The following is a 101,014-nucleotide window of genomic DNA, read 5'->3' on the forward strand; positions in this document are numbered from 1 at the left end:
ATCGCAAGCCCGACAACCGAAAGACCGTCTATTGAAATCCCGACGTCCGAAATCCCGAGTGTATCGAAATCCCAACATTTGAAATCCCGGCTCTATTATGAGTCTATATCTCAAGCCCGTCTCAAGACCGTCTATTGAAAACCCGACTGTATCGAAATCCCGACATTCGAAATCCCGGCTGTATTAAAATCCCGACAACCGAAAGACCGTCTATTGAAATCCCGACGTTCGAAATCCCGACTGTATCGAAATCCCGGCTGTATTAAAATCCCGACTCTTGAAATCCCGATCTCAAGACCGTCTATTGAAATCCCGACTGTATCGAAATCCCGACGTTCGAAATCCCGGCTGTATTAAAATCCCGACGCTTGAAATCCCGACTATCAAAATCCCGACTACCATAAAAATGTTATTGTAGAAATTTATAATAATAAAAGACACTGTCGGGATTTCGATATAGTCGGGATTTCGATAGTCGGGATTTCGATATAGTCGGGATTTCNAAAGTCGGGACTTTAATAAAAATGTTATTGTAGAAATTTATAATAATAAAAGACACTGTCGGGATTTCGATATAGTCGGGATTTCGAACGTCGGGATTTTGAGCCAGTCGGGATTTCGATAGACTCGGGATAGAAATTTATAATAATAAAAGACACTTGGTAGTCGGGATTTCGATATAGTCGGGATTTCGATACGTCGGGATTTCGAACAGTCGGGATTTCGATAGACGGGATTTCGGTTGTCGGGCTTGCGATTGCCACCGGGAAGAAACATGATGTGTGAAACTGGATTAACGAGAAATTGAAAGTTACCAGAAGAATGTTATTCCATAATCAATTTGCGAAAAAACAAAGTGAGTTATTAATAAATAAATTAAATGACGATTACACTGAAGATACTGCTATACATTATTAATGATCACAGTTAACAAAAACAACAACAACAATTATTGATGAGTTATAAATCAAGTGGATGACATTTCTAAAGAATAAAAATAATAATTTCTTCCATTGCAACGATTTATAAATGAAAGTTGTTTACATTTTCGTTTGATTGATATTATAAATTTATAGATTTTATATTTTTTATTTGTTAAAAGGTTTCTCTCTTAAAGTGAAATCAATCGCTGTTTTTTTTTACTAATTTGTATTAAAGTTTTCTTACTGTAGAAAATGTTCATTTTATTTCTACCTATTGCTTAACTTTTTTTAAGTATTCAACTATAAATTAGGTAAACATGACAATGTGGAATGTCATCTGTCAATTAAGTTTAACTATCAATAACTTTTTTAGGTAATCAAGTATCAATTGGTAAACATGATATTATGCAATAGCAAATGTTAATTAAATTTAATTGTCATTAACTTTTAAGAAATTAATTATATATTGCTAAACATAATTATGTGCAATTGTAATTAAATTCAAGTGTCATTCATTTTTTTAAGTAATCAACTATAAATTGGTAAACATGTCAATGTGGAATGTCAACTGTCAATTAAGTTTAACTGTCATTAACTTTTTTTAGGTAATCGAGTATCAATTGGTAAACATGACATTATGGAACAGCAAGTGTCTCACTTTTTTAGGTAATCAAATATTATTTGCTAAACAGGAGAACGTGTAATAAAAACTGTCAATTAATTTTAACTGTTATTAAGTTGTAAACTTTACAATGTACAATATTAACTGTTAGTTAATATAGTTTCAATACAATATTACTATTTACCACTAAGTTAAAACTAAAGCTTCATATAGTATTTGACACTCTTGACAGACATTTAAACTATCATTTTACTCTTAATGTGGAACCAACTTAAAATTATCTTATTTAGGTCGTGATAATTCCACAAGATTGTGAATTGATTTCTTTAATCTAAGTCTCTGGCCTAGATTTAAAGATGTATTTGGCATATGTTCAAAGTGAAATGAGCATTACATTTATCGTTACATATAATAAATTGTACGTGAATGGATTTCGTGATTTATTTATTATACTTCCATACCAGCAGCATTTCGTCGAAGACCCAAAGAACATCAAAGGTCGTGCGATTGCGGAGGTCCACTTTTGATATGTATATTTTCAACCTAATTCCAATCCGAATGTATATATATATACGTCATTTACGGGACCAATATTTGAACTGCGGAAACCCATTCATATAAATCTAATGTTAAATTACACTGACGTTAACAAATGACATCTGTCAAAGTTAGTGTTTTCGTGTGACATAGAAAATATTTTTATGTATTTCAATTACATTATGTTCGGTAATCGTCTTCCAAATCGAATATTAAATTAAACTTCACAAATAAACGTGTGTCTGTAATGCAGCAATAATAACGAGTTATTATGTTCTATAATTGACTGTCATATAAAGAAGACATGCGTCATTGCTAATATTTTCATGTGTTTCTATCATATTAAGTTGGTAGATAAACAATCTTCTAACATCGACATGAATCCAATGTTAAATTACAAGGACGTCTATAAATGACATTTATCCAATTTAGTATTTTCGTGTGACATATGTCAATACTAAGTATTTATTATACAATATTGAAATTGTATAATCCTTGGTAATCGTCATTTAAATGTTAAATTAGATTCACCAAATATACGTGTGTCTGTAACGCAATAAGAAAGACTAGTTATTAAGTTAGATAATTAACTAATATTGATATGTGTCAATGCTAATATTTTCGTGTATATTTATTCCATTGAATCTAAAGTTTAATTGCATTTATCAAATAAACGTGTATTTGTAACATATAAATGAAGCGTGGTGCAAAATCAATTCTTTCATTTTGTTTCAAAACCAAATGAAACTTGTATACAAACTTTGCATGTGATCAATATTTGAACTGTGTGTGTGTGTGTGTGTGTTTAGAGACGACGCATTTTCTTGTAGTTTTACCAAAGCACAGACAATTTCCTGATGAGGCCTTGCGTGTCGTCCGAACAATTTTCCTCGCCGATTTTCCTTCTTCCCTCATTTTGATATAACCTGAAGCTATTTTATTATCCCTTGTAAATTCCCAACTATCTTGGCAACTTCATTTCTATATATACACTATATACTATATAGATGACGTGTCACGGGGATATTTATAGTGCATTCATCATGCAGACGTAGCTAAATTACAAACACGAGACATTGTTGGTATAAGGAATACTATTACTACAATCACGAGCGCTTCCTTTTCCGCTCAATGGCAACAAACGATCAACAAATGTATAAATATAGGAAATATCGGTGGAAGGAAACATATAATAAACATGCCACCGCATTGTCACATAATTAATTAGATAATAATCTTTAAACAAGTAAAACTTTAATTTAATTTATATTTTTTATCGATAAATCTCTTGGAAACTGTCTTATATGTCTTCTATATTATAGTAGTAGAAAAAAGTATAAACTAATCTCAACATTAATTGCACTCAATTGAAACTAATGAAATACTAATTAAAGTACATTGAATTAAAATTTCAAAATATTGCACTTCTCGTAATTATAAAACAAAATATTTTTTAAAGTTGAAGACATTTTTTCTAAAGTTTTACAAGATAAATGACAAACATTTTAATACATTAATTTTGAAAAAAATAAACTTATATTCTTTTGTATAAAGTAACAAAAATTACACAAAAATTGGGAAATTTATGCTATAAATAAAGTATTAGAAATAAAGAATTTTACGTTCAAGGTCACCACTGTTCGTATTGATTTAGAACCCTCAGTGCAGAGAAAATGTCTTTTTACTACGTTCTTATGTAATACAACCATAAAATGACATTTTCCCATAAACTATTGGTTTGAATATCAAAAAACTAGCATGAAAAATAGATTTTTGTTGAAATTCTTTATTAAGGTTGAAAAAAATGCAATCTGTAGTTCGGTTATTTTTACTATTTTCAAAATTGTAAATGTGTCTGTAATGCAAAAAAAAAAAATCGCTATTAAATTCTATTTCCCATCTCTTTTACAAATTTACTTTTAACCAACTTTGATCAAAATATTAAATAACAAGAAACGTTTGTCTGTAATGCAATAAAAAAGCGATGCAATTTATGAGCTTTAAAAAGTACAGCATTGAAAACTTCCTAACCTACTGATATTATTTTTAAAAGTTCTCATTAAATTAAATTGTAAACTGGGTATTGTTTAACGACTTTTTATTTTACGACCATCGCGTTTTGCTCGTAACAGTCGTAAAACCTACGCCCAGATCTTTCAAAAGCAGCCGAACGCAGGACACAAAGTAAATGCATCGAAATCCCTAAATAAGTCAACAATTTGGTAATATATGATTCGAGGCACGAACTCATGTTCTTCGTATTTTACCAAATTTGCTACCTAAAAGAAACAACGACAAACTGGAAACTAAGTTGTATTGATTTCGAGCGACGTAAACATCTTCTTTTTTCATTATTACGTCGTTTTACATCACGTAAACTGTCGCCTGGGAAATGAGCTTCAGAAACGACGTGAATTACGTCGCCGACGTCGGATTTGAATTTCCCGCTTTTGCTCGTTTCTCTTTCCCTTCACGATTCTTTATTTTTTTGGTTTAATATTAGCAGCGTTTTTATTCGGGACGAATTGGATTACTGAAAAAAAAGCGGTTATCGTAAATTTCAGAGTTAATAATCTAAAGACTTTTACACCTCCAACCATAAATCTCTGTTTCTTTCTCTATCTTTTCTACATCTTATTGTTGTTTCGAATGGGTCACGGATTATTAGTTATGCGATATTAAATTTCCTTCTCTCTTTTCTTTCTTCTTCTCTCATATCGCATACATTTTAACTTTGTCTGCATGCAACTATACCGGTTTCTTTAGTCACTTCATTAAGTTAATGGAGACCCAAAGATTTATGCTATTATATGTGATTCATACTGTATCTGTTTTATGCCAATCGTAATTTATTGTCTATACTTTTCTAATATGCAACAAAACTATTGCATTTCCAATTAGTTTTTTGAATCATTCTCAATTATTTAGATTATACTTTAAAACTTTGTATTAAATACTTAAACTATAGATATAGTTAATATTACGTAATGTTAATTAACGATCAAAGTATGGAGATATTTCAATGTTTTCATCAATTAACGTTTTATTTAAACAGATGACACTAATTAAATTATTAAACATAAAACTACTACTACTACTACTACAAGTGTGACTTGCATCATTATTTTGTTATAATTCTTCAATTTTGAAGCAATAAAATGAAAAAAGTGTCTTAATTTTGTAATTAATTACATTAGATCAATCAATATGAAGATTAAAGATAATACTAAGAAAATTTTGTCCTGATTTGTATTTTTTACTAATTTCCTATTAGAAACTGTCAAATTTTAAAAAGAATTTTGTGTTATTTCAATTTTTGATATAAATATTGTGAAGTAATTATAAATATTTACTGAGAATTAGCGATTAGCGATACTTTATATCTATATTACGCATATTTTGATATAATTTCTGTTATGTAATGTTTATTGGTGATCGAGTTATTACAATTTTACGATTTTTTAATTGAAAAACTTTTGAAATAAATTTTACAATTTTATTTTTTAGTGTTCTGTCAAACAGCGAGTAAAACAATAGAAATCAAGGATAATGCTATTAATTAACTCCTTAATTCTTCCTCAAAGAGTATTGAAATCATCGATGCAAACATAATAAAATAACACACCAGTTGAATTTAATCGCTGAAAGAATGTCGCTTCAGGGGTTTCCACGACGTATATTTTTTTTTCAGCGATATTCAGGTTACAGGGAGAGGCACTCGTTAAGGGTGTGTGTGGCTCGCTGTATTGCGGTCAGTGAGTCACTTTTTCCCCCCTTTCGAGAAGTCTCCACGTCTCGTGTCTGCATGCATTAAAAATCGATACAATCTACATTGATTTTCTCTCCGCACTATTTTCATTATTTATTTGGCTTTTACTTTGCAGACCCAGATTTCCCCTGGGATCTGCAAACACCAAGATTGACTTTTCACCAAAAAAAAATAGAGAAAAATGAAGATACAGTTTATCGATTGTCATTAGAATTATTTAACTTTAAGAGATGTCGCGATTCGTCTTCCCATTTTTGTCCATTATATTGCTTCTAGTCACGTCATTTCCGGATAACAAAATATCGATTTATGTGTGTGTTTTTTCTTTCTTATTTTTCTGATCGTGTATGCATATTTTATTTCATTTGTTTTTTTTGCTTGCAGACAAACAGGAGCGAATGCAGAAGAAGACTTTCGTGAACTGGATCAATTCGTACTTATCCAAGGTGAGTGGCAATTCATTATTTTTATCCGCATCTAGGTTGACACGCCGCAACCTAATTCTGTGATAAATTGCAGTTTAGTTTCAATTCCCACTTAGCTCATACCTATTTTTAAACCTTCGGAACGGGAAAAGTAATGACAGAGAAAAAGAATTAATATATATAGGAAAACCGTGTTTTTATTGCGAATGTATTATAACGATTCGCGCAAATGGAACGAACACATTATTTAATTTGCAGTCGTTAATATCGATTTGCATGCTGATTAAATGCCACGTACGCAGCGATAATTAAATATTTTACTCGTTTTTCAAATTTAATGAATTGATGTACTGTAATAGTGAACTAAAGTATTTATTTCAATAATCGTTCAATAAATAAAATATATTTAGATTTATTGATTATTAAAAAATAATCAAAAAATCTAAATCCTATTTTACGACTGTAGAAAGTCGTAAAATGAAACTTATTTTCGTTAAATAAATTATTTATTGGTTGTCATAAAAGTAACGTTACTATTTTGTTTTTATCATCATTTTTTATTTTGTTGACGTTACGTCAATTTTTATTTGACAAGAGTGTACACATCAAATTATGAAATATTTGACGCCTCGACAACGTGTTATTGCGATAAAATGTTATTATTAAAATCAATAGATCGTCGATAAATCGCATGAAAACAAGTAAATAACGCTAAATTATGCGGAGATTGTTCAAATTGTTAACATAAAATTGATTTGTTTCATTTATAAGTTAATTTAATACTTGTAATTATAACTTGGCTCTAGAAATTTGGGAATTTCTGACCGTTCAATATATATTTATATTCGTAATTACTGTTAGTTAGAATACAGAAAGCGTTAATTTGGGTATCAATTTTATTCAAGTATGAATATGAAGAAATTAAGTCAGAAAGGACCTTCGGTTGCGGATTTCGAGGGTGCATATTTAATTTGGAGGGTGCTTTGCAGTGTAGACTATGAATTTATTAGTCTCGAACTGAAAATAATAGAAAGTCGTGGCTATTTCTTTTTTATATAACTATGAGGTAATTATTAATTACTTTTTGTGGTTCCTAAGAATTCATATGTAAATCTCACATTTATAACTCTAATAAAACTTTTTGCCATATTTCAAGCTAAATGAGCTAACTGGGATTTACGTCAGTTGTTAAAACACTAGTATAGTAAGCATGAGGATTACCTAAGTTGTAAAGTTTAAAATGGAGGTTGGTGATGTTATTACGTCACTATAAAGTATGTAATAATAAAGGTTAATCTAACAAAAGAAAACAAATAAATTTAGGAAGGTTAATATTTCGTAAAGTATTAAAATTGACGTATTTAGATTATTTGGTTTCAATTAAGTAGTTATTTGAAATAAAATCTATAAGTTCTAATGAAGACATCTCTATTGATTACGTTTATGATAGAATAACTTTGGTAATTATAGGTAATTGTCGATTAACAGTAAAGCAGCGCTCTTTAGGTTTAAATGAATGACGGTGCTTGGCACGAAATCTTGTCGATCATCACGTACTCGAGCACACAAACATTCGTAGTCTAATACTCGTGTTATTCCTTTCGCAGCGAGTTCCACCGCTTAGGGTAGACGACTTGATTGAAGATCTGAAAGACGGAACGAAGCTTCTCGCACTGCTCGAGGTGTTGTCCGGAGAAAAACTGGTAAGATCCAACCACGAATCTAAATCAAGTCTCACTTCCTTCATCTCTTTGTTTGTTGTGTATTGTAGCCCGTGGAGAGAGGCAGAGTGCTCCGCAGACCGCACTTCCTTAGCAACGCCAATACAGCCCTGCAGTTCCTCGCAGGGAAACGTATCAAACTAGTCAACATCAATGCCAGCGATTTGGTGGATGGGAGACCACCGGTCGTGTTGGGCCTCATCTGGACCATCATCCTCTACTTCCAGGTAAAACATACTCCTCTTTAAAATCTCGCCGAATCATCAGACCTAATAGAAGCACTAACTTTGCCATAACCGTAGTCATTATGATTTTTTTTTACTTTACTTACTTTACCTACATAACTTACTTATATTACTTACTAAATCGCTTCACCTAAAACTGCACACCAATTTTGCTGTATGTCTATTGTTTATTTTAAGCTACGTCGAAGGAATGTTAGGTGGATCGTGGTAAGTCTACTAATAAAACTCATTTCGCTTTTGTACTAATCGTTCAAACTCGCTTTCGGCACATGAACCATATCAATGTACGTCTCGTTCATCCGCCAGATGATCGAAGAAAATCGATAATTTGTCTAACGTCTGTGTATGTTTTTATGATGTTTAGATCGAAGAGAACAGCAGAGCTTTGGAGTATCTGGCCAAGTACGGAAGTACCAGCAGTTTGGAGAGTGCTGGTACCTCCTCATCAGCCACAAAGGATAAATGGAAACAGGGAGCAAGGAAAACACTCTTACACTGGGTAGCCAATGCCCTACCAAGGTAAGAAAAAAAAACTAATATTTATCAAAATAGTATAAAAACAGCGTTTTTCATGATTTTTGCTGCGACCCAAATGTTTATATTTCTTTTGACGTCTTGATACAATTTAAAATTAGACCCTACAAATTAGATTGAGAACCGCTAACTTTACAAATACAAAATTGGAATACTTTATTTAATCAAAGAAATCCAATTACAAACAATTACGAAGTGTTTTAAATAAATCAAAGAGAACCTCACCTTCTGCAATTTCTTAGCTGCAAATGTATTTCTTCTCGGTGATAATTTGATTCCGACTCATTAATTCAATGGTCCTGGGAATCTTCCATTCCGACGAAATCAATATCGATTTTATATAAAACCTCGGCGTGTTCTCTCTCATCCACTTTCAGTTCTTCCATTCACTTACTCCTAAGAGTGATCACCTCTTGTTTAATCTACCTTACGTTTCATTTTTATTTTGTAGTCTGCATTTTCACTTTATCCAATTGTACTATCAAATACAATGCAATTGTTTATGAAAGTATCTTGATTTATTTCAATTCTGAAATAAAAATAAAAATTGTCATTTTATAAATCAATGATGAGTTAAGACTTGTATGAATATGTAGAAATAAAATATTGTTTAAATTTGCAGTGATTCAGGAATACAAGTTAAAGACTTTGGAGCGAGTTGGCGCGATGGTGTGGCCTTCTTAGCTATCATCGACGCAATCAAAGCAAACTTGATCAACTTAGCCGAACTGAAGAAGGAAACAAACAGAACCCGATTGGAGACGGCGTTCGATGTTGCCGAGAACGAGCTAGGAATCTCAAGACTATTAGATCCAGAAGACGTGGACGTACCAAAACCAGACGAAAGATCCATCATGACTTACGTGGCGCAATTCTTGCACAAGTATCCGGAGCCAAAGAGCACCGGACCGGATGCCATTGCCGCCATCCAGGAAGAATACAACGAGCTGCACGCATGGCTCATGAAGAAGACCCAATACTTGGAACATCTTCAGCAGACGAACTCCCTTCCCCTCGACTACAACGAGTATCTGGCGTTCAGAGGGGACGTCGATGAGAAGCAGTTGGTCTTCGACCGATTGAGGACTATGATCGAATCTCAGAGCATGATTTCGATCACGAAAGAATCCTGGAGCGACGTATCCAGACTCTGGAATTTACTGGAGCAGCAGATGCGCTACTGGCTCTGGCTGCTCGACTCGCGTCTTCCTGGTGACTTCAGGGTTGTAGGCGAGTGGCTCGCAAAGGCGGAGAAATTAATCTACAACGACGATATACCGACCACGATGAACGAAGAGACGGCGTCAATTATCAGCAGGAAACTGGAGGAGCATAAAGCCTTCTTTGTTGACCTTCCCACAATTCAAGCCAAATTCTCGCAGGCTTGCGAGGGGCCTTTGGCCCGTGAAGTGCCTTCCTCTCAGCTAAATACCATGGCTCAGAGACTTAACGATATTGGACCGAAAGCTGCTCAGCGCAGAGTCAGACTCAAGTTCCTCGAACATAAAGTATAAATCAATACAAAGAAAAAAAATCGTAATCTAAACTATTTCTCTTGTGATTTCAGTGTTGCCTTATTGCATTTTTGCAACTGACAGAAACCAAGCTGAGGGCGTGGACCGCCAAGTACGGTCGTTTGGAGAAGGTCGTCCAGCTGCTCGAACAGTACAGAAACTTCGTTTCCAAAAACCACATTTTCCAGGAATTCAACAAAGCGTTCATCGATATGCAAGCTGTCATTGAGGAATACAAGCGGGACGGAAATATCGGTAATTAATATTTATACTAAATCATGCGTCTCATGGTCTCTTCAATGAGTTTTCTTTTCATTACAGACAAGAAAGAATCGATCGAAATCGACAAGTTCATCCGAGATATTGGAGATAGATGGAAGAACGTTTCCATGGAGCTGCGCTGCGTGCAAAGCATGCTTGAAGAAGTAGTAGCCTACTGGAGACGCTGGGATTCCCTTTCAGTGGAATTCGACGAATGGCTCAATAAAGCTGAACCAGCTCTAAAGCTTCCCGAAGAAGAACGCATGGAGTTCTTCCAGGACATCAGCGTTTGGAGAGACAAGTACCAATTGCTAGGTGACACCGTGAGCTTCCTGATAGCCACATGCGAAGATAAAATCGCCATGCAATTGAGGGACCACTATAGCAACATGACCGAAAGATGGGAGAAATTGTATCCACACGTGAACAAGTACAGTCATGCAGGTGATATCCTGAGAAACCGCAAAGATTTCAGAGCCGGAGTTGAAATGTTATCCACATGGCTGAGGAAGGCCGAAAAGACGTTGGCAAACCAAGAATTGGGATCGACGAATCGCATCCAAGAACATCTAAACGAATTGCAGAAGCTGCAAAGCGAAGTTGAAGGCGTAGAAACGCTCTTTAAAAACATCAGCAAAACGTTCCAAATGCTTATCCAAGATTTGGGACGCGACGAAGTTGACACTATGATGACTACACTGAAGCACGAGAAAGAGGCTCTGGTGAAAGTGCGCGCATTGATCCCAATGCAGCTGCACCTTTTCAATCAACTTTTGGTGCAGCAACAATCGTTGGAGGCTGGCCAAAAGGAGATTAATCAATGGCTCGACGAAGCCGAAGAGCATTTGCGAAAGCTCAATTTGGTTGGAGATAAGGAGAACCTTAACAAGCAACTAGAGAAACACAAGCAATTCTTTACTCGCACCTTCTACTACAAATCAATGCTCGATAGCAAGAACAAAGTTCTCAGGAACATCGTTAAATCTGTAGATCAGAGTGCTAGTTTAGACGTTGTTGAGACAAACTCGAAGATGGAGCAACTAAATGACCGTTTTGAGTACGTCACGAAGAACGCATCCATCTGGGAACAAAAGCTGCAAGAGGCTTTGCGTTGTTGGTTTAACTTCAGCTCTAGCGAGCGGGTTATATCTGACTGGCTAAACAAAGCGGAGCAGCTCATTTCCGAAAGACACATCGACTCCAAGCAAGCAGTCGAGATGCACAAGAACTTCTTCGAGCGTGTAAACGAACGCTGGATTCACGATCTTGTGCAGAGCGCCCAAGATCTCTGCAATAGTCTTCCCAATGAACAACACAAACCTATCATCCACTCGGTGGAAAAATTACAATCCAAATGGAAAGAAGTTCTTTCTTTCGCGCCACTTCATCTTATGCGACTCGAATTTCGCCTGGACGAATCATCCTTTATCTATTACATCAAGAAAATCGAAGAGGAGATCAGCTTCGAGCAGCAAGCGTTCAATAAGCAAGAGAACGTGGATACTATTATCGGTAGAAACAAGGATTTCTTTTATCCTGAAGGTGTGTTATTGGAAGCCCGCAGATGCTTGGAGAATCTCAAGAAAATCTCAACCACTTTCGCTCAGTACAGACCCGAAGATCAGACTCTTTTGGAGGCTTACTCGAGGGCAGAGCAAAGCTGGAAGACCGTCAACGTTAAAGTTGAAAGTCTTAAAGATCAATTGGACCAAGTCCCAGAAAAATGGAACAAATACTACGAGAAATTCAACGCTATGGTAACCTGGATGGATCAGGTCGATGCCACATTGAAAAACATTCTAAACGATGTCAATAACATGGAGGAGTTCGAACGAGAGAAAGCCGTCTTCCAGGTAAGATATCAAACTTTTAACAAATGTAAAAATAGATGTATTAATATCCTGTAATTATTTAATTGCAATCAGTTAAAAAGGCTTATGGTAACTATCAGCTAGTTTTAATTTAGTCCTTGTATTTATGTTGATATAGTTGTTAATATGTATGTGTTATTTTTATAGAATATTTGCAAAGACGCCGATGCCAAACGTGAAGATATGAAGTGGTTGGTGCAAACGCTAGATGCACTCACTTCACACTGCCCCGAAAGCCAAGCGATGCTTGAGCAGAAGAAACTTGAACATCTGATCACTCGCTATAAGAACTTAATTCCGACCTTGGAAATCACCATGGTCAAGACGGATGTGCTCTCGAAGTGCTACACTTACCGCCGCGAGGTGCGCGAAGTTTGCATCCTTCTCAAACGCGTCAAAGAGCAATCCATCGAGCAACCACCACCTGAAAGTCTCGAAACCATCACTCAACTAATCAGACAACAGGAAACTGCCATAAGCCAATTAGATTTGCAGCGTCCAAACATCATGTGCATGCTGCAAAGAGGCAAGGAATTGTCGAGCGATACCAACGCTCCAGCGTTCGTTAAAGACGAAGTTAAGACTTTGGAAATTGGATGGACGGAAGCCTTTGATGAAACAGCGAATAGTTTAAGGAAGTTGAAGAGCACTCAAACCTTATGGTCGAACTATTCCCATCAAAAAACCGAAATCTTGGAGCTGTTGGCCAAGGCTGATTTGGACTTGAAGCGCCTAGCCCCTGGACAATACAACTCGAGCAACTTAGCTTCAGAATTGCAAGCCAAACAGGAGATGGCCATTCACTTGAGAGAGATGACCGAAGAGTTACTGAGACGTCTGCGCGATCTATGCAGCAAATTAGCAGAAATTGCACCCGCTGATAAGAAGTTTGAGCTTCAGCAAGAAGTCACAACTATCGAAAGACGTCTACAAACCACGTTGGAACAAGTCCAAAGTCGCGTTATCTACTTGGAAGACTTTAACGATAAATGGAACTCCTTCCAAAAGAGCATATCTGAGTTACAGCACTGGACTGTGCAAAGCGCTCCTCAACTGTTGAGCGCTGCCCACGAAGACAACATCGCTCCAGAAGATCGCGTTGCAAAAACTGAGTTGTTGCAGAAAGAAATCATCCATAAGATAAAACTATTAGATTCGTTGGGAAGCGAGGCCAGGGAATGGCTGCCCGATAACAAAGAGAACGAGGAAGCCCTCAAGATGAAGGCCGATATGGTTGCATTACAGGAGAAGGTTGTAGCTATTAAAGGCAATGTAGAAAGTCAAGCAGCTTTGGTGAGTAAAGATTTAGCCACCTGGCAGCAGTACCAGAGCAACCTGAACGAAATCAGGCCGTGGGTTGAGAAGGCTGAGATCAAAATTAATATGGGTACACCAAAACCAGCAACAATTGAAGAGGCCATCCGCATGCAGAAAGAGAACCAACAATTTGCAACGGAATGCGGTAGCAATGCTGGTAGATTACAAGGAATATCTTCGATTTGCGAACAAATTAAGACGAAAACTAACGCATCTGATGAAATTGATGCTATGAAGTCTAGATTCACCATAATCCAAGGTGCTACTAGTCAAGCAGCAACGAAACTTGATAAACTCATCAACAATTGGAATGATTTTGATGTCAATGCCAAGAAATTGGAGAGCTGGGCTATTGAAGGTCAAAAGTCTTTGAAGACCAAGGTTATCAACTTAAATACACCCGATGTCGATAAATTGGAGCAGGAGTTGTCCAAACTAAAGGCGTTCAACAATGAGATATCTGAGCAACAGGCGAAGCTGATTTCGCTCACCCAACACTCAGATTCAGTTGCGCATGGACTTAGCCCAGAGGGTGCAGTTTTGGTGAAGAATCGCGTTCACGATTTGAAAGCCAACATCAATCAACTTGGTGATAGTGTCAGGGCGAAGATCAATGATGTCTCGGACGCTATCCTATCTCGTCACGAGTTCCAGACCAAACTTGAAGAATTTACCTCTTGGGTCGATAAACTGAATGGAAATATCGCCCAAATTGATGAGGTCAAAGCAGATAAAGTTGATTCTACTTTGATCACCATTCATTCTCTGCTCCAAGATTACTCCGATAAGAAACCGACGTTCAGCGCGATTTACGAAGAAATTGAAAGCATCACTTCAAAGACACAACCACAAGAAAGCGATTTACTGCGAGAGGAATACTCAAAGCTGGTTGAAAACTACATCAAGATTGAGAATAACTTGAAGAACAAGAAGGCCGAACTCGAGAAATGGGCCGAACTCCTCAGATGGTGCAACGAGACCAACCAGCAACTCAGTCACATCAAATACCAAATCGAAAGCCAAAAGTCTCATCCCGAAGAGTTGAAGATCATTTCTACCGACATCGAGACGATTATCACGAAACTGATTACCTGGAAACAAACTGCTACTTCCATAGACTCTTCCCCAACGATCACCATCCTCGATGGTACAGGTAATCCAACGACCGCAGAGAAATTGGTCAGGGAAATCGAAGTTAAAGTAATCAACTTCAAGACGCAATTAGGAGAAAAGCTTATCAGCCTCAGTGAGCTAAAGAAGCACTGGAACAAGTTCGATGACCTCCAGAAGCAAGTTAACAATAATTTGGAAGCTATCGAACAAACCATAGTAACCATCGATTCAGATATAAAGAAACCAACCGATCTTCAAGCGGCAGTTGATAAGATCAACGCTCTTATAGAATCGCAATCACAAGCGTCCAAAGCGCGCGAAGAGTTGCGTAAAGAGGGACAACTACTCATGAAGCAAGACACCCAGAACGTAACCATAATCCAGAACATTCTCTCAACCATCGAGAGCAGTTGGGACAAATTGCACGGAACGATGCGCGACCAAAAGATGAAATACTCCGACATCCTCTTCGCATGGAACGAATTCCAGGAGGCCAAGGATAAAATCGAAAGTGAAATTGGTAAAATTGAAGAAGTCTGCAACAGTATTCGTACTCCGGCCGATCTGATTGACGCGAATCTCAACGCGGAGAAAGCCAAGAAAACTCTCGACTCTCTAAAGAAGACTAAGTCAATTTTGGACAAGATGGATAGCAAAGGAGAATCCATCATCAAAAAATCCGTTGGTATCGATGGAATGGCTCCGGCCATTCGCAACGAATTGCAAGAAACACACACTCGTTGGTCGAGAGTCCACGACAACGTTCTGAAATTGGTGCAGACCACCGAATCTCAGGCCGTCATCTGGAAGCATATCCAAGACACGAAGAACAAACTATACCAATGGCTCAACGAGCAAAACAACAATTTGGCCACAGCCATCGAAAAACCCAACGAACTGGAGGCTGGTCAATCTAAGTTAATGAAATATAAGGAGGAGTTGCCTCAGTATCTCTCTCTGAAGCAGAACATCCCAACTAAATATAAGCAGCTGATCCAATTATCAGACTCGAAGGATATCTCCAATCTGGACACACTGATGCAGCTTCTCGAAGATCAGTTCGCTGAGGTCAAGAAGAACGCCGACAAATTGGAAAGCGTTATCTCGAAATTCGGCGAAAAGGAGAACTCTATCCGCGCTTCCATGAAAGAAGTCACGAACAAGATTTCGACGATCCGCGAGGACATCATTAAATGCGATGATCTTTCCGGAGATAATTCCAAAGTTTTGGAGAGGTTGATCAAATTGCAGAAGCTCAAAACAGAGCTGCAGAATTGCGAACCGGAGATCATCCAAATTGGAACGAAAATTCAGGATATGAAAGCCACGTACCCAAGTATTGCAGAAGGCACCTTACCTAAAGAACAGCAAAATCTTAAGAAACGATTCGATGTCGTATTGCAACATACAATTAAAATCGAAAATTCATTGTTGGTATTCTTGAAGAAATACCACAGCGACAAATACGGAGCTTTGCAGCGCTTGATCCAATCCCACAAGGAAAAAGTGCAATGGTGCAAACCAGAACCTGCTAACGATAGATACAATTTGGAGTTGAAATTAAATGCTCTGATTCCGATCAAGGACGCTTTGAACGATTGTTCTGTGCGTAAAGATGAGTTGGAAAGTTCCTTGAAGATCTTGGAGAGCGTAGAAACACCTGAAAGTATAAAGGCGCTCCACGCCGAGAAGGAGAATCTCCTGAAAGATTTGCAGGATTTGGAGGACAATTATAATAGGACAAAGGAACTTTTGGAGCGCAACATAAGTTTGCACCAGAAGTACGATAAATTAAGTGAATCAGTGTCGAATTGGCTCAAGAATATTGAGAACAAGGTGCGGGCTGAGAGCACTCCTCAAGTTGATATGAGTAAGGTGGATGATAAAATCAAGGAGATTCAGGCGCTGCAGAAGACAACCTCTGAGCACGGTGCTGAATTGGAGGAGCTCACAACTTTGGGCGAAGCGATGTTGAAGGAAGTCTCCGAATCTCGCATTAAACAGTACGTGCATCACCTGAATACCAGATACCAAGCTGTGACTAAATTCTTGAGTAACTACTTAGACAAATTGCGCGAGTTGAACGATTATAAGAAGATGTACGGTGATAGCATCAAGGAAGTTGAAAATTGGTTAGTGGAAGCTGAAACCAAGGTGAATTCGTTCAAGAAGTTTACTGCGAGTGGATCTAAACCTAACAAAGGAACTTTAGAGGAGCTGAAGAAGTTCGCTGTTGAAAGAGAACGTGGACAGGCCTTGTTGAACACTGCCGTCGAGTATGGCGAGGCTCTGTTCTCTGGAATTACACCTGAGAATCGTGACACCATTCGTACTGAATTAAGAAATCTTCGTGACAAATCGGAAGCTTTAATCGACCAGGTTAACACTATCTACAAGCAAGTCGAGAGCATTCTGATGCAGAGGCATTCATTTGACGATAGCCTTGCACAGGTGAAGCTGTGGATTGATGAGTGCAGTGCCAAACTGAGTGATAGCATGGAATTGGATGCTACTTTACCTGAAAAGAAAGATACTTTACACAAGTATCGCAGCATGTTGCATGACGTTAATTTGCACAAGAATCTGCTGCAGCAACTGAAAGATAAAATTAAGGATTTATCTGATTCGGAAGCAGACTCAAAATTAGATGAGAATCTGAACAACTACAATAAGCTTTCGGATGATGTAAACGGACGTGTAAAATTAGCCGAGAATTATGTGACGAATCACGAGGCCTATAACCAAGTATTGGAAAAATGCAGAGACTGGTTGAGTGCCTTAACATCCGAAGCTGCCCTTTTAGTCGATGAGACTTCTTCGGAATCCGCAGACGCTCGTCTAACCATCGTCGAGAATTTACTGAGCCAAAAGGACGAAGGCGATAAAATCATCTCTTCGTGCAAGAAGCATTTGGAAACAGTGATCAAACAGACATCCCCACCCGGACATCCGCCACTCATCAACGGCTTCGAGGAACAGGCCAGCAACTGGCAGAAATTCTTGAGCATGTGTTCCGACGCTAAGGTAAAGCTGAACGACATCTACAGCAAATATTCGCAGTTCGAGGCTATAGTCGACGATCTGGAAATTTGGCTGAAGCAGAAGGAAATCCAGGTCAAGGATCAGAGCCTGAGAAGCACAGAGGAAACCAAATACGCACACCTCACCAAACTAAGAGAACTTGAAGAAGAGATTCTAACGAAGAACGCCGACTTTGATAACGCGTCCGAACTTGCGCAAAGCTTTGAAATCGACACTGAATTATCCAATAAGGTCTCGCAGTTGATTTCTCGTTACCATACTGTGAAGAATTCCGTCAAGGATGGAATCAATCGTTATGATGGATTCCATAAAGAACATAAATCGTTCAACGAGGATTATGCACAATTCCTCAAGTGGCTGTCAGAAAAGGAAACTGAACTGCAAGATATGAGTCACATCGTAGGTGATCTGGTCGTGCTTCAAGATAGGCAGCAAAAGATCAAGGAAATTCTTGAGGAAAAGAACCAGAAAATTGGTATTTTCGACGACCTTTCCGATCGAGGTGAGAAATTATATTCGCACACATCTCCTGATGGCCGAGAAATAATCAGGCAACAGTTGAGGAATATGAGAACCATCTGGGATGGATTTGGAGATGACGTTCAAACGGCTCTGAACAAGCTGGAGCAATGCTTGATGCAATTCGCCGATTTCACTGCAACGCAAGAACAACTCACTAAATGGTTGAAGGACGTCGAAAGGGCAATGCAACAGCATACAGAACTCAAGACTACTCTGCAAGAGAAAAGAGCCCAACTGCAGAACCACAAGATTATGCACCAAGAGATTATGTCGCATCAACAACTGGTGGAATCCGTTTGTGACAAGGCTCAACAATTGGTCGATCAGACGCAAGACAAATCACTGAACATTTATTTACAATCTATTAAGCAATTGTTCCAAAGCATTGTCGATAAATCGCAAGATCTTTTGAACAATCTTGAGGATTGCGTCGATAAGCACAACCAATTCAATTCAAGCATTAGCGCTTTCAAGGAATGGATTGCAAGTGAAAATGAGAAGCTCCACGAGCTTGAAGACTTATCTGGAGAGAAGAGCGATATTCTGGCTCGTCTTTCCACCATTAAATCTCTTAAAGACAACGAAAGCGAAGGCAACAAGAAGTTGGATGCTATTTCCCAACAGTTAGAAGGCATGGTATCCAGTACTGCACCAAAGGGTATTGAAATCTGTCAAGAAGATATCGAAAACCTGAGGAAGGTACTTAAACAATACTTGGAAGATATTGGTAAGTTTTGAATGAAATTATTATTGATTATTGGTAAATTTCTAATTTGATTCATAGACAAGGTCATGGAAAAGCAGGAGAATAGCCTGACCCAATGGAAGGAATTCGAGAATGGTTTGGAGGATTTGAATAACTGGTTCAAGACTACAGAAGTCAAGTTTAGGGATCAACCATTGCAAACTACTCTTTCTGAGAAGGAAGCCAAGTTGAAGAACATCAGCATTGAGAGGGATTCTGTTGCTGCTAAAGAGAAGGAAATTGATGCCTTCATCGATAAGAGTCACACCCTGGTTCAGTCAAGTGGTTCCCAGCGCATCAAACCGCTTATCTCTAACATAACCACACGTTATCAAACTCTGCACACGCTCAGCAAAGATGTCATGAATAGATGGCAAAGTTTGGTCGATGATCACCACAAGTACCAAGACAAATTGGAGGAAGTTTCAACCTGGTTGACACCTCTGGAAGAGCACTTGGCTACTCTTCAACATGCAGAATTGGCTGATAACATTGGAGCCACCACCAACAGATTGCAAGTGTTGCTCACAGAGAAAGATAACGGAGAGCATAAAGTCAACAGTCTGACTATTATGGGTGAAAGATTGTTCCCAGATACCGCAGCTCAAGGTAGGGAAATCATCAGAACCGAACTAAGGGATATCAGAAGCAGATGGGACAAACTAGATGAAGGCATCAAACAGCAACAGCATCTTGTCGAATCCCAATCGTTGCAGATAAATTCATATAAAGACATGCTACAACAAGTTCTCACTTGGTTGGATTCCATGGAGAAGGTTGTTCAAACCGATCCGACCTCATGGACGACCGTGCAAGAAGTTAGAGCCAAGCTCCTTAAGCACAAGACTACTTTACAGGAAATCATAACTCACAAGAGAATAATAGAAGGTAAGTGCTGTTTATTTTCTAAGTGTTCATTGTACCTTTCACAATATCCATTAGGTATTACCGAGAAAGCTCAAACGTTGATCCAGTTATCGAATAACAAAGAGAAGATCGCCGAAGTCGAGGATAACGTCAAATCCATCAACGAGCGTTACCATAACCTTCACAAAAATGCCCAAACGATCATCAAACAATTGGAGGATTGCTTAGAGGTTTACCAGCAATTCTACGATGCCCACAAGGCACATCAAGACTACCAGAAGCAATTGTGGGATAAGCTTACCAGCTATTCTGATTACGGCGGAAACAAACAGATGTTGGAGGAACGTTTGAGCAAGGTAATGCAGATCCAGGACAACCTACAGGACGGCAAGATCAAGCTCAAGGAACTCGAGGACCAGATCAAGAACAGAATCAGTATTCTACCGGTACGTGCTCAGGACTCGATGAAGAAGGACTACGAGAACTTGAAGTTCGATCTGGAGAAGTTCGGAACCTCCTTGAACGAAGTCATTGCTAACATCGAGGATCGTCTTAAGCAGTGGAACGACTACGAGTCAACTCTAGATAGATTGGTGGCTTGGTTGGCTGATGCGGAGATGATCCTGAAGACATACGGTTTCAGGAACACTTTGGAGGAGAAACAAGAACAACTCGATAGATACCAGGTAAAATAGTGTTCAGTGATTTACGTTTATTTCACATAATTATTGGAGACAAAAATAGCTTAATTTATAATGCTTTGAATTCTTTTTTTTTCAAAAACTAACAAATCCACAGGAGTTATCTAAAGCGACTGAATCTCGCAACCAGGAGGTGAAGAACTTCGTGAATTTGTCAGATCATCTGGAACAAGTAAGATATTCTCGATGTCGTAACCGTTTCATATCTCCTGCATGTACTATTTAGGTGGTGGCCTCTTTACTCTGTTCTATATCTCTCTCTTATTATTATTTCGTATTTACCTAAAACCTCTTGTTAAATGTTACAATTTCTCTTCATTTTTCTACGATTTTCTAACATTATTGATACTCTTTAGGCCTTGATACTGAGCCTGAGACAGAACGAGGCAGATTTTGATAAGTTGGCAGACGAATCTACAGAGCTTGTCCACAGCAGCGGAGACACCAGGATATCTGTGAACGTGCAGCAGGTAACATCCAGATTCCAGTCGATCCAGAATACCGCAAGAGAGATCGTCAAGAAATGCGAACAAGCTGTCGCAGATCACAAGCTCTTCAACGAGAAATACAGGCAATGTTCCGATTGGATTGCCGCTGCACAAGCTAGGTATGTATTAATTATTAATTATAATTAGAATCAGATTCATGCAATATTGTTGGTTTTAGGTACGACATTTGTCAGGAGAATATCAAAACTGGAGGTCGTAAGATTCTCGCCGAGCAAATCAAAGTTCTTGACGAGTTAATTTCGCAACAGAACAGTGCCAACTCTTTACTGAACAACACCATTGAATTAGGTGAAAAACTGTACAAGAGTACGGCTTCAGAGGGCCGCGACGTGATCAGCAATCAGCTGCAAGAGTTGCAACAGGCCTTGGAGGCGCTTTACGATGGTATTAACAGCACCGATCGCGAAATCAAAGCTAAACTAAGCAGGTGTGTTTTTCGTTTAAAATTAATTATTTGATCTTTATTGGACTTAATTGCTTTTGGTTCCATAGATGGAGTGGTTTTGAAGAATGTGCGGATAACATCAAGAAATGGTTGAAGCAAGCAGGAAACCAGCTACCTCAAGAACTTGAATTGAAAGCAACGCTCGACGAAAAACGGGCTCAGCTGCAAATTTACAGGACTTTGTTGCATGACGCTACCACGCACCAGGAAGATATAATCGATCTGCGTGAGAGGGTGGAAAGTCTGCCTGAAGTCAATGAGAAAATCAACAACCAATTGGTCAGCATTACCAATCAACACGCGAAGATCTTGAAGAGAGCGCAGAACTTCGTAGAAAGGTACGAGGTGATCGTCAACGATCACCAACACTTCAACAAGACCTTGCAGGACATCCACGAATGGATGGAAAACACATCAGAGTTCGTTTCACAATGGGGCGACGTAGATTTGGAGAGGATCGTTCTCATTTCCAATTTGGAACGTTTAAAGGTAACACCATTCGAATGTGACAAAAGAAAACATTATTATATTAAAATTGTTCTTCAGAATCTCCAATCGACTATTCAAGAGGAAGAATCCAGGATTGCCAATATGCGCGCTTTAGGTGATAAGGTTATCCCTGGTACAGTTGACCATGGACAACCAGCCGTGAGGAGCGAAATCGATACATGCCAACAAGAATGGGCTGCTCTCATCTCGAAGATTTCAACGCTTATCGAAACTCTGGAAACCAAACTCCAACATTGGTCTGAGTTTGAAGCTCTCAAAGAAAAGGTTATGACGTGGATTCGGGATACCGATACTACCTTGCATTCCGTAGATCTTAAGGCCACCGCGAACGAGAAGCAAGCTCAATTGGAGATTCTCAAAGGGCTCCAAGGTGAGGTCAGGGCTAAAGAGCTGGAAATTGATTCTGTTACGGAAAAGGCTCAGCAATTGAACAAAGGACTTGGAAATAGGAATTCCCAAATCTCAGAGTTGGGCGTCAAATACCAACAGGTCTGCCACAAAGTCAAAGATTTGACATCCCGTTGGCAGCAGTACGTTAACAGCCATCAAGACTTTAACAATAAGGTTCAGCAATGCGAACACTGGCTGGACGACACCAAGAAGAAACTGAATTATTGCTCGGACGTCAGCACCGCTTCGCAGAAGGACCTTGAAAAGAAGATGGCCATTCTGCAGGATCTGATCGTATTCAAGGAAGAAGGTTTTGGAAAGATCCAGAATCTGGTGGAATCCGCGCAAACCGTTCTAGCAAATACCGCCCCCGAAGGTCACGCAGACGTGAACAACACGTTAGCAAATCTGTCGGATCAGTGGTCATTCTTGGCTTCGAAGATGATTGAAACTAAGGCCATCCTCGATGACGCCCTCACTAAATGGGCCGGACTACTGGAACAATCGAAAGGACTCAATAAGACCATCGAATGGATGCAAACACAATATGATGAGCTGATTGAATTCCAATCCTCCATTCCCGAGAAGAAGGCACAGTTGGACAGAATCCAAAACGTCGAGGAGAAAGTCAGATGCGATAAGATCGAAGTCGACAATTTGAAGATCAAGATTGGCGAGATGCTGGCCAGCAAACAGCAAGGTCAATCCGCCGTCGAAGCTAAAGAAATCTTGGATAAATTCGATGACCTCGCAAGCAAAATCATTGTACGTCTTATTATATTCTATATTAATTAATTTATAAATTACATTTTCTTTACTTTGCAGAAATTATTATATGAAAGGGAACATCAGTTCAGAGATCATAAAACTTACAAGGAAGCTTATGATGAGTTCCAAAGATGGTTAACAAGAGCCCAAGAGAAGGTACCGCAGATCAAGCAGAAACCAATTGGTGATAAACTATCTGTGGAAACTTTCGCCGGACCTTTAGATGCTTTGCTTAATAAGCAAGCCCAAGGTGAAGTGCTTCTGGATAATTTGGAGCATACAGCACAAGTCATTTTACCAAGTACCAACAAACAAGGACAAGAAAGCATTAACAACGATAACAGAGCTCTTCGCGAATGCTTCGAGAGGTTGTTCAAAGATTTGCGCGAACAACGTAACAAATTGGAAGTAGTGCTGTTGCATTGGCGCGATTACAAGGATGAATATGAGAGACTCTCCGATTGGCTTCAACAGATTGCCATTTTGACCAAGAACCAAAAGATCGCCTTATCCTCCAATTTAGAAGAGAAGGCGAAGCAAGTGCAAGATGTTAAAGATATCCTCAAAAAGTTGGATGAGGGCAAGAAAGATATTGAGAAATTCAACGAATCCTCAAAGAAACTGCTGAATTCTCCACTCGATATTTACGTAAACAATCAACTGCAAAGTTTGAACTCGCGTTACCAAGTCGAGTTGAACTTGGCAAAGGATGTGCTCAAGAAAGTGGAAACTAATCACGAACAGCATAAACAGTACAACGATAATTTGGAAAAGAGCAGAGACTGGATCGAGAAGGCAAGAGAATTGATCAGGAACTGCTCTGAATCTTCTTCGAACTCGAGCAAGGAGGTGCTTCAATTGCGTTTGGAAGAAATTCAGAAGCTTCTGCAGAAACGCGAGGAAGGTCAAAACCTGGTGCACACGACAATCAATAGCGGTGAAAAGGTGCTAAGGAATACTCGATCTGATGGACGCGAAAGAATCAATGGTGAGATCAAGGAACTTCAAGCCGACTGGGAGAAATTGGTCAAGAAGATGTCCACGGCTAAGGTTCATCTGGAAACTAGCTTACTGCAATGGGCCGATTACGATTCTTCGTATTCGCAATTGCAACAATGGATTACGGATCGCGAGGCCAAGTTGCAGCAGGTCACCGAGCAAAAGGTTGTTGCTAAGAAGGGTCAAAGCGGTCTGAGCTCTTTGCCAATCGGCGAAAGGAAGGCAACTCTACGAGAAACTAACAGCATCGTTCAAGATATAGTGTCGTTCGAACCTATGATTCAATCAGTAACGTCAAAGGCTGAGGATTTGATGCAGGGAGCCCCCGCATCGGAGATATCTACCAAGTACCAATCTCTTTCTAAACAAGCTAAGGAGTTGTACGAGAAGCAGAAGGAGACTGTGGAACAGCATCAAGCGTTCGTCGATGCCGGTGAGTGTCTTTTCATTTCATTATGTATACATTTATTTTCACTTAACATAAGACTTATATGATAAAGCTAAGTTAGACGGAACAGTCCGTGGGAATCCGATCCTCTTCGACGTCAATTGCCAAAGATGCAGCAAGCAGCGCGATTTTAGCTGTTATCATTTTGAACTCTTTCAACGACTTCTTAGCCTTCTCCAAGCGCCCGGCTATGTTATGCTTCAATCTGCAGACGTATTTTAAATGACACTTCAATCGCTCCAACATCTCCTCCCCGAGCGCTACGTCCTTCATGAGGCGCTTCGTGCGATCAATGAGCTCCTGCAAACTCCTGATCAACTCGTCGTTATGGAACTCTACCTCTCGCATATGTTTAATCCAGAAGCTCCTGTCGTCCATCTTCTTCACAAGCATTTCTTGAAACTGCTGATTACGATCGATTCGTTCCTCAATCAGATTCACCACTTCTTCTTTGACCGGCAGCACACGACTGGCACGTTGCGCGTACAGAGCTGCCTCCTCGGCCATTTCAGATTTCGCCTTAGCCGAAGCCTTCTGTCCGGCAATCTTCTGTTGACCTGCAATTTCCTCGGCCCTTATGACCGCGCTTATCGCCGGATCGATGTTATCCTGATTGAAGTTGTTCTCAAGTGTGATATTGTACGATGGCACGATTTCGATTTTCTTCTTCAACGGATCAAAAACTGGCTTGAACGAGATGTCGCAGTTTGCGGATGCAACTAACCATGCGATAATAACAGCAATTTGACCAATATTTGACATAACGTGATTTTCTTGACATTTTTAACTGTCAGAGTATTTCAGCAGGTGTCCTTTTTCCATGCGAACAGTCGAAACTTTTTTTTCTTCTTTTTTTTCTTGCACTCGTTCGCAGCCTCCAACTTTCGCTCAAGCTCAAGTATCTCAGTCTTTTCCTCCATGATTTTCTTGTTGAGCGCCGCTATTTTCATCTTGTTCGTTTCCATTGAGCACTCAGCGTCGGTCTTCAATTTCCTGATGGAATCTTGTATGCCGTCCAATTCTTTGATCAGTTTCCTGGTATTTTGGAGGGTCTGCTGGGTCAAGGCCATATGCTCGTGGGCCAACTCGATGTTCTTTAAACCGTCGGTGTTTTGGGTACTTAGGTTGCAGATGGCTCTGCGCACCACTTTAAGATTGGATTGGAGCTCCTCCATTAGATTGACGATCATTTGCTTATCGGAGATGGAGTCGAGCGCAGCATCCGAGGCATGCTCCGCTTTGCTGGCTAATTGCTGTTTCACTTCAATGGCTGCTTCAAGAGCTGCAGATTCTTGGAGCTGTTGGTTCTTCAACGCACGATCGGCCGCCTGCTCTGCAATCCTGAAGCCGTCGGTCGAACTGAATGAACTAATGTCCGTTGTTACCTCGCATATAGAGCAATCCTCGATATTCGGCGTTGCTGTTGACGTCTGATACTTCTGGAAATTTAAAAAATCTACTTGAATCGCCCAGCGAGGTCCTCACACTGTTTGCATACATTACCGCTTGCATGTTGCGAAGACCTCTGGTCACCAGAATTTTTCACATCAATTGATTGCTGCTGTGGGCGTTCCAACATTGCCACCTCATTCAGATTCCTACCATGGTATTGCTTCTGCTGATCATCCAAGTACGTTTTAACACCAACCGGTTGTGTCTCCTGGTTATTGTAAATGAAATCGCTCGAAGACATATGATCCTGGGGATTATCCATTCCCTTGCGCGTCCCATCCAAACCTAGTCGATTTTCAAACATCTTCAGATCTAACAGTGATAGTTTCTTACCGCTGTTAAGAACTTCAGGCATTTGATTTTGCTGCGGAGTTTTCGTTATCAAATCGCCGGTGTCCGCCTTGTTGATCATGTAAATATCATCTATGTCCGTATCGATGACTTTCGGCGGATATTTCATGATCTTATCGCTCTGCCTTGGTTCCTTCTCAAGATCAGCATCTTCAGCCTTGTTCATTTGCAAGACGACCGCAGTCGGTATTTGCATCGGCATATCAGATTCGCTCTGCCTAGGCTCCTTCTCGAGATCAACGTGTTCAGCATTATTCATTTCGAAGATAACTGAAGTCGGCAACTGCATCGACGTACCAGATTCGCTCTGCCTTGGCTCCTTCTCAATATCAGCATGTTCAGCCTTATTCATTTGGAAGATAACTGAAGTTGGCATTCGCATCGGCGTATCAGATTTACCTGCCTTATTGTAAATGCTATCAAATTTCACCGGATTCGAGTTCTTGCGCAACTTCATCTGCGGATAAAACTGAGCATCTTCTTCCAAATCAACCGGAATTTCGTTAACTCTTTTCAAAAACTTCTTGGTGTTTCTGTGTATTGGTACGTAATTACTATCTTCCCCATCCAAATTGGTCGTGATAATCTTGATCTGCCGCTGAGTTGGAAGGAACGTGTGTATCTTAGGATGATATTCCTGCCCGACCTCCGGATTGACTTTGTTCACCTCAACAATCGGTTCTTGCGTGGTGATCTTTTTCATCAGACTCTGCTTCTGCCTTAGCATATTAAATTTATTGAGTATATCGGAATCGCTGGATATCTCGTTATAATTAATCGGTGGATTGTACGCTTCATCCTTCAGATACTTGATGTAATAATGCTGAGGAATATCCGTGTACAATCTTGGACTGTAAAAAGTAAAATCGGACTCGGCGCTAGTCTTGAAGCGTTTCTTGAAGTTATTTAAATTGCGGTGTTCGGCTTCGTTTTCAAATTTAACTTCCCTTAGTCGATGCGGCACCAAAACGACCTCCTCCCGATTCGGCTTCTGCTTCTTCTTGTAGAGATTCGAGCTGGCCGCGATTCCATCGCTGCGAATTTTGAAGAAATCTTGATTCCTCCCACGGTTCTGCGCTTCTAACGAAACTACAACTAGTGTTACTAAAAATATACAAAATTCCATACTGTGTAAAATGAAGTTGACATTGTCATTTTATTTTTAATTTTGCAGCAAACGATTTCGTGCAATGGATCAGAGTGTCAAAGGAGCGCTTAAGTAAATGTTCAGAACCGACAGGTGACAAAGAGAGTTTGGCTTCTAAGCTTTCTCAACTGAAGATCCTTCTCAATGAATTGCCGGCTGGTCAAAAGAAGTTGGAGTTTGCTTTGGAGCAAGGAGAAACCGCTCTTCAATGCGCCGAAGAGAAGGATAAGGAAATCATTGAAGAAGAGATTGGTCTCCTTCAAGATGATTACGATAGTTACGTGGAATGCACGACCAAGAGTAAGAATCTTCTTGAAGTCGGTATTGTCAAATGGACGGAATACGAAGAACACTATCAAGACGCTATGGAATGGATTGCGCAGACTGAAGAGTTGGTGCAATCTTACAATAAATTGCAGGATAGTCTGGAAGAGAAGCGCATGGTACTGGAACAGTTCCAAGTGCAGTTGCAGACTTTGTTCGACTGGCAAAAGGAATTGGACAGGCTCAACATGAGAGCCCAAGTTCTTTTGGAAACTTGCGCAGACACAAGGATCAGCAACGCCGTCACCCAAATGTCCACCAAATACAACGCTTTACTATCATTAGCTAAAGAAGTGATGCGTCGTTTAGAATTGCACTATCAAGAGCATCAACAACACAGCACGCTCTACCAAGAATGCCAGGATTGGGTGTTCAGGACCAGAGATAAGCTTAACGAATGTTTCGAAATCCCCAATAGTCTCAACGAGGTCAACAACAAGTTGCAGATCGTTAAAGGAATCCGCACTATGCTGGAACAGGGCCAGAACAAACTCCGTTACATTTTGGAACTCAAGGAACGCGTCATCATGAATACAGAGCAAAGTGGAGCGGTTAAGATCCAAGAGGACACTGAAACTCTTAAGCAGGATATGGAAAAACTGCTGGTGGACGTGAACGAAGCCCGCAATCGTTTACAAAATCGCGCCACACAACTGGAAGACATTGCCAAAGCCCACAAGATTCTCATCGATTGGCTTGTGGAGATCGAAACCCAAACGCAGGCCGAAGACGAGTTCCTGAACGACCTCAGCGAGAAGAAAGCTCATCTAGAGAAGTTTAAGAACATCCAGAAGGAGATTGGCACTCACTCCGAGTTGGTCGATAAACTGAAATCAAAATTAGCCGAACACACTATGTTGAAAACTACCGAATACGATGTTTCTTTCAAAAAATACGAAGACTTGAAAACTTTAGTATCAACCACCATCTCCAACTTGGAGGATCAAGTGAAAGAACACGAGAAATACAAGCAATCTTATCAAGACGCTTACGAATGGATCAGAAAGACCAGAATCGAAGCTCAACAGTGCTCCGATTTGCACGAAGAGCTCGACAAGATCAAAGAAAAGGAAAGCAAAATAGCCAAAATTATAGAATCGATTCCCGAATGCGATGATTTGGTTCACAAGACCATCGAATTGAGCATTTCGGTCATGAAGACTACTGGAAATGAAGGCAAGGACAATATCAAATTGGAAATCGAGCAATTAAACAATGAATGGGAAGCTCTTCAATACATATGCAAGGAAACTGGAAGATGCTTGAATAAATGCATCGAAGCCTGGAAAGAGTACACCGATTTCTACAACACAATGAAAATATGGATTGAGGAGAACCAAGCGCTGGTTGATAAAGAGATCGAAGCTGACAAGAAGACCCCTGAGGATCTGAAGAAATGCAAGGAGTTGCTGGAGAAGATCGTTGCAGGTAAACTGGACATGGAGCAGTTGAACGATTACTGCGAATGTCTGATGGAGCAGAGTGCTTCCAGCTGGGTCCGGGATCAGACCGTGCAACTTCAAGGTGCTTACACCAGTCTTTTAACGAGTGCTCAAGGCTTGGTTTCCAAAGTGGAGAAGAACCTTTCCGATCACACTGAATTCCTGAACGCCAAAAAGGAATTGGAGCAGTGGCTGTTCGATGTGCACGCCGTCATCCAAAATTGCATAGGCGTCGGTGACGAGGAGACCTTAAACGAGAATATGAACAAGATCAAGCAAGTTGCTATCTCTATTCCGGAAGGACAGGTTTTGGTCACAGCCTTGCAGGATGCTTTCGCTAAAGCAATTGATACTACACCTGCTGATAAACAGGATGCTTTGAGGGACGATATGACCACTTTAAGGAATAGCTGGGATCAACTCTCCATGAATGTTACCACTATTCAAGCTCAGGTGAAGGCTTCACTCACCAGATGGGAAGATTACAACGAATCGATTAAACGTTTCGACGCTTGGTTGATCGAGATGGAGGTCAGTCTGAAGGACAAACCACCAACTAGGGGCGAATTGAGCGAAATGAAAACTCTTCATGAGAGATACAAGAATATGCACACGGAAATTGTCAACAAACAATCCGACCTGGACAGGCTTCAATCCGAATCCGTCGATTTATCCAAATGGGCTAACAAACCCAAGGTGCAAGAGGACGTCAAGAAGTTCCAATTGAGACACGCCAAAATCTTGGAAGATTGTGAGAGGAGGAAGCAGGAGCTGGAGAACGAGATGCAGGAATACAATATTTATCACCAAAGCTTGCAGGATACAGAAAAATGGATTCTGCAGGTCTCCTTCCATTTGATGTCACACAACTCGCTTTACATCACCAACAGGGAGCAAACTGAGGAGCAGATCAAGCAGCACGATATTCTCGTGAATGATATTAAGAACTACCAGAGCACCTTGAACGATGTCAAGGCGAAGGGTCAGGCCCAGATCGATAGATACGTTGCATCCGCTCCCGCTATCAAAAATACCATCCACCAACAATTGACCAACGTCCAAGCTAGCTACGATTCGCTCCTGAATACTGCCTTGCAGATCAACAAGAGATTACTCGAGACCTTGGCCAAATTTAACGAGTACGAAGAAACTTTGGAGAGTATCATGAAGAACCTCGAAGTGTACGAACCAATCATCGAGAAAGAGTTCGACAAACCCACGGAGAACGCAGCGGAAGCTAAGACTCTCCTAGAATCTGCTAAGGTAGATTAATGGTAATAAACTTTAGATTATTAGATTTAATCGTTTTGATGTATTTGCAGAATATGCACAACAAATTGCAAGCTGAGAAGTCGCGTTTGGCTTTAGCTGTTCAAGCTTGCGAAGCAGCCACCGCGTCTATCAGCAGACCTGGAACTCCAGGTAGTTTTAGGGATGATGGACCAGCACCAATTCCTCAAAGAGAATTGGAGGTCAGAGCTAAACTGGAAGACCTTATCGATCAGGTATGTTTTATTCCAATATTTGATAACGATGCGATCATCCTAATTTATTGGATAGTAAAATATTAGCTGAAATATAATAATATTTTAATTAGCTGCGTGCATGTTAGTTAATATTACATTATTAGTTATAATGCTTAGTGAGTGTGTGTATTTTTTTGTTGATTATATTGTTTATTTTGTTTTGCTTTCAATAACAGAAGCAAGTAGAGTCTTCAGATTCAGATGATTCTGAAAGTAGATTGAAGTTACTCCTGCAGCAACTTGAAGCGCATGGTTTTATATCAAAATTGCACAAGCAAATTGATAAGGTTAGTAGCACAAGTAAACCATTCATATACCATTTAGCTTGCACGCTGTATCTATCCACATTAATAGTATTCATTTCAGTAGAAGCTGTAGTATATATTGAGGTGTTGATGTTGAGTAACGTTTTGCGTTCTTTCTGGTTTAGGTACAATCTCATCTCGGTAACCTGACATCATCGGTTTCCGATTTCGAAGAAAAAGCTAAGCAGAGATTAGCTCTGAAGGACTGGATTCTTGGGCAGAAGGCGGTAGTAACCGACTGGAAGCTGAGACCCAGCAAGCTGAGAGCTGACGCCGCCAAGCAAGAGCTGGCCAACATGAACGAACTGCTGGATTCCATCAATCAAAGACGCAACCATTTGACCAACGAACTGCCAGGAAACACGCAGGAAAACGCGGAACTGGAGAAGATGCTCGACAATCTCGAGAGGGAATTATGCGAGGTGATTTCGCAGAAGCAGGCAGATCAAGATGTCATCGACGAGTACAGGCAGAACATCCAAACCATCAACAACTGGTTCGATAATCTGATCAAACGCGTTGACGCCGTTGACAAGGGCTCCGGATTGACTTGTCTGCAGAAGCAATCTGCTTTAGAAGAGTTGCAAGCCGAATTCGACGATCAAGGACCTAAACGCGTCGATGAAGTGAAACGTCTAGCCGCTCTCGTTCTCGAATTCGTCAATAATTTGGACTCTCAACAGATCGAAGAGCAAATGAAGGGCGTTGATAGGAGGTACAAGGATATTACCAAACGTCTCCAACGTAAGGCTCAAGTATTAGAGACGACGCGTAAGGGAATAGATGATACCAGAAACGAAATTGAACAAGCGAGACTGTGGTGCAAGGAAAGATTATCCGAGCTCAATAAACCAACCTCTCTTGGATACGAGAGTCGCAAAGCCGAAGAAAGACTGACTTCACTTAAATCGCTCCTCAAGGATGCCGATAACAAGTTGGTACTTAAAGAAACATTATCTAAACGCGTCAGCAATATGATGAACGAAATTGAACCATCCGAGCAAAATCAATTGGAAGCGTCTTTAAAGAATTTGGGATTGGAACAGGTGCAACTTGTTGAGAAGATCAAGTCTGAAATGGATCGCATCACTGCGGCTTGCAACACAAGAAGAAATCTCGAAGCGAACCTCGAGAAGGCCAAAGCTTGGCTCAAAGCTAAGAACAATGAAATTCGTAAGCTCAGCGGTTATCTTCCACTGAAATCACATAAAGTACAACAGGAGATTGCGCAGCACAACAAGTACGAGAAGGAAATCAGGCAGTTCAACGAAGGTGATCTTAACGATCTGCTGAAGTTGGGTAACAACGTGCTGAAGGAATGCGACGAAGAGGATCGTATCCGCTTGCAGCAATTGCTTGATGAAGTTAAAGAAGAATACGATACTCTTCAAAATGAATCGAAGAACAAGATCGAAGCTTTATCGGATCTGCTTCAAGGTAGGAAGCAGTTTGAAGAGGACATCAATAATTGTATCGATTGGTTGAAGGAAGCCGAAGTGGCAACTTCAGCGGAGATCCGCGCTCCAAACTTGGAGGTTCTTGAAGAACAATTGTTAAAGTACGATAAGCTTAACGAGGAGTCCAGGAAGGTCCAAGAGGACATCGATAAGATCACCGAACAAGCTAAGGCTATTCTACCAACGATCAGCGAAAGCGACAAGCTGGAACTGAATGAGACTTTGACAAACATGAAAGATAGACACAAGCGCATCGCTGATTTGATTATGGATCGCACCAATGCGCTTAAACAGAACATCAATCAGCAGAAGGAAGCTGCAAATCGCATCGCTGAAAGCGTGCAATTTATGCAAGACATCCAAAATGAGCTTAAGGAACTTAGCAAACCTATTGGAAGTAAAGTGGACGACGTCCACCATATTCTGAGTACCTACGAGAGAATCTTGAAGGACCTTAAAGCGAACAAGGCTAAATTGAGCGACGTTCCGGGCGCTAACAAAGCGGAATTACAGGGTATTATCAGCATGCAAGACGATCTGATCAAATCTATAGAAGATCAAATCGCTAGATTGAGGCAACTGTTATTGCTGCGAGAACAATTCATTGCGCTAATAACTGAGATCATGACTTTCATAACTAAATATACTGAGATCGTAAGGGACATCGAGAAGTCCGGTACGACCATCGAAGAGAAGATCGAGAGGTACGACGATGTCATTATCAAGATACAAGAGTGCGAAGCTATGTTGGCTTCTGCCGCCGATAAGGGACAACAAATTGCAGCTGATGGATCGGCACAAGACAGAAATAGCATTACAGAACAAATACAATCGCTTAAACAATCCCTAACTAATCTGAGGAGGGCCGTAGAGAAACAAAAGCAGATCCACGAGAATACAGCTGCAGAATACAGGAAACTGGCTGCCGAGCTCGAAGAGATCTTGGATTGGTTGCACGCCAATGAGACTACGGTACAATCAAGACCATTACTGAAACGCGATCTGAAGAGCGTCGAGAGCGAGTTGAACAAACACAGAGAGTTAGCGGAAGAGGTCAACAAGTATTTGGATAGGGTTCGACAAGTGCAGGAAGCCACGAAGCATGATTCCTGCGTTCCCAGTTCGCTGCAGGAGCAGCTGTCCGAGGCTAAATCTCTTCTGGCCTCTCTCCCAAGAGAGCTGGAAGAGCGCGAGAAGTATTTGCTCAGCAATAAGGCGTTGCGCGAACACTACGAAGAGCTTAAGCAGAAGTTGAACGATTGGGTTAAGGAAGCGGAGATTCGTATGCAAGGCGACAAGGACGGCATCGATTTCGAGAATATCCTATCCGATTTGGAGGAGCACAAGATCTTCTTCAGCACAGAAAACTCGATGAAAGAGTTGGTCTCGCAGACCATCCAACAATCTGCCGATAAGATCTGGCCTAGTTTGACGCCCAACGAGCAGGAGGAGCTGAGCCGAGAGCAACAGCAGTGCACTCAACTGCTGAAGAACACTCTCAATTTGGCGAAATCGCAGAAGGCGCGCTTGGAGCAAGTGGCGGAGTCGTGGAAGGATTACTGCGGTACTTTGGATAAGGTCAAGGCCGTCGTCGCGAGGAGTCAGTTCACCGATGAACCGGTGTCTGCATTGGCCGGTCTGCACTTCAACATCCAGAAGATCGAGCACGTTCTCAACGACATAAACGTGAGTACTGCTTTATACGTAAATTTTGCGGTGATGAAACGCGCGTCCACTTTCGCTCGAAGACATAAATATTCATGATGGTCTCGACCATCGGGTCAAGACTATGATTTCATTTTTTCTTCTGCTTCGCCGAGCGCGTGTAGGTAAATAGCATTCAAAAGAGTCTCCCCGATATATAACTTTATCGATGATGTCACTTGTGGCAGCCTCTTTTAGTTTCTATATGGGCAATACACAGTATCACATGAATGACATCATTGATAGCGGCACCGCCTGCTGCTACGATGGTTGGTGGTGGGACAAGCAACGCTCAAGGTCTTATCCGACCTACAGTACATCGAATTTTCGTGCATCTTAGTTACGGCTTTTCCATTCGCACGAGTGCATCGTGTATACGCGATTCTAGTCAATTAACACATATACACACGCATTTAGTGCCGACTATTTAGTTCAACGATATTTATTACAAAAAAACTATTATATAAAGACTACTATAAACTTACTTATTTTACGCATTTACAACGCGCAGCAAAATTATTGGATTACTTTTAGGGATCGGATTTTTAGGAAGGGTTGAAATTTATTAAGGTAATAATTTTCTATTTTAACAAACAGGAAAACTTGCATACTTTACGTTTATAAATCATAAAATTATTGCATTAGGTTCGAAATCAATCAATGCACAGCAATACTCATTAAAATTTGTTTTTTTTTTGTTGCAATATTTCACTTTTAAAATTTCATTCTGTTAAATATCTAAATCCTCGTAAATCCAGCGTGAGTTTTTTTATTGTAATCTCCGACCGACATTTTAATGAAATTCAACGTTCGATAAGAGTACACACAATCGCATTAAATATTTTTTTATCAAAGTTTAAAAATTATAAAAAAAATAATTTAAAATTATATTTATTAATATTAAAAATTATCTATTTCTTCTTGGGTCAATCTATTTAATTACTTGAAGTTAAGTAATCAATACTATAATAGTAATAAAAAAAAAATTAGACCTTGTATTTCGAGAAATCCTCAAAAAATCAATAATTAAATACTCAAAAACCTTTCTGTTTTTTTTATTCAAATTATATGCACAAAATACGTATTTTTTTTTGTAAATTGAGACGAAATTTCACTGGATTTGATGATTTAGATTTTTGTTACATAAATATTTAATATCGTTTTGTATATGGTTTCGAATTATATTACAAACTTATTATGAAATATGATGAATTAATCAAAAGTCAACAATGATTCATAAATTTCGATATAAACATGAAATATAATATAAAATTATGTACTAAATGATATTTAATATTACTTAATCGGTTAATCATTAAATATAAATATTTTCTAAGCATATATAAGATGTAATTTAGTTAAAATAATTGAGCAGAAAGACCGAATTTTAATTTCTCTAATAAATTTATTAAAATATTTATAATACGCAGTGAAAATGAGTTCAATACATCAAAAAAACATAATGTTAATTAACATTTATGAAGGTGACATCAGATAAAGAATGTTAATACGTGCAAAAGAATTTACTATCTCATGAATATATGTGTTATGGTCATGGCTTCAAATATTACCTGTTTACAAACATGACTATTTTATAGGTATATATGATATCACCACTTCAAAAAAACACATATATTACTCCACATTTGAAAACGATAAATGTATACCTTCATTTCACACCTATTAATAAGCATTATACAATAGGTTTTTATAAAATTTGAATGAATTACCATAAGCATACTTAAAACAGATAGAACAAGTTTTAGTTATGTTTCTGCAAAGAAATAATTCTGTTACGAAGAAGAGGATTTTATTTGGTAACTTTTATAACTAAGTACCAACTTTAAAATTTCGATTAAACTGTAATTGACAGACATGTCAAATTTACGTTTTGTTTGTTTGTTTATTAACCTAAAGTACACATGTCAATGTATTCAGTTTATTACTTAGGTTATGATTACGTAAGTACAGATAATATAATATGCGCGTTACGTAACGAGTTGACATGTAATTCGTCACTTATTATTCGTTTTTTATTATACAAATCGTAGAGAAGAATTTATTATGGAATTATTATTCAATTATTAATAATAGTAAATATCTTTGATTCAAATTATGGTCAATTTATAAATAAATAATAGTGTAACTTCATTTATTACAATTTGGATATCATAAAAAATCCAGAATTTACATCATTCTTAAAATTTTGCACGTTTCGCAAATATTTGCTCATTACTCAATGCTATTTATAGTCCTGATGCAATTTGAACTCTCGTCTCCAAAATGTAATTTCTTATCTGTTTAAAAAAAAAATAACTAAGATTTTGTGATATTTTCATGTATCTAAGCTATATTTTTTTTATAAAAACTTTTGTAATACGCAAATTATAGCAAGTTTTAACCAATATTTCCAAGAATTTTAGATATATATTTTTAAATTGAATCTTTTTAATTAGTAAATAACTGTTAATTGATTATCAATTAATTATGACAGTGTTATGATTAAAATATACTTGTCACGTTGACATCTGTCATTTTACGTATGTGCATAAATATTTTATCTTGTAAATATAATGGATGCTTTTGTCTTTCGATTCAGACGATGATGTAAATACATTTGGATAATTGCACATGTCGCATTTATTTTCTCAGGAATTGGTGACAGATTGTGAAAAGTAATTCGATTTACAGTTTCCTGTATGAGACGAAATGTGATGACCAGATTAAGATTCAGCAGTTTTTATAAAAACATCAATAAGAATATAATTTATAGAAAAAGGTTCATAACTTTTGTAATATTTATATTTTTTAAATTGTTTATATGAAAAAGTGTATTAAAATTTGACGTAAATGTCAAACTGTCAAATTAAAAAGAAATGTAAATAATTTAAGTATTAAATAAATAAACTTAAATTTACATTATGACAAACAATGTCAGAAAAAGTAATTAATTAAAAGAAATTGTAATTAAAAATTGACGTAAATGTGAAAAAGTCAAAATACAAACTGTCAAACTTAACAAAAAGAGATTAATAAAAAAATATCGTAATAAAGTAATATAATATATTTTATTAAATTAAGCAATTAATAACAAATTAGACATTTTTTTACTGCAACTAAAATTTGACATAAATGTCAAAATACAAACTAAAATTTAAAAAAATGTGAATAATAATTAATAATCTTGAATTTTCATATAAATAGGTTAAATCAAATATGAAGTGACAGATTGATAAAAATGTCAAAATGTAGTAAATAAAAATAACTTTTTTTGTGATTTATCGTATGTGGTTAGTTTATATTTATCACCATAATATACATATATATTTTTGATTACAAATAGAATTATATAAAAAAGATGTATATATAAAAACCTTCAGTTATGCACACGGCATTCAGCGAAAATAAATAATGACATCATACCAAAAATATGACATGTATTGCGATGACATTCTATAAAACAGAATATCACAAGGATATGCAACAGCACCAACCTAAAAAAAAACACACACATGGATTTATGCAACAACGATTTTTGCTTTGAATCAACAAGCGTATGGAATAATAACAATAACAACAAAAATGCGGTTTAATTTTGCGGTAAAACAAGTAACAAGTAATATTTTCTGACAACGAACGAGATTATGTATGAAGTTCGTGTTTAATCGAAAGCAATCGCTTAGATAAAGTTTATCGAACTCCCGTTCTCTGTTATCAAAAGGATTATTATTACTGTGCACAATTCGTAATCGATCTCCATCAATACAGATGTTTTTTTTTAATTAAACGATTGATTTTATAAAAAAAAACTTTATATTTTAGCATAAATTTTATTAGATGAATGTTTACACTATTTGCTATAAATAAACCAAATTTTTTATTTACGTAAGATCGAAGGAAAAAAATATTCGCAAATGTAAATACGTTTTTTAAGCAACTTATGTAAGTGATTTTAATTTTAGCTATTGAAAAAAAATCGTATTTTTTTTAATTGTCTATGCATTTCGTATGGAATTAAGTGTGTCTCGCATTGAATCGTTTTTTTTTTGGTTAATTTATTTTGAGAAAGTCATATTATAAATCATGGATAATGTCAAGGAAGCTTTCAATAAATTTAAGATTAATAACGTGAACGAAATACATGAATATTTACTATTTTTGGCAAAGTGTTTCGATGCTATAGATAAAATAAATAAATTGAACGTGTTTTTCGAGTGGAACGTAAATAATTGTGTTACAATTGTAAACAACGTCGAAGGAGAAACTTATTAATAAAGTAACGATGTTTGTGTTATCTCGTTAAATATATTATTTTTGTTGCATAAAAAAACAAAATTTCTTTATTTGTCATTGACAGTGTCAACTATAACCTATGAATCATTTATTATCGATTTACACAATGGATTATTTTTGAAATCATTGCGAAATAACTATTGATTAAATAATAATAGTGAATCTTCTGGAAAATTTGCAGAAATAAGACAAAATATTTAAACTCTTTACATAAATGTTATAAATTGTTACAGAGAAATATAAAAATAGAATAGTTATTATCTCAGTTGCCATAGAAACATGATATTAAATATGTAAAAATAAATCAGCTTTCTTCTTGGAATTTTTTTCAATGCTTTATTTAAATGCGTTGATGATGTAAAGAAAACTGGAGCGTATTAACAATTACTTTCATACACAATTACGCATAATTTTTTCAGGTGGATGTTCGCTATTTCAGTCAATTAAAGACACACAAAAAAAACATAACCACTATTACGTCAGAGAATTACGTCATGTGGGATGAAGAAATTGCCATGTTATAAATTTCGTTTTTTAACTTGTTAATGTTTTCTGAGTTGCATTCTTTAAGGTCGACCACTTCAGGTCTCTTTCGATTCGATCTTTATTGTCCATCCATTACCATCTAGATTTTAACGTAAATTCTTTTGACGTTTATGCAATTTACAAATAAAAATCTAGGTTAAAATGCAATTCTTTGTTCGAATCTTAATTAAGTCAAATTTTACAAATGTTTGAAAAAGTTTAAATGAAAATAAAACGAACAAAAAACAATAAAGTTGATGTTCTAATTTTGATATTTCATTATTGATTTCTATAAATTTTAATTAATAAACTATTATTGTAAATGTATAACGTTGATTATAGTTTATTATTATTATTAATTACCAATGAATAATATTTAATTAAGTTAATTAATGTAATACATGGAAATATTAATAATGGCACGTTTCAATGCAAATGATTGTAATTGTTCAAGGATTATGTTATAAATTCGAAATCGTTACGTTTCGTAAATATGCGTTACTCATTACGTAATGAAAATATAGCACGGAATGTTTATTAATAGTTTTTTACTTAATAAAAATAAGCATATGAGGAAAATCTGGTTAACGGTTTTGTCGCTTTTTAATCTTATCACAAGGTATTAACGTTAATGTTTCCTTGTAAATAACTTGGATTACATAATGATTCATAAAAGTTCATGGAAATAAATGAATCCGTGCATATTTAATCTGTCATAGCTTTAACCTTAATCTTCTTTTTTAAACCTCCGCTCCCTTCACTTAGCTTGTGTCAAGCACAATTTCGCCTGCTACCGCCACTTACCTTTAATGAAACGTCAAATTATTTGACAGATCTGTCATTTTATTGGAAGGAAAACATTTAATTTGAAATAATTTCAGAATGCGGTCAATATATAAATTAAATTCAAATATTAACCTTATTTTAAATATGTTTTTAAAGTCCACTTAATGTTATCGTTATTATATAATAATTAATCTGTCAAGGAATAAAATGTCATTATTTTAACTCTCACTTTAATGATCTGTCAAATAAACTGTCAATATTGACAGATCTGTCATTTTAAGGCGGAAAAAAATTGTTAAAAAAAATTATTTATAATTAGTAAAGTCCACTTCATATTATCGTAAATTAATTTTATAACAATTAAAACTACTGTTTTTATTTAAACACAATTTTAAAGAACTGTCAAATAAACTGTCAATATTGACAGATCTGTCACTTTAAGGCGGAAAAAAATTGTTAAAAAATTTATTTAACATTTAAATAATTTTAAATAAATAAATTAAGAATGCGATTGTTACATAAATTAATACTACATATCAATATTAATTTATATATAATTAGTAAAGTCCACTTCATATTATCGTCAATTCATTTTATAACAATTAAAAATACTGTTTTATTTAACCACAATTTAAATGAGCTATTTGACATAAACTGTCAATATTGACAGATCTGTCACTTTAAGGCTGATTTTTTTTTTAAATATTAATTAACATATAAATAATTTTAAATAAATAAATTAAGAATGCGATTGTTACATGAATTAAGTATACATATTAATTATAATTCATATATAATTAGTAAAGTTCACTAGATATTATAACAATGAAAAACATTATCTTTATTTAACACCAATATCAATGAGCTGTCAATTTAACTGTCAATTTTGACAGATATGACAGTTGTGAATATCAAATTAATTTGTATGGATACTGTTTAGTATTAAAGATGTAGACGATTCTTGCTTCATGGTTTATTATTTTCTTTTTTTCGGTCATCTTCTTCGAAAACGCGTTTGTATACAGAATACAGAATTTCGCCGGTGTCCTCCAAATGTCTGAATCGGTCATGTCGTCGAAACAATACCTATTTAACATACATTTTAAAAGTAATTGCTTTTTTATTCAAGGTTTTTGGGTAGAATTACCTTATTAATTGGAACTTTATTCTGAATCTGATAAAATGTATTCTCTGTAGATTTTTGTTTAAATTGATATTTTCGAAACAAATTAACAAACTTTGTTAAAATTATTCTAAAAATTGTTTAATTAATATTATTCATGAATTGTATTATTAACATAAATGTATTCCAACATTTTGCTAAGTAAAACTAGCAGAAGTTGTTTAAGCAGGACAATTGTGGAGTTAAAATGAGGACGTTGTTATTCTTTTATGCATGATGAGGTCAACGTTGGAATAATTATCATAAATAAATGCAAGGAGTTTACTCGATTAAAACCGTCTACAAAATTCGTTGCAAATATGAAAACGAGAATTCATATTACAAAGAAATAATCTAAATTATTCGTCTGATTATTACAGCTTACAAAATGTTAAGCAACGCGTGTTGATCCAAGTATTGAAATTGGTGATTCACTCTTCTTGTTGCCATGAATTAAGTTACTAATTTTTTTGCAGAAATATAAATCTATCTTGTATACTTTCATGTCTTTATCATAAATTATTTAAAAAAAAATAATATTGGGTTGAGAAATACACGCAAAATAACTGTTTTCGTTCTGAGAATTGCATGATTTATTTATAGTTGAAGCGTGATTCATAATTGGACTATGCAAATGTAAAAGAGTTAACGAAATTGCAAATTTCGTGCGAGATGATGATGTTTCAATGTCGTTGCAGTTAACATATTGCAATGATTTAATTAAGTCAATGATGTCATTCGAGTTTATTCGAAAATTGATTTATGTAACAATCTTTTAGTAGATTCTTATGTAAATTTAATTGTAAACAATTTATTATTAATGAATACTATTTTTTTGAAAACATTTTTATTTTTTTTCATTAGGTGAGAAAATTGGTTTTAGAATTTACTAAATTAATGGTAAATCGAATAAATATTATTAAAAAAAAAGAAATTTATTACAAATGAAATAATTCTATTAAAAAATGTAATTTTGAGTTGAAAATAACTATAAGTTGTTATTGTTGAACTTGATGTGTCGGTTCTTCCGTTTGGAAATGCAATGTACGAATATCGTAATCAAACGGATTGAATCATAAGTGGTAGACGCAAGGCTTATCTCATTCGTTTTACAGTCGTTGAACTGATTAGACGTGTGCTGCAAATAATGTATAGTGAATGCGTTGATCGTAGTTTGTAATATTTTGTTTGTTGCGTTTGCAGAATCAACAAGGGGAATTGGACTTGCTGCGCGAGAGAGCGTCAGAGATATTGCAGCATGCGGACGAGAGGAACCGGAAGACCATCGAGCAACAGTTGTCGGATGTGACCGGAGAGTGGACGAAGCTGGTGTCCACTTTGGAGTCGCGCAAGGACATCATGAACAAATTGGCCGGAGTCTGGGAGACGTTCGAAGGACGTTGCCAGCACTTCGAGAGCCTACTTACAGGAATCGAGGAGAGGTCCAAGCACGTCGACACCGTCGTCAGGAATAAGCAGCATGTGATAACTACATACAAATCCATTGAGGTAAGTAAAAAACACATTTATAAAGCTTAATTTCAATTTGTGCTTGTTTACTACTGAAAAATATGTAATTGCAAACAGTTAAGTACACTTTATAGAACAAGTATTAGCATATTAAACTTTACATAACTTCAAATTGATAAGTATATGAAAAACTTTGTAATATTTATCTTTATTTGAATTCTTGAATTTCTTAAAGTAAAGAATAATTCTAAGTTAATAATTAACACAACTTTAAAGTTGCTAAACATTCAACATTTAGTACATTATTGATTTTATTAAAGTAGTGTTCACAACTTCCAATCCGTTCCAAAATACCCGGATTTTTACTCGTATAGTGAAACATATTCAAAAATACACATATTATGTGTTTTAAAAATGATGTAGAAGGCGCGCAATTCAGAACTTCTCTTCTCATTGTCACTCGTTATGCGAAACGTCGCTCGTTAATCGAGTCATTTTTCTCATTAAACGAAATGTTCGTTATGCGAGATTCCAAAATGCAACTTCAAACTGATGAACATTTCAATCTTGTATTCATATTAGCTTGTATTATTGAGATCACTTAAGTAAAGTTAACCACTTCCAATGAATGAAATTCACTATAAATGAAGAATTAATAAGTTTTCAAATAATATGTTGATGTCATTTCTCAGATTTCCGTATTTCAGTAAAGCCTTTGTAACTTCAAACTGATAAACTTGGTACTATTAATCTTAGCTTGTATCCTTGAATTCACTAAAGTCAACTTAACCATTTCTAATCAATTAAGTATAGTATAAATTAAGAATTATCAAATTTTGAAAAAATATCAACAAGCAATTTCTCAGATTTCTGACTTTCTTTACAGCTTTTCTAACTACAAATTATATTCTTGAGTTCAGTAAAGTAAATGAAGTAATTAACATTAAATTTTGAATGGGTTGCGTAATGACAGCTGTCACCTTTTAGGTTATAAAAAAATGGACTACATGGCAACTACAAACAAATATTGGAGTCTAAACAACTCTATAGTTTATTAAATATTTGACATTTCATAAAAGTTAGGCAATATTTATCAATGATATTTTTGAATGTATGTAAAAAATATCATTTTTTAAATTTGACATGGATTCGTGTCAAATTTACCATTTGGAATTTATATATTTTAACAAATAACAATAAAAATGCCTTGATTTATTTTTGTTAATGTCATCTTTACTAAAATATATCTCACTGTTACATGATACAAAAAAGAAAACGTTAATAGGTTGAAACAATTTCGAACTCCGAACATATCCATTAGTACTTTCTCAATCAACGCAAATATGAATAGAATCTATTTTTACAACATACACGTTACGTTCTTCAAACTTAATTAACTTTTTTTTAATTTATTGATTTACCGATTTTAGCACATTTGAAAACATTTTCGTAATCGGTTAACTTGGATTAATTAATTAATTTTATATAAATTTGTACACATTGTTTGTTTCATAAAATTTATTAGAAAAAAAAATATAATAAATTTGATAAAATGGTTAAAGTTAAGAAAAAATACAAAATTTGTTGAACAACAATTGTTGTTATTGAAATTATTACTTTCAATTTATTTACAACTTAAATTACAAAAAAAATAGATTTAAAATTTGTAGTTTGTCAGGTTTATTTGAATAAAACTAATTATATTAATTAATGCGTACATCCTAACGTCGTCTATGCACGAAAAATAAATGAGTCATATTTATCCAAGCTGAGGAAGCTACGAGTATTGTGGAACACCCGAGTTAATCGAAAGCAATTTCACTAATTATGAAATATGTTTCGGAATTTACTATATAAATTACGAAGTTACGTTCAAGTGCGAGGAAACGCTTGAATAATAATAGTAAGCCATTGTTTCAGAGACTATTTTTAGAAGCGTGATTAAATTTTTCACGCAAAATACAAAATAATAAAATGAACGTTGCTAGTATTTAATTGTTTTTGAATTTGCCGTATGAATGAATCCGGTTCATTGTCCCATTTCGTACAATCGTTTTTTTATGTCTAGACTAGTGGATTTGCTTTGACTACTAAGTATGCATTCAAAGACTTTCACTGCCTTTAACAAATTTACTAATCATTTTTACTTTAGATTTATTTATAATATTAATCATATTGTTTAATTTATTTAAACGAAAATGATTATCCAAACAGTTGCTTAACTTTTATGAGCTTTCAAATATTTCAAAATTTATATATTTACTGGTTAAAAAAACGCGAACATTTTACTCACTTTTAAACTATCGCAATATTTTATCTACATATTATTTTTTCGCAACATTTTAAATGATAAACGATATTTATACATATTTTTTTTATTAACGAGAATACGACTTTTCATTTTAACGACCTTAACCTACAATTAGTTCAAATTTAAGATAGTAATATTGGGATAACGTGAAAATAAATCAAATAAATTGCAACCCTGTAACCGTTTGTGTTTTGTTTGTCTTTCATTGTGCGAGTAATGCCAAGAGTTTCATTTTACGACCTTATTTTATTCGGTCGTAAAACGATTTGTACACTATTTGATTTTATGTTTATAGTTCAGTTTCATAATTGATTTAATACTTAAATTACAATTAAAATATTTACGAATTGTTGATTTTGAACAAAATTCTTCTAAAATTATTTTTTTTAAGCTTGTATATTTTTCATCAGTTCGATAGTAGATTTAATATAAAAACGTCGATTAAAATAATTACTTCTGAAATTATATTATTTATAAAAATATTGACACAAATTTAGCTTTAAAGCAAGTGAATTTTAAACAAATGCAGTATTTTCAAATTATCTATTATTTCTATTTGTTTAGTTAACATATTTTATCAAAAGATTCCATAATGTAAATGGAATGATGTATCTTTCATTATAATGTTGTATAAAACTGCTGGTGACATCTGTGATGTAACTTTGATAACCCAGTTTCGAATGCCTCCTGGACTTCTAGAACTTCTATAAAATTAAAAAAATCCTTAGAAGTAACAATTTCAGAAATTTTATATTTAAATTATACATAAGTGATCTTATATAATTTAATGCTAACACTAAAACCATTAAATTCCAAATTATATGAAGTATTGGTAAACTATAAAAATTTAGATATCAACATTTGTTTCGATAATATATGGAACATCAATTTAAGTATTTCTGTTAACGATATGTTAAATTTTCTTGTTTTCTTCGCTTCGTGTGTGTCTCTGTATGTGTTTATTATTATATTTTTTATCAGTTGAATTTTTGAATGGAAAAAAAAGAAATGCTGAAATTCGGATGTATGCTAATCAGATGCGTGTGTGATTTCATAACCGAAATATGTTCCGAGGATTAAAATAGCAACTGGGTCAATGTTATTCAAGTTTTGTATAAATATATATAGTTCTTTTTTCACTTCTTATCTCTCGTTATATTTTTTCAGTTTCGATGATTCTCGGACACAAATTTATATAATAAATATGAATAAGAATTTGAAGCGTTGTTATGTAAACAATTGAAAAGTTATATGTTTCTATTGTTTTTTTTTTCGTTATATAAAATGTATTGCTGTGAATCTTGTACACAGCAAAAACCATTTAATTTAAATAATAATTAATATTGTTGTAATTTTTGTATTATTTAATGACATACGTCAATTATTTTATATTTGACAGCTTTTAAATGTCAAACTTTTTTGGAAACTCATGATTATTCAATATTTGTTGTTAGTTTGAACTTTGTAACTAAAATTATTTATGTATTACTATCATTCAATTTTTTTTAAACGATATAATAAATCTAATGTGTTTGTCCCGAGGTCAGAGAAATATGTTGAAAGAGCTGTGGCTAATCAGATTACAATGGGTTATTCATCTACTAAAAATAGAACCGAAATAGATCTGAAAATAGAAATATATTCAAAAACTACAAAAAAGTACATGTTCATTAACGTTTGAATTGAAATAGTTTAACAAAATAATTAGTAACTCAAGTATTCATTTAAATTTATTTATTATTAATAAAAAAACAATAGTTTTATGAAAGTTTGCTGCTAAATTTGTACTCTATTCTAGAAGTAAATTTCGTTTTGTAATGAGTTTTACTTAATTTTACTGCTGCATCCATTCTATGGTTCAAATGAGATATAAAGTGTAATGTGTACGGATATATTTTTTCTAACAGCTGAAACTAAATATAGTGACATACATTTATTTGAGTCATCGAACTCCATTACAACCAATGACTACCAAAATAAAAACATTGGATTGAATATTATATAATTGGTTGACAAACAGACTTTAATGTCATTATGACATATGTCATTGTCACATGTCATACTTAGTATAGATGCACTATTACACTGTAGTAGCATTAGCAATATGACCAATATTAATGGACATGGTGATAAATAAGTTGTCAAATTGAAATATGTATAAATATGTATCATTATACTGTAATAATACGGTAATAATATTGAAACCGAGTGTCAAACTTAGCTGTCATATTTACATTACAGATGTCACTAATTGTTTTCGAAAATACATATGATTTACTCATTGTATATTAATATTGTTGCATATCGAAAATACGTTACTAAAAGTATTGATTTGGTAGTGAAAGATACTAAAATGTGTATAATGGCGTAATGGTATAATTCTCAAATTTAGAATTGGATATCTTGTGAATAAATATCTGAAAATTATTTGTTAAAGTTACCTATTACATAATTAAATTAGTATAGATCTTATCCTAAGCAATAAGTCAAGTACATGTAATAGTTATTGTAGTAATGGATACTACTAAATTACTAGAAGTAGTGTGTTGCTTCCTTAAATATGAAGTTTGGTAATAAATGTTTATGTCTTTTTTCTTTCAGGAGTTGCTTTCGGAGGCGAATTCCTTGAAGCCTTTGCTCGAGGAAATTCTTCAGCAATCGAGCCCGGTTCTTCTGTACCTGGAGGAGTGCTCGAAGACCTCGGCGAAGGCGCTCTCCGAGCACCTCAAGAACCTCGGAGGCCACCACCAGAGGTGAGTCTAGCTAGTTTTGTTTCCAAATTGTCGCGCAGCCGGCCCACCGGTATTTTTAAATCCCCCGTCTCTAAATATACACAGATCCATCTCCCCAGAGCGCATCCCATTATGTCCGCACTATCCGTCTCTCTCCATCAGGTACACGACCTCGCTCCCACGCACCAAAAACCCGGTTCTAAATATAAAGAAAAGCCTCTACTGCCTCCAAAAAAAAATACAATATATACATACTCTGGTTGCAATTCCTCACTAAAAGCATGGGTAATTTGAATGGACTATCCTGTAAACGTATATGCTTATATAAATCGACGGTTGCGAAATATCTGTGTCAATGATCTTGAAAGCCGCAACAGCCTTGCCTGTGCTGACCTCCTCCCCCGCCGCGGCGTTGCGTGCCCCGCTATAACGTCGTCGTCTCCTCAGTAGAGAATAGCTACATAGTCGGGGACTTCCCCTCTGGCCCGATGCCAGGCTTTTACGTGGCATCCATCCACTCGTACCACTCGATCCTAAATAAAACGAAAGAATTAAAAGTTTAGCGACACGACTGTCCGTGTCGACCAAAGAAATTTCTGGAGTGGTTACCCCCGTGTGCTAGATCGGAAATAGATCCGATGGAGAGCACCGTTTCTCGCTTGGACCTCGATTGAAACGAGTTTTATTATTATCATCGTCATCATCATCATCGTCCTCCGCATCGTGTGATAGTCGGAACGGTGCCACGTGCTAATTACTTCCTCCCAGGAATGAAGGAAAAGGATTACAGATTATCGTCTTTCGCATTTCATCCTGTATCATATATTTTTTTGTTATATATATTTATTTTTGCTTGTTACATCTGCAACGTCACGCATCTGGTCTATTTGTGGATCGATGTATTCTTTAGTAAATAGTATTTATCATTCTTTAAATTAGAAACGTAAGACTTTGCGCGAAAAAGATTTCAGCTTAGCAGACGAATAGATACAGTCTACGTATTTTCTATTTTTACAGTTTCGCGAAACAAAAATATCTATGTATTATACAGGAATTCGAATATGACTGCATTATATATTTCACCGATGATCTGATGTACCAAAGTTTACTGAATAATGAATAGAACTTCTGCAAAATTGAGAATTCAGTGTTTCTTCATTTCGATTTTTTTTAGCATAAAACGGAAATTTAGATATTAATCTAATTAATTGAGTTTCGAAAATTTTCACAACTACGTACGATAATTGTATCATTGTTAAACATTCAAATTAAAAACAAAACTATGGCCTATCAATGAGTTCACTAAATGATTTGTGGTCTTCGCCGTTTTCCTGTAATTAATCATGAAATATGGAATTCCTATGTCTTCAAATTTTCATGTATTGAAAGATTAATATCGTGATTTGTCCATTCTGATTCCACAAATTGAAAATTCCATTAAGAAAGTATCAAATCAAGGAGACGTGCGTCAATAAGCAAATTGAAATGAAGTTCATCATATACGTTGGAATGGAATTTCGTTGTTTTCTTCTTTTATTGGCAAACAAACGCCGTATTGCGAATGTTGGCAAATCAAACGGATGCGAAGTTATGCTAGGCCATAATTTATTAAAAGATGTTTTTCTACGCCAGATTTTACGACAAAATAAACAGTTCTACTATAAAACGAACTATTTACTACACAATATTTACAGACCGAAAGACAACAGTGCCTTAACGACTGTATTTTCATTGTTCTAAAAGCGCCAATTTGTAATGCATATACTTTTATGTTTTAGTTATAAACATGTTTATAGATGGCGCTGATATTTATTAGCAATAAACTGTCAATATTAATTAATTAAAAATATCTATATGGAAATTGTACGAAATTTTTTCTGCGGTATTTTTATTATGAAATATATGTAAATTTTTGGGTATGAATGGATGAAAGGATACATTTGTGAACGAGTTTTAAATTGAAGAAAATTAAGTAGAAGGAGCTTGGTTCCCTAAAATAAGTTCACGTAGCTAAATATATCTCCCCTTGTTATGCTTTCCTTTTTTTCTTCATCGAATGCATTTCCTGATTACTCAAGAGCGGTGGCATCTTTCGTATATGACTACTTAAGAAAGTTAAGCAATGTGTTTAACTGTCAATATTTTGATGGATGATTTTATCATCTGCCAACTGTGGATAAATAAATAATAATAAGTAGTTGAAACAATCATAATACCAACTTATGAAAAATAAATGATGAATGTAACTTTCTTGAATGACGTCTGGAATATTTGAGATGTTAAAAATAAAATAGTAAAATTTCCTGTAAAGTCCTTCGAATTTCTTGGAGCTGAGTGTAATCTCAGTATGTAACATTGAAAATACCTGCTTTTAAATTGTTCGAATATTATTGATGGACCTCTCGAATGAAGAGGTGGACTGAAATAAATCGCGAGTATTTATTTTCTTTTGAAATTGAGTGACCGTGATCGAGTGTGGGTCGTCGCCCACTCGTCCTGTCTGGGTCGAGCACAATTTGACATTTGGCGAGTGGAAATTTCAGGCTCCATTGACTACAGTTTTTAACCGGTCACCATTGGTGGTCCAACAGCATTATTATATTTGACAAAGAAAAAATACAGCATTTTTAAACAGGTGGACATCATGAACTTTTTTAAAACTGAAAAGATGTAGTAGATAAGTTGTGAAACACATCTATTAGGAAAATTTTAAAAAAATATACTAAAATCATCTTTAGTATTAGTAATATAAAATATTTGACCTTGTGTCAGCTGTCATTTTGCGATGTTACGTAAATATACGCATAATTTAAGTAAAAAGCGTGAAAATCACATTTATTTTAATAGTAAATAGATAAAAATGACATCATCTCTAAACTCTTTTTAAATTGAATGTACGAAGATAGATCAGTTGCGAAGTATATCATTAGTCAAATCGGAATATTTCGAATATGAACTTTGATGTGCATTTTTCGGTGCCAAGAAATTCTAAATATTGTTACTTCTCTCTTCTTTTTTTCTACTCAAACGGAATTTCAATGTCGATCTCTCAAAAAAAAATCCAGTAGTTTCTTATTACTATTATTACAAAAAAAAAACATATTTCTTAATCGATTCCTACGCATTAGAATATTGATTATTTTATGTTGCAACTTGTGTTCATTTCTGCTTAATAAAGTGTGCCTAAAAAAATCGAAATTAATTTTGGTTGCAGCAATCGTTGTTTACTGATTTAAATACAGCTGCAATGCAATGCAGCAAAGACCGCACAACTGGTCCCTCTTCTCTAATATTTCAGTTCGCAAACTGTTGCAAAACATAAATTACATTTTTATTACTATTATCTCATATGTGAAATGCAAATATTAAAAAATATATAATGTTTGTTGGCAGTTAGTGTTGTTAACACTTAGAATCTAGAATTCACGTTGACAGCAAATCTGACATTTCATATTTGACAGTTCACAAAAGTTAAACAAATGTCATCAGCTACAATTGGATTGATGATTTGAATATTTTTACAGAATCAAGGTTGCTGGTCAATTTGACGTTTGACAACTTTGTGTCTTCTTACACTTGTAAAGTACATTTTAATTATAGTAAACTTAAATTCTTAATACACAAATCGACAATGCAAAAAAAGAACTAGGTGTATTTTTTTAATGGAAGATTGAATGAAGAAAATTGCGTGTTTATTCTGCTAGATTTGATGGTTTAATTGCAGAATGATTATAATGTGCTATGATATCTTTTACCGTGGTATTAAATGGTCATTAATTATGGTTAGGATGAAAATGATACTATACACAATAATGAGTTGATGTGGTTTTCGCAATTATCCGCATCGCTGATGTGTTAAATCGGCCAAGATTTACGATCTTTGACATTTCGAAGCATCCGCTAGATCGTAATACGATATGCAACGTAATTGATTTACTATAATCAGCTTTGCTTATGAATGAATACACTTCACTATGATTTACTATTTGAAAGTATGCAGCGTATTTGTTTTCATTGATTACAAATAGAATGTTTGGGTATTTCTAAATGATTACAGCGTTTGATGATCTCATTTATATAATAATGTAACATAATTATTTAAAGTATTTGAAATAAGTTCGTGATTGTTATAAATTTCTCAGAAAATATTGCTCACACAATGTTCTGATGCTAAATTAAACTAGATAGAAAAAAAATCGTGTAGCGCTAAGTTCATTCAATAGAGTTTAAAGTTTTCTTGCCAAAATTATCTAAAATAAGAATTGAGCGAATAATATTTACATTGGAAACCCGAATGGCAATCTATTTACAAATGTTAAATGGTTTTTCGACTTACTATAATTAACATAAAAAAAAACGTTTACTTCCTTTTGAAATATATTGAATTCGACTCTTAAATTAATAATATGCACAGTCAGTATATATACATTATACGTAATTGTTAACTTTTTGTTCGCACTAACGAATTATCATATTGATATTTTTTTATTGCAGTTGCACAGTGTTGTTTTTATAAAATTCTTGTGCGTGACTTTTTGTTGTACGATTATTAGATTAATTGATTTAACTTATAAGACTTCTGTACTATTTTTGTGTGCATGTTGGCTGTGCTTCCGGCGAGATTTAAATATAGCCTCTTCGAATCGATTTCCAGGTTTCATCTATTTCGTTTCTTTGTATTGAATATGCGAGGAAGAAACAAAGCGGTGCACGTTATTCGCTTGTTGTTCTTTCGGTCTTTAATTTTAGATAAAAAAATAAGCGCCAAAGCAAAGGTCGCGCGCCTGATTTTCGAAAGCGCGTTGATATTGACATTATAGGCGATCCTCCTGTTAAATTTAGCGGCGAAATGATGATGATGATGATGATGATCATGAGATGGAGGGAGATGGTAAACAGGTGTTCCGTCCATAGATTTTTATTTCTATTCATTTGCTATGAGGATTCGTGACGAATTTTATTTATAAAAATCGAAAAATTCTATTTATTGCGGATGATGCGAGTGTCAGAAAATGCGACGGAAGTTGAGAAGTTGCCTTAAAGTTGACGGTGCTTATTTCAGAAAGAATAGGAAAAAAGTTAAGCACATGCAGTTCGCGTGGGGGTTGAGAGACGGTGGATTTGGAGGCGGTGACGAGGCGTCGCGCCGCCGCAGAACGGCGTCTAAATGCGTCGCGACGTCCTAATCTGTAACTGTATTTGCCGATTTCAAAATTAAATCGCCCCGAACTTCGAGCATAGCTGGATGGCTGGAGCCGTTGCACCGCCTGATACCAAAAGAATTTAGTAGATTTAGATACCTCGATCGGCGAAGTGATCGACGGAAGCCCAAGGAACCAACCGAAAACCAATTCTCCCCCCGAATTACGAAAGAAGGCAACGAGAAAAGAAGATAGGATTTAGAAAGTGCAAAAGTGTTTTTAACTAATATTCCCTATTGAATATTACCCTAAAGACTGTCTCAGTGTCACTACTGTTTTGTGTGGTTCTCCGTTCTGCAAGGATACATTTAATATTATTAATTTTTCTTTGATTCTGCTCGTGCTCGGAAGCCTAGAAAGTCGAAGGTGAATCACGGTAATCCACCTCTTCGTATAGGTGGTGCCAACCTGTAACGTCCTCCACCCTCCTAGAAATAAACGAAGTCGAGAATCACCCGTACGTTTATTGTCCGTTGCCGATTCCCGCTTCGTACAATATAAAGAAGCACTCGGTTTTATTTTGGCACAGTTCAAATCTAAACTGGGGCCACGCGCTTTTCTTTAAAAATAACCATTGCAAAAGGCGCCGCACGCGGATCCCACGCCATTTTGCGACTTTCCTAACGCTCAGCAAAATTCTGAGTGATAAAAATAAGAAACATACATTTACTAGTATTGAAAAGTTCTGAACTAATCGTTGTTCTTTTTTGTTGGTTGTGCAGGCTTTTGGAGAACCTTAACGAGAAACGGAACAAGACTAGCCAGGATTTGGAAGCCATCGGGGACGCTCTCGATCGCATCGCATCCTCGAAGGATCAACTGAAGAGACTGCAGGTCGAAGTGCGCGACTTCTACGTCTGGAACGAGAACGTCGAGCAGACCGAATCACGGTTGAAGGATCTGCGCGGACACGTGGAGAGTTCCGTGCAGAAAGCCAAAGACCTGCTCACTGGTATCAGGAATAAGTATTTGGAGGAGCAACAGCTCGTACCCACAGATCTTTCGCAGGAAATTACGAATCTCGAACTGCTGGCCGAAGCGCTCAGCAACGACATGGACGAGAAAGATAGGGAGTTCAAGAAGGCGCGTACCGTCCGCTCCGACTACCTCCGCGATGTGGACGGTGTCCAGAGTTGGATCAAGGAGGCCGAGCTGAAGGTCCGCGATCGCTCCATCGAGCCGCACGTCCTCAACGAGCATCTGCAGCAGATCCAATCCGAAATCGGATCTATCACGGATCGCCTCGAGAAGCTAATCAAGAATGGAAAGGTTATCATGGAGAAGACAAAGGATGAGGACGAGAAGGCTCTCGTACAATCGACCATCAACAATCTGACCGAGCAGCTGCACCAGGTCAACTCGTGGCTTGAGGAGAAGAAGCAGCAGATCAGCGAGACCATCGACGCATGGCAACGCTTCCTGGCCTTGCACCAAACGGTCATGGCCTGGGTGCAAGACAAGAAGGTCTTCTTGAAGGAACCCCTACAACTTACTACACTGCAAGAGGCCAAGCAAAAATTGCACGACTACTCGGTACGATCTACTATTATTTTTTTCACCAAACAATTTGACACCGATTACTGTTTTAGAATGCCGTCAAGAGCTGCAAACCCGCAGCCAAGAATCTGAGCGAAATGGCCAAGGAATTGGAGTACATCGGCGCTGTAACGAACGTCGGAGATTTGCCCCAGAAAATGGAAGAGGCCGAGGAGGCCAAGGCCGAAGTCGAGATGCAAATCTTAGAAAGAGTTCGTTCATCGTTTACCTTCACCCCTTGTTACTATAACGTTTGATCTGTTTACAGAACGCTAGTCTACAAGAGACTTCCGAAGAATGGGAGCAATGCGAGAGGAAGATGAAGGACGTAAGGACCTGGATCGAGAAGACCAAGCACTCGCTGGAGTCTCAGCAAAATAAGAAGAAACCGTTGCGTGATCAGCACGCCGTCAGGGAGAAAATGTTAGCCGACATTCACAATCAGAAGTTGAAGATCGAGCTATCAGTCGAGAAATTGCAGGTGCGTTTCTCCTGCTTCGCATCAATTCGAGTCTGCACATTTGCTGTGTTATGTTACAGTTGCATTTCCGCTCCGGTATCGGCGGAGACTCCAAGGTCACGGACGCCGCCAAGGATCTGATCCGTGAATTGGACGTCCTGCAAGGCGGCATCAAAGATCAATGCGTGCAGCTCGAAACTTCCATCGCCCAGGTCGACCAGTACCAATCCGAGGTGCAGAAGCTGAGGCAGCAGATCGTCAAGGTCGAGCAGCAGCTGAGGGCCGTCATGGCGCCGACGCATCTTCCCCACGACAGAGACCAAGCGGCTAGAGATCAACAGGTAGGGTGTTGTTACCGTATTCATTTTGTTTTCGTTGTTGTTGTTGTTTTTATTTACTTGCGTTTAGAATCGACTAAAACAGAAAAGAAAGAAAATGAAATAACATTCGTTTCTTCTATTTACAAACATTCTCGTGCCGAAGAGAAATTCTCTATTTATTTATTTTTTCGAAAAATCGCACAGCCGTAGCTAGCAATAGTTCAATTATACTACTTGATATTCACGAAATATTATAATAAGACGAAGCCAAAAATCAATCTATTCTCGGAAACATTTTGATGAGATGGTTATATTTTGATTTTGTTTTTATTTTATTTATTTTTTTTTTGTATTATTCTTACAAATACTCTTTCATCACTGAAGAGTTGTGTAAGTAAGGGAGGGCGTTTGCTGGGGTGGCTGTGATTTGTATTTTTTTTTTCTTTTTTTATTTTTGTTGTTGTTTTCACTCAAATACTGTCAGTATTCTTAAATCATCAAGGTGTTTCCACTTAAATTATTTTTTTTTATTATTTTTTATTACTATTTATTTAGTTTTCATCCCACGTGTCCTTTATTTTTGGGGTTTATTTATTGGATTTAATAATTTCTTTTGGGGGCATTAACTTTGGGGTGAATTAAAATGAAGGAAAATTGGATGCTTCCGCTTTTTTATCATCACACGTTGCTAGTAGACGGTTTAGAGGTGTATCTGCTTGACTCTTATTTATTTGTTCCAAATTCTTAAATAATTTTTCAATTTGGGGTTTCACACTTACCTTACCAAAAAAAAACAAGGGTTTCGGTTTTGGCAGTTATACACATACACACACACGCTGATCTTTGTATATCTTCACTACTTTCGTTGGTCACACAATATTTACACGAAACTTACTAACATCAATCATATATGGAAGGAGAGAACGTGAGATGTGTACATGGATCAAGGACGTTTTGTTTTTGTTTGTGTTGTTTGTTTATTATTTTTTTTTAGTTTATTTTGTTGTTGTTTTGTTTGTTTTTCGTTGTTGTTGTTTGTTGATTATCCTTTATATTTGTTTTCTCACGGATCATTTTGTTCTGTTTATTTTTTTTGTATCATTTGCTGCAATTCCTCACCATCCCTCTCTGATTATTTGGTTCCCCCCCTTTTCTCTTTTTCTCTCTTTATTAATTTTCATTCTCTATTTATTATTATTATTTATTTGAATTTGAATTTCGGTTTTGGCGCCAATTTGTATTGAATTTTTCACGTGGTCCAGGCGTGCAGAGACCGGGTCCGCGCGTTGCAAAGTAAAATGATGGCTCGGAATGAGCGCATCAAACTCATCATGCAGCGAGGAACACCGGACTCGGAGCCTCTCGACACTTAAACCAAACCAAAGATAATAATGAACTATAAAAAAAACAATCAAATAATTACAACCGATTTGAACACACGCAAAAAAAAATTATATAACATCAAACAAATTACGAACACACTTGAATTTGAAATAAAAAGAAATATAAATGAATACGACTTTAAAAACCAATACAAAAAAAAATGCGCGTGTCGCAGCCACCAACTTGCATCGCGCGACTTTACTCTACACCATGACGATTCTATTTTGATATAACATTAAAAAAAAAGAAACATGATTATGATTTTTCTATACCATATTTTGTAAATATTTTTATATATTTAAAACATCTAAAATATGCGATATATTGATTGCATTGTTGCTACGTGGACAGGCGCTCCAGGCGCAGATCGAGGCGAACCAAGGTCGCATGAACCATCTAAGGACCATCATCCACCGAGTGGATCCCTACCATTTGACGCCGATTCCAGCCGAAATCGCACAGCACGGGCTTTCGTACGCGGCAGTGCTAGCAGGTAGCACCTCCAGCCCAAGACCCGAATTGGAAGAAGTCGTCAGCTCCATGGAGAGCCTCGTCGTCGTTGCCGCCGTAGCGCAAGTCCCAGACATTGAAACCCAAAAGAAGCTAGATCCAGCCGATAAGCGTAAGAAACGTGATAAGTTACCGAAGTCGGAGGAGGAGGTGGTGGTTGTTGTGCAGACAGAGTCTGTGAAAACGAACAGGCGTGCTCGATCTCCGAAACGCAGGGAACAACCTAAACCCAAGCCGGAAAAGAAGCAACCACCCAAAGTGGTGGAGGTGATCGCTGCTAAGGCTGAGACTAAGAAGGTGGTGACTAAAGTAGAGGAGTCGCAGCTGTTGAAGCCTTGCGATAAGACACGGGGTCGCTCGCCCAGTCCCATGTGGAATCCGGGCTCTACAAGCTACGCCCGCATCCTGATGGGACACGGTGAGCAGCAGAGACCAGAGGAGTGCCAAGCTGCCGAAGAGGCACCTCCGCATCAACCTCAACCTCAACAGATGGAGGTGGCCAAGATCGAAGAGCCTGTCGCTTCACCTACGGTTGTGCAGAATACCGAATTAGATATCAAACAGGTCGAGCAAGAGTTGCAGGTTTGCGAAATGCCGGTGGATGTTAGACAGGAGAACTTCCAGGTCCATCCCAACTGGAACAATGTGCATCTCTCGTACCAACCGACGGAAATGTATAACTACCCACAACAAGCTCCACAAGCTAGCTACTATCAGCAGAGAGCCCAACCTCACGCACCTGGTTACTACCATCACCCGCAACCTCAGCACAATATGTACGACGCGATAATGCCCATACCTGATCTGGTTGGGTTCATCGCCTCCGGCCAGCAACTCATGAGCTCCGGTCTTGGCACTTACCACAACTCCAACCAACAGTACTCTGGAATGTACGCCGATAACACACAGTACCCACCGTACTTCTGCAGTAAACTTCAACAACAGTTTCAACAACAACAGCCGCAGGCTCAACCGCAGTTACAACAATCACAATATATACATTCACAACAACCGCAACTACAACACCCACAACATATTCAGACACCACCACCACATATGCAAACACCACCACCACATATTCAATCACCGCCACCACAACACATTCAAACACCTCCACCACATATTCAAACACCACCGCCAAACATTCAAACACCACCGCCAAACATTCAAACACAACCGCCAAACATGCAAACACCACCACCACAACATCAACAACACGCATTACCGATGCATACACAAAGACTGCCTGCGCAGCAACAAGCGTTGCCAATTCAAACGCAGAAACCGGTGCAACAAGCCAATGTTAAACCGCCGCACGTACACAAACCACCAGCGACAAAAACCTACGTGACGGAGACGAGCATTTACAGGGCGAAACCAGAACCCGAAAAAGTCGTGCAAGAGATTGCACCAGAAGTGCCAAAACGGCAGAAGCCGAAACCGAAGCCCGCTGATGTTGTTGAAGTTGTGGAAGTGCCAAAAGCCGTCGAACCTGTGACGGATGATTTCGACTCCGAACAGGCCAGATCTAGTAGCTTCTCGTACGCTCAAATATTGTCTCAGGGACTTGCAGCGAAACCACTCCAGCCATCCAGTCCAGCAACAGTGCACCAAACGATCCGAACTGACCCCCCGCCGACTCAAAAGGCAAAATCTCCTATAGCACATGAGGAGAGACCTTCTGGCCGCTGGGAAATGAAACCCAAACCCAAAAAAGAAGCGGTGACGCAAAAAGAAAAGGACGCACCAGTTGTCGAAGCACCCACCGCAAAACCGAACAAACCCAACAAGCAGAAGAAAGAGAAACGATACGGACATATCGAAGTAGAGCATTTAGAAATCGAAGAAACTCAGGAATCCGGCCATCGTGGAGAGCTTGTCGCAGAAGCGGCGAGTGATGACCGCGCTCCTGAATCGAAACCGATTGCAATTCCCCCAGTAGCAGATAAAAAGCAGAAGAAGGAAAAGAAACCTAAGGTCGCATCAAAGCAGAAACCATGCGAAGACGAAATTGACAAGGCTCTGAAAGAAATCGAGCAGCAGTCGAAGAAAAAGTCGCATGTGAAGAACATCACCGTCGTGAAGACCACTACTAAAACTGTAACCGAATTGCCAAAGGGCGATATTCCCAAGAATACTCACGATAAGAAGAAGGAGGTTATTGTTAACGAAACCGTTACTAAAACGATGGTGCAATCAAATACTCCCGAAGATATTTCAAAGAAATCCATTAATACTCCGGAATTACCGGTCGATGACAAGAAGAAGAAAAAGAAAAAGAACAGTGGAGATTTGCAAAAGTTCATCGACTCTGAAAAGCAGTCGTCCGCCAATGAAAAACAAGAAATTAAAGGCAAACAACCTAAGGAGAAGGAACCACAGGAAATAGAGGAAAGCGTTTCTAAAAAGAGCAAGAAAAAAAAATCAAAGACATCTAGCACTTCGGAAGAGCAACAACCTTCCAAAAAATCTGAAGAGGCTCCATCTGACAAGAAGATTAAAAAGAAAAAATCTAAAGACACACCTATGTCGGAGATAGTTATATCACCTGAAAAATCACAAGAATTATCTGACAAGAACAGCGGCGATGAACTCCTTAGTAAATTGTTCACCAAGATTCCTGATTCGGAATTCAAGCATCTTTCGGAGATTCCGCCAGATGATGATGCCGCCGAAGAGCTATGCGAATTAATGCAAGCTTCTGAATCGAAAAAGAAGAATCGTAAGAAGAAGAAGCCCGTTGAGAAGGAGGATGAGTTGTCCGCTTCGGAAGGCGATCTCACCGACATGACGTCCCTCTCACAGCTTCTGGCTCATTACACTAAGGAACAGTATGGCAAGGAATTGGATGCTAAGTCCAGAAGGAAAGACCGCAAGAAGAAGTCGTCCACTGATAATGAGGAAATGCTCATTCAGGAAATAATTAATGAGTCTAGGAAAACTAAAAAATCCGAAAACGACGATAAATCTAAATCAATTGAGAAAGATATTAACAAACAGGATGATTCTCAACTAGCAAAGGATAAAATAACAGTAGAGGAAACTGTTGTTACAACTTCACAGAACATTGTTAAGACTGAACAAGCAGAAAAATCAGCAACAACTGAAACTGCATCAAAATCTGCTTACAGAGGTTTACCAATTGATAATTCTAGTACACTCTGGGTTAATTTACTGGATGAACCGATGATAATGTCCGACGATGAAGAGGATGTCGATAAGAAATCGCCTAACTCAGTTTCGACCACGCAAACCACAATCGAATCTGCGAGCTCGGAAGAAGTCGAAGAACTAATTTCATATCAAAATATTGTAGATCCGGCACCGCCGAAGCCTGCATACAAGGGTTTGCCTATCGATAAGTCGAGTGCTCTTTGGGTTGACTTACTAGACGAGCCTATGACTTTTACTGACGATGAGGATGATGAAATATCCAAAAAGGTAGACGAAATCATTGCCGTTTTGAAAAACGAAGAAGAATCAGAACGAAAATCAGTTGAAAAGGAAACTGTAAAACCGGAAATAGTTCATAAAGAAAGTAAGCCTGAAGAGCCTATCAAAGTTGCTTACAAAGGTTTACCTATTGACAATTCGAGCACGCCTTGGGCTGATTTATTGGACGAAAACATAACTTTGACTGATGACGAGCAAGAACAAACTTCAACTAAGGTTGAAGATCCCGTCAATGAAGTCACTTTTGCAAAAGAACAGGTTAAAATAATTACGACGAAGGAAGAAATTAAGATCCAGGAACCAACTGAAGACAAGATACCAGTTGAACCAGTTAAGGTAGCTTACAAAGGATTACCAATTGATGAGTCTAGTACTCTTTGGGCAGATATATTAGACGAGCCAATGACTTTATCTGATGACGAACAAGAACAAATTAAGGTAGAAGAACCCATCAGTGAAGTTACTATTACCAAAGAACAGGTCAAAACAATTACAACAAAGGAAGATATTAAAACAGAGGGACCATCAGTTGTTGAAGATAAAAAATCAGTTGAACCAGTTAAAGTAGCTTACAAAGGTTTACCAATCGATGAGTCCAGTACTCTTTGGGCTGATATTTTAGATGAACCCATGACTTTTACAGATGATGAGGAGGAAGAAACTAAAACTAGGGTTGAAGAACCCACTAAGGAAGTTACTATTACCGAAGAACAGATTAAAACAAATACCACAAAGGAAGATATTAAAACACAAGGACCCTCAGTTGTTGAAGACAAAAAATCTGTTGAAACAGTTAAAGTAGCTTACAAAGGTTTACCAATCGATGAGTCCAGTACTCTTTGGGCTGATATTTTAGACGAACCCATGACTTTTACAGATGATGAGGAGGAAGAAACTAAAACTAAGGTTGAAGAACCCGCTAAGGAAGTTACTATTACTAAAGAACAGGTTAAAACAATTACCACAAAGGAAGATATTAAAACACAGGGACCATCAGTTGTTGAAGATAAACAATCAGTTGAACCAGCTAAAGTAGCTTACAAAGGTTTACCAATCGATGAGTCCAGTACTCTTTGGGCTGATATTTTAGATGAACCCATGACTTTTACAGATGACGAGGAGGAAGAAACTACAACTAAGGTTGAAGAACCCACTAAGAAACTTACTATTACTGAAGAACAGGTTAAAACAATTACCACAAAGGAAGATATTAAAACACAGGGATCATCAGTTGTTGAAGAAAAACAATCAGTTGAACCAGCTAAAGTAGCTTACAAAGGTTTACCAATCGATGAGTCTAGTACAGTCTGGGCTGACATATTAGATGAACCCATGACTTTCTCTGATGATGGGGAGGAACAAACTACAACTAAGATTGAAGAATCCGTCACTAAAGCTACAATTATCAAAGAACAGGTTAAAACAATTACGACAAATGAAGATGTTAAATCTGAAGCACCAATTACTGTTGGAGACAAGAAACCAGAAGAGCCAGCTAAAGTGGCTTACAAAGGTTTACCAATTGATCAGACTAGTACCCTTTGGGCTGATATTTTAGATGAACCCATGACTTTCTCTGATGATGAAGAAGAACAAACCCCAACTTACAATATAGAACCAGTTACTGATGTTACAGTTATCGAAGAACAGGTTAAAACAATTACGACAAATGAAGATGTTAAAACTGAAGCACCGACTATAGTTGGAGACAAGAAACCAGAAGAGCCAGCTAAAGTAGCTTACAAAGGTTTACCAATTGATCAGACTAGTACACTTTGGGCTGATATTTTAGACGAACCCATGACTTTCTCTGATGATGAGGAAGAACAAACTACAACTAAGATTGAAGAACCCGTCAAAGAAACAAAGATACAGGAACCAACTGATGCTGATGACAAGAAACCAGTTGAACCAGCTAAAATAGCTTACAAAGGTTTACCTATTGATCAGACCAGTACACTCTGGGCTGATATATTAGACGAACCAATGACTTTATCTGATGACGAAGAAGAACAAATTAAGGTAGAAGAACCTATCAGTGAAGTTATAATTAACGAAAAGCAGGTTAAAATAATGACCACAAATGAAGATATTAAAAATAAAGCACCAACTGTAGCAGAAATCAAGAAACCAGTTAAATCTGTTAAAGTAGCAGAAACTCCAATTAAAATTGAGGAGCAACCTACAGCTAAAATTGAGCAAATTAAGAACGAAGAAGTGGTAAAACGAAAACAACAACAGAATGAAAAGCCAGACGATGATAAGCTGTCCACTGATGGTAAAAAGGCTAGTAAATCTAAGAAACGTTTACGCAATGAAATTTCAACTAAAGAATCCAAGTTGGAAGTGACTGAAAAAGTAGTTGAACCCGCAACTACAGCAACCAATGTAGATGTCGTACAACTACCAAAGTTATCTTACTCTTCAATACTACAAAAATCTTCAGCTAAACCAGATGCAGGCAAGAACACAATGATCGAAACCGAAAGGATTGCTTGCACTAAAAGGACGATGAAAACTAAAGAGGTGACCAAGACTACTACCGTCGTAAGTCAGACACCTGAAACTAACAAAATCGTGTTGATTACTCACGAGGAGATCAAACTGGATCCGGTGATTTCACTAAAGATGGAATTCGAGGAAGAACCTATTCAGGTAACCGACGAATCGATCACGTCAACAGTGACCCAAGAACTGACCAAAGACGACGAAACGTCTTTGAGCATTACGGAAATATCGGAAGCCGACTCCGGCGTTATTTCCACGCAAGACATCGAATTCGAACAGGTGATCTTCGGCTCGGTGAAACAAAGACCGAACGCCGTTGTTAATGAAATAACAACGGAAATCAAAGAAATAAAACCTAAGAAAAAAATAGATCAAGTAGCCAAGAAACTTGACATAGAATCTGAAACTTCAATTGTGACAGAAACACCACCGGCCAAAAGATTAGATTCTATCATTGATGTTGAAATTAATACCATCCAAGAAGTCATGGACGTATTAGAGAAGAAGCAGGCGAAGGCTGCACAGGAAACGAAGAGCAAGGAGCCAATGAAATCTGCGTACAAAGGTTTGCCAATCGACACGACATCAAATATTATTGACATCTTAGACGAACCGGTTACCATTTCTGACGATGAAAAGTTACCACAAAACGTTTCAGATGGTTCGACGACACCGAAGGACGAAACAAGCGAAAGCAACAGAGACGAACCGGCGGAAACGCTGAGGAAACCGAAGAGAAAACGCAACAGGAACAAGCACAAGCACGACGCTGAAAGAGGTGAACCTGTTGCTGAGGAACTGAAACCTGCTGAAGTTGAAAAACCTGCGGTCGTCGTTCCTCCTGTTGCATTGAAAAAGACCTTCGCCGAGGTAATGAAGTCATTCCTCGAAAACGAATCTTATAACACTCAATACGTTACTCAACAGCCAATGAAAACGAGCGTTCCAGAAACTTCAAGTAAACCTGAAACTGAAAAACACGCACAAGAAATCATTTCTGCTGAAAATGTAATTGTCGAAAAGAAAATGGATTTTGAAAAGGCTAAAAGTTATCCTGAAAAATCTTCTAAGAAAAAGAAGAACAAGAACGTGGAAGTAACATCATTTGACATGGAAGAATTGGATGTTAGCGTAGAAGCTGATGAACAATTGAAAGAACAAACCGAGAAGTTCTTGGAAACTGAAAAAATCCATACCAAAAATGAGGATACAAAGAAAAAATCGAAGAAAGATAAGAATTCTGAGAAAGGTTTGTCCTCGGAAGAAGCTAAGATTGAGCCAGAACCTAAATCCAAGAAGGATAAGAAGAAGAATAAGCCTAAAAGCGTGGATACTCCAGTTTCAGTAACCGAAGAAGCTGAAATTGTTGAAATTAAAGAGGAAATAGTCCCCGAACAAGAACATAAATCTTCGAAGAAAAATAAGAAACAAAAGTCGAAAATTGAAAAACAAAGCTCGTGTGAGGATACTAAACGAGAAGTTTGCAGCATCGAAGAGCAAAAACCATCGAAGAAGAATAAGAAGCAAAAATCAAAGACAGAAACACAAAGTTCAACAGAAGAAAAGCAATTGGAATGCGAATTGCCTAATATTGAAGAACCGGTCGTAGAAGAGCAGAAACCTACGAAGAAGAACAAAAAGAATAAGGCAAAATCTGAAGCAATTGAAGATAAACCATCTGAAAGTAAAATAAGCGAAATCACAGAAACTAAAGTTGAAGAAACAACCGTCCAAGTGGATAAACCATCTAAGAAGAGTAAGAAACACAAATCTAAAACGGAATCGGTGGTTGTATCTGAAGATAAACTAAGCGAGAAATCAGTTGAAAGTGAAGCTTCAGTATGCACAATTGTAACTGAAATGGTAATCGAAAAAACTGTAAACGATATCAAGAATGAAGAATTGATTCTTGATGAGGTTAAACCGAGCAAAAAGAATAAGAAACAAAAATTAAAACCGACTGAAGAAAAAACTATTGATAATGTTCAAAAAACTGGTGACGTGGTAACTGAAATAATTGCAGTTGATAAACCTGAAGTTAAAGTTGATGAATCAATTGTAGAAGAAGTGAAATTATCTAAAAAGGCTAAAAAGAACAAGTCTAAAATGGAAACACAAATTTCATCTGAGGAAAAACCAACTCAAAAACTGCAGGAAACTGAAGCTGTTAGTAAAACAGAATCTGAAGTTATCGACGAATCAATGAAAAAATTGGTTCTTTCTAGCGAACAACTTAAGGTAGAACTGAAAGATCAAACCGAAATGTTCTTGGAAACTGAAAGGATCCACACCAAAAAGGAGGGTGCAAAGAAGAAGAAATCAAAGAAAGATAAATCTTCTGATGTGCCCTCAGAAGAACCTAAGATTGTCGATGTTGAAACAGTTAAAACACTTGAAGAAGAAAAACCATCTAAGAAGAGTAAGAAACATAAGGGTAAACTGGAAACACAGGTATCAGTTGATGATAAAATATCTCAACAAACAGTAGAAAGTGGCGCATTGATCTGCGAAGCTTTTACTAAAACTGTTGTGGAAATACCTGCAAAAGAAATTACTGAAGTTGTTGTAACGGAAACAAACATTAAACCATCTAAGGAGACAAAATCGGTAGAGAAGGTTTCAACCGAAGAAAAACCAACAGACATTTTACCTGAAACTGATGTTAAACCTATAAGCGAAGTTTCTGAAGTTTCAGTGGTAGAATCACAAGTGGAAGATCATAAACAAAAACCTGAAAAGCTCATTTCAGCTGAAGAAACACAAGAAACCGAAGCAATTATTGAAAAACCTGTAAGCGATGTAACTGAAGTTCCTATTGCTGAAGAAGAAAAACCATTTGAAAAATTAGCAGTGGGTGATCAAATAATTGAATCGAAAACTATCACCGACACAATTGTGTGCGAAATTACTGATCTTAAGATTGAAGAACCATCTGTTGAAGGTCATAAATCATCTAAGAAGAACAAGAAACATAAGTCGAAGACGGAAAGGCAAATTTCCTTACAAGAAAAACCGGCACCAGAAATTGAACCTGAAACTGTCGTTGAAAAGCCAGTCATAGAAATGACAATTGAATCTATAGTTGATAAGTCTGTGGGTGAAGTTAAGACAGATTTTTCTATTCAAGAAGTTACAACATCTGTTGAAGAACAAAAACAATCTTTGGATGAAAAATTATCTGTCGAAGAAGAAAAACCATGTGTAGAAGAAAAATTATCTGTTGAAGAAGAAAAACCATCTAAATCTGAAGCGGTAATTGTAACTGAAGATAAACTTTCAGAAAAATTGCCAACAAATGAACAAGAAATTGTTATAAAAACTGAAGTTAAAAAACCTGTAAGCGAAGTTAGTGACATTAAAGTTGATGAAGGAAAACCATCTAAGAAGAATAAGAAAAATAAATCTAAACCAGAGATACAAATTTCTTCTGAAGAAAAACCAATTGAGAAATTACCTGTGACCGAAGATGTGGCACAAGAACTTCAACCTGAAACTATTGTCGAAAAAACATTAAGTGAAACTGCAGAGGTGAAGATTGAAGAACAGAAGCCATCTAAGAAGAGTAAGAAACATAAAACGAATATAGAAAAGTTAGAAGATATTCCAACTGAAGAGAAATCTGCTTTACCAGAAGTCATTAAGAAACAAGAACCTTACACATTTGATTCTAAAAAAGAAACATTGCAGTTTCAAAAAACTATTTCTCTAATGCCCGAATTTGCTAAACCAAAAACTGTCGAAAATAAACCAAAAACTACCGAGGATAAACCAAAACCAGTAGATGATTTGGGTATCGACGAGCAAATGTTGCAAGCTGCATTGTTAGCTCACGACGAACTCATCAACAAGAAACTTTACCAAGCTTCGATTTCTGTTGAAGAGCCCAAGTACGAATTTACAGTAAAAGATAAACTGATCGAAGAGAAGCCAAAACCGATGATTGAAGAATTGTCAGTTGAATCTTCCATCGAGAAACCTGTTGTTGAAAGAATTGTTGAAACAACGACTGAAGTCGTAGATTCTCAACCGGAAAGCGTGATCTGCGTAACAACAGAAACTGTAACCGTTGAAACTACAAAATTAGATCCAGAAATAGACGCTGTATGCAAACTGGAAGAAATTGTAAAATCCGTAACTGAGAAGGAACAAGAGGAAGCAGTTTGTCACATCAAACCTAAGAAAAGCAAAAAGGATAAAAGCAAATCTGCGAAGGAAGTGGAAGTTGTGGAAACTGTTGAAGAACCGCAGCCTTTGGACGTAATTGTAAAATCTGTGGTAGAAGAATCTCAAGAATATAAATCTTGCACTGATGATCAAACATCTAAAGTTGTGGTCATGGAAATGTCTGAAGCTTCAATTGAAGTAAAACCTGAAACGCTTTTAGAACCCGTAAAAACTCCAACTGAAGATGTTCTTGAAGCATGCGAAGTTTCGCATAAGAAACACAAGAAGTCTAAAAAGAAGTCGGGCAAGTCTTCTGAAAGATCATCAGAAGAATCTTCCGAGATTGTGGAGTTGGTTAAACCGACCACCGTAATCGAAGAAAAGCTTGACGTAAAACCTGCGGAAATTTGGAAAACCGGTTCATTTGCAGATGTTGTGAAATCTGACAATAAACCTAATGCAGTCGAGGCTGCATGTGAAATTATAACAGAACCAACTTTGGTTAAAACTGAAACAGTTGTCGTACCTGATGTACGGGAGGAAGCAGTCTCCGAAAAACCTGGAATAGGCAAAATTATAACTGATTTCATCATGGGTGAGGTTCAAACCGCCGATAAACCTATGGAAGATAAGAGGCGCAAGAAATGCAAGAAGAGCAAAAAATCTAAGGAAGAGGAGGATAAACCTATTGCAGATGAAATTGTCGTTTCAGATGCTACCGATAAGAAGAAATCGAAGAAAGACAGAAAATCTCCAGAAAAACAAATTGAGGATGTTGAAATTGTTAAACCTAATGTCGTGCTTAATGATACTCCTCAACCTGAACAGATTACCGAAGAGATTACAGTCGTATCTTCTGAAACTAAAATTGTTGAAGAGACCATTGAAAAATCTCCAAGAGTACCTGAGGTATCTGATCCAACAGAAACGACATCTGAAGTTGTTAAAGCACCGACTAATTCTACTGAAGAATTTATTGTTGAGTCACCGAAAACCAAGCGTAAGAAGTCCAAGAAGCTTGAAAAACAACAAAGTATTGATGCTGAAGATGTTAAACCTGAAAATGTAACTGAATTAGAGCAAATTGAAACAACTGATAAACATGAATCACTTGTAGAAATCATCGGTGAACCCGATTACGAGTCTAGGAAAAAGAAGAAGAAATCAAAGAAACCTAAGGACTCTGTATCCGATGTTGTCGATGTGGTGTTGAGACCTGAAGAGCCTGCAATGAAACGCGATAAACCGAAGAAAATGAAATCCGTCTCTTTCGAGGAAATTCCTCAAGTTATTACTATTGAAAACGATGTAGTCGAACTATCAAATCAGAACAACGATTTCGTACTGGTCGAGCAAAATTATGAATCCATTGATATCGGTGAAGGTAATACGAAGAAATTGGAGGACGTTGTTGTCCACAAAACGGAATTGATGAACACCACTGAATTTGTATCTTTACCTGAGACTCAAGAACTCAACGCTTCTATTGCTTTTGTTAAAGAAGAAATCGAGGCTGCGGAGTCAATTGAAAGAAAACGTTCGGACTCTGAAACAACTGAGGATGCTTTCATCATGGTCACCCATGAGGAAGTACCGACTGTGGAAGAAGTTGATAAACTCGTGATTAGCATGGAGGAAAAGACTGTTGAGGAAATTAAAACTGAGCAGTCGATCGTAAAAGAACTTGCTAAAGTTGAAGAGGTCATTGTCATTGATGAACCGGAACTTAAAGAGATCGAAATTCCTAAAGTGGAAACCGTTGATGAGCATTTAGAAACAACTGAGAAACCAGAGGAAGTTGTTGATGAAGAACCTAAAGTGATCAGGGGAGACTTGTCGCCAGAATCTAGTGAAGATCTGACTACGGAAACGGAAATCAGTGATATCAATTTGAACCAATCGCAGATCGATCTGATCACGGAGGAGGTCGTTCGCATCGATGCGGAACCTAAGAAGGTGTCACCCTTCGAGGAGATCCTTCATAAGGCGACCGAATTTGTACCCAGATCCATGCAATCAGATCTGAATCCAAACGCGCGCGAATTCATACCGGAAACGGAACGCAAATCCGACTACTTGATGTACACTCACGAGAATGTAACATTCACGAATCACGTGTGGAATTACGAAAGGCAACCTTTGATCTATACCACTGCTCAAACTCACGAGCAGTTCGATACCGGTTACGAAATTCCGCCCACGTGGGTTAACGAAATTCTTGAAGAACCGTCGGATGTCGTATACTCAGATCCTTCGGCCAAGTTCATTGAATCGGAGCGCCGGGCGCCAGAACCGAAACCAGAAGTGGTCCTGCAACCGGAAAGACCGGAACCGCAGGGCGTCTCCTGGGCCAGCATTATCGGCTCTAAACAACCCGTTGAAAAGACCATCTTTGATCCTACACCCGACTCTCCTAAATCCGCTCCGAAAAAAACAGAAGTAGAGGAAAAGAAACCTAAGGTAACTAAGCCTAAAGCCAAACCCAACAAATCATCCAAGAGCAAGCAGGAACGTTCACCGGAAAATATCGCTAAATTGGTGGAAGCGGAGAGGATTGAAGCAATATCAACACCTGAAATAGTTACTGATGAAGAGATGAGGAATTGGTTTAAATCAAATGAAGATAAAACATATGCAGAAATCTTGGCCGAGAAGTTTCTCGCAAAACCTGATCCTATCGAGATGCCTTCGTTACCAACTGTAGAAGTAACAGTAACCGAATGTGAACATCAGCAGTCTCAGAAAGAGGAGGAAGTTTCACAGAACGCAGAGTGTTTAATGGAAAGCCCGAAGAAGGGTAAGAAGAACAGGCGTTCGAGATCCAGATCTAAAAATAAGGAAATTCAACAAGAGCCCGAAAAGACCGAAATTGGAGACCAGACCGTACCCACAAAAGAACCAGAGACCACAAGAAAATCGCGTAAAGAGCAACCTAATAAAACAAAACCAGTAGAGAAAGATGTTTCTCCTGTACCAGTAGAAGTGGAGGAAACACAAGCACCTGATAAGGTTGAAGAAGAGAAGACGGATAGCACCATTAGCTATGCGAAAATAATTGGTACCAAACAAATTGAACATACAATCGTGAAAGAAACAAAACCTGTTTTGGTCAAAGCATCCGTTCAAAAGAAGGCACCAGTTACCGTGCACGTAGAAATTATTGGTAAACCAGAAAACAAACCAGCAGAACCAACGGTGGACGAAGAAGGCTTCATGTCTGTACCGACGAAGCGTTCGAGGTCACGCTCCAGGTCTAGGTCTAAGCATCGCGAGGAACAACCTAAACTCGAAGAAAAACCAAGAAAGATGAAATTAGAACCCATAGAAAGTGTTCCTCAATTACCGTCCGAGCCGGAACCTCAACAACCTAAAATGGCAAACACGGCCTTCCTTGAAGCCGAGCGCGAAAATAACCAGAAACAAAAATCATGGGCGAGTATCGTGGGCGCCAAAGCAACGGAATTGCCCAAAAAACCCGTAGAAGTTAAACCAAAAGAACTGGTTAAACCAAAGAAGAAGTTGATTGAAACACCGAAAGAACCTGAAATTAAAATTGAAGATACAAAGGAAATTGTAGAAGAGCCTTTGATTGAGGAGGTGAAATTGGAGACGGTGGGTCAAGAAATCGAAAGTAAACCTGAAGACAAAAAATCTAAAAAGAAGAAGAACAAAGAGCCCAAGCCTGATGTTGTTAAAGAGGTTATTAAGGTGGGAGATGTTAAACAGGAGGAGAGTCAATCGCAGGAAAGTGATAACGCGAATGCTGTAGACAAGAAGTCTAAGAAGAAAAAGAAGAAGGATAAATCTGTGTCAGAGAAAACTAGCGGCATTCGCGGTTTCATCTCTAGCGTAAAGAACGCAATTTCTGGCTCGAAGCAAACTGATTCCGACGAGTCGAAAGAATCTGATGGTGAAAAGCCGAAATCTAAGAAAGGTAAGAAGGTGAAAGAACAAGAACAACCCACCGATTTGCTTGACACTAAAGAAGTCATGAATGAAACTCCAAAGGCATTAGACGAGAAGCCGCAGAAGAGTAAGAAACAAAAGGATAAGAAGGTTAAGGTTGAAGAACCTGAGCCAAGTCCCGTCGAGACTAAGGTGGACGTCCTTTTGGAACCAACTATGGTGGAATCTTCTACGACTACAATTTCGAAAGATCAGAATCTCGAATTCATCCAGCAAGAGCAAAACGTTGCTATTTCTGAAGATGCTCCCAAGATTGTAGAATCTGAGATCGAAGCTGAAAAAACACAATCGACACCGGAGAAGCGCGGCAGTTTCTTGGGAAACTTAATCGCTAAAGTGACTGGAAGCAAGTCGGACGAGAGTAAGAAGGTAAAGAAAGACACGGAGGAATCCAAGAAATCGAAAAAGAAGAATAAATCTAAAGATCACAAAGACGAAGAACCCAAGATCGAAACAACTTTGACGGAGAAAGAAGTCACTATTGAAGTTAAAGATGTTGCCGAAGGAAAGTTTATTGAGGTTGCTCCAAAGACTGATGTGATTCAGCATGAAGTTAAAGAAATCGTTTTCCCTAAGAAGGATATCGAAGGAAACGTTATTGAAGTTTTCGAAACTATTATAGTCCAGAAAGATATCGAGGGCAATTCTATCGTGGAAGCTCAGAATCTGGTTAACGAATCTATAGTGACGGCAATGGAAGAAGCCATGGCGGACGTTGTTAAAATTGATGATAAAAAATCATCTGTGGATGTGGATAGCAAGACAATTGAGGAAACACCCGTCGATGTTAAAGTTGAGGAGAACATCAAGGTTGATGATAAGAAAACATCGTCTGAAGTAAAATGTGAAACAATCAAGATTGATGATAAGCGAACATCTAGCGAGAGCGATGGTGATGATGGCAAGAAGAGTAAAAAATCGAAGAAATCTAAGAAGAAGGATAAGGATTCGCATAAGGCGGAACGCACCGTTTCGGGAGTTTTCGAAACGATCGTGAACAAGGTGAACAACGTGCTCTCTGGCGATAAGGATAAGAAGAAAAAATCGAAGGCCGCTTCACCGGAAGTCGAGCAAATCGAAGAACCCGAGACGCACGTCGATGATCTTTGCAGCAATTTGTACATGGACGGTCCGTTCTGGCCGAACAGATGGTCTTACATTGAGGCCGAAGAAATGTATTTCATGAGTTTGGAGGAAACCAAGAAGGAGGAGGAACCGGTAACGCAGGAGGAAGTCAAGCAAAACGGAAACGATAAGGACGGTGACGGGGATTCGGACGGTTCGAGCAGTCGCGGCTCGCCGAAACCACCGAAAGACACTAAAGACGATACAAAGAACGTGCGCGATCAGTTCGATACTCAATATCGAAGCGGTGATCTGCCAGGTGGCATGTGCCATTGGCACGATCAGAGTACCTACCTATCTAACGAACCCTTGACCACCGAAATTGTAGACCTAGTGACCGAAACCTCCAACACCAACACCAAAACCCCGACCCCAACCACAAACAAACCTTTAGGGCCTTCCAAGCAGCAAACAGCACCATCACCAACACAACCACCACAACCATCATCGATCGGTGACGAAGCCGAAGTCGATGCTACCGTCCAGCTGAAGAAGGTGAAATACTGTGTGATATTTTGTACAGGGTTTTTGCATGCCACTAATATATTTTATTTATAATATATTCTATATTTGTATACATGTCATTTTTACATTTTCATTTTGTGTGAGAGTTGTGATGTTTTTACGTTGTTTTTATTGTCGTTGTTGTTTGTTTGTGTTATTGATGTGTTATATTTCTCTTGTTCTGTGTTTTACGTTTCCGCTTCTAATCAGCTTCAAACACTTCTTATAATTGATTGTTTCTTATAACGATTGAGCACTTCGAATTTTCTGGCACGACACTCGCTTCGAATCGAACTTTCAAATTTACTCATTACGCTTTCATTAATTTAACATATGGTAAGTAACATACTCTTTCCTCATTAACGCTTTATATAATCTCGTATTCTTTGCCGCGGAAATTACCGGATTTAATTATATTAGTTGTTAATACTAATCATTCATTAAGTATCGAGATAATTAGTGTATAAGTGCTCGTAATTCTTTTGGTTAAACGCAAGTTAAATTTAAAAAAATACATATAATAATGTGACATTACAAAGAATGGTATACACTTATACTCGATACTCATTGAACTTTAGTTGTTTATCTACTCTTTTCTTAATAATCTATATTCTCCTCTATAAATTTCGTGGAAATTTATTACATTTATTAACTACTATTTCGTCAATAAGTATCAAGACATAAATAAAAGTATCCTGATTATCCGACATATATATGCTGATATAATATTACATTGCGAATAATGACATCACTCATACTTGATTCTTATTGAACGTTGGTTGTTTACATAAAGCTTGCATTGCAATATCAACTATAAATAACACCGATGTAAACGATGAGTCACACTTGTTTAAATTTGGATGTTATTTATGGGCATTTATTAACATGATATTTATTTAGTGGATCAGTATTAGCATTGCAATCCAACTAAAAACAAGAATGATTTCAATGCAATGTTGAATTATTTATTAACTTTATTATCATCATCTCCTATAAGAAAATCGTAGTGAGTTCAGGATTCGTGTTATCGACGTTTCAAATGTTGCATCATTTCACGCAGTGACTTATATGACGCTAGTGTTTTTGTCTTGCTAGTGCAATTTGCTGTATATTATTCGGTGATCGTCGGAGGAAGCGTTAGTAATTGGCGAATTTGCGTGTCGACAGGTTCTTCTGGATAATGTGCAGGACCTCAACCAGTCCTTGCAGAACACGGAGAACAACATCTCGGATCTTCCGAAGGAAAGCTTCGAGGCTATGATCAATGCTCTTCAGGTATGTTGATAGTTTACATCTAGTATCGAGCGCCGTTCGTTTACTTATTTCGTGCGTGCCAAAATAAAAATTGATCAAACACTTCGGGACGACGCTCATTTATTTATTCGGATTACATCACGTCTATAAATAATGATGACCACCTCTTCAAGCAGAGTACAAAGAAGTTGTTGCATCGGATAATCGCTATTTTTATATGTTGTCTTCTACATAATCGGGACACTGCAATAGCGCAAAGAGAGAAGCCTTGAATGGATGGGGATTTCTTTTGTGAACGAGTTTCGCCTTGCCGGTAGAACTAGTACCATCTGGTCTCTCGATAAGGCCGTAGCCTGGATTCGCGAAGAGAACGAACGGGTAGTGTTGTTGCTCGGTGTATCGATCTGGAGCGACCTCTCTTCCAGATATTCTTGTTGTGCAATCGCGACGTCGCTCCATCTATTTTTATTATCTTCGTGTCATCATCGCCTGGAATAATTGTTAACCGCAATTCATCTGCAATTTAAAACACCGGTTGGCAGACGGCCGTAATTCTTTGCACATTTTGGCACGGGCTCAATTTAGCGCCGCGAACTCTCCACAAACATCAGTCATCCGGCAAACGGCCTGACGATCGTGCAACTCTTATCTAACGGTAACCTTTCTAATTTATCCCGAAGGAAATCACCGGAGAATTGAAACGACACGCGGCTGAAGCCATCCGCCTCGAGAGTCTCGTCTTGGAACTCCCCTCGGACCAAGACGTGCAGATTATATCCGCCCATTTGGCCGGTATCCGCACCAGGATAGCCTCACTCTTGACCCAAGCAGAAAACGGAAGGTTAACAGTAACCGTGAGTTTAATAATTTACTTGTATCAAACGCCTTTCTAAAATGGTTCGTTTCAGGGAGCGCAAGAGAAGCTGAAGAAGCGCGAGCAGAAGCTCACCCAGTACAGGCAGCATCTCACGGAAATCGAGCTCTGGCTTCAGACTGTGCGCCAGACTCTGCTCTTGGAAACCCGCACAGATACTGAAACCGAGATCCAGATTGACATCAAGGTATTCCAAAAGCTCAGCGAAGAGCTCAAACTCAAGGAAGCCAAATTGGATGAGCTGAAGGCGGTCTGCGAGCAGTTCCAGCAGTACCCAGATTTGCGTGAATTATCACAAACCCTTTCGGAACAGTTGCGAGTGCTCCTCATCATATTCAGTGAACACAAGACTATTCTAAGGACTAAAATCGAGACGCTTCAGGTGATCTTAATCAAGTTGCAAGAGAAGACTCCGGACGCGTCGCTGGATGAGAGCACGCTCGATTCCAGTTCTATGCCCGTTGAGGAGACGCCCGCAGTTGGTGTAAGTATCGAAACCCAAACCGGTGTAAGTCTTACCATCAGCGAAGATACTCCGAAGACATACCGTGGACCAGTCGATGCGGAGACGCAAGCCCAACTATCAGAAGCAGAAATGGATCGAGCTAAAAAGGAATCGATAAAAATAACGAAAACCATTCAGGATGGCCAAGAAACCATTAGCATAGCGACGATGCCAGAAAGGGAGCCGATCGTCGAGGAACCCGACGACGATGACCTTTTGGTCGAGGCTAATTATAACGAGGCGGCCGGACAATCGGCTGTACTAAATATATCGAACGTGCGAACCAATCAACCGTTCGAAACGGTATTCGTAGAACCTGATGAGACCACCACCGAAGTTATAGTTGATGCCGATGGAACGAAGAGGATCATCGTCAAGAAACGCCACTCCTCCGTCATCACTAAGCAACACACCGTCCAGCAACAGCAGCTAACCACAGTGAACACCCTGTCTCAAGACAACGTACCAGTCAGCCAATCCTTCTCGCAGGTATTCCTCGAAGGACAAGAAACTAAAGACGCCATTGCTACCGGAAGCGGTCGCAAGGAGGTTTTAACCACTAGCAACTTTGGTGGAAAACTGATCACCGGTACACCTACGGGCGAGGTCAACGTGCAGGAGTTCCAAACCGAGCCTCAAATGCAATATTCGGTCATCGAGGAGAACCCTAGTCAGATCGAAATGCAAGGCATTCAAATCCGCGAAGGAGATATTGCGATGGTTGCTGGTGATATCCTTCTGCCAGCCGAGAGCGAAATCCATACAAGCAGCTCAACGGTGCGAGCCGTCGTTCAGCAAGTAAAAAGAAAAGTTATAAGACGTACAAGAAAGATCATCCGAAGAATTGTAATCGTAGACGGTAAAGAAACCGTCGAAGAGGAGGTCATCGAAGAACCGGAAGAAATCGAAGTAACCGAAGAGGGCATCCCCAGGGTCAGCATAAACGTGACTCGCACTGAAGATGGTAAAGTGGTGCACGAGGCGACGACCGGTCCACAACCAACGACAACAACAACGACGAACACTATCGTTCTGGATGCCCAGGCGAATCCGGTCGATAAGCTACCAGAAAACGTGACGCTTGTCTCGAGTGCCGATTCCGAGAGGTATGTCGTAGTAGAGCCATCAGCAATCACCACTGCACCACTTGCTCCATTCACTGCACCAACAGAATCTGAACCAGTCGGTGTTCTTTCAGAAGCAAGTTTAAAGACGCCTGGTGTTGAAGTTGACAGCGCCGATAGTTCGCTTAGCATTGATAAAGCACGTAGTGATGATGTTGCACCCAAGAAAAAGAAGAATAAGGACAAGAAATCGTCCAAGGATGTTGAAGACGGCGGCAAGATAAAAACTATAGTCGCAGATTTTATAACTGCTGAGGCGATTCACATCGCATCAACAGCAGAGAAACCAATCCCGAAATCAAGCAATTCAAACCTCTCGTTTATTCAGAAAGAGATTAGCGAGGAAGAGAAACTTTCCTCCGATGCAGCACAGACTGATTCCACTAAGGGCTCGAAAAAGAAAAAGAAACCCAGGGAAATTGTGAATGTAGAAAAACATGTTGAAAATAAGGTAGACTCTGTCATCGAACAGCAATCGACAGTGGAGAAGCCAGATATCAAAAGCTTAGAAAAGACTGAAGAAAAAATAGATTTAGTTGCAATGGAATCTAGTCAAAAAAGTGAAGAATCTCTCTCTAAATATGAAGTCCAGAAGTCATCAGTCGATTCGCAAAAGAAGGTGACTGATGTAACCAAGAAATATGTGGTTGATGAACCAGTGCCAGAACAGCCGCTTGTGAAACCTGACGAAATTGAAATTGCAAAGGAAGCATTGGTATCAGAACAGGATATGCCAATTGAAATTGCCGAACAAAAGAATATTAAGCTCTCCCTTGATGAAAAGGTTACTCAAGAACAAGCACCTAAGAGCGATTTGCTGAAGCAAGAACCATCGACTGAACGTCAACAGATCGAAATCATGTTAACTATCGAAGAGAAGATTCCGCAAACACAAGAAGTGATCAGCGAGAAAGTGAAAACCAAATCCGTAGCATTGTCTCCAATTGTTCCGAAGGCGGAGGTGGAGCATGAGGAACACTCGACGGCCAGCGATATAGATCACGGAGGACGAAAGAGTAAAAAGAAAAAGAAACATAAGGATAGTGAAAATTCAACTCCACAAGTAAATACTGAAACGTCCAAGAGCGACGTTCAAACGCCCGATGACAACAAAGAATACTCTATCGAGACATCCCTCGCCGATTCCACTGACATTATCCTCCCAGAGGACTCTCAAATCTCTTCGGAATCGCCGAAACCCACTCAAGAGCCGTTCGAGCCGTCGGAGCAAGACGAAGGCATATCTGGCAAAGAAACTGGTTACGAAGCTGACAAAACGACGGTCGACGATAGTTTGGCCGACGACGATCAAGACAAGAAAAAGAAAACAAAAAGGAAGAAGCGTAAGCAAAAAACGAAGAATGATGATTCCGAGGAATCGAACTCTCCCAAATCCACTTACGATACATCGGCTGTTGGAGAATCAATACAATTCACCGACGACGAAAATCTTCCCGTCGATGTTCCTAAACCGAAGCCCGATGACACAAAGAAAACTAAGAAACGCAAGAAGGGTAAAAAGGTGGAGGATAAGAACTCCGAAACTGAAGAAGGCAAGGAAACCGAAGACGAGCCACGCGTAGACGAAGCTGAAATTAAAGAGATTCACTCTCCAAACGACTCCTACAAGAGCATATCCACTCAATCTGAAGTAGGAACTGTTAAAATTTTACAAGAGAACATCCTATCTAGTCCGAGCAGTGAAACATCCAATTTGAACGATAATCTAATGAAAATCATTCCTGTAATTGAAGCATCAATTACTCAAGATAATCAAGCACAAACATCCCCAGAGACGACAACTCCTCAAATGTCCAAACCAGATGAGGTTACTTCTCATGAGGTGGCGATGACCCAGCCACAGGTTGAACCCAAACAATTTGAAGTTGTTTCTAGTCAAACATCTCCCGAAACACCATTGGAAACTACCGAAATTTCGATACAAACTTCGGAAGTTGAGGAAAAGCATGTCGTGATTAAACCGGAAACTAAAGATAGTTCCGTTCAAATAGTCGCAGATAATGTGGAGGAAGTTACGCAGACGTCACCTGTGCAAGAACCAATAGTGAAAGTCGCTGAGCTTGTCGAAAGTTCTATCCAAACTGCGACCCCTGATAAACTGGAGATTTCGGAGGAGTCGGTGCAAACCATCCAAGATGCCGATTTGCCCAGAGGCGACTCGGCGATGCAAACCACGATCGTTGCATCCAAAGAAACATACGTGCAAACCATATCACCTGAAAAAACCGAAGTACAAACAGCCGACATTTCCTCTCAGGCTATTCCCAGTGTTCAATCCGCACAAACATCCCCAATTCCTTCAGCACCTCCCATAGACGAAGTCACTCAAACTTCTCCTGTCCAGGAATTACCACAAACCCCAGAACCTAAATTAATCGTCGAACAAGTAATTCAAGAGACGACACGTATAGTGTCTCCAGAAGTTGCTAAGGAAATTGCACCAAAACCAATTGAAGAAATGCCACAAACCATTGCACCTAAACCAGTTGAAGAAATGCCGAAAACTGTTTCTCCCGAGGCAGTTAAAGAAACACTTATACCAGATACATTTGAAATAAGTGATTTACCAAAAGAAACTGAAGAAACACTAGAAATTTCATCCCCAAAACCAATTGAATCAATCGATGATATTTCTTCTGCAACCACAACTTCTACCGAGTACGATGTTATTATTAATGCATCAGTCACAATTCCATCTGAATCTGAAACTAGCGATTTACATACAACAAAACCATTACAATCCAGTTCGGAATCAGATATAATTGAAAAGGAATCAAGTTTGGAAACATTCCTTGAAGCAGAGAGGTCGTCTGATAAGAAGGGAAGTAAACCTAAACAACGTAACAAGAGTAAATCGAAGAAGCAGCCGAAATTAGATGAATCTGCGAGTGAACCAATAATTATTCCAATTAATCCCAACGAATTGTACTCAACTGTTACCCAACACGGCACAAGTTCATCGTCGCCTGTTCTACCTGAAACGGTAGTGGAGTCCACAGTAGTAACGGATCTTGACATCACTAAATTGATGTCTGATAAACTCAAGGATCCTTCAGAGATGGAAACAGTTATTAAAGTATCGGTGACGATTCCTGGAGATTCTCCAGTGGAAATAACGGAGATCCATGAGCCAGACATGAAGTCAGCTCACAGGACGAAGAAATCTGATACCAAGCCCAATGTAAATCTTGATTTTATAACTCAAGAAATCTCTCAGTCATCTGAAGGACTATCCAAGGATGAACCATTAGAGAAAATGAAACAATTACAAACCACCTCTACACACGATATTCCAGTTTCCAAAACTTTGGAAGAAATTTCAGTAACGTCTGTGATAGCTGAAAAGAAAGATGTTCAACCAACTAAAGAACACTTTGAATCAGAAAAACCGAAAGTGGAACTTGCAAAGGATGTTTCAAAGCTTGAAGAAGAAGCAAAAATGATTCCTGATGATTCAAAACCGACTCTCGCAGTAAAATCTGAAACTGTAATTGAGAAATTACCTGAAAAAGTAACTCTTTTAGTAAGTCACGAGAAGGATGTTGTCGATAAACCATCCACTGATCAATTAACTACTGGTATTGATAAACTGCATCAACTTTCTGAAAAAGAACCGCTCCAAGCATCTGAAGTGGAAAAGTCTGTTTCAGAAGAGGTATCTAAATCTTCAATTATTACTAAACCAGTTGAAACGTTGGATATGAAGAAGGTTGAAGAAGTGCGACAAGAAAATCCAGTTGAAATATCTTCACAGCAACTATTTGAAATTCATCAAACAACTGTAGAATCCGTGAAAGAAATGCCGATGCCCACTACTCAAATGGGTAAATCAGGAGATATGAAGAGCTTGTCGTCAGCATTAATTGAAGCAGAGTCTTCAATTGTGCCCATGCAGCAGGAATTATCCATCGATACGACGGAATATCCGAAACCAAAATCTAGGAGTCCAAAGGCCAAGTCGAAGGGGAAACACGCATCTTCTGTGACAATTGAGGAAGTGATGTCACCTACTCAGGTTCATGATACACCTTTAACACCGGGTCCGGACGAATCACCGCTCTCTCCACCATCGTACAGCACTCCGATCTGGAATAAACCTCAAACGTCCTCCGCTGAATTAATATCTGCCGAGAAGCAAATCGAACACGTTCCAATCCAACATGTAAACATCACTTGGAAACAAGCCAAGGCTTTGGAACGCGTGAAGAATTTACAGAATGCTCACAGAACCACCCATCTCACTAACGTACTTTATTTGGCAACGCGCAACGAAGTCGTCACCGACGAATCTATCATTCAGAGGAACAACAATGTGCAGGAAAATTTATCGAAATTGAGAACGGCCGTCGAGCAGAAGGACATCGTCGTTATAGAGCAGACGATTATCACCACCGTCGAAACCATTATAACATGGCTCGATACCATCGAATACAGAATTTATCTGAACCGCCAACAAACCGGAGACGGTCCATCCAAAGAACGTGTGCAGGAATTTAACAATCTCAAGGATGAAATATCGAATATCGGTCAGAGCGTCGATCAACTGCAAACCGCTTTAGACACGTCCAGGGACATCTACAACGAAGAAGATCATGAAAGGTTGACCAGCTATTTGGTTATTCTGCAGGAGCAGTTCAAAGTTATCGAAGTTGTTACGGATGAGAACGAGCAGCTGGCTTCCGAGGATCTGAATAGATGGGAAGAATTTATCAACGGTGTTGAGATCGTCGGTAAAATGATCTTCGATACGAAAGATAGATTGGACTACCTCATCGAAAACTATGTGTCTCCGCAAGTCAAGCTGGAGCAGCTGGAAGAGCTGGAAGTTTGCATCCGTTGTCACATGCTCAAATCTGTTCATCTCATCGCGACTGCTCGTGGCATAATGCGTGACTTCCCCACCAGGGATGTCCCACAGGAGATCTACAGAAACCACGAGATGACGAAGCAGATGGAGAGGAAAATTGAAGCCGAACGCGAGAAGGTGATTCAGTTGCTCGCTTTGGCCGAAGAGTACGATCAAACTTTGAACGAATTCAGCCAAATTGTAGACATTGCCGAAGCACTGGTCGTAAGTTCTATCAACGTAAGGAACTTGCAACATCTCGAGGACGAGATGCAGAGTCACCGTAAGTTCTTCGTCAATCTGAGCCATTGCCGGGCGATTCTCGAGTCGCTCGAGGAGAATCTTGACGCTGAGACGCGATCCTCGCACTCGGTGCTCCATCAAGATCTCTATGAAAGGGCTACGGTTATACTCGACAAAGCATCCGGTAGATTCCAGCGTATGTCTTTGGCCGCATCCAGATGGACTGTTTTAGAGCAGGGAATGCGGGACGAAATAAAGTGGCTGCAAGTGGCGCAGCAGCGTGTTCCGAATCTGAACAGCGTGACGTCCGTCGATTACGATCAGTACATCAACCTGTATCAGTCCCTATCTCTGGATATATCCCATCATCACGCGAAGCTCGCGCACCTCAACAACGTTGCCCACAAACTGCAGGATTTGGTGAACTGCTCGGGAATGGAGCAGACGTACACCGAATCGCTGGAGACCATAACAAAGTTGCAGGACGACGTTAATAATAAACTGAGACGCCTCGTCGCTTTCCGCGAAACTTGGACAACGTACAACTTGCTCAGCGACAAGTTGGAATATTGGTTAAAAGACGCCGAGCAGGCCTTGAACAAGGTCGACGTGCAGCCGGGACCGCAGCCGAAAAACATGCGTCAATTCTGGGTAAGAGCAGTGCAAACAAACATCGATTCCGATTTAAATTTAAATATTGTATCATTCCATAGGAGCTGAAGGCACAGCACGAAGTCAACAATTCGGTGCGACTGAACGCCGCCAGTCATCTGGAGAAGTCCATGCAGATCATACCAGTCGCGGACGAGACGGTGCAGAGGCAGTTCCACTCTGATCTGCAGAAGCAGTGGAACCAAGTGTCCAATAGAATCACGGACATCCAGACCGGTATCATCGACAGTATATCCGCATCGGATGTACCCATCAACCAGAAGCTACAACTGCTGCAGCAGGAATTGGCAGAGTTGAGGGCCACCTTTGATAGTCTCAGTGGAGTAATCAAGAACGAAGAAGAACTCGATTTGTACGTTGAGAGGTTGCAGATCATGGCAGGTAGGATTGAAACCATCCAGAACGAGCTGGGCAAAGTGGGATTACTCTCCGCCGTCGAATCAGACACCGTCGGAGAGCTACTCTCGCACTCCAAACACATTGAAATGATGGTAGCCGAAGAACTAGAAGGTGGCAACATACTTAAAGAGCGTCTGCAGACCATAAGGCGCGGCATGGATCGCGTGCGCAGGAAGCATCTTCAAGTCTCCGGTCTTCTGGATCAGTGCGAAGACGCCGAGAAGATGGGCAGCGATGCCGTCGAGAAGGCAGTGCACGATTGCTTCGAGATCGGAGAAGAGTTGTCAACCCTCTGGCAAGATCTGTTGGGACTGAGGACGCTCCTGCACACCCTCCCCATGAGGTTGAAGGTCTCCATGTCACCAATCAAGGTTGAAAGAGAAATATCTCAACTGATAGATGACCATACCGCTCTGGAGAAACGATGCAGCAATCTTCTTGCCGTGCTTCGTTCCCGTTTGGCCCTTTGGCAGCGATTCGAAAGGCAACTGGAAATGGTTCAGCAGAGTGTGCAAGAGGCCGACTTTATGATGGAACTGCTCACTGTGCAAGGGACCGTCGACTACGAACGACTGAGGAAAGCCACCGAACGCCTAGAGGTGAGTACTAACTACTCTTCAACTATTCCTTCGCATCCTAAAAACAAACGTGATGCAATAATGCGATCCTCCATAGGCAGCAATCGCGACACATTTTTTTTTTGAGAATCGCTCGATGTTAATAACATTCCGATCCCAATTACATCATGTTTAAATCCGTTTTCCGTTGCTAACGCGTCCGTCTGTATCTGCTGTGTCCGATAAGCACTTGGATCGGATCGGAGATGCACTTCGCTCTTTGTCTAAACTTTCGTTTCGCTTTTGAAAATAGTTGTTGAAACTATTTCCGCGCCCGAAAATAGACGGCCTTTTTGATACGTACATCGTCGTATTTCACTTGTGTCGTGCCGTTGCCATTGCAGACTCTGAGTGAGATCATCGCCACGCAAACTTATTTTCGGATCTGTGCAAAATATAATTTGCATTCGAAACGATTATTGCGAAAAAAAATATCAAATAAGAAATAATTGTATATATTTATTAAAATTATTCTTACTTTGATGCATGTTAGGTATTTGGGATCATTTATAAATAGCGCTTATAAATCTTCGTTCACGAAGTGGGTCGATAATTGGACCAGATTTAAGTTCATTACATTCTCTATTTATACTCCATCAAAAATACTTTGGGCTGCGACTTTGAAATTCCCCAATCGAAAGTGAATACATTTTATATTACTATTCCAACTAAATCATCAAATTTATTAATTCAAGTTTAAATTGTCACATAATTAAAAATTCTGAAATACTAATGAAATTTTTCAGATTCTATGATAATGTATTTGTTTAATTAATAAGATAAATTATATTTATGGTCATCGAAAGAACTATCCACGTTGCTTAACTTTCATAAACTATCAAAGGTCTGTGAATATCAATGAAAATATTATCCGTAAATTATTGATATATAAAAATTGATTATTCATATTTGCAAATTTCGTTTTCTTTTCGCCAGTATTCAATTTACATCTTTATCTGCGAAACGTCCGCACTTGGCCAATCTCCAAAGTCTTTGCCAAAAGAGAAATATTTACATACGAACAATAATGGAAATAACTAAATAATTTTCAAATCAACCAATAACAAAAAAAATATATAGACATGACTCATAAATTGACTTTTACGAAACTACATGTAATCAGTTATGTCATTAAAAGTAAATAAATGAATGCACACTTGAAATAACATAAAACTCGGTTATAGCGAACACATTAAAAATATTTATTTAAATAATAAAAATCGGTTATAACGTCAGACATAAAAATCAAAGGCCATTTTGAATGACGTTATGAACGTCTGCAAACGAGTTTTGGTAGTTTGATTATGCATGAATATTCAAAATTTGCAATTTCTCTTTGTTATTTCTATATTTTTTTTTGTAAATCGATGCAACGTTGGAAAGCAGGAAACTTAACAACTATGATGAGAAGTCCTTGAGGAGAAAATCGCGTGGAATCACAATAAATGTTTGAAAAAAAAAATACGTAAATAAATCTAAATAAGCGCACGCGTTTCATATATAATTTAATATAATAATGCAGTTTCGACTACATTTTTTTAAAATTCTTTATGATATCGTTTCCTGCTCTTGTGGTTACATGGATGACCATAATATAATAATAACATTTCATTATATTAAAGGTTAGATTATTAGAAAGAAATAGAAAACATACTTATTTTATTTTAATTATTTAAATATTTCTAATTTAATTTAGTTTTTTTTTAATTCATAATTCAATTATTCCTATTTTGCAATAAAAAGTTTCGTTTAGTTTAAAAACAGATGCAATGATGATTCATACTTATACACACATGCAAATACATTTTACAAATAAACTAAATGCAGTGTGTGATTTGCATAATCAAACAACAAACATATGAAATCGCATGTGAGCTTTATCTCTTGGGAAACTCGAAAAAGAAAATACACGTTTTCTTACATAAAGTTTTCGATTGAATTAACATCTGCACATCATAATAAATATTTATGATCGAGAAGCGCCCGTTTCCTTGAAACGGCGCTCAAAAACCAGCTATGTGTGAACCGCAACAACAGAAATAGAGAGAAAAAAAATGAAATAAACTAACTCTTCAAGGATCGCGGTTTTTGCAAAAGTATCAGTCATCATCGTATTAATTATAATTTCTGTTGATTGGTAAATTTAATTAGTAATCAGTTAATGTATAAAAATAAATAAATATAAAATGTTTATTTGCGATTTCATCGTTCGCACTAACGTACTTAATTTTCATGCGAAGATACATTTTATTTCAATTTAAATTTAGTCGGATTGTTATTTTTTGTCCTTAACTAGTTTTTGAAAACGGATTGAGCGGAAGTCGAATAGTTGATTCTACTGACATAATTGTACGTTCGTACGAATATTTGTACGGTGTTTATGGAACGTACATTAGAAATAATGCGCTGACTGTTTGTGATTCCTCAACTGGGGTCAAAGCAAATATTCTCACATGGGTCAAGAGCACAGATTTTCGAGCGTTCTATCGTTATCCATTCCGGTGATTCGAGCGCGCGATAAAGTGTCTGTACGTTATCTAACGATAGCGCAGCGAAATCCCAATAATAAATCAATTTCAAAGCTCTCGCGAGCGATTTTCTTATTCAAACACACGGACCCATCCATGCCCGCTACTCTCCCTCCTGGATGTTGTGATAACAAACGCTACGGCGAGGTTTTCGCCGTCCGAGGAGGAGACCTTAGTAGCGAAGTAGACGCTCCATAGTTCAGAGCTCAAGTCGTGCTGCCGTGTGTTCGGTATATAAAGATTTCACCCGGGAAAGTTATCTAGATTCTAGGTAGATACGCGGATTTAGATTTGGCCTGTACAAATTAAAGATTGTTGCGACGTGTTCGCATTTTGTTGATTCTCTATTTTAAATAATGAAACGCCGCTGATAAGAAGGATATAAATTGCATCATCGTTCTGTGTTTGTTGTGCGGAGTTTATAAAACAAAATAATAATATATTGTATTTTTGTTGTTGTTCATATTTCCTGTTTCCTGTTTTAAAGAGTGTTTCCGGTGATTTGGTGAGCCGCGAAAGTTTGATTGCTGAACTGCGATCCGCCGCTCGACCTCTATCCGATAGCTGCACCGCGGAGGTTTCTGCGAGAGTGGAAGCAGCCGTTTCGGAGGCCGTCATCGCCTGGGAGGATACCTGCAGCAACCTGAGGGAGCTGTGCACGAAGTACCAGCACGCGGCGGATCTCTGGAAGCAGTACAGGGAGACGAGTGATCTGGTGAGGGAATGGCTTGACAACTGCATCGAAACCGTAGCTGATTTGGAGCCGGACGAGGCAATCAAAACTGTTAAGGTAAGATGCGTGCAAACATTTTTAGAAGATTCTCATCGCTCTTATTTTTATTGTATACACGCTTAATTACTTCCGAGCCATGCACGAATCGTAATTACCGCAGTTTTACGAGTCAGAAACATTGTTAGTACTTTTTTTTAATCTTTACTGTTAACGAAAATACCGAATACCGCTAATTTCCTGTACTTTTTATGGGAAACGAAACATTGTAAGTGAAACCTAATTGCTTTACTAAAATCGTGCGATGCCGGACAGGAAGGAAGTTTACATATCCAATCAAAGTCAATAGTTTCAATGCATTAGCAGTAATATATTTATTTAATTCATAATTAAAAATAGATCATTATTGTTACATTACATACATAGTGAAATTTGAGTTATCTCTAATATCAAAGATGACATAATGAAATTAGTATTTTTTTTGGTACAAAATCTGTCATGTATGTAATAGGTCTATTTTGACCTAACTCTTATTAACTATGATGATAGAGATAATGAATGTTTACTGCAAATGATAACTTTTTTTTATCGTAAATGACATGAACACTTGAAATTCAATATGTCAAGTCTATGTAATAGATATATTCAATTATTATTAAAATACGGCACATAATAGTTTATTGCTTCCAAAAGTTAAGCAACGCGTCTAGAGGATTACAAATTTAATTACTCTATATATTTAATACAAACAATATTATTACATTTTTATGTAATTAAATATTTTATTGAAAGTAAATTTGAAAACAAAGAGGAAAGTAAATTTATGTTGGTACTTAATAATCTGCAATTTAAAAGACAAAGGAAAATTAAAGAAATTTAATTCTGTTGCGAACAATAATTACATACATACGTTCTTCACACGTTTCATTGTATTCTCTATGATCATTCACGTGTGACGTTAGAATCATACAAAAATTACAAACTTTGACTCTAATTTATTTCTAAATGTGTTCGAAGATTTCTCATGATTAATATAGAAATTCCTTTTTACTTTCATTCATTCATTTTTAGCGTTTTTTATGTTAGTTAATCTGAAATGAAAGTTATTTATTTATTTATTGTTTTTCTATGGTAATTCATTGCTTAGAGCAAAAATCAGTTAGAACTTCACTAAATTTTAAAACTTTAAAAATTTAATAATTTCAATAATATTTTGAATATTATGATTTTCATTAGTAAAATATGACAAAATGGAATTATAATTGTGAATGGTATATTTATTTTTGGTAAAACAAAATGATACATTTTTATAATAGGTGTAATAATACTATTTCTGGACTGAAAATACTTCAAAGTCGATTGGAATGGAATGTTATGAAACGTCTATTTAAGGCTACTTGTTTGGAGATAAACCAAACTTTGGTATAAATAAATATGAAGTAGGTTTCGAAATATCCAAGCTATGTCCTACATTTTTTTTTTCCATCTATTTACAATCAGTTTGATTTGAAAACACAGTTAATTTCTTGTTGTTTTTATTAACAATGTATGAAATTTTTCACTTTTCTTTCACATATTTCACATTTATTTACTAATTTAAATGTGCTAATTTCTTTGATTATTGATAAATTTAACTAAAAATACAAACATTTAACATAAGGAAGTTATGTTAATGTATTACCAGAATCATTCATTTATTCACATGTATATAATTATACTTTCTTTTAGTGATAATGATATCATCACCTTATTTCCGGTGATTCAATTATTTACAACAACAACAAAAAATTGTTAATATTTTCTGCATGAATATTGGATTGTTATTTTTCCTTTCATGAAGGTAATATATATGTTTTCAATTGACGAGTTGTTGTTGAATTATAAACAGCGAGAAATTAACACCCGACGATACTTGTATTTCTCGATTGTTTTTGCAGCATTATTGATTCTGCAGATCGTCAGGGTCCCTCGTTTTGTGACCCTCCGTTTATTTTATCACTGTTATAAATAGAGTCCGCGGTTCGTTCCGTAATTAGCCGTTATAAACAAACAGATAAAAGAAACGTTTCAATTCTCTCATCTAAGATTTGAATACAGTTTCTGTTTCTTATTTTTATATAGTGGTGCGTCCTCACTGTGTACGAAAAGCAAAGATTTTCTTAATATGTTGACAACTGACAGATTCAGATGACAATGGTGATACTAAAACTACTAAAGCTGTAAATGACGTATGACACTTCTTAAGATATTTTGTATTTCGAAGGCAGTGTGTATGTACCACTAGATAACTTCCATTGAAAGACGTTCTTCTTCTAATTCTTACTAAATATCCCGTGGGAAGTCTGTTTTTGCCATTTACCTAATGATGCGTTTCACGTCTGAAATATTCACGACTTTTTCCCATAGATCCGTCATTCTCACACACTCTCTTTTGCTCCTCTCTATAAACGTACGCCGATAAATCTTCTGAAGGTAAACAATCATCATAAAGTTCAATTACGTAAATTATTTTTTTGTAAAACGTTGTCTTAACTTGAAAAAGCACTTAAAAATACATTATTTTAGTAAAACTTCGATTAAATATTCTTAATAATCAAATTTAAGAACAAATTTTATAAAAAATTTGTAATTTGTTTTACCTTCTTTAAGTGGATTAATTCAGTTGAAGTTTTAACTTAACACGTTTTGTATAAGCTCTTAAATATATAAATAAATTTTATCACAATTGAACCAGAGTAACAGATCACAATTTAAAAAGCAAAAAGAACAATATTGTGTTTACATTCTAACTTTGCAATTTCTTGGCGTGGATTTTTGAAATCCATTTTTTTTTCCAAATGTTTTTATTGGGTAAGGTTTTTGCGAGTTTATCCCCACCACCAAACACGAAAAAGCGACGGTTCTAAGTTTTCAGGTTTCAGATAAGCACTTTTCTGAAATTTGTTATTTAGTTACCTTTGGGATATCTTGGGCTGAGTTTGTTGCAACTCTCGAAGTACAAAATAGTTTAATATTTTGATATACGTAAATAAATAAGTGAAAATGGTGCAGGTTAAACAAAATAAGATGAGGAGGAATCTGCGCGCTCAGAACATTCGTGATGTGTACAGTTCGAACATCACAAGATTACGTTGCAAAACGAAATTTTCCAATTACGTTATTAATCCTAAGGTATGAGAAATATGTTTTTCATTACGTTGTTTACCATAGATAAGACTTATTTTGTCTAAATAATTAATTGATTCAGTAATGACAATTAAGATTAATTTGTTGACTAGATCAAAACTGTTTTTTGTTAATAATTTTTGAAACTCCAATTGTATAATTATTGCCATTACATCTAGATTTATCTCGCGTATTTCCTACTAAATACAGTGATCATATTGCTGCGATGAATATGGAAATATGAATATCTGCTTGGTTTCCAAGGAATGTGCTGGAGCTACAGAAAGACCGGCCGTGTTTTCTCTCATACCAAGAGTTCAAGAGCTATTTATACGAGTGTAAATATTAATCCGAATCAGTCAATCTTCGTAAAGATTCCTCATTTCTTCTGTATAACATCCACTTCCATGAAAGAGAAATGGCAAAAGCTTTCCTCTTGATATTTTTCTTCTTTTTTTTTGTCTCTCTATATGTTTGTTGATTTGCACAGCATCCGTTTCATGCGGATGCGTGATAATTTTAGTTCACTTTCGTAACCGTTTATTTGCGTATCAAATATGTCGCGACTTCGGTAAATATCGTTAGACTTACGCTCGTTAAAAATGGATTAGAGTTGTTGTTGTTAGTAAAATCTGTAAACACGGTTGTAAAACTGTTAACCTAAGTTTCATTTTGACATTATTTAGTTGTTCAAATAACAATAGTAAACTTGCATTGTTTTTTTTAACAATAATACAATTCGCTAATAATTCCAATAATTAATGATAATTGCTGATTAAAAATAACTGTCAAAATTTGACACATATATTGTCATATTGTGTCCACACTACACGTGTCATAAATATCTGTCAAACTTATATTGCTTGTCAAATCTGAAATTTGTCCATATATTTGAAACAATACGTTGTTTTTTTTATGAATGCTTACAAAATATTTTTTAAATCACAAATGATTATGATGTTTTTGAAATTTAAGTATTTTCACAAAAATCCCTACTTTTATTTTAAAATTATTTAGTTTCTAAATAATAATAATAACATTCATTTCCAATTATTTAAATCAACTGTCACAATTTGACGCTTAATATTGTCATGTTTTGTTCACACGTCTCTTAGATATTTGTCCAACTGTACTACATGTTAAATTTTATTATGGACAATATTTTTCCATTACAAATGATTATGTTGTTGTTTTTGTTTTAAATTTAATTATTCCAACTGATGACAGTAAAATGGAAAGTGTTTTCGCTGAGATCATCAGTAAATGAGAATCGTTCGTTTTTTTTTTTAAATTTAAAATTAAAGTACGTGGAAAAACAAGCAGTTGATTAAACATTTATAAGTTATATACATATATAAAACAACATTAGTAAGCGATTTTGGTTTGGCTTGGATTTTAAAATTCCGAACGTAATGCAAATGTAATGAACACCGATCATAAGGTAAATAATAATTTGAAGGTACGTGCAAAAATGTGTCGTGTCCGAGCTGCGTTTATTCAACCCAATTATGAATGGGAATTGTTGTCATTAAGTGATAAAAAAAAAATTATAATATAATTCGTGGCGTTATTTTGAATTGCTCGACTCGACAACATGTACATGTTTCGGTGTGGAGGCTATGTAAATAAGCTGTAAGTGCGTCGTCGACGCGTCTAATTGAATCTACCGATTTGTTTACTCGTTATGAAGCGAACCACGTGGGTTGATTCTGAAAGAAAAAAAAGAAATAACAACTTCAATTCAGTGCGTGCGGAATGATGAAGTGTGGATGTTCACTACGCAGCATCCCATCCCGCATCTCCACTGATTCGATCGATATGCAACAGCAAGGGCGGTTCTGGGGTGTCCACCCTCGCAGCTGCAGACGAGAAAACCAATCGTTTTGTCGCGTTGCTTAATGCCGGAGAATGCCGTCGCGTGTAACTGGTAAAAATAGAAGAGGAATAGAGATCGGTTGTGCGAAATTTTATAAAAATAACTCGGAAGTCGATTAGGAAACGTCGGTTCCTTTCGAAAATATAATACACGAAAGAGAATAATCATTCCTGTGTGATGCGACCCACATCCTCGTGACACCTACATTTCAAATAAAACAACATGTGCACCCCCGAAGAACTCAAGGTAACCATAAACATCATCATCATCATCATTATGATCAGATATTATTATTATTGGCAACGCGCTTTCGTTTTTCATCCCCTTGAAAGAAAGAAAAAAAATAAAAAAGAGTTGTTGTTTTTGTTCACGCTAATTGCACTTTCGCACCAATAATAATTTTGTTGTTATTCTGATGGAGCACGCGACGGCAGCTCAAGCGGCGCGATATCGCTCCAAATGCGGGCGATTTTTCTTTCGATCTTCCTTTTTTTTCGTGTTTGTTTGATAGGGGGGGCGCGCGCGCCCTTCCACAACTTTAATTTCACACAGAAATAGTTTGGCCCAAATTTGCGATTACCATCGAAAACCGCACAAAACAAGCGGCGTGTTCCAATCACAATTATGATGTGATATGATATATATGATACTTTTTTTTGGCAATTTCATAATTTCCGGAATTATTTTTGCTTTTTGTGTCAAATAAAATACTCGAGTATTTCATCGTTTACGCTTGTTTGCTTCTTTTTAAATTGATGTATGTTTATAACTCAGAAAAACTTATTGCATTTGCGTAGTCAAAAGTTGATTAATAAGTGTAATGATGAATCTGGACTGCATTTATTCAAATATTGTATATGATTTTTGTCTTAAATAAAAATAATAATGCTTTGATATATTGTAAATTGTTCTAAAACCAATTTGCCACGTCTACACTATGCGTCAGTGAAATATGAAATATTTAAATTTAACAAAATCGAGATGGTTTTGTATTTTAAATTGTAAAATTATTTTTTATATGTATTTTATTATTTATGGCATTTTCGTAATTTCCGGTCTGCGATTGCTGCTGTTTAGCGCCAAACGCTTTTCGCTATAGTAATAATATCTGTAATGCGTTGCGTGTCTTGGCCAAAGTTCGATTTCAATTTTGGCCCGCCGCGGATTCCAATCAAATCTAATTGAAACGGGCCGTTAATATTCAAGGTTAATGGGTGGGTGTTGAAAGGGTGTATTTTGATTTTCTCTCTTCCGTTCGTTTTGGGTGGTAGTGCGAGTATAATAAATGTGCTACCTCTCAAATACTAAATTCTATTTTGTTCTCAGGTGTGCGAAGAGACGCTGTCGGCCCACACGGCCCGTTTGGCCGAATTGAAGCAGTTGGTGTCCGGCATCGCCGCAGCCGTCGGTCTGGACGGAAACGCACTCCTCGGTGGAGAGGTCGAAGCCCTCGGACAGAGGTTGCAGGATGTCAGGGAGTCCCTGACAGTCCTCGCCGATGTCGCCGAAGCCCGGGCGCAGACCAAGGCTGAGGCGAAGAAGGAGCTCACCTCCACCAGAGCCTATCTGGATTCAGTTCAAAAGGTGAATAATCTGAAGACGATTTGATGAATTTCAATTTGCAACTAAATCGATCATATTATTTTGCAGAACTTGAGCTCCATCGACGATGAAGATGATAGCGAAACGAAGCTGAAGTCGCTGCGCGAACAGCTGCTCGCCCTCAGCAACACCGAGGGACAAATCCAGAGCATCAAGGATAAGTCGCTTCGGGCTTACCAGGTGACGCGTAACGAAACATCGGTCATCGAAATCCTCGAGCTATGGCAGCAGGTGTTCAGGGAAACGTTCCAGCAGTACCATCGTCTTAGCACGCGCCTTGTCAAGGACGAGGACGGCGCGGCCGCCTTGAAATTATGGCAGGAATACCTGGTGCACGTACAGCAGTTCCTCTCCGGCTCCATACCCGGCGATTTCCACAGTCTCTCCGAGCACCAACAATTGTGCCAAGTCCACCAGAATCTCCTTACCACCCAGCAGAATGTTCTCAGGCCGTTGGACAAGCGGGAGAGCAAACTTGCCGGAGATTTGGTGGAGGTCAGCGTAATGGAACAGTTCAATTCGTTAACGAATCTGCACAACGAGACTTTGGCGCGCATCATCGATCGGCATGCCGAGGTGGAGACGCGTCTGGCCGCTTGGAAGCGTTACAGGTACGATCAGAGTAGCATACTCGCCTGGCTGAAGGACATGGAGAAGGAGCGAGAACGACTCCAGCTGAAATACATCCACGTCCGACGAATTCCCAAAGTGCTCGCACGCATCCAGGGATTGATCGGAAAGGTGCCGCAAGGCCAGAAGCAATCGGACGATCTCCAGAAGCAGCAAAATGTCTTACTGGAGTTCTGCGACGATGCCCTTGCCACCTCCATCCGTATGGAGCACGTGGCCATCAACCAGAGAATCTCCAATCTGCAGGCCGGTCTGGAAACGTGGAAGCAATTCCTCGAACGCATCACCAATAACTACCAGTCGTACGACGGTAACGTTGCCAAAGTGCAGAAGGCTTTCGATGGCATTTTGGACGTGATCACGCAGGAGGTGCCGAACTCCAGTTTCGGCGTGAACAACAGATTGGAGAACTTGCAGCGGACCAGGGGCAGATTGAACAATTTGACTAAGGATCTTGAAGAATTGGATGTGACCAAAGAACAGCTCAAGGAATGCATCAGTCCGGTGGATATGAAGACCATCAATCAAAGAATGTGGTTACTGTGGCACCAGCAGAGCGATTTAGATCATCAACTTTCGGTGCTCATCCACCAACTTGAGGAGAAGCTCGGACTTCGATCAATGTTCGAGACGCGACAGAGCCGGTTCATCACGTGGACCAGCGAGCTGGAGAAACGCATCGATCAGGAAACGGAAAGCTACGGTCCTGAAAAGGATCCATCCGAGATACTGCACAAGCTAGAAACTGAACTGCAAGCGGAATTATCGCTGAAGGAGCGCGAATACAACTGGCTCGTTACCACCGGTAACGAGCTGGTGGCAGCTTGCGGCGATGAATACAGCGATGTTGTCGCCAAGCAGAACATCAAGGTGAGAACAGAAGAAGTGCAGACTGCATGGGAAAGGTTGAAGGCTCTTGGAGCATCCCGAGCTAGCAAGATACACGAGATGATACAGACCATGTCGCAGCTCGAGCTGCGGATCGAAGAGATCCGAGCGTGGTTGACTCAGATGGAAAAGGATTTGGCTATGGCCATAACCTTCGAAGACACCACAAGAAATGCGATCGACTTTAAACTACAGGAGCACGATAAGCTGAAGAAAGCTATCGAAAAGGAGAGCGGCGATATCGGGGATGTGCTCAACCTGTGCGAACTGCTTCTAAGCGATGCTGACGTGTGGAAAGCGCATTTCACGACCGACAACATCACCACGGCAATCCAGAATCTGGAGAAGCGGTGGAAGAACGTCTGCGGTCAATCCGCAGATCGCAAGCGGAACATTCAGTACATCTGGCAGTTGCTGCAGGAGGTGCTGGTGCTTAGTGAAGAGCAGGAGCACTGGTTGTTGCAGCAGGAGAAGAAAATGAAGGAACTAGATAGGCCGCTCGACAAGCTGACGATGGATCAAGTGAAGGACCGCATGGGCAAGTTGGAGAAACTGAGTGCAGAGGTGCGCGCCAACAACGGGGGGAGCTTCAAGCGTCTCGGAGAGACGTATTCGAAATTAGCCAAGGCGAACAATCTGGAGCCTAAAAATATCCAACGGCACACGAGCAAAGTTAGAACTATTCTGGAACGGTGGAGTGCACTCCGCTCGCAATGCGACGACCTGATGGGCCGTCTGCAGAAGGAGATTTCATTCTATCAAGAATTCGTCGCTGTCCACGAAAACGCCGTCATAGGTCTAAACAAGGTGGACGCGCATCTCACGAAGTTCCAACATTTGGACATTGATCCAAATCAAACGCCCGACCAACGGCTCACTCAACTACAGGTAAGATGCATATCCAAGACAGGCACAACAAAACAACAACAGTCCAAAAATACACATTTTTCCCCTCGAAACGTAAACATAAATAAAACCGCGGTGCATGTTTACATGACTTCAAATTCCAAGAATTAATAGTCTTTGGTTGAACGTTCAGTAAACCGCGGTTGACGATTAAATTAAATTTAAGTTAAACTTTCTCAATTTAAAATTGAATGAATTTGTCAATTAACATGTAATTTGGTTTGCGATAGTTTTAAATAATTTGACAATTTTCCATTACGCAAATTTACTAATTGTAATGATAAACAAATCTGTATTTGCGAAACCTATTATTGCAGAACATCGAATCGGAATTGGCGTCGCACAGCAAGACGTTAGAGGATGCTGACAGACTGGGCCTGCTCATCATGCAGAGGAGCCAGAAAGGGGACATCGCGAAAGTACAAGAAATGATTGACGAATATCAGCTGTTGTGGAAGGACATCCAGGGAAGGATAACGATGCTTAAGAGCGATCTCGCCGATCAGGTGAAGCAGCAAAGCGATCGCCTGCGACGCGAAGTGGATGAGAGCGTGCAGGTGGATACGTTGCCGTTTGAACGGGACTCTGCTGTTCAGGTGAACACATTGCCCGGGAGACTGCAGAGGATGACCTCGATCAGCGCCAAGGATGCGTACCTCATGGAACTGATCTCCGGTTTGAACGAGTGCGCATCGAACATCGAGAAGCTGGAGGCGATGGTCGGAAGCGACATCCCTGAGCAGGGATCTCCAGAATTGCACACCACCGGAAAGAAAATAGCCAAGCAATCAGCAACTTGCCAATCGTTGGTGGAGCTGATCAGACATCTGTGCGATACACTGGTGAAGGAATGCAACGCGACGCCGGAAGAGGCCAAAGCTGAGGAGGTGCAGCAACTAAGCGATAAATTCGATAAATTGCTCAAAGCCGCCAAAGCGAAAGAACTGAAAATACGCGAATTAAGGTACAGTGTTTGATAATAGTTTTATGCGCGGTTATGGCTTAATGTAGACACATATTAACAACAAACTTGGTGTTTGGTCTTACTAATTTTTGGTTTTCTTTGTTTCTCTTCGATCTGCAGGTCTTCCTTTGACGCTTATAACTTTTTGTGTGAACAGTAAGTTTTATTGCTACTACTACTACTTTTGTTAATTAACTTGACCCCATTTGTATTTGTGAATTACGTAATTAATTGGTAAATTTTGTTTTTGTAATTGCAGCGAGGCCGGAAGACTTTTGTGTCCTCTGTGCACGAAGCGCAACTGGGCTCAGTTGGAGAATGATCTGTGGAGATTGGAGCAGTGGCTCCAGGTGGCCGAAGGCACGCAGAAGGGACAGAAGACACCGCCATCGAACATTGAACAACTCGAAGATGTGATTCAGGATCACAGGGAATTCCTGCTGGATCTGGACAGTCACAAGAGCATTGTGCGGTCTCTGAACATCGTCGGGACGCATCTCGCCGATCACACAGAGGATACGAGCAGAGCGGTCAAGCTTCGAGCCCGTCTGGAAGCCGACAACAAGAGATGGGATCTGGTCTGCAAGAATGCGACCACCTGGGAGACGCAGCTGCAAAGGGCTCTGATGGATGTAAGTTTTCAATCAATTTCCTGTGATTCTTTTTTCTATTTTCAATATAATTGTTTTATTAGAATCGTCAATTCCACAACATCGTGACCGAGCTATGCTCGTGGCTAGAGAAGACGGAGCAGAAGATCCGCGTCTCGGAGCCAGTCGATCTCACGGTGGACATGGACACCATCAACAACAAGTACATTAAGTTCACTGAGCTGAGGGCCGAGCTGGAACGATGCGAGCCGCGCGTTATGAGTCTGCAGGAGGCTGCGAATCAGCTTCTTCGTAGGGACGGGGCACCGGAGGGTTCCTCCACGATATGCGCCCGTCTCACGGAGCTCAGATTAAAGCTTCAATCTCTGATCCGCCTAACAAGTATTTACATCCTGAAGCTTGGCGCTGTGCTTGGCAAAGATCCGAACGAGCTCATGCAGACCACCGCTTCGGCCGTTGGCGCCGCCCCGCTGCATAACCTTAGTTATGACGTAAGTTTAACAAATCGATGCTGTATTTTGTAAGTAAACTTAAAATTAGTAGACGACAAGCGAAAACAGCGGAGAACATCTTATTTATTATGTATATCGTAGATTAAGATATTTGTGCCTTAGTATAAAACCTCTTAGCGTTGTTTAGTAGAACCATCTCTTTTAATGTAAATACTACGGAAAAATGAAATTATCGCCGATAATTTTGTTAATCCAACTTTAGGAGAGATATCGAATAAATCTATCAATCTATAAAACTCTCTCGCTCTCCTAAGGTTGGAGTGTATTTCATATTTATTACTCCCATTTTTTATATAACGATTTATTGTAAAAACATAAAACATAGTATGTAAGCTATTGTTATTTTACTATTATTATTTAGAGTAATTACCTTTTTACAAAAATTATTTTGAAACGAATGCACAATTTCACCCTTTGTTTGCGTTTGGACAGCTTCTGGACCAACCCAGCGCCGCACCAGGTCCTTCCAATGCACCCGACAACGATGCCAACACGTAAATATATTTTTATTATTATTTTTTCCTCCTCCCCTGTACGATCCACCCTTTAGATACTTACATAATAGTAAACTCACTTGAAATAGACCTAGATACGCTTTCTCACTACGCGATACTCACCAAGAAACTACTCACGAAATAGGCTTTGGTAGTCACGGAGATTACTCATTTGTTTATCAGTAGAAATATATTGACCGTTATGGCAGTAGTCATGGAAACTACGCCAAAAGTTCAGATTACGGAGACAAGTAAATTGGCGAATATCGCGTACCGTGAAAGGCTTCGTCTTTTATTATTTAACTGTAATATTTCGTTTTTCTTTTCTTTGTAGCGGGTCATCAGATGACCGAGAGATAAACACGACGGTGCTGAGGAAAGGCTATCGGTTTTTGGGTAGAGTCGTTCGAGCCTCGCTTCCCATCCAGGCTCTGATGCTGCTGCTCCTCGGGGCGGCATCCCTTGTGCCGTTCAGCGAAGACGATTACAGTTGCTCGCTTCTGAACAGCTTCACCAACAATATGCAGCCTTCGTACAGGTACAACGGCCCGCCGCCGCCCCTCTAGAGACTTTCGTCATCTGAGAGCGAAAGAAACGGCAAAAGCAATTCTCTTCATTCCAATTTTATATAAATCAAATCCTTTCATATTTATATATCGAAGCAAAGAAAAACATATTTATACTATTACTACTACTTAGGTTACTATTACGTTTATATAAACTACTCGTATTGATTCTTTTTGTATAAGTTCGGAACGCATCGCGTCTTTTGCGTTCCTTATTATTTTTTCGCAAGAAACGTATCGAACTTAAAACAAAAGCACTGTAAAAGATGATGCAAACCTCCTCCTTGATGATTGACTGACGCGAGTCGTTATTTTGTATACTACTATATAAATATTTATTATAAATGAGATTTTTTTTTTGGTAGGACGTATAATATTTTGTATAACTCGGAACGATCTGCTGATGGACTTAACTAATTGCGTAACGCGTTGCGACGCGTTCGAATATATATATATATATATATTTATCTGTATATTGGGGGAATCTGTAATGTAAATGATGATGAAGATGATGGAAGAAAGGAAGTACATGTGAGACGCACAGCCGCGTTTTTTTCCCTTGTATTTTTCAAATTATATATATTTTATATTGTTATTATTTTTTTTAAATGTATTGATAATAATGATAAGATGGTTGTGAGGAAGAATGCGGGAAAATTCGTTCAATTTCGGGGCTCGATCGGAGTGGAACACGATAGAACCCGACGACGTATTTCCCGTTTCAGTTCCGCTTCCGGTTTCCAAACACCCCTCCCCAACGGTAGGCTGCGAACTCTCCACGCAGTCTTGACCAAAACTATCTCTCTCCAAAAACAAACCCACTTCCGACGCGCGCACGGACTCTCCACCGTCCGCACGTCCGGAAACCAGAAACCGGAAATGGAACACGACGCTTCCGCAAAAAAAGAAAACGGACATCCCCCGCTTCGAGTTTTTTTTTATTTCGTTTATTACGGTGCTATAACTAACACTGATGATTTCTTTAAGTTTATTATTTCTTATCGTTATTATTATTATTATTATCATTATTATATACACTTTTATTTCTCACATATATTTTTTATGATTATTATTATTATTTTATTTTTGGTCCTTTATTATTATTATTATATCCTTTTTATTTTTGTTTGTTTTTATGTGCGTTTAATTTTTTCGTTGTTATGGCTTCAAATGAATATTCGCTTGTTTATATATGTACAATTTAAGAGACAGATAGGATTGTTTATTCGCAAAAGAAATGAAACGAATACGGAAAATGCGTATAAGTTATTATTCTCCCGTTATATTATTTTCGAAAAAAAAAAATACACTGTGAAAATATGTTGTAATTTTAAATAAACGCTATTTAATTTTAAAAATATGTTTATCCGTTTTATTTTACTGTTTTTCCCAATTTCCCAACAGTTTTGTTGTATTATGAATAAATCAACGAAACTATAGTTAAACTCCATATCAAATTGCACACAAAACAAAATTTAATTATTATTAAAGATCGGAAAGACTGTGATCAATAGTTCTTTACATGTATTTAGGAGAAAATATACAAGAAATTATGTTTATTATTTAGTATTAAAAGAATATTTTGAAGAAATTAGTAAAAATTTGTTGAAATTTGGTTGACATACTCAGAGATTTATAATTATGTAATTACTTTTGCAGTAATTAGTTAATTATCACTGTCAAATGTGGTTCAATGACCGACCCAGAGCGACAGTTATAATAAAAAAGAGGACACAGGATCGATGTACAAATATAAATATATGTGATTATTTGGTTGCCTATATCAATAAGCAACTAACTCTGAAAACTATAAGAAATTATGTTTTGAACTGCATTTGTAGGGCTGAGGTAAGGTTGTCGTGAGTCCTAGGCAACACTTAAATAAATGATGGCAGGATAGGAAACCGGTTGTCGTAATCCTTAACAACTTAATTCAAATATTTTTTGTATGGCCCCAAAAACTCGATGACCCTAGGCACTTTACCTAGTGTGTCCCAAACTTGCTTGTGTTGTAGACCCTTTGCCATGTTTTTCGGTTCTGGGTAGACTACTTACCTGATATTGATTTTTTG

At 38.0% G+C, this 101,014-nt stretch overlaps 2 protein-coding genes across 2 annotated transcripts; both read left to right on the top strand.

Moving 5' to 3' along the window:
- The first annotated feature begins 6,238 nt into the window (after positions 1-6,238).
- On the top strand, positions 6,239-56,710 carry LOC108556451 (nesprin-1). Its single transcript, XM_017912584.1, has 26 exons — positions 6,239-6,297; positions 7,884-7,979; positions 8,048-8,224; positions 8,607-8,761; positions 9,399-10,284; positions 10,344-10,545; positions 10,612-12,404; positions 12,570-19,143; positions 19,201-20,049; positions 20,104-20,714; positions 20,827-20,901; positions 21,086-21,336; positions 21,396-21,665; positions 21,731-22,172; positions 22,230-23,348; positions 23,409-24,783; positions 27,776-30,777; positions 30,837-31,019; positions 31,471-34,488; positions 42,476-42,781; positions 47,655-47,806; positions 53,709-54,519; positions 54,576-54,734; positions 54,791-55,003; positions 55,063-55,323; positions 56,565-56,710. The coding sequence occupies exons 1-26, from the start codon at positions 6,250-6,252 to the stop codon at positions 56,673-56,675; spliced, it is 23,139 nt and encodes a 7,712-aa protein (XP_017768073.1). The 5' UTR covers positions 6,239-6,249; the 3' UTR covers positions 56,676-56,710.
- A 196-nt stretch (positions 56,711-56,906) lies between these two features.
- LOC108556450 (titin-like) lies at positions 56,907-99,815 on the top strand. Its single transcript, XM_017912583.1, has 14 exons — positions 56,907-72,906; positions 74,083-74,190; positions 74,850-75,023; positions 75,078-82,433; positions 82,496-83,452; positions 86,486-86,788; positions 93,096-93,353; positions 93,420-95,777; positions 96,113-96,759; positions 96,880-96,915; positions 97,019-97,391; positions 97,454-97,861; positions 98,315-98,376; positions 98,711-99,815. Exons 1-14 carry the CDS (start codon positions 57,073-57,075, stop codon positions 98,940-98,942), a joined length of 29,106 nt encoding a protein of 9,701 aa, XP_017768072.1. The 5' UTR covers positions 56,907-57,072; the 3' UTR covers positions 98,943-99,815.
- Positions 99,816-101,014: the final 1,199 nt, after the last annotated feature.

Source organism: Nicrophorus vespilloides, unplaced genomic scaffold, assembly GCF_001412225.1.
Source record: "Nicrophorus vespilloides isolate i.1.1-1 unplaced genomic scaffold, Nicve_v1.0, whole genome shotgun sequence".
NCBI lineage: Eukaryota > Metazoa > Arthropoda > Insecta > Coleoptera > Silphidae > Nicrophorus > Nicrophorus vespilloides.

Coding starts and splice junctions, on each gene's coding strand:
- LOC108556450 (XM_017912583.1), top strand. CDS start 57,073: ATGAACCATCTAAGGACCATCATCCACCGAGTGGATCCCTACCATTTG. Junction 74,191..74,849: donor CTATGATCAATGCTCTTCAG/GTATGTTGATAG, acceptor TTTATCCCGAAG/GAAATCACCGGAGAATTGAA. Junction 98,377..98,710: donor CCCGACAACGATGCCAACAC/GTAAATATATTT, acceptor TTTTCTTTGTAG/CGGGTCATCAGATGACCGAG.
- LOC108556451 (XM_017912584.1), top strand. CDS start 6,250: ATGCAGAAGAAGACTTTCGTGAACTGGATCAATTCGTACTTATCCAAG. Junction 8,225..8,606: donor CCATCATCCTCTACTTCCAG/GTAAAACATACT, acceptor TATGATGTTTAG/ATCGAAGAGAACAGCAGAGC. Junction 23,349..23,408: donor ACCTCGCAAGCAAAATCATT/GTACGTCTTATT, acceptor TTTACTTTGCAG/AAATTATTATATGAAAGGGA.